General features: G+C 45.7%; 4 protein-coding genes across 4 annotated transcripts; 1 reads left to right on the forward strand and 3 right to left on the reverse strand.

Annotated features, from left to right (window-relative positions):
• Nucleotides 1-5,403: 5,403 nt before the first annotated feature.
• cyld2 (cylindromatosis (turban tumor syndrome) 2) lies at nucleotides 5,404-37,350 on the reverse strand. The gene is made up of 16 exons (XM_084316468.1): nucleotides 37,224-37,350; nucleotides 33,390-33,893; nucleotides 31,610-31,739; nucleotides 28,990-29,219; nucleotides 27,962-28,130; nucleotides 26,480-26,709; nucleotides 25,958-26,126; nucleotides 24,753-24,885; nucleotides 22,255-22,362; nucleotides 21,717-21,796; nucleotides 21,324-21,390; nucleotides 20,631-20,766; nucleotides 18,813-18,921; nucleotides 9,659-9,777; nucleotides 7,589-7,796; nucleotides 5,404-7,094 (listed from the first exon to the last, which is right to left on the reverse strand). The coding sequence occupies exons 2-16, from the start codon at nucleotides 33,825-33,827 to the stop codon at nucleotides 6,919-6,921; spliced, it is 2,502 nt and encodes an 833-aa protein (XP_084172594.1). The 5' UTR covers nucleotides 33,828-33,893; nucleotides 37,224-37,350; the 3' UTR covers nucleotides 5,404-6,918.
• Nucleotides 37,351-40,541: 3,191 nt separating this feature from the next.
• LOC311229710 (glutathione hydrolase 7-like) lies at nucleotides 40,542-62,523 on the reverse strand (the record flags this gene model as incomplete). The annotated part of the gene is made up of 14 exons (XM_084315785.1): nucleotides 40,542-41,262; nucleotides 41,387-41,474; nucleotides 43,139-43,276; nucleotides 43,991-44,108; nucleotides 44,655-44,795; nucleotides 45,723-45,760; nucleotides 46,240-46,361; nucleotides 50,678-50,765; nucleotides 57,875-58,056; nucleotides 58,155-58,228; nucleotides 58,922-58,989; nucleotides 59,064-59,181; nucleotides 60,572-60,723; nucleotides 62,329-62,523. 14 exons carry the CDS (start codon nucleotides 62,521-62,523, stop codon nucleotides 41,108-41,110), a joined length of 1,677 nt encoding a protein of 558 aa, XP_084171911.1. The 3' UTR covers nucleotides 40,542-41,107.
• A 569-nt stretch (nucleotides 62,524-63,092) lies between these two features.
• tp53inp2a (tumor protein p53 inducible nuclear protein 2a) lies at nucleotides 63,093-69,460 on the reverse strand. Its single transcript, XM_084316482.1, has 4 exons — nucleotides 69,292-69,460; nucleotides 66,016-66,255; nucleotides 64,734-64,851; nucleotides 63,093-63,843 (listed from the first exon to the last, which is right to left on the reverse strand). Exons 2-4 carry the CDS (start codon nucleotides 66,122-66,124, stop codon nucleotides 63,606-63,608), a joined length of 465 nt encoding a protein of 154 aa, XP_084172608.1. The 5' UTR covers nucleotides 66,125-66,255; nucleotides 69,292-69,460; the 3' UTR covers nucleotides 63,093-63,605.
• Nucleotides 69,461-95,023: 25,563 nt separating this feature from the next.
• Nucleotides 95,024-99,029, forward strand: snai1a (snail family zinc finger 1a). Its single transcript, XM_084316480.1, has 3 exons — nucleotides 95,024-95,307; nucleotides 95,851-96,351; nucleotides 97,466-99,029. Exons 1-3 carry the CDS (start codon nucleotides 95,232-95,234, stop codon nucleotides 97,648-97,650), a joined length of 762 nt encoding a protein of 253 aa, XP_084172606.1. The 5' UTR covers nucleotides 95,024-95,231; the 3' UTR covers nucleotides 97,651-99,029.
• The last annotated feature ends 45,150 nt before the right edge of the window (nucleotides 99,030-144,179 follow it).

Below are 144,179 nucleotides of genomic sequence, written 5' to 3' on the forward strand. Positions count from 1 at the left end.
CAGTCAGTATGTTCTTCCTGTGCCCCAGGACAGTTCAGTCAGTATGTTGTTCCTGTGCTTCAGGACAGTTCAGTCAGTATGTTGTTCCTGTGCCCCAGGACAGTTCAGTCAGTATGTTCTTCCTGTGCCCCAGGACAGTTCAGTCAGTATGTTGTTCCTGTGCTTCAGGACAGTTCAGTCAGTATGTTCTTCCTGTGCCCCAGGACAGTTCAGTCAGTATGTTGTTCCTGTGCTTCAGGACAGTTCAGTCAGTATGTTGTTCCTGTGCCCCAGGACAGTTCGGTCAGTATGTTGTTCCTGTGCCCCAGGACAGTTCGGTCAGTATGTTGTTCCTGTGTTTCAGGTCAGTTCAATCAGTATGTTCTTCCTGTGCCCCAGGAGTTCAGTCAGTATGTTGTTCCTGTGTCTCAGGACAGTTCAGTCAGTATGTTGTTCCTGTGTCTCAGTACAGTTCAGTCAGTATGTTGTTCCTGTGTCTCAGTACAGTTCAGTCAGTATGTTGTTCCTGTGTCTCAGGACAGTTCAGCCAGTATGTTGTTCCTGTGTCTCAGGACAGTTCAGTCAGTATGTTCTATCTGTGTCTCAGGACAGTTCAGCCACTATGTTGTTCCTGTGTCCCAGGACAGTTCAGTCAGTATGTTGTTCCTGTGCCCCAGGACAGTTCAGTCAGTATGTTGTTCCTGTGCCCCAGGACAGTTCAGTCAGTATGTTGTTCCTGTGCCCCAGGACAGTTCAGTCAGTATTTGTGAACACGCACCACTCTCTCCTGAAGTTAGAAATGAAGAGAGAGAACCCTCCAGTTCTCTCCATCAGTGATGTCACTGGGATGTAAAATCTGGGGCTGCTCCATAGACAATGAGTGGAGCTCTGACTTTATGAGGGCAAAAAAAATGGTGTGAGCAAACCTTACACCAAAATGAGATTTATATTGTAGCATTGTGAGAAGGAATTAAGACCTCATTTGGGTGTCTCACACACAAATGTTATGGCCTCATAGCAAAGCCCCATTCATTGTCTATGGAGCCGTTTGAAGGGTTCAGAAGGTTCTCTCTCTCTGAGAGAGTGGTGTGTGTTCACAAATACTGACTCAACTGTCCTGGGGCACAGGAAGAACACATTCTTAAAATGGGTGCCATTCCCCTTTAAAAGGAAAGTCCATTCTAAGCAAAAATGTGTTGCTCCATTCATATTTGTGAACACAAACAACTCTCCCTTTCAAAGCTTAAAATCTGAGATCCAAAACTAATGTGATCAAGAGTCACTTCCTGCGGCTGCTCCATTGGCAACGGATGGGACACCGGTTGCAGATCTAAGGAAGCTCTGTTTGAACATTTCCACCCTCAAGTTTTATTTCACAGCAGTTCCAGTTTAGAAAATGTTTGTATATGCCTGGGAAATCACCCCATTTACTGTGTTTATGCATTTAATTGATCTTTCACTGTCAACGTAGCAGCCCCATAAAGTGTCTCATGTAGACATACTTATATTACATTCTATAAAAGGTGCACTATAAGATTTTCGATAGTTTGGGAATGAGGACCATGTTGACCACGAGAGCTGCACTATGGAAGAAAAAAATATATCCCTCTTACTTACTGTCTTTTTACTATTATGTACCTAATACTATGCCAATACTCTTATACCACTACGTGTCGTGCTAATATGTCTATACTACTATGCACTCAGAGTGTAACACTCAAGCTTGATATTATTCAATGAAGAACGCCACCGACCCTTAGCTGCCAGAGATGTACCCCTCCTGGTAACTTGTTGTTCACAAAAGTTGCCTCGGATAAAAGCGTCAGCTAAATGACTAAATTGTAAATTGGCACCCTGTCCACAGAGGGAAGAGCAAGGTCATGAGAATCAATGCTGACAACACATCACCCATCATTCTGGAAGGAGAAGCGTTGGAAGAGGTAGACAACTTCACCTACCTGGGCAGCATGGTTAACAAGCAAGGTGGAACCGATGCTGATGTGAGAGCCAGGATTGGCAAGGCCAGAGGAGCCTTTCTCCACTCTATATGTATATGTATATGTATATGTTGTGTCTGTCCACTATGTTTGTTCATTTGTCACCCCCCCCCCCCCCTATGTAAAGCGACCTTGGGTCTTATGAAAGGCGCTATATAAAACAAAGTTATTATTATTATTATTATTATTATTAAAGAACATCTGGAGCTCAAGAGACATTTCCATCACAACCAAGATCAGGATCTTTAACACCAACGTGAAGTCAGTCCTACTCTATGGCGCTGAGACCTGGAGGACCACTGTCACCACAACCAATAAAATACAAGTTTTCTTAAACACCTGTCTGCATCGAATCCTCCAGATTCGCTGGCCTAACACCATCAGCAACAAAGACCTGTGGCAACGAACACAACAACAGCCAGCAGAGAAAGAGATTCTCCAACGGCGTTGGAGATGGATTGGCCATACACTCCGTAAACCATCCCTGAGCATCACAAGACAATCTCTCAGGTGGAACCCCCAAGGGAAAAGAAAGAGAGGCTGACCATGATACATCTGGCGCCGAGACATGGAAGATGATGCCAAGAAGATGGGACACACCTGGGGCCAGCTGGAGAGGTTGGCTCAGGATCGGGATGCTTGGAGAACCCTTGTTGACGGCCTATGCCCCAAACGGGGTAAAAGACGAGTATGTATATGTATGTGACCCTGTGGCCATGAGAGGTAAATGTGCAGTCTTTAAACATGGGAGAAAATTGCAATAAATTCGACATTTCTACACGCAAGATAACTCTGGGCACTGTTTTACATTTGTGTCATTCGCAGTTTATGCTCTAGAAATGATACCATAGCCTTTTACAGATGACACGGCACTAGTCATACTCAACAGTGAGTATTTCTTACTTACTTACTTACTTACGCCTGCTACCCCTTCTGGGGCATAGGCCGTCAACAAGTGATCTCCAAGCATCTCTGTCTTGAGCTGTTCTCTCCAGTTGGTTCCAGGTCATCTTCATGGTCTTGGTGTCTGCCTCCAGGTCTCTGCGCCAGGTGTTTCTCGGGCGGCCCCTTTTCCGCTTGCCCTGCGGGTTCCATGTTAGGGCTTGTCTGGTGATGGTACTTGCGGGCTTTCGCAGGGTGTGGCCTATCCAGCGCCATCTGCGTTTCTTAATTTCTTCTTCTGCAGGCAGCTGGTTTGTTCTCTGCCAGAGTTCGCAGTTGCTGATGGTGTCTGGCCATCGGATGTGGATGATCTTCCGCAGGCAGCTGTTAATGAAGACCTGCACTTTCCTGATGGTTTCAGCTGTAGTTCTCCACGTCTCTGCTCCGTATAGTAGGACTGCCTTGACGTTGGTGTTAAAGAATCTGACTTTGGTGTTGGAAGTCAGTTCTTTTGAGCTCCAGATGTTCCGTAATTTGCACGAATGCTGTACGTGCTTTCCTTATTCGTGCTCTAACGTCAGCATCTGTGCCGCCCTGCTTGTCAATAACACTGCCAAGGTAGGTAAAGGCTTCAACTTCTTCCAAAGCCTCGCCATCCAGCATGATTGCGTTGGTGTTGTTTGCTGCATTGGTCTTGAGGATCTTAGTCTTGCCTTTGTGGATGTTGAGTCCCACTTGCGCGGAAGTGGATGCCACGTTGTTGGTCTTCTCCTGCATCTGTTGTTGGGTGTGCGACAGTAGTGCCAAATCGTCAGCATAGTCCAAGTCGTCCAGTTACGTCCAAGGTGTCCACTGAATCCCGTACCTTCTCTGTGCTGTGGAGGTCTTCATTATCCAGTCAATGGCCAGCAGGAAGAGGAAGGGCGAGAGCAGACAACCTTGTCTGACCCCGGTCCTCATTTGGAATGCCTCTGTGAGCTACCCTCCGTGGACCACCTTGCATGTCAGTCCCTCATAGGAGTTCCTGATGATGGAAACAATCTTGGTCGGCACCCCGTAATGTCGGAGAAGCTTCCAGAGGGTCTCTCTGTCTAGGCTGTCAAAGGCTTTCTCATAGTCTACAAAGTTTATGTACAGGGGCGAGTTCCACTCTATCGACTGCTCCACGATGATGCGCAGCACTGCAATTTGGTCTGTGCAGGATCGGTCCTTGCGGAATCCAGCGATGAGAGTATTTACCACTCTCAAAAAGCACCTACGGGAGGCTACAATTCGAAACTGGCCCTGCTAAATGTCCAACCAATGTACAGTTTCTTCCCCCTCGAATGTATACATTTTCTATTATGATCTCTTAAACAGTACTGTATATTTGTATGTCATAAATGTCTGGATGTAACAGTACTGTATGTCCTAAATGTCATGATGAATTGAAAATGGGGGACCCTGATGTAAACAAGACGAAAGTCTTTCTCTGGTCTGCATCCCCTTAACAATTGTGTGTATTGAGCCGTACTGTATTGTACCCATTCTGCAATCTGTTAATAAAGTTCAATCAATCAATCAATCAAACAGGAGAGTTTGTATAATATGGGTGATTTCACCGTTTCATGCATCGCTGCTGGGAGGTATTTCCCCTGTTTAGCCCAACCCTCATTTAGCTGCTAAAGAAGCCATTTCTTTTTCACTACAGTAGTTGGTTGAATTACTCTTAACAATTACAAATCATACAGAGTGCACTTTTAAGGTTCTCACATTTCTAGTTTGAGAAAAGACTCCATGTCGCCAAACCTAGACTTCCATTACCTAGGTTCGAATAAATAATGTGAATGATAGTTTTAGGGTGAATTCTCACCGACGTTTATTAGATAAATAAAACTAACAAAAAGAGACGACAATTTCAACGAGAAACGACATTCAAGTGGCAAGTTACAAAATCGTGGAAGGAGACACTTTTCTACCGGGGCAACATGTTATTATACATGTACATATACATATATTATACATTATACATATACATATATATATTGTATGGTAACTCAGTTACTTCTAGTCTGCATCGAACATTGTACATGTCTATACTGAACACTGTGACCTGTATTTTTACTTCTTTTTACATGCTACTTTATCTTATTTCATACTTATCTTGTCTAGCACAGTCTCTGGAGCGTAACAGTAAGAAGAATTTTGTATAAAAGTATTCTGTACTTCACTACCCACTTTCAAAACCTCTCTCAAGGGACACCTACGGGAGACTGCAATTCAACACTGGCCCCTGTAAATATCCTAACCCAACCCCCTCCAATGTACAGTCATTTACCTAGTATGGTTTTGTCAATAGTTCAATGTACAATTGTGTTTGTTTGTACAGTGTCTCCTCCCCCCCCCCCTCAATGTACAGTGTTACTTGTTTATACAGTGTGCCCCCCGCCCCCCCCCCCCCCCCCAACCACCTCCAATGTAAATTACCCAGTATGGTTGTCAATATCCCAATGTACCCAACCCCCCCCACCCAACCTCCTCCAATGTACAGTTTCTACGTCAAATGTATATACTCCCTTTTCTTGACTCCTTCTGTATCACAAACAGTACTGTATTTGCAAATCTGGTATGTCATAAATGTATAGATGTAGCAGTACTGACTATCTGTATGTCATGTATGTCATATATGTCTATATGAATTGAAAATGGGGGACCCTGATGGAAACAAGACAAACGTCTTTCTCAGGTCTGCATCCCCTTAACAATTGTATGTATTGAGCCGTACTGTATTGTACCCATTCTGCAATCTGTTAAATAAAGTTTTCATTCATTCATTCATTCATGTATGACAACTATTAAAGAAACTTGAGCATGAAAGAAGTTATATTCTGCCTCACTAGAACTAGCCAGAGCTCCCTCCCCTCACACATCAACTTACGGTATCTTTTTTTTTAAGATTTATTTTTTGGCGTTTTATCGCTTTATTTCTACTGGGCAGTCCAGTAGGGAGAGACAGAGGAGGAATGGGAGACAGAGTGGGGGGAAGACATTCGGCAAATAACGACGGGTTCGGGAGTCGAGGCTGAGCGCGCTATGTGGTTTGCCACTGGGGCGCCCACATCAACTTATCTTTGACTGAAGTGAAAGTCTGATATGACCAGACCTTGATAAGTGTTTTTTCTTTTTTGTAATCATAAAAGTATCTATTTTAAAGTCCTTCCATCTCCAGCTAACCGTCAACAAAACACAACGTACGTAGCCTCTGTTGCCACGGAGACGCTGACACCAAGGTTATTATTGCACTGTTATGGAAACGCGGTGTCCTCCTTCACCCGAGCGTATCAGACTCGCGCTGGCTCTATTTGCACAGTGGCTGGGGACGTGCTCCGGCCTGCAGCGGTGCAGCAGTAGTCAGGTAGGTGGGCGTATTGTGTCTAGGAAGTGGATGTACCGTGACCCCACCGTCCTGTACTGTACGTCTGTCAGTGAGGAATCTGTGGCTGTACATCACGGCAGACTGTACGCCTTAGTACACCTGTGTCCACTAAATGGTAAATGGACTGTATTTATACAGCGCTTTTATCCAAAGCGCTTTAAATGGTAAATGGTACATTTATATAGCGCTTTTATCCAAAGCGCTTTACAATTTGTTCCTCACATTCACCAATTCACTCACACAATCACACACCGATGGCAGAGGCAAGGTGCCAACCTGCTCATCGGGAGCAATTTTAAGTTAAGTGTCTTGCTCAAAGACACTTCGACATGCGGCCCCGGGAGGAGCGAGAATCGAACCAGGAACCTCTGGATTGCCAGACGACTGCTCTACCTCCTGAGCCACTGACGTCCCTACAACTTTACAATTATGCCTCACAGTCACCCATTCACTCACACACTCACACACCGACGGCGGAGGCGACCATGCAAGGTGCCGACCTGCTCATCGGGAGCAGTTAGGGGTTCAGTGTCTTGCTCAAGGACACTAACGACACGCTGCCGGGAGGAGCAGGAATCTGATTACCAGACGACCAGCTCTACCTCCTGAGCCACTGTCGCCGCCGCACTACTGTCGCACTACTGTCTACATCACAGAGCTCCGGTATAAACACATGTAGGAGTCGCACAGAAGCCTGCGCACCAGCTCGCCGGCTTGGGAGGGGTCCGCCCGCGCCAGCTCCTCCTCCGACCGGGACAGGAAGTCTCCCAGCTCGGGACACGCCCGGACCTCTGGAATGTTGTGTCCGCTTTGGTCATCACCTGGGTAAAAATGAGGGGGGGGGGTTAGACACCAGACCTAGTGGAGATAAAGAGCCAGTCACACGTCAGGGTGCCGTGTTATCTCGCTATCCTATTCAGAAAATAAGCCAAAGATAAGCCGTCACTTCGCTGGAGATGTCAAAACAAATCAGCATTTGCACGAACACGACTGTGAATCCATGTCACGAGTTAAATGACCTGTTTGGTGGTTCAACACACCTCAGCATAGAAACACCGGTCGCCGGGCTCAGGTCTAGAATATACTGTACATCTTTTGGCACACACACTTGTAAAGTGTGTAAAGCTCAAATAAACAAATGTAGGAGATAGAAAACGTGAAGTCCTGTAGGCTACACCTGCAGAAAAGGAAAAGCCATTTTGAAAGACACACAATGTGCTGTGCAAGTGATTAATGGAGACTTCAATGAAGAAGTATGTTTGCTGAACCCAACGTTTTCTTCATTTAAGATAAGAAACATTACACCAAGTCTCACCACTTCTATCCGCCATGCTGTCGAAGAAGAGCCAGGAGCGAGGGTCAGGGCCGTATTTGACGAAGGAGACGTAGTGACTGGTGTGGATGCAGAGCACGGCGAACAGCTGCATGGTGTGTCTGGGCCCGGGGGGCCCGGGGGCCGCCGCCTCTGCTGGCACAGCCAGGGCACTGGGGCGATGCCCACTCCGCGACGGATGGGCGTGGACCTTTTGAAAGACCAAGAGCAAACACAAGGGTCACGAGGGGACGGATGAGGAACTGAGGTCATTGTTTAGCAGTCTACGTTTTGGGACACTGCAGGTGCTTTGCATTTAACACTTTGATTGCCTAAGGCTAAATTCATGTTATACCATCCGTTGCCATCTCTATTTGTCTATGGAGAAGTTCCCCTTCTTTGCAGGGCTATAACTTTTTAAATTCTATTGCTAGATTGCCATTATTAGGGCCCATTCAAGGTCCTATATGTATTGTTCATTGTGTAGCAACGTTAAATTTTTTCATTCACATATTCATAGTAAAATATGGTCTAAAGTATAAGTATGTTTTCATCTCTTTCTGCAGCTTTCTCCAGAACGTGATTTATAGCCCCAAATGCATTATATTGATGATGAAATACAGTTTGGTAGGAATCTGTGCGAGATCAAAAATTTCAATTGGACGTACTTCTAGAAGTTTCTACGTATCATCTGATGATGACCGGATGGGCGGGGGATCGTTTATAATTCCGTGGGCAGCGTTATATCATTCATCTAGTGTGGGTGATATGATCATCAGAGCAGTTTATATCGAACACGTTCAAAAATAACGCTGAATCTTACCGTATCTTCCTCGCGCCGTTGGACGATGAGCGTGGAACTGAAATATTCCTATTATGGGATGTAGAAATACGCGATCTATTTCCAGGTTGTATAATAGTATATACGTCCAAATCATGTTGTTTATCGAGTTATTGGCAACGGATCGCTATGTATTGTGTCGAGATCGAGTCCCGGGACCTATAGAGAGTGCCCGGAAGTAATATGGACGATCAGCACTTCATCCACATGACTTCCTGTTTGGCGCTTCTGCCGATCGGCCACCAGATGGCACTCTTGAACCGCTAGAGGGTTGAGAGGAGGCCAGCACTGTGTCTCAGGGCTGCGGAGGAAAAATATGATTTCGATCACAGATTTTTGAAATATTGATATTAAAGACGAGTTACGGCGTCCTCTGCAACTTGAGCATGGCGGGGAAGGACGCCTAAACACGTTTTCGGCACTTAAAGTGTTAAAATGATATAGAGTGGTGTTGGTTAGGTGGGTGGTGGCCCCCGGTCCTGATAAGATATTCCTTTATTGATCCCCTTGGAGAAATTCAGGCGTCATAGCAGCATGGGGGAGGGGAGGTACAGGTACTGTATGGGCATGGTAATAGTAGAAGACATAAATATAGACAATAAAATTATAGTAAAGATAAAGATAAGCTGTGTAAACAATATAATTAATTCTGAATATAAGCATATGATCAAGTAAGCAGTGTAATCAAAGGTGCAGATGAGGGTCTGTATGTCCTATCAGTTATATTATACATTACAATAAATATGGTCAATAACACTAGAATCTGAATATATACTATGAGTAAGTAATGTATACAGGAGTATACACAGGTGCAGTATACATAAGGTACCCTAACTGGCATGATATATGTTATACGTTGTAGTGTGTGTAGTTTAGGTGGTAGTTTAAGAGTCCCCGCATGGGGGGGGGGGGGTCCATGACATAAGCACTAGTTAGGGAACCACCGACACCACCTCTTCCACCGCCCATACATTTATAAAACGAGTCCTGAACTTTTAAGTGTCGGCTGGTAAAGTGCATTGATCTGACCCGATCCGCTACGGCTACTGAACCCGCACAGACTGAGACAAGTCGTCTGGGGTCAGTGGACAAAACATGACTTTGATTTCTGCCATGTTACAGGTAGCTGGTATGAGGTTGTATTAATGTGGAGATTCTCTGATAGTGGTGCATCCCTATAGTACTACTGTCTGGGTCCCAGATAAACACTCAATCTACCCGTTGATGCTTACCTGTGTCTTGCAGGTAACACAATACTGTTTGATTCTCCCTGGTTGCAGCTTGTGGTCTGGTAAGCATTGGAGGCACTCGTACTTAGCCAAACACCCGCAGATAAAGCATTCTCTTTGAGCTGGTGGAAATAGAAAACAGGTGAGCAATAAGCGTGTTATGACTTTAGCTGAAGAGGGCATCTTTTTAATTTATTTAGTATTATTAGGTAACAATTTACAATAAGGGTACATTCATTAACATTAGTGTATATATATATAACAGAAATGTATCTAGCAATCATTTACTAATGGTGTGTATGTTAACTAAGGTGTTAATTGATATATTATCAAATAATTTATAAAGATCAAATGTTGTAATTGTAAAGTTGTAAACATTTATTCCTTAATTAAGCAACACTTAACAAAGAGTGCTTAATAAGCATAGTTTAACCACACTTGTCGTTTAATTAATGCTTTTTGTGACCCTTATTGTACAGTTGAAAAGATGTTTAAGTTATGCTTCATAAATACTATTGTACTGAGTATTTACCCATTTAACCATAGTTGAAGATACCTCTTCAAGCCCATGACCTTTCCTCTAGCTAGCACCACTATCAGGCAATAATGTTCAAATCAAAGTAACTTATCTCCTAACTTGTTAGCTATACAATCAAAACATTTGCTGTGAATAATAACTATAATGTTGATTATGGTTAAATAATGCCTGTTAAGCACTCTTTGTTAAATGTTACTTAAAGGATACATGCTTGTAAATGTGTAAACTTTACAATTACAATATTAACTTATCATCTTTATAAACGATTTAATATAAATGATCACACCATTAGTAAATGATTAGTAGAAACATTAGGTAACTGTTAATTAATGCTTGTTACTGTATTAACTAAAGTTAATGAATGTACACTTCTTGTAAGTGTTACCAATTTCTCTATTTATACAAATGTAAACACTGCATACTGTAAATAATCTATATCCTTCAAACAGAGCTGGGCGGTGCAGAGGAAATGAATATCAACATAATAATAAGGATAATCAATATTATAATATCTGCTAACTCACGTATGCAAAATCACCAGTTAAATAAGCATATTGATGTTCACTGAATTGAACAGTATGGTAAGTTAAAGTGTGATATCAAACCAAAAAAACGAATTTCATCACAATATGATCCAACTCAAAAACGATATGAATCATAGAATACTAGTCTGACTCACAGGATGTTAAGGCACATATAAGCCTCCTATTGGCCGATTCTACCCATACAATACAAGCAAATCCACAACAAAAATGTTCCCTAGTCATAGTGCACAGATAATGGGTTCCGACAGATGTTTCTCCTGCTCTGGCACAGCTAGGTCTGGCAATGCGAGACTAATACAGTACTACGTTATCGCCAAGCCCTGTCTTCATGTGCAAGAACGGTTATAAATCATGATGCTAACCGGCTGGTGGAGGCCCCTGGTTCAGGGTCTCGGGGGGTCGGAGTATTAAAGAGGCATGATGCTCTGACTCACTGGGGCACTGGACCCGGGGTCCTTATAGGGTGGGGACCGTAGGGGTTGGGACGGGGGTGGATGGGGGCTCGGGATATTTCACTATTCCTTATTTAATTATTCATACTGCTTTACTGATTAATTTAATTTGATTTAATTATCTTGTTCTTTTTGTTATTATTATTGTTGAAGTACTGTCCTGGGCCCTATTCCCTGTACCTGGTTCAACTAAGTCGATCAAAAGTCCCATTAGCCAGATTCAATTAACCCGATGTTTGAGATCAGGCTTTCCCTGTTCCTCGAACGCTGATTCACTCTCGTTAATTCGAACCAGACTTGATACTCAGGATAATTGTGCGCGGCCGCCTCACCTGAAAAGACAGCAGGTGTCGATCGCAGAAATCCTGATTTTCTAACGGCATTGATTGATTGATTGATTGAAAACTTTATTAACAGATTGCAGAATGGGTACAATACAGTATGGCTCAATAGCCTCGCAGACAAGTTAAATGCATATCTATAGGCACATTTTAAGTCCCTCATTACCCCAATCAATCAGATTATTTGTCTTTAAATGTGCCTGCTGGCAGTAGGCTTAATGGAATGAATAATCGAATGAGATCTTTCTAGCGAAAATAATTAGTTCAACTCTTTCAGAATAAGTAGATAAAAACAAGCCCAAAGAGTATCTAATTGATACAAATGAATAGATACTTATGAGGATATCTGTACTGTATGCGCTTAGGTATCATGTACTATATAAATACATGGTTCCCAAAGTTTTCAAGATGCAACCCCCGAAATAACATGTCAGAGAGGCTTGGAGGCTATACAGTTTCACTATTAATCAGGTTTTAATCTGTTTCTGACATCATCCATACATGCATTGAATTGATTAACCTTTGGTTCATACCAGTGACACCAGTCATGTTCATCACCCTCTTGTTCATCATCAGATAACAGTGCTTGAACAGATAAATGCATTTTCTCAAATTCATTCATCAAAACGTCAAAGGCTTGCAATTGCTCATTCACTTTTCTCAAGTCACGTCCACGTCATCAAATCCGTCAATCAGCGCATCTCCTCAGACATTTTAATCCAAGTTACAATATCACAATAACGTGTGAGTGACAGTGATACAATTCAACAATCCACAGATTCAGATTTGTCGTAATTCACATCCACAATCCACGCATAAAGACCCTTAAATTTATGCTTGAATGAAACACAATCCGGGTGCACCGTTAAGCAAATACATCCACAGCGGAGAATATGAAACGAATCAGAGCCAAACGCCCGATAGGTTTCATTAATAAAAAATATCCCGCAGGATTCACATTTGCAATGCTCCGTTATTAAAATAACCACATAGTGCAGGGGTGGCCAACCAGTCAGAGACTAAGAGCCACAAAAATTACTGTGGTACCACAAAGAGCCACACCATATACCAGCGTTTCTCAACTTTTTTTTTAGTCACGGCACCCTTCATGTGTTTATAGGTCTCACCCTCTGGCCTCTGAAGTTGCTAATGTATTTTTTATTTGGGCCTCACAGGGTTAAAAGTACCCTGTGAGACTCACGGTTGCGAAATCATCTTTAGCCATTTAAAAAAAAAAAGTCTGTAAATGTTTATTTAAAAAATGTTAAGCACATGTATAGTCAATTGGTCCTGTTGTTCAGCCTCACAATGCTTAAGCGTTACATCACGCGACAGAGTGTGTTATAGAAATTAGATCACGTAGGGGCGACTAAGTGGCGGAGTGGGCAAGGCGCTCGCCACTAACGCAGGAGATGCTGGGTTCGAGCCCAGCTCTCGCTGTTGCTTCCGGCTTGGCTGGTCGTTCATACTAATACAATTGGCAGTATTAGGGGGTGGGAAAGCCGGTGGGTGGGGATCGGACGTTGTGGACAGCGACTCCTACAAGTCGGTTGGTGCGCCTATACAGCAGAATCAAGAAGTATCAGGGGCAGCGTGAGCCTCCCACACGTTACTCCTTGCCACTGAGAGATCGCGCTGTACAGGTGAAAAGATGCGACGGCTGCCTCCTCGTGTACCGGAGGGGACACGTGATGCAAGGCCTCGTCCACATTGTAGCCGACCAGTGGGAGGCATGGTCTAGCAACGTTCGAGACAGGGGAGGGAAGAATTGGATAATACGAAAATTGGGATGGGATAAAAATAGAAAAATGGGGAGAAAAAGTAGATAAAAAAAATGTGAGAAATCTATGGGTGGTTGTTAGGCCCGAGGCGCAGCCGAGGGTCGTTAGACCCCCATAGGCGTGATCTAATTTCTATAACACAATCTGTCGCGTGATGTAATGCTTTTATACAATGGCCGAATTCATCCAACCTTATTGCTATACAATAAACACACAGTAATTGAAGCATAATGGAGATTTATTCACAAAACCATCAGCAGAAAAAGTAGGTCCCAAAAAAAAGAAAAAAAAGTTGCCTCCGTGTCTAGAAGCAGCTGGGAGGTGCGGTGCTTCAAAGCATGCCATCTAACAAAACCAATTACATAATCCAACATTGTGTAAACAACTAACATATTCCAGTTAACACTTTGTATGCCACGCCGGGTTTTCCTTTTTACCCCCTTGATGCCACCATCCACTCCCAATGTTAACGTTAATATCGCCTAATCTATGTTTTAAATTATGGCTATGTGTCTAATCTGCCCATTGCTTATCAAAGAATAATTTTCCAGTCAACATTGGCAAGGCAGATTGTATTTTTATCGCTTCATTTCCATTTGATAGCATTTTGAAAATCACCCGTTTTCCAGGGAAAAACAACCCATTCATTCTATCGCCTTTTACTGGAATATTCCAGAACGTTGTCATTTGTCGGTCTATTTATGAATCGTTTTCAAATAAACGCTAGATGATCGATAGTATATGTGTGCGCACGCACGCTCGTGTCCTGCACTGATAATCGCTGCTATTATTTCCTCATGGCTTTTACAGTCAAAACAGCTATATCACATATAGTGGAAACGCTTATATCTCCGTGAAAACGAGTCTGATTATCCTAACACTAATAACATAGATTCCTTACCTGACATCAGATGGTATCCAAATGGTATATTCCAATTCCTGATCACCATTCGAAAAAATCGATAAGTGTATTGATCCAACGTGTATACAGTAGAACACATGATTCCCCGCGGCTCAGAGGCTCCAGAATGAACTCTGGTAACCCCGGCTGCATCAGTGAGAAGTAAAATGTGGAGTCAGAAATCCGTTCTCCCATTCACTTTCATTGAGTCCATTCCAAAAGGGTGATTTACCATCTGGGAGACGATAGGGGGCGCTTTTTTCACATCTGATCGCCGGCGGTCCCTGGATCTCCAACGGTAGGCTCGCGTGATGCAATATGATTTCAGATCGCTAAAAAAAAAAAAAAAAAAAAAAAAAAACCCGAAAATAGCCGTGACGTGGCATTCAACGATCGGGGCGTAAACCCGAATAAAGCCGTGAGTGGCGCTCAAAGTGTTTTTATTATTCGTTACGAATATATCCATACTTCCATTGTGTCCGGGACATCCAGTGAAATCGCTTCGTGCGACAGTGTCCTTTTGCAGAGGCAGGTTGCTACAAAGCATGCCATCTAACAGTGTTACCGGTTGTTATTGGATTGATTGATTGATTGAAAATTGTATTAACAGATTGCAGAATGGGTACAATACAGTACAGCTCAATGCACACAATTGTTAACACATTGGTCGCCAACAACGTCATAATTCGTTATTGCCCGCCATGCGTTGAATGCCAACAACGTGATAATTCGTTGTTGGGATCAATATTAAATTTTTTCGCCATGGCATTCATAATTCATCCAGCCTCCCTGCGGGACTGCAGCTGCACCCTGTCTGATATTGCAACGCCTCAATACCGCCGCCTGGTGGATGATCGGGCGAGTTACACTCCAAGCCAAACAGGAAGTGGCGCTGGTGCATCGAGGAAATTCCTCCGGCAGTAATATCTTGTAATGTGGATCAAGAGACACAATCGAATGCATTGGGATCGCTTTCGAAACGCAATAATCTATATGATCTCAGATAATCGTTTATTGCGTCATACAAACGGGAAATGGATCTAGCAGATCGACGTCAAATAATTGGAATATTTTTTCTCCAGTCTCATCGGCGAACGGTAAGAGGAATATAACGTTATTTTCAGCTTGATTGTCCATTTCTTTGTTTGCAATCCATCTGATCAATGTATCAACCCATACTAAATAAAGCCGTTACTGACGATCAAGGAATTATAAACAACCCCCCCACCCCCTTTCCTTCACGCATGATGAAGCATAATTTATACCGATCATATACATTTGAATTTTTTAATATAGCGTGTATAGGAAAGAAACGCCAATCGATAATCTATCATATGCTTCAGGGCCTATAACTCACGTTTTTGGAATTACAGCAGAAAAGCTTAAAAACATACTTATATTCTCGACGGTATTAACACAACAATGTATGAATGAAAAAATATAACGTTCCCACATCCGGAACGATAGATACCCGATGTTGAATGGGCCATAATAATGTCAATATAGCTATAATATTTAAAAAGTTATAGCCCTGCAAAGAAGGTAAACATCTCCATAGGCTTACAGCGGTGGCAGACTGGGTATAAGGATGGGCATACTGCGTGGCAATCAAAGTGTTAAGGGGATGCAGACCAGAGAAAGACTTTCGTCTTGTTTACATCAGGGTCCCCCATTTTCAATGCATCATAACATAATATATGACATACAGATAGACAGTGCTACATCTATACATAGGTTGCTACAAAGCATGCCATCTAACAGTGAAGTTAGCGGTTGTTATTTGATTGATTGATTGAAAATTTTATTAACAGTGAAATGACAGTGTCCTTTTGAAGGAGAGGGAGGTTCTACAACGAATGGCATCTAACAACACACTTCCCGCAATTTATATTTTGTTTCACAATGAGTCATGACCAACCAATTACATAATCCAACATTGTGTAAGCAACTAACACATTCCACGTGACTTTATTGTTTTTGAAAGAGTCGTTCACTCAAAAGAGTGAAATATAAGATTATAGAAATCTCAGGGCATTGAGTCGGAAACCGGCGCATATTAACAGGAGGAAGTGGAGCAGCCAAAAGTGAGTGTAGTCTTTTGAAGGAAGACTCAGGGCTTTCGAATTTCGAAAAACTACCCTACCCAGCTCACGCCAGCCCCTGTCAATCATCTGACTTCTGGATTTACTTTTTTATTTCTCTTATTTTTTCGGATTATCTCCCACAAACCTGAACGTTATTGCCATAAAACAGAACGCAGTTAGTTTCTCTACCTTTCTGTGAACGTCTAGCAAAAAACGGTGTTGCAATATGATGAAATAATGGTGGAGAAATTTACATTATAAAAAAGATGGCAGAATTCAGTACTGTATCTACAAAACCTTCTGTTTAATCCTCTTCCCTTTATTCATTTGCTTAGATTTTTCAGGTCTGGTAAAATGTAGCATGGTGTTATTCACAGTCAAAGATAATTTTTTGACAATTTCTTTTTAATATAATTGATATTCTCCTTTGGTTCATTACAATTTACTCAAGCCTAGTAACAGACACACTATTTCTAACACTGGGAATACACTCCCTGAGATCCATAGATGTCCCTAGATTCAGATACCAAGAACATGCAAATGGACCATTTAAAAAAAGAAATCTGTAAATGTTTATTCTACGTCCTTATGGAATGAGTGACATAAAAAATAAATATATATATATATATATTTTTTTTTTATGGATGGAAGAGCCACACATTGACAGGCAAAGAGCCACATGCGGCTCGCGAGCCGCGGGTTGGCCACCCCTAACATAGTGTGTGTCGCGACTAGTGAGCACCGTATAGTATCATCTAGGTCGTCCTCGGACGGGCCCTCCATCAGTGCTTCCAGTCATCCCGATCCTCCATGCATCTGGCTAGCTCGCCGGTGCATTCTGTTCCTGCATCTCTCCTGAGTACGTCCACGTATGTTAATGTGGGACGTCCTCGTGATCGATGCCCGTGTGTTGGTTCCCACAGCACAAGTTTGCTGGTTGGCATCTCATGGTGTCTCTGGCAGTGACCTGCCAGCCTCATTCTCCTGACTGCCACTTTCTCACTCACCCTTAGCACCCCATACAAGTTTGCATTAGTGACATGCTCATCCCTGTTGATGTTGAGCACCACACGCATCATTCTGGTGTAGCACCCATCCAAGGACTTCTGCAGGGTGGGCTTCAAGGTCCAGCATTCACTGCCATACAAAAGGACAGACTCAACTGTTGCATGAAAGAAGTTGAGCTTGATTTGACGGGGGAGGTTGGATTTCCACACACTGGTCATGCCGTTCAGAGCCCTCCACGCAAGCGCCTTCCTCACTTTAAGGTCTTGCTCGGACGAGTTGACCCACGAGCCCAGGTATTTGAAATCACCGACTTCCTTTAGAGCAGCGCCTCCTGTTGTCCTTAGAGGTGGATGATCCGGGAGGATGTTATACATTATGACCTCGGTTTTCTTGGCATTTAGCCTAAGGCCAACCTTGGCGCACTCCGTCTCCACTCTGCACAGGAGTTCCTGTGCCTGCTCCACGTGGTCAGAGAGCAGGCTGATGTCGTCCGCGTAGTCAAGGTCTGTTAGGACTATGGCGGGGTGTCGTCTCGATCTTCTTGGGGTTATTGTGAGACCAAGTTCCTGCTCCCGTCCTATGACGAAAAGGAAGGGGGCAAGGGTGTCCCCTTGCATCACTCCAGCCAGGATGTCAAATTCTTCACTGTTGCCGTCTGGGGTTACCACCTTGGCCCTTGTACCCGTGTGCATGGTCCCTATGGCCCGGAGTAGATTGGGAGGGACTCCGTAGGCCTTGAGTATCCTCATCATCACGGCTCTGTGTATCGAGTCAAAAGCCTTTTTGAAGTTGATAAAGCACCGTACCGCTGTCAGGTTGTTCTTCTTCACCTCCTCGATGATTCTTCTCAAGGCCAAGATCTGGCCAAGATCTAGTATGACGTGCATTATTTAGGACAAAGTAAATCCATAGGCTATATATGATTTATTATCAGAATTTTAGGTCTATTATTTTACATTTCAAAAGCCCCCTCTAGAAAAACTGTGAGGAAGGGAGCTGGCATTTTTTTGCGAGGGCGTGGCCAGTTTATCCAGCTAACTGAACTAAACTCTGCACTGGAGCACGTTCAAACTTTTTGATCTGTTGCCATAGTGATTTAGACAAACGTGCTTCGGGGAACCGAAAACTTCCGGAAAGTCTGACTTATGTCAAGTTATCCTGAAAATTATCCGGCTAACTCAGTTAGCCAGGTACGAGGAACAGGGCCCTGTGATGTCTTGTGTATTATTATTATTATTATTATTATTATTATTATTATTATTATTATTATTATTATTATTATTATTATTATTATTATTATTATTATTATTATTATTATTATTATTATTATTATTATTATTATTATTATTTATTATTATTATTATTATTATTATTATTATTATTATTATTATTATTATTATTATTATTATTATTATTACTGTATTGTGTTGTCTCTTGTTAGATGTGGGAGACATTTTTTAATTAAAATAAAAAAAATCATGATGCTAACAGAGGGGGTGTTACTCACAGTTGTATAGCAGATCTGTGATGTCTATCTCTGTGGACGGGATGATTTGAGGGAACATCTTGTACTTCTTGCCAAACCTTGGCATCTGCACCATGAGACAGGAGGGAATCTGAGAAGGGAAATGCGGTTTTGACCGGTCAGTTAAAAGTTTTAGTATTTTATTGAAATTCTTTCAGCACAACCTGGACATATCAATTATCTCCAGTGAAACAGAAACAAACGAATGAATGAATGAATGAATGAATGAATGAATTAACATATATTTTTTTAAGACAAGCAAAGTTACTCTCGAATGGTGTGCAAAAGTTTTTTTCAATACATGAAAGAAAATATGATTTGAGAGACGTTGGTAAATGTACTGTTCAAAAAGCTAAGAAAGGGATGTATTTCTATTGTTGATGTTAACTTGTGGAACAATGCTTTTTTTATTTTTACATTTAAGAATGAGTAATTCGCTTTTGGTTTTCAAATAAATTGTTTGGATAGCTAAGATTACAAATGTGAATAACGCTTTTTAGAATACTGTTTTGGAGTCTTAATTTTGTTAAGAATATAGGACAGTTATGTATGTGGTGTACAGAACATAGGACAGTTATGTATGTGGTGTTGTCCTCGACGACCAGTTAAACTTCTCCGCTCACATCGCAGTGACAACCAGAACCTGCAGATTCCTCCTGAGCAACATCAGAACAGTCGTACAGAACTTTTAAGTCGCTTTGGATAAAAGAGTCAGCTAAATGACTAAATGTAAATGTAAAATGTAATCAGAAGGATCCGCCTCCTCCTGACAAAAGAAGCCACCCAACTCCTCGTCCAATCAACAGTCATCTCCCACCTCGACTAATGCAACGCACTGCTAGCTGGCCTCCCGGCCACTGCCACCAAGCCTCTTCAACTCATTCAGAACGCAGCGGCCCGCCTGATCTCAAACCTACCGAAGTCGGCCCATGTCACCCCACTTCTTACGGACCTGCACTGGCTCCCCATTGCTGCACGAATCCGCTTCAAGGCCCTCGACCTAGCATACCGTGCGGCAAAGGGAACCGCTCCCGCCTACCTCCGGTCAATGGTCTCTAACTACACACCCTCAAGACCCCTTTGCTCTGCATCTTCTGGCCGTCTCAGACCCACTCCTATCCGAGCTCCGGGAGGGTCATCAAGGAGAACCTGCCTTTTCTCAGTCCTTGACCCACAATGGTGGAATGAACTACCCACCCCAGTTAGGACAGCCGAAACCCGTCCAATATTTCGCCGTCGACTAAAGACACACTTCTTCAACCATTATCTGAAATCTTTATACATTTTAATTTTTTTATTAAATTGATTACAAAAAAAAAAGTTAAGGGATCAACGTAGGCAGCATCAAGGACTCGTCTCCTTGACTCGTTCTTATCCTCAGATAACGGGACAGAACAGCACCCATTGAATTTCTCCATTATTATAATTTTTATTATTATTATTATTATTATTATTATTATTATTTTCTTTTATCCACTATCTTTTACCTTGTATTGTATAGTTTGTATAGATCGTTGTGTATTGTTGTTTACAAATCTACTACGGTATGATAACACCAACCTTCTCTTCTTCCAACTTTTGTTTATCAGGTTTTTAACAAAGTATTTGATAAGTATCAATACAATGTGTGTAACGTGTAGCCTACTCCAACACAAATAATATCCCCAATATATATATATTTTTTTACAAAAACAAAAGAAAAACCCTAAACGGAAAACATGAACAGCAAACCATAAAGCAAACGAAGGTTCCATTCGAGGACCATTCGTTTGCATGACAGGTATTTCCTCAAACACCCACCTCCTCAAACTTGAGGTCACAAGACAGGAAGGAGGTGTCCAGCAGCTGTTGTACTGTGGGCACCTGTCTCACCACCTGCTCTTTCTCCAGGATGATCTGGAAGGTGTACGCGCCCTGGGACGTCTCCCCTTTTGCCCTGAGGAAAACAGAAAGTTGAAGAATGGACAAATAGGATTTATGTGCATATTCTGTATAATATAGGGCAATTACTGTATGGTATATCCTGGTTACGGTCACACGAGTGAACAGGAAGTTGTGAATATTACCATGGAAACTAAACATACATGGACCATGTATGAGATTGAGATTCTATTTCCTTAGATTCAAATTGTATTTGCAAATTCTAAAAATATAATCTTTTTTCCCCGCCAGTAATATGGTTTCAACTTTCACACAATCTAAGGAACTATCGAATCCTTAACTCACTAATGTTAAATCCTACAGATTTCCAAACCTATCCAAAGCAGCAAGATTCATACAATATACAAGCTTTGTAACACAAAAGTTAATAGAGACCTAGAATCAAATCTATCAAATTTCCTATAATTGATCCCAAATGAAATAATGACCCCAATAATCTAAATCAAATTGATTCCCTTAGCGATTAAATGCACACACTCAAAGTTTAAATGTGCCAGTATCCCAAATAAAATCTGAATATTATTGGTAGAAGGTAGAAGCACTCAGTAATACCTGAGCTTAAGCAGTGGCTCCATGCAAAGCACATTCTGCAGCAGGATTGTGATGAACTCTTCTGGGTCTGCAGGAGAGGAAGAGGAGTTAAAACAACCAGCCAAAGTGTCTAGAGGACTCAGAATTTCACCAGCCAATATAATTTCTTAGCTGCCAATGGATTTTCTAGAATAGAAAAGATTGACTGAAGACATACCAGCCCCAAAGTAGCTAGTAGAATTAACAGACGTACCAGTCATTCACAGTTTGTCAGTGTTTGGAAGGGTAGCTAGTTCTAATTTCAAGCACTCACACATTCATAATTGCTATTACAAATCTACGATGACAAAACATTTAGACACATTTTGTATTTGTCATGCCATCGGGACTATTCTTTCATGGCTCTGTCCGTACCTTTCTCCTCCTTTAGGAAGGTGTCATCGCCAAGTTGTCTGCGGAAGTTCATCACACTCTCAGCAGCCACAAACCCTCGTCTGAAAAGGACACAGTGGCCATACATAGTCAGCGGCCAAGAACAAGAATAAACACTTGCAATCACACACGTTTAGACCCTAAACAAAGAGAGATACAACCGCAAGGAGACGCGCATACTAATGTGCAGTCATTAAGTTCCAAAAGCATATTTACATTACATGTTAGCTGAAAGAGTGGTTGCACTATCAGCACCACTGGCAAACAAAGGGGACTTTTATTTTTATCAGAAACAAATAATAATTACAATGATACGGTTTTACGTGGACAATGGGCTACAACCAAAACATAGTATATAATACTTGTATTATTATTACTTATAATAGACAGACGCTCTGGTGTTCAGGGTTACAGAAGGAACTTGTTGACCAGATGAGATGATGCAAACATGTCATAATGCCCTTATTTAGCAATTTGCTAATCTGGGAAAAAACAACAATCATGAGGACAATGTTTATACCTCCGTAAATGGTTGACAATTTCTTTTCTCAGAGTGCGAGATACAGGTTTTTCATTTTCACCCGGCCTGAAGCAGATACTGTCCACAGTCATGGATGAGCTGAACAGACTGCAAGGAGAAAGAAGTGAATAGATCAGAACAGATTATATCTGAAATGAAAAAAAAAATAAGAAGAAATAACGACTAACCTTCTACTCTGTCTTTTACTATCATGCACTTTGCTACTAAGTAATCTACCTTGCCTATACTACTACCTACTATTATACTGTGCCTATATTACTACCTACTATGCTAATATGTCTTTACTACTATGCACTCAAGATTGTAGTACCAAAGTTGGTTTGACATACAATGTTACTTAGCTGCCAGAGTTCCTGAGGGTATGCAATGCATACAGTAAGATCCTTTTCTCTAGTTAGTTTGTCAACTTACTGTAGCACTCATAAAGCTGCAGCTTGCTATACTAGAAAATATGGTTTTCTGAGACACTCAATATTCTAGGAAAAAGTCAATCATTGTAGTTTGATGGTAATTTCAGTTTTGTCACAGTACTGCTGTGACATCCTCCGGGCACGACGCAATTAACACAAGTAGATTTCTCGAACTGATTTTAATGAAGCTTGTTCATTCTCCATCCAAATCGTAAAATCGTATTGGCTGCGTGCCAGTATAAGAGAACATCGATGCGTTATGGTGTCGTCATGTCTTTGATCCTTATCTTGGAAGATTGTCTTGTTAAGTTGTCTTGATTGATTGTCTTTTTCTTGTTAAGATTGACAGGAGGGGTGCTCCAGTAGCACACCATGTTACCGCGCTCACGCGGGACTCCGTGCTGCGTTAAGGATCTGGTTGACTCCGAGTTCGATTCCCGGACCCGCCGTCATTTGCCGAATGTCTCCCCCTGCTCTCTCTCCCGTTTCACCCTGCAACTGTCGGTCATGCTTGACCAGGAAAGCGATAAACGCTAAAAAATAAAGTTTAAAAAAAAGATTGACAGGAAAGGGGCGGCTAGGTGGTGCAGTGGGCAAGGCGCTCACCACCAATGCAGGAGACGCTGGGTTCGAGCCCAGCTCTCCGCATTGCTATCAGCTTGGCTGGTCGTTCATACTAATACTCATTGGCAGTATTAGGGGGCGGGAAGCTGATGGGTGGGGATCGGACGTTGTGGACAGCGACTCCTATAGGTCGGTTGGTGCGCCTGCGCAGCAGAATCAGGAAGCGACGGGAGCGGCGTGCCCTCCAAACGCAGACCCCCGACGCTGAGAGATTGCGCTGTGCAGGTGAAAAGATGCGACTGCTGCTTCCTCGAGTACCGGAGGGGACACGTGATGAAAGGCTTAGTCCACATTGCAGCCGGCTTGTGGGAGGCATGGCCTAACAGCGTTCGGGACAGGGGAGGGTAGAATTGGACGATACGAAATTGGGATGGGAGAAAATAGAAAATGGGAGAAAAAGTAGATAAAAAAAAAAAAGATTGACAGGAAGTCAATAATCCACCACAGTCATGTCGCAACTCAAGAGAAAGAAGGCGGAAACTCGTCACCGGATACCAGGTGGACCAAGTCTCGTGAGATGAAATAATTGCACAAACAAATAGAAATAGTGCGCCACTAATATATCTTATATAAACCCATAAGAAATACAATGGAATACAATTGTGTGTATTATTATTAATATACAAAAATAAGCATATCAAATTGTAAACGAATATAACTATATTAACCAACTGTTAACCATAGCTGCAGTTACAACTGCCATGGTTCCACTTTTTGTACTAATACTATGGTATAATTAAGTAATAGCTCACGACAGGCCATGGTATGGTTATTAAATCACAGCTAAGGGACGTAGTTCATGTCAGACCATGGTATATGTATATGGTTATTAAATCACAGCTAAGGGGCATAGTTCATGACAGGCCATGGTATATGTATATGGTTATTAAATCACAGCTAAGGGGCATAGTTCATGTCAGACCATGGTATATGTATATGGTTATTAAATCACAGCTAAGGGGCATAGTTCATGACAGGCCATGGTATATGTATATGGTTATTAAATCACAGCTAAGGGGCATAGTTCATGTCAGACCATGGTATATGTATATGGTTATTAAATCACAGCTAAGGGGCATAGTTCATGACAGGCCATGGTATATGGTTATTAAATCACAGCTAAGGGGCGTAGTTCACGACAGGCCATGGTATATGGTTATTATTATATCACAGCTAAGGGGCGTCTCATTTAACAAGGCTAATGTTTTTTTTCCTCAGATGCGGAGTGATACTATTAAACCATGATTTTGTGAAAAGGAATTAGAATCATAGCTGTGGATTATGCTCAATATACCACTGCTATGAACCAATCAAATTGCTTGATTTGAGCTACCCGTTTTATAATCCAATTAAACCATAACACCATGATACTTTTGGGGGGAAAGTGGTGAGTGATTGAAACAGTGTGTTAACACTGACTCTGGGTCAGTTAGCTAGTTGTACCTGAAGAGAGTAGTATCAAGGTAACAGGAGTTGAAGTGGCCCTGAATCCCCTTCCTCTTCCCCACTAGCAAAGATAGCGCCTCGGACTCAGGGATCGGTGGAACATCCTCCTCTAAATCCTCCCATAGAGGATCTGAAGAAAAAGAAACATTTTAATACAGAAATCTGCTATACATCTCTGCTATGGCTTTTTTCTTTCGTTTTACAATAAATAATTTACTAACTGCTTTATGGAACATTGTAAATAGATTATAAATGTGAATGTGCATCTACAACTGGTTATATGCATGTTTATTGATAGTTTATGAAGGCTTTACTAATGAGTGCATAACTATGATATGATATGATATGATATGATATGATATGATATTTGCATTTATAATGCGCCCCCCAGCCAATTTTTACATCGGTCCGGGGCGCAGCCCGGGGGGAAAAGAATACAAATAAATAAATGGACAGGACAAAGAAAACAAGGAACCAGGCAGATGGACAGACAGAGAACATAAGAGCACCTCAGACACACAACACAACAGCAAAGTAACTCAGTGATCATCCAGAGCGAAAAGGTGGGTTTTAAGCAAGGCCTTGAATGTCTGTACGGTGTTGGCAGACTTGATCTTGAGAGGGAGCTTATTCCAGTGTCGGCGCCATCACTGCAAAGGCCCGGAAACCCTTTGTCACCAGTTTGGCCCGCGGGACCCTCAGACACAGTTGGTCATTTTATCTGAGGGACCTGGAGCTGACGGGTTGGACCAAGAGTTCCTCAATGTAGGCCGGAGCGAGACCATTGAGGGCTTTGTAGGTGAATAGCAGAATTTTAAAGTTGATTCTCTTCCTCACTGGGAGCCAGTGGAGAGAGCCAAGGACTGGGGAGATGTGGTCCTAACTATAGCTGTATGTGTGTGTGTGTATGTGTGCATGCACGTGTGCGTGTGTGTGTGTGTGCATGCACGTGTATGTGTGCATGCACGTGTGTGTGTGTGTATGTGTGCGTGCATGTGTGTGTGTGAACGAGCTTCTACTGTACAACTGGTTGTATTCATATTTATTGATAGTTTATAAAGGTTTTACTAATGAGTGCATAACTATAGCTGTGTGCATGTGTGTGTGTGCGTGCATGTGTGTGTGTGCGCATGTGTGTGTGTGTGCGTGCGTGTGCGTGTGCGCGCGCGTGTGTGTGTGCGTGTGTGTGTGAAAGGTCTCACCTGGGTGAAGTCCTGATGGATTGAGGGTTTCTTCCTGAGAGGGGGGAGAGTGGAACCTGCTGTCAGGGCTGCACTTGGCAACAGGCACAAACAGAGCCTGACCCCCTCTGCAGGTGAAGTACCTCTGGCCTCCATACTCCCCGTCAGAGCAGCCGTTCACCTCGTGGTCCTGGAGACGAGAAGACGGACAACGGAGAAGACAACGGATAAGACAACATCTTGGAAAGCTCTACTACACTCCCCCCCCCCCCCCCACACACAGACACCTTTCATATTCTTATCGCTTTTTCACATACATACCACTATTCCTCATGTCTTATCAGAGTTTGTTCTGGCACTGAATGCTTGTCTTCTTGCCGCAGTGATTGCTGGTTGTATGACTTTTAAAAAATCTATTTGTCCCCGCTTTGTTTGGGCTGTGACGGTAATCTTTTCTCCTTATCTGAACGTTCTTTTCTTCTCATCTTAATGTTCTTTTCTTTGCAAACGGCAAAATGAAACAATATTCTAATAGTCACTCACCAGTTCAATCCCTGCCCATTCACTTGTCTTTCCTGCCGGAACCCCCATCCACCGGATCACACCGTACACCGTGACCCCCGTGTTAGACGTCACCTCCACCGGGGAGCCCGGCTCCAGGGGGACCTGGGTGGGAGAGATACTGGGGTCTGCGAGGGCCTCCCCCGCCTGTTGCCCACGGGACCCCAGACTCGGCATGGAGTTGATATGCGAGACGGCCTTTCTGTTGAGACCTGGAGAGGAGGAGAGGAGGGTACTTTCACCGTTAAGATGGCGGCACGGTGGTGTAGTGGTCCTGGGTTCGATTCCCGCTTGGGGACCAGGTTGCCAGGTACCCAGGTGGGGTATCTCCCGGGCCTTTCTGTGTGGAGTTTGCATCTTCTCACAAGGGTTTCCCCTCCAGAAAAAGAGATAAACCCAATGGAAAAACATGCAGAACAGATCGCGTCCCACGCCGCAGCCCACGCCGCAGCCCACGCCACAGCCCGGCTGCTCTTGGACGATGGGATGGGTCAAGCGCAGAGCCTATCGCATGTGTGTGTCGCTGCATGATGACGATGCTGCAATGTGTGCAATGAATGAAGACTTCTTCAAAAGTCCAGTTTAATCTTAATCTTAATCATTTTTATTTTTTTGTTGATCTTTTTCCCCCTCCATTTTCCTCCGATTTTCTCCCATCCCAATGTTAGTCGTATGCCAATTCCCAATCCCTTCCTGGTCGCTGCGCACTTACCCCCCACAGTCAGATCATCTGGGAGAGTGGAGGCTATCACGTGCTTCCTCCGACACACGTCCAGCCAATCAACCGCTTCTTTTCACCTGGCAGCGCGGATCCTCCCTGAGAGGGAACGACCACATCAAACAAGAGGTGGACGCGGGCAAATACTGCGGCATGGTCATGCTGGACCTACAAAAGGCCTTCGACACTGTCAATCACACCATTCTGATTGACAAGCTAAAAGCAATTGGTTTTGATAGTTTATCAGTGAGCTGGATACAATCCTACCTGGAGGGGAGGGAACAGATGGTGGAAGTAAACGGTACCCTATCCCCCCCCCTCACAGTGAGCTGTGGTGTTCCACAAGGAAGCATACTAGGACCGCTACTATTCCTAATTTATGCAAATGACATGTCGTCAGCTTGTGACTGCAACTTGTTCCTGTTTGCGGACGACTCAACCCTGCTGGTCTCTGACAAGAACAAGTTACAGGTTGAAAAAGCCCTCAGCTCGGAACTAGGCAAAATCTGCATATGGCTCGCCGACAACAAACTATCATTACACATGGGCAAAACAGAGTCCATTCTCTTCGGTTCAAATAACAAACTCAGCAAGACCGACGGCTTCTCGGTTACAGTGGGTGACAATATTATCACAAGGAAAGATGAAATTACCTACCTGGGTTCCATCCTAGAGGCTAATCTTTCCTGTGACAAAATGGCATCCAATTCGTGTGTGTGTGTGCGTGTGTGTGTGAAAGGTCTCACCTGGGTGAAGTCCTGATGGATTGAGGGTTTCTTCCTGAGAGGGGGGAGAGTGGAACCTGCTGTCAGGGCTGCACTTGGCAACAGGCACAAACAGAGCCTGACCCCCTCTGCAGGTGAAGTACCTCTGGCCTCCATACTCCCCGTCAGAGCAGCCGTTCACCTCGTGATCCTGGAGACGAGAAGACGGACAACGGAGAAGACAACGGATAAGACAACATATTGGAAAGCTCTACTACACTCCCCCCCCCCACACACAGACACCTTTCATATTCTTTTTTTTTTTGATCCACTTTTTCTCCCATTTTCTATATTTTTCTCCCATCCCAATTTCGTATCATCCAATTCAACCCTCCCCTGTCACGAACGCTGTTTCTTGCCTCCCACAAGCCGGCTGCAGTGAGGACTAAGTCATACATAGCACAAGTCCCCTCCGGTACTTGAGGTAACAGCAGTCGCATCTTTTCACCTGCGCAGCTCGATCTCTCAGTGTTCGAGGAGTAACGCGTGGGAGGCTCACGCTGCCCCCGACACTTCCTGATTCTACTGCGCAGGCGCACCAACCGACTTGTAGGAGTCGCTTGTTCACAACGTTCGATCCCCACCCTTCAGTTTTTCCCTCCCCGTAATACGGCCAATGTGTATTACTGCGGACGACCAGCCAAACTGAAAAACAATGTGGAGAGCTGGATTCGAACACGCGAATCCTAGCGTCTCCACACTGGTGGCGAGTGCCTTAGACCACTACACCACCTAGCCGCCCTACACACCTTTCATATTCTTATCGCTTTTTCACATACATACCACTATTCCTCATGTCTTATCAGAGTGTGTTCTGGCACTGAATGCTTGTCTTCTTGCCGCAGTGATTGCTGGTTGTATGACTTTAAAAAAATCTATTTGTCCCCGCTTTGTTTGGGGCCTTCTGTGACGGTAATCTTTTCTCCTTATCTGAACGTTCTTTTCTTCTCATCTTAATGTTCTTTTCTTTGCAAACGGCAAAATGAAACAATATTCTAATAGTCACTCACCAGTTCAATCCCTGCCCATTCACTTGTCTTTCCTGCCGGAACCCCCATCCACCGGATCACACCGTACACCGTGACCCCCGTGTTAGACGTCACCTCCACCGGGGAGCCCGGCTCCAGGGGGACCTGGGTGGGAGAGATACTGGGGTCTGCGAGGGCCTCCCCCGCCTGTTGCCCACGGGACCCCAGACTCGGCATGGAGTTGATACGCGAGACAGCCTTTCTGTTGAGACCTGGAGAGGAGGAGAGGAGGGGGGGGGGGGTACTTTCACGGTTAAGATGGCGGCACGGTGGTGTAGTGGTCCTGGGTTCGATTCCCGCTTGGGGACCAGGTTGCCAGGTACCCAGGTGGGGTATCTCCCGGGCCTTTCTGTGTGGAGTTTGCATCTTCTCACAAGGGTTTCCCCTCCAGAAAAAGAGATAAACCCAATGGAAAAACATGCAGAACAGATCGCATCCCACGCTGCAGCCCACGCCTGCTCCCGGCTGCTCTTGGACGATGGGATGGGTCAAGCGCAGAGCCTATCGCATGTGTGTGTCGCTGCAAGATGATGATGCTGCAATGTGTGCAATGAATGAAGACTTCTTCAAAAGTCCAGTTTAATCTTTTTTTTTTATTTATTTTTTTTTTAATCTTTTTCCCGCTCCATTTTCCTCCGATTTTCTCCCATCCCAATGTTAGTCGTATGCCAATTCCCAATCCCCTTCCTGGTTGCTGCGCACTTACCCCCCACAGTCAGATCATCTGGGAGAGTGGAGGCTATCACGTGCTTCCTCCGACACACGTCCAGCCAATCAACCGCTTCTTTTCACCTGGCAGCGCGGATCCTCCCTGAGAGGGCGTAGCGTGTGGAAGGATCACACTATCCCACTCAGGTCCTATCCGCGCTGAGCAGGCGCCCCGACCGAACTGTAGGAGTCGCTATTTACAACGACCCGGACCCACCCCGCCAGCTTCTCCCACCCTCTAATACAGCCAATTGTATTAGTGTGAACGGCCAGCCAAGCTGGTGACAACCCCGGAGCTGTGAGCTGGATTCGAACAGGCGAATCCAGCTCACAGCTCCGGGGTTGGTGACGAACGCAATCTCCGCTACGCCACCTAACCGCCCTTAATCTTAATCTTAAAACATCTCCTGACTCATTTCCTCGGCTCGTCACATGACGTGTCATAAGACTGACCTCAGGTAAGCACACCACGGCTCTATCTTCATTATGAGGTATGCATGACAGCTAACCAGTACACAATGTACACTGATGTCAGACCATGTGATGGTTCTCCTCATTCCAGAGCACCTGGAGCCGGTTTTTCCAGTCCTGCACGAGGTCCACTTCATCTACCTGCAGTCACAGGTGCTTGACACATATAAAAAAGCTGTGACAATGAAATAATCTGTATCTGAATCTGAATCTTCTTGGTTGAGAGAAATGGCTTCATACGCCATTGACTTGCATTTATACACAGTGGCCATTTACCACACCTGTACCTGTACACCTAACAACGTGGCCACACTCAACTCTGAGTGTGTTTTGTGTGTTTACTTTTACATAATAAAGTGACCACACTCAACTCTGAGTGTGTTTTGTGTGTTCACCTGTACATAATAAAGTGACCACACTCAACTCTGAGTGTGTTTTGTGTGTTCACTTTTACATAATAAAGTGACCACACTCAACTCTGAGTGTGTTTTGTGTGTTCACCTGTACATAATAAAGTGACCACACTCAACTCTGAGTGTGTTTTGTGTGTTGACTTTTACATAATAAAGTGACCGCACTCAACTCTGAGTGTGTTTTGTGTGTTCACTTTTACATAATAAAGTGACCACACTCAACTCTGAGTGTGTTTTGTGTGTTCACTTTTACATAATAAAGTGACCACACTCAACTCTGAGTGTGTTTTGTGTGTTCACTTTTACATAATAAAGTGACCACACTCAACTCTGAGTGTGTTTTGTGTGTTCACTTTTACATACTAAAGTGACCACACTCAACTCTGAGTGTGTTTTGTGTGTTCACGTTTACATAATAAAGTGACCACACTCAACTCTGAGTGTGTTTTGTACTTTTGTGTGTTAACTTTTACCTAATAAAGTGACCACACTCAACCGTGCAGGTGATTGATTGATTGATTGAAAACTTTATTAACAGATTGCAGAATGGGTACAATACAGTACGGCTCAATACAAACAAGGGGATGCAGACCAGAGAAAGACTTTCGTCTTGTTTACATCAGGGTCCCCCATTTTCAATTCATAATGAATTGTAAGTAAGGGTGCAATTAGCACCGTGCAATCCATTCTTTGTGGATCCCGCCCTGAGTGTGATTTGTGTGTTCACTTGTACCTAATAAAGTGACCACACTCAACTCTGAGTGTGTTTTGTGTGTTCACCTGTACCTAATAAAGTGGCCACTGAGAGCATAATTGCTAGCAAATGATAAAAGGAAGCAGATAATTTTTTCCAGAAACAAAAGACTTCTTTCAGGAGGTCAACAGGCCAAGCTTGTAAAAGTCCTGGACCTTCCCTTTAACAAGGCTGGTCATTAGAGAAAATATTTGTTTACAAGGACGATGGGTCACGGCCCACCTCACAACCACTAATATTAGCCTTTGGTACTGACCCCTGGAGTGGCCATCCTTCCAGTGGGACCCGGAGAAGTGGGTGACAGATGGGACCACCTGGATGATGTCTGCAGCGTTAAACAGGGGAAGAGGAGCCGGCTTCCTGGAGGACAAACTATGATCAGAGTCCTGGAACAAAAGGAAAAACAATGTCCGTTTCACCAACCAGAAATACTGGATGTAGAATCATCACACAACCGTACACACAAAAGCACCTTAGTGACTTACACACCACACAAGCACACTTATTACACGCACTGCTCCTAACATATACCTTGCATTGTGTACGTTTGTATAGATAGAATATACGTTGTGTATTATGTTTAGTCTATAGTTTAGTTTATAGTCTATAGTTTATACCTATTTATGCAGTTAGCATAGCATAGTTTGTATAATTATAATATATGTTGTGTATTATGTTTAGTCTATAGTTTTAGTTTATAGTTTTAGTTTATAGTTTATTTATAGCTTATCTAGTTTATAGTTATAGTTTATATTTATAGTTTGTATAGATAGAATATACATTGTGTACTATGTTTACAAATAACCTTTGGGAAGATGATGATTTGATGGTTTGGGGCAAATCACAGGACCCAGACATTCTTACCTGTTTCTTGATCCACTGAGAACAAGGGGTTAAGTTCTCAGAAACATGACAGGCATGGCTGTGGCTTTGTGACGTTATCAGACACTGTCATCATAAGACGAACTACTCCTGCACTTTAAACACAGACTGTCTTGCCGTTGTATGTTCTGCTGCCTTTATGTCTGGGGTTCCACTGCTGTTGTGAAGTGATGGCAGAACTGTAGCTCGTCTCTAAGCATTTTGACGTGTTTCGTGTTTCAAAGCACCTGACAATAACCTCGAACCTTTAACTAGGTTGGGGCAATAATTCAATATTGGCATATCGTATTGTGATGAAATGATGATACATAGTATGTGATATGGTAACACAATTCTGTCATGTCTAACAATGATAACGAGCAGCGCATATTCATTAAGATTTCTCATAGGGGGGGGCAGGTGGCGCACGGAGATTACGTTCGTCACCAACACCGGGAGACACTAGGATTCGCCTGTTCGAATCCAGCTCCCGGCGTTGCTATCAGCTTGGCTGTCCTCTCACGCTGATACAATTGGCTGTATCAGGGGGTGGGAAGCTGAAGGGTGGGTCCTGGGCGTTGTGGACAGCGACCCCTACAGTTCGGTCGGGGCGCCTGCTCAGCGAGGGTTGGATCTGAGGAGAGATAGTGTGGCCTCCCACACGCTACACTCTCCCCGGTGAGAACCTGCGCGGCCAGGTTGGCCTGCCCCAGGCTGCACATGCGTCGGAGGAAAGCATGTGACAGTCTCCGGTCTCCCGGACCAACAGTAGGGGAAAGTATGCAACAACCAGGAAGGGTGGGATGGGAGAAAAATCGGGAAAAAGGAGGGGAAGAAAGATTAAAAAAAAAAAAAAAAAAAATCTCACAAATAAGGGAATATCATTAGAAGAGAGTGTTGGTCTCGAGCCATGCAGTTCAATGAAATTCCCTGAATTTCCCCAAGGGGATCAATAAAAGAATATCTTATCTTATCTTATCTTAATGAAATTCAACCAATTGGATGATCCAACATGTGGTTTTGAATACGTGAAAGTGTGCGAGCATTCCTTATCCATAATATCACGTTCCTCCATGTGGGCCAGCCCTTCCCCGGAGCCTTTAACAATAACGTTCCCCTCGGGCTGTCATCCGTCACGGCTGAACCCAGACACTTGCGTAACTCTCTCCACTCACCACAAACTCCACCTCGAAGCCGAGCATCAGCAGGTCCCCCTGGCTCTCCTTCTTGCCGACCTGCATCAGGTTCTTGACCAGGCCCGGCATGTAGCCCTTCTTGTGCCTCACCACCACCAGGTCATCCTGGGACAGCTGGCAGATGGCGGAGAACAGCTGCGGGTTACACAGCAGCTCCAGCCGCTTGCTGGGGGGCGCCACGAAGAGCAGCAGCTGGGCCTGGTGCCGGGTGAGGGGGTACGTGTCCTCCTTCTTCACCACGCCTCCGTTCTTGGGGACGCCCAGGTTGCCGCCGGTGGTGCTGTACAGCAGGCCCACCAGCTCGCCGTGCCGCGGCTCCGCCTCCACGCGGCCAATGCATCCCTTCGCGAAGCCCTTCCTCTCCTTGCCTCGCGTCACAAGGAAGAACCTCTCCTTCCCCTCCACTCTGGTCTCCATCGAGACTCTTCTACTCGATGCAGTCCTGCGGAAAGTCCAGGAACAGGTTGCGGTGCGACGGGAAACCTGAAGGGATCACGACAAGTCTTTGATTGATTGAAAATTGTATTAACAGATTGCAGAATGGGTACAATACAGTACAGCTCAATACACACAATTGTTAAGGGGATGCAGACCAGCGAAAGACTTTTGTCTTGTTTACATCAGGGTCCCCCATTTTCAATTCATCATAACATATATGACATACGTGACATACATGACATACAGATAGACAGTACTGCTACATCTATACATTTATGACATACCAGATCTACAGAGTACAAAAAGAGTCTAAAAAGAGAGTATTTGAGGGGGAAGAAACTGTACATTGGAGGAGGTTGTGTAGGTGGGGAGGGGGGGGGGGGTTGGGTAGGTGGGGGAAACTGTACATTGGAGCTGGTTGGGTGGATGGGGTGGGGGGTTGGGTAGGCGGGGTGGGGGGAAACTGTACATTGGAGGGGGTTGGGTTTGGACATTTACAGGGGCCAGTTTCGAATTGCAGTCTCCCATAGGTGCTCTTTGAGAGTGGTTTTGAAGGTGGGTAGTGATTCATATTCCTTTACAGCTGTGGGTAGGGCGTTCCACATTGATGTAGCATAATTGCTAAACGTGTTTAGTCCCTTGTTTGAGCCGAATCTGGGTTTAACATGATTTGTGGAGCTCCCTCTGGTGTTGTGGTCGTGATATTCACTGACCTTTGGGAAGTATTTTGACATGTACATGGGTACCTTAGTGGTGTAGTGTATCTTGTAGACCAGCCCATTGCAAGTTGCTGTACTCTGTCGTCTACTCTAAGCCATCCTAGGTTGTCAAAGTGGGCAGGGGTGAGGTGGGTTCTAGGAGTAAGGTCAAGCAGTAGTCTGACCAGTTTGTTTTGTGATGTTTGTAATCTTGTTTTTAGCGCCTTTGAGGTGCTTTGGTTGGACTGGTTAGCCTTCGGGAGAGGTGTTAGTTGGACAATGCCTAGCCTAGTAACCGGTCATGTCTGCTTCCATTCATTGTGCTAAGCTAGGCTAACATGCAGCCAGATAGCTTTCTACTGAATGCACAGAGAGGAAACTGGTATCTATCTTCTTGTCCCTCTCTGGAGAAGACGGTAAGCTAATTTCCCCAAATGTTGGCATGTTCCTTTAAGATATCACAAGGGTTGGGTACCGTTCACATTTGAACCGATACTGGTACCATTTCCTGGAATTCTGTATCGGTACACAATAATAACAAACTCAGCAAGACCGACGGCTTCTCAGTTACAGTGGGTGACAATATTGTCACAAGGAAAGATGAAATTACCTACCTGGGTTCCATCCTAGAGGCTAATCTTTCCTGTGACAAAATGGCATCCAATGTAATAAAAAAAGTCAACCAACGAACTCGATTCTTGTACCGGATCTCCTCTCTGGTAAACAAGAATACCCTGAAGACTCTGGCAGGAGCACTCATTCAAGGGTACTACGACTATGCTTGCACCTCATGGTACCAAAGCACCTCAAAGGCACTAAAAACCAAATTACAAACATCTCAAAACAAACTAGACTACTCCTAGAACCCACCTCACCCCTGCACACTTTGCCAACCTAGGATGGCTTAGAGTAGACGACAGAGTACAGCGACTTGCAATGGGCCTGGTCTACAAGATACACTACACGACCAAGGTACCCATACCCATGTACATGTCAAAATACTTCCCAAAGGTCAGTGAATACCACGATCACAACACCAGAGGGAGCTCCACAAATCATGTAAAACCCAGATTCGGCTCAAACAAGGGACTAAACACGTTTCGCAATTATGCCACATCAATGTGGAACGCCCTACCCAAAGCTGTAAAGGAATGTGAATCACTACCCACCTTCAAAAACACTCTCAAAGAACACCTACGGGAGACTGCAATTCGAAACTGGCCCCTACAAATGTCCTAACCCAGTTGTACAATAAAGACCAAGCATGGCTTTGTCAGTATTCCAATGTACAGTGCCCCCCCCCTTTTTAGTATCACAAACAGTACTGTATTTGAAAATCTGGTATGTCATAAATGTATAGATGTAGCAGTACTGTCTATCTGTTTGTCGTGTGTGTCATGATGAATTGAAAATGGGGGACCCTGATGGAAACAAGACGAAAGTCTTTCTCAGGTCTGCATCCTCTTAACAATTGTATGTATTGAGCTGTACTGTACTGTATCCATTCTGCAATCTGTTAATAAACTTTTCAATCAATCAATCAATTCAATCAATCAATCAACCTTTTTCGGTACTTAACTCTCTCTGGAAGAACAACTAATTTATTTCAGTTGTAAAAAAATAAGTCCAAACTTTTGTTAAATGTTTAAATATCATGTTAACTAGATAGTACTGATGTAATTCGGTCGGCACCCTTAAAAGTACAGAGTTCGGTAGCCAACCCTAGGTATCACTCAAAAATAGACCTTTGAAGGCCAGTTTAAAACAAGGCTATGACGAAGATTATGTGTTTAGGCTGCGATAGCCTTCTGGAAAACCTTTTGCCTAAAGTTGGAAAGTACACTGTCAAAAGAGTATCAAGTCAACACTCCTGGACGACATGGTAACTCATATAGGCTACATTATACAGGATTATAAGTTATAACCCTAAACATCAACCCAGATTGGAACACCGGCCTGTCTCTCACCATCTCATTCTCCCATATATCTTAACACTTGTGTCATACAGTACAAAGAGATGACTCATACTGTATACATCATCTCTTAAACGTTATTCCATGATTGTTTACTTTTATACTTTAGTATACCTTTATGACTAGTGCTCCTACTGCTGAGCTGACCTGTTCTCTCGTCCAACACATTCATTCATTTAGTTTTGTATATTGCATATTTGTAGTGTTTGGTCTTTATTCTTTTACTGTATGACAATGTCAGGAGGGTCATACAGAACCAAGCATTTCACTAAGGTACATGTACCTTATGTGACAAATAAAACGAAACTTGAAACGTCATAGTACCCTTGTGTTACATATGACCAATAAAAGAAACATACATTTTCCCCCGAAACATGCCCAGTACAAATCTATTTCACACGAACAGATATAATTGATCAGGATTTCACATGAGTAGATAATTGATCAATTCAGTTTCATCCATCATACTGGCACATCATTGGACATAAAAACCCGCAATGAAAGTGTTCAAATGCATGTTCTGCCCGTATAAAATCTGCAACACATACACAAAATTAACTGACATAGCCTCCACTTGTCTACAGCCATGATTGAAGGCTTTGCTGACTGCACTGTAGTTATGCGCTACATTCTTCCAACATCCATTGAACTATTTATTACGCGTTACTTTAGCAATTATAATACAGGAATGCGTCACTACTTACCAGCTGTTTTCTATAATTTCTCCAGTGTCGTTGACATTCTGTATTTAATAGTCTGTACTAGTAGGAGGTCTGTGCTTTTAGGGGTAAAACAGATACACAGTGAGAATAATAAGGAAGTACAGTAGCCGTAGGAAGCCAGCCGGTTGATATAGTGACCTGTGTGTGACCGACACCGCCTACTCTCGGCGCTCAGCCTTCGCGTAGCCTATGGCCCTTTGACTAGCAAGCGCTGTTGAGAAAGCGCGTTGTTCTGCAGATCAGAGAGAGAGAGAGATAACTAAGGTAATAAATAACAAGGTACTAATAATAACTATAACTATATATATTACCTTGTTCAAATTCTTCTCGAGTCTCGGTGCTCATAAGTAATTGCTCACTCATTCGGAGCAGATGGAGCGGGGGGCGGGCAAATATTTTGTATCAATGACTATGCTTGTAAATCATGCATTCATACGTTTCTCTTTATTATTTTAAAGGGCCCATTTGTCATTTCCACTTTTGCAATTAGTCTGAAACTGATTTATAGCTATAGACTAAATAATGATATTTATGGATTGTACACTATATTTTATTGTCTGGGAAACGGTTGATTGATTGATTGAAAAGTTTATTAACAGATTGCAGAATGGGTACAGTACAGTACAGTACAGCTCAATACATACAATTGTTAAGGGGATGCAGACCAGAGAAAGACTTTCGTCTTGTTTACATCAGGGTCCCCCATTTTCAATTCATCATATGACACACACGACATACAGATAGACAGTACTGCTACATCTATACATTTATGACATACCAGATTTGCAAATACAGTATACTGTTTGTGATACAAAAAGTGTCCAGAAAAAGAGTGTATATACATTTGACATAGAAACTGTACATTGGAGGAGGTTGGGTAGGTGGGGTGGGGTTGGGTGGGTGGGGTTCTGTACATTGGAGGTGGGGGGGGGGGGGGGTTGGGTAGGGGGGACACACACTGTACACTGGAATACTGACAACGCCATACTTGGTCTTTACTGTACAACTGGGTTAGGAACTTTTGTAGGGGCCAGTTTCGAATTGCAGTCTCCCGTAGGTGTTCTTTGAGAGTGTTTTTGAAAGTGGGTAGTGATTCACATTCCTTTACAGCTTTGGGTAGGGCGTTCCACATTGATGTGGCATAATTGCGAAACGTGTTTAGTCCCTTGTTTGAGCCGAATCTGGGTTTAACATGATTTGTGGAGCTGCCTCTGGTGTTGTGATCGTGGTATTCACTGACCTTTGGGAAGTATTTTGACATGTACATGGGTACCTTGGTCGTGTAGTGTAACTTGTAGACCAGGCCCATTGCAAGTTGCTGTACTCTGTCGTCTACTCTAAGCCATCCTAGGTTGGCAAAGTCGGCAGGGGTGAGGTGGGTTCTAGGAGTCAGGTCAAGCAGTAGTCTGACTAGTTTGTTTTGAGATGTTTGTAATTTGGTTTTTAGTGCCTTTGAGGTGCTTTGGTACCATGAGGTGCAAGCATAGTCGTAGTACCCTTGAATGAGTGCTCCTGCCAGAGTCTTCAGGGTATTCTTGTTTACCAGAGAGGAGATCCGGTACAAGAATAGAGTTCGTTGGTTGACTTTTTTTATTACATTGGATGCCATTTTGTCACAGGAAAGATTAGCCTCTAGGATGGAACCCAGGTAGGTAATTTCATCTTTCCTTGTGACAATATTGTCACCCACTGTAACTGAGAAGCCGTCGGTCTTGCTGAGTTTGTTATTTGAACCGAAGAGAATGGACTCTGTTTTGCCCATGTGTAATGATAGTTTGTTATCAGCGAGCCATATGCAGATTTTGCCTAGTTCCGAGCTGAGGGTTTTTTCAACCTGTAACTTGTTCTTGTCAGAGACCAGCAGGGCTGAGTCGTCCGCAAACAGGAACAAGTTGCAGTCACAAGCTGACGACATGTCATTTGCATAAATTAGGAACAGTAGCGGTCCTAGTATGCTTCCTTGTGGAACACCACAGTTCACTGTGAGGGGGGGGGGATAGGGTACCGTTTACCTCCACCATCTGTTCTCTCCCCTCCAGGTAGGATTGTATCCAGCTCACTGGTAAACTATCAAAACCAATTGCTTTTAGCTTGTCAATCAGAATGGTGTGATTGACAGTGTCGAAGGCCTTTTGTAGGTCCAGCATGACCATGCCGCAGTATTTGCCCGCGTCCACCTCTTGCTTGATGTGGTCGTTCAAATAGAGAAGGCATGTGTCAGTGGAGTGGGATGTTCTGACTTTCGAGATGGATGTAAGGATAGAAACAGGGCGGTAGTTGCCTGGGTCTAATTTGCTGCCCTTTTTGTGCAGGGGTGTTACTCTCGCAATTTTGAAGTCCTTGGCGACGTGTCCCTGTTTTATGGAGAGGTTTATTATGTGTGTGATGACTGGGGTGATGGCGGCTGCTGAGTCTCTTAGGAATTTGGAGGGGATGTTGTCATGGCCAGTGGCCTTGTTCGGTTGGAGGGCGCTCAGTTTTTTGAGTACCTCATCTATAGTTACCATTTCCAGTTTGAAGTAGTCTTTGTGGACGCCTAGGTTCTTGTAGTATGCTACTATGTGTTCTACCCCATACTGCCCTGAGTGGGAGGGTAGTTTGTTTACCAGTGTTGTGGCTATGTTTGTGAAGAAAGTGTTTAAGTAATTGGCTACATCCAGTTTGTCTGTGATGAGCGTGTTGTCCGTCTTTATGTTTATGTTTGAGAACCTGGTTTTAAGTTTTTTACTGTCTGCAGCCCAGTTGATTATTGAGTAATTTCCAAAGTTCACATGGTTTATTTTTGTTCCTCAGTTTTGTCATTGATGATTTTTTTTTTTTGCAGTTTTTAATCATGGAGTTTACGTCATTTCTTAGTCTGTTTCTTTCTAGTTTGAGTTCAGTCACGTGGGCTTGGAGTTCACTGCTCGTGCTTTTGGTAAGCTTTGACTGACTTTTACGAAAGTACTAAGTACTAGTACTAAGGCCAGCAGTATTTGGTTAACTTGTAGGCTACCGAGGGTGGGAAATTAATTAACACCAACCAAATGCCGGTAGGCCTGAATGTTTGTGGCTGTACCTGCTCTACTGGACACTTCCAACAGGTAATCAACCAGTCTTCTTCTGAAATGCACTGTGTTCGGTTAGAATAATGAATTTGATCCCCCATGGCCCCGGGGTCCCACCCACTATGACCATGAAGAGTTAAACGGGCACTTCACCAAAAAAACAACAATGATTTATTTTGCACATATTTTCCAATATATTCTACGGGAGAGTAAAAAGACAAATTAATAATTCATTAAGCTCATTTTAATTACATCGGTTTACAGTCAGTCTGGCTTTAAAAAAAATTATGATCACATGACACCACAGTGATTTAAATTCTTTCAATAAAGGACATCTTTTGGGGAACCCCATTTCTGTGAGGCGCCCCCTGCTGGACAAAGACAAGAGAGCACTGTGCACAATGCAGGAAATATAGGCCACCATGTTTTGACATACTGCCACCACATCCAATTTTCTGATAATCATTTCATCTCCAATTACATCTCAGGAAGGTATATATTATAACCTTTTTTCTTGTCCTTCAAACTAAACACTTTTCTTATGAGAGCAAAATAACTGGTAAATGGACTGCATTTATATAACAGCCTTTATCCAAAGTAAAGCGCTTTACAACTTACATGCCTCACATTCACCCATTCACTCACCGACGGCAGAGAGACCATGCAAGGAGCCAACCTGCTCATCGGGAGCAGTTTAGGGGTTAAGTGTCTTGCTCAAGGACACTTCCGACACTGTACTGGCCGGGATGAGCTGGAATCGAACCGGGAACCTTTCCGATTACCAGATGACCGCTCTACCACTTTTGCCCCTAAAACAACCTATTGAAAGCCATGAAACGATGGAGGAGGTTCTGCCACAACTTCAATAACGTCCTTGTTCCGCTTGAGACCCTGTACCCGCGGCAGCGACCCCAGACTCTGAACAGCGCCGCCGACCCTTCCACGCTCCTCCCGGTCGGCCTCTGGACGCTCAGCTGAGGAGGGAAGAACGTTACAGAAAGTGTTTCAAATGACTGTCAGTTTTTATTCATTTCAACTAAACTCAAGGTTTCAGTAAAGGTGCTACGAGGAGCACTGGTGTTATATCGTTACGCTCACAGTCGACACCGACTCTGTTGGAATGGACTCCTCCCACGGACAGGCTGTCATTGACCGCTTCGTAGGATACCAATGCATTTATTAAGACCTGTAGCAACCAAAAGGAGAAAGGAGCCTGGTGTGAAAAAGCGCTCCGTCTTATAAATCCCCCTCGTGTCATTTCAGTCCTGCAGCTACAAATATGACTTAATGAGCTGCCAGACAGAGCCCCTCCATCCTATAGGAGAAGTACTACTGGGACTTGCCCCGTCTCCCTCTAGACCCCCCTCTCCTCTAGACCCCCGTCTCCCTCTAGACCCCCTCTCTAGGCCCCCCTCTCCTCTAGGGCCCCTGTCTCCCTAGACCCTGTCCCTCTCTAGGGCCCCCGTCTCCCTCTAGATCCCCCTCTCCTCTAGGGCCCCTGTCTCCCTCTAGCCCCCCCTCCCCTCTAGCCCGGAGGAGAGGACATTGATGGGCTCACAGAGTGCATCACAGACTACATAAACTTTTGTGTAGACTCCAATGTTCCATCTAGGACTGTTACCTGCTACCCTAACAAGCCATGGGTCACTAAGGACACCAAAGCCCTACTGAACGAGAAGAAGAGGGCTTTCAACACAGGCAACAGGGAGGAGGTCAAACGAGTACAGGGGCTTCTGAGAATCAACCTCAAAGAGAGGGCAAAGAGAAATACAGGAGGAAGTTGGAAGGCCAGCTGGAGAACAATGACATCAAACGAGTGTGGACTGGAATGCAGACCATAACCGGCATTAAACCGGCGGGGGGGAGGGGAGTGGATGGAGATGTAGACCGGGCTAATGAGCTAAACCTGTTTTACAACAGGTTTGATACGGCGGCCCCGGCTAGTCTAGTCCGGCAGGTAGAGGCCCCCCTGGTGTCCTGGGTTGTTGACTATCTGACTGGCAGACCACAGTACGTGCGCCTACGGAGCTGTGTGTCAGACAGACTGGTCAGCAACACCGGGGCCCCGCAGGGGACAGTCCTCTCTCCCTTCCTCTTCACCATCTACACACCAACGACTTCCACTATCGGTCAGTGTCCTGCCACGTCAAATGTATATACCGTACACTCTTTTTCTGGACACTTTTTGTATCACAAACAGTACTGTATTTGCAAATCTGGTATGTCATAAATGTATAGATGTAGCAGTACTGTCTATCTGTATGTCGTGTGTGTCATATGTTATGATGAATTGAAAATGGGGGACCCTGATCTGATGTAAACAAGACGAAAGTCTCTCTCTGGTCTGCATCCCCTTAACAATTGTATGTATTGAGCTGTACTGTACTGTACCCATTCTGCAATCTGTTAATAAACTTTTCAATCAATCAATGAAACCTTCAGAGCCCCTCCATCCTATAGGAGAAGTACTACAGGGACTTGCCCCCGTCTCCCTCTAGACCTCAGTTTCCCTCTAGTCCCCAGTCTCCCTCTAGACCCCCCCCTCTCCCTCTAGTCCCCAGTCTCCCTCTAGAACCCCCCTCTCCCTCTAGATCCCCCTCTCCCTCTAGATCCCACCCTCTTCTAGACCCCCCCCCCTCTCCCTCTAGATCCCCCTCTCCTCTAGACCCCCCCCCCTCTCCCTCTAGATCCCCTTCTCCCTCTAGATCCCCCTCTCTTCTAGACCCCCCCTCTCGACCCCCCCCCCCTCTCCCTCTAGATCCCCCCCTCTCCCTCTAGATCCCCCTCTCCTCTAGACCCCCCCTCCCTCTAGACTCCCGTTGGACGCCTCTGCTGGCAGCCGTCTCAGACCTGGGTTGTGGCACTGAGGCCCTGGTCTCCATCCGGACTGCTGAGGGCCATGTATGTTCCACATGTGTTCCTGGATGGCAACACTATTGTGGGCACAAGGAAGGACATCGGCCTCCTCCCAGGCTGGATCCTGGTTCTCTATGAAGCAAAGGGCAACAGAGGAGAAAAACTATCATTGAAGCAACATTTGATTGTGATATATCTGTAGAAATCTGTACATTTATTACATTATGTGAAAAAACATTAGAGCTACTTTTTATTTTGTATCCCCTCCCTCCTCAATTATGATTGTTATTTTTAAACATGAATAATAATAATAATAATAATAAATAATAATAATAATAATAATAATAATAATAATACATCCATCTTATATAGTGCTTTTCCAGGTGCTCAAAGACGCTTTACATGGGCAGGAGAGACAAACTATGGCAAAACAAAAAAACAGAACAAAAATAATAAATGACAAAATAAAATAGAATTAGAGGTCAAAAGCAAGATTGAAAAGGTGAGTTTTGAGGGCTGATTTAAAAGATGTCAGGGTGTTTGCATCACGGATATGGCTGGGGAGGGCATTCCAGAGGGAGTAGAGGGGGCAGCAGCAGCAAAGGCCCTGTCGCCCCAGGTCCGGAGCTTGGTCGTGAATATTTGCAGGTGTGGTGCTAACTGAGTTCATGTTTTCCTACAGACAGTCCGCAGTGACCTAGGGATAATTCAAGTTGCCATCTTAAAATATTTGATGTACAATAGCTGCATCTAGTATATGTATTCAAAGTGCCAATATCAGGAACAGGCCTTGAAAAAGACATGTGCATACGATTGATTCCAGAATGTTGAATGAGATAATAGTACCCGTTGAACGTGGAGTGGCTCTTGGGTTTTATTTGTCCAGGAAAATCCAAGGATGTGGCTGTTCAACAGAATGCCTGAAGGGGTGATAATCCTGCTCCCAAAGGGTCTGCCCAAGGAACTGAAACACAAACGGAGAAGAGAATGTGCTCCGACCAGTGTTGTAGTCGAGTCACTAAATCTCAAGTCTCAAGTCCCCAGTCCAAGTCCAAGTCACCAAAGAAGAGCTCGAGTAGAGTCCGAGTCGAGACCCCATTACCCTCATCCGAGTCCAAGTCTTTAAGGTTGAGTCCACTCCATTCCGGCAGTCAAAGAGCAGCTGACATGCTGCTCAAAGGTCTACATGACACAGCGGTCACCATTTCAAAGGGAGTTTATTTACTCTGTGACACAATAGCCAAACAAAGGCACTAGCCATCAATATCTTATGCCAAATGATTAGGGCCTATTACAAAAAATAAATAACTATTTATCAATTAACCCGTCCTCGCCTGCACCTTCCGAGTCCAAATGGAGTCAATGCTCGAGTTCAAGTCCAAGTCATCAGTGCTCAAGTCCATGTCGAGTCATGAGTCCTGGACTTGCGTACTACAACACTGGCTCCGACTGCTCCCCGATATAACGGTAGACGTCGGCTTGTCAGACTTCAGAAGAAGCGAAGAGTCACCTCGCCACCGCGACTATCAGGTCGTCGGGTCCCATCACCGCCACCTGGCCGGCCAGCGGCTCGTCCTGAAGGGAGTCGGCGGTGCCGCTTTCCGACGCGGAGGATCGGATCAACTGATGAAGCACGTCGGCGAGAGTCTTTCTTTTAACAAGGACAGAGACACAGAAACCACCACTACGAGTTCATAGAAATGCCTGAACAGTGTCGATAAGCCAAAGTGGGACGTGAGATAGTGGTGTTATGTTATGTGACAATGGCCACCCTTTCATTGGTATTAGAATTCCTCTTTCGATTACATGTAGATTAAAATTTATTAGAATTCCTATTAGATTCAAATTTATTGTCATCATACAGCACAAGTATACAACGAAAAGAAGTTTGGCATCCAACCAGAGTGCAAATGTAGCAGTAAAGTGCAACAGCAATATACAGGTGATTAAACTGGGTACAAAATATACAAATGAAATTAGTACTATCGAGTGTAGTGATAATCAGATGTATGTACAGAGTTGTAGTATAATATGTACAATGATACAGGTATAAGGACAGTATGGTAGTAATACTGTCCATGCAGAATAACTATAAGATTAGCATATGTACAGAGATCTAATATCTACACTACAGATATGTAAAAGGAATATGTGCAGATAAACACAGACAGTTGTGGATAGATATATATGGGGTGAGAATAAATATATATATGTATATACAGCATTTGGCCATCATACAGAGCTAAGGGTTATATGCAGCTGCATAAGTAAGTATATAAAGGGGTTATATGCAGTTATATTCCGACAAATATGGACATATATATGCCGTAAATATAAAATATAAATATGGGTATATACAGCACTGTCGTACATGCCATCAGTGTATAATTTTGCCATTTACCTTTGCATCTCAGAGAGCATCTCCGGAACTGATGAGTCACATGGAGGGTCACCCAAGCCACTGGCCATTACCTGCATGTGGGTCACCCAGGCCACTGGCCATTACCTGCATGTAAGTCACCCAGGCCACTGGCCATTACCTGGCTGCATGTGAGTCACCCAGGCCACTGGCCATTACCTGGCTGCATGTGAGTCACCCAGGCCACTGGCCATTACCTGCATGAGAGTCACGTGGAGGGTCACCCAGGCCACTGGCCATTACCTGCATGAGAGTCACCCAGGCCACTACCTGTGCTGCTTCTAGAGACTTCACATTGAACGACGGTCAATTTCATTTGTAAAACTAACATTTCTATAAATAGTCATCTCAAGAAGGGTCATGATGTTTAAAGTTGACTCAGGAGTTGACTGAGGTTATTACTCTACGAAATTGGACATCTTGTTTTTCTGTTGCATTATGAATTTTAATTATTGGCCTTTTTTAAATGTTATTTTACGTGGTCGTATATAGATGTTTATGGTGATATCATTGTGGATAATTTGTTTTTCAACCATCTGAGGTAGTCATTTGAGGAGCTCATAACTCAAAAACAACTTTATTCTTTCCCTAAAACAGTAATTTCTCTTTTTGCAGAACCTAAAAGTGTTCAATTGTGTACAATTGTGTACAAAAATGCTTAGCTCCAGTCTGTTACCTCAGTGACCCGATGGTCAGAGCCATTAGCTGTACTCTTGAAGCCCTCCAACAGATTGAGATTGAGAGCCGATATCACGGCAGCACCGGCAGTGGGGAGAGGAGGAACTAGAACTCTGAATCCTGTGGGAAAAGTCGATACATAATGTGCTTAATGGCAGCTTCTAGTAAATTTAGGCTATACAGTGTGCATGTGTGCGCTGAACAGGTGGCCAGGAGCAAGCAACAAGACGGTATAAATATGGATTATTAATACAGTCTATTCCACTATAGATATATCCACTCGATTAGCTTTAGTTCTTTTTTTTTTTGATCCACTTTTTCTCCCATTTTTCTATATTTTTCTCCCATCCCAATTTCGTATCATCCAATTTCAACCCTCCCCTGTCACGAACGCTGTTTCTTGCCTCCCACAAGCCGGCTGCAATGTGGACTAAGTCATACATAGCACAAGTCCCCTCCGGTACTTGAGGTAACAGCAGTCGCATCTTTTCACCTGCGCAGCTCGATCTCTCAGTGTCGAGGAGTAACGCGTGGGAGGCTCACGCTGCCCCCGACACTTCCTGATTCTACTGCGCAGGCGCACCAACCGACTTGTAGGAGTCGCTTGTTACGATTAGCTTTAGTTCTTATTCATCCACTGTGATTTGCAGTGTTGGTGTAGTGCTATTATTTATTTTCGGACATCACATGTGTCGTTGAGGCATGACTGTAAATGTGTACACTGCCATGGCATGATTAAAGATAGATTCTATGCACACGCTAAAACAGGCAAGGGCGAATTACTTGTAATTCCTCAAATCTAGTGTATCTGTTGAAATGTCCTTGCAATTTTTCTTATGTGGGTAAAACAACTAGAGCTTTTAAATCTAGAATCAGTGAGCACAAATGTTCAGTCAGAAATCTAGATGTCAAGTCATCAGTTGCTCGCCATTTTACCAAATGCAATCATTCTGTCAATGATCTGAAATATATGGGACTCGAGCTAGTCAACAGGCCCTCTAGAGGGGGAAACAGGCACAAACTGCTATTACAACACGAATGTTACTATATTCATTTGTTTAATTGTATAGAACCAAAGGGAATGAATGAGGAGAACGTGTTATCCTGTTTCCTATAACAAGTTACCTTCATTGTGAATATTTCTTTTCGAATAATGGGGGAAATGTTTTCTTTCCTTAGAGAATTGTGTTTGCAATTGATGTAATTTGCTCATTTATTTAGCCCCATTAGCTATGGTTAAGTTTGTTTGTTTTATTTGTATTATTTTTAGTTTACTTCACATTATAACACATTAGATTATAATGTCCTTACATTTGAGTTCCTACAGTCAAAGTTGACTAGTCTCACCTGCAATAATGTCACTTCCTGCCTACCTTGTATATAGCCCCCACCTTTGCAAGCTATCGTTGCTAGCCACTAACACTGACGAAGGAGCTTTTGCTTCTAAACATGTTTGTTCAAGGCTGCGATTAAAACTTTTTTTTGAATCTGAGAGTGCTGGTCCGACTTCCTCCTGCTTTTTTCCATGACTGTAAATGTAAAATGTAATTTCTTAGCATACAAATAGTAATTTATTTTAATTATGATTAATTCATTCAAAGGAGGCCTGTAGAGTTGACGAAATCACCATGATTTCTCCCAAATAAAGCCCTTAAAGGATAACTCCACTATTTTGGGAAATTAGCTTATTTAACATCTTCCCTGGAGTTAGACAAGAAGATGCATACCTTTTTTGTCTCTGTGCGTGCATTTTAGCTTTGGGAATAGATGCTCCGTTAGCATAGCTTAGCTTCATCACTGGAAGTGAGGCAGGACAGTAGCCTTACAGTGTATTGCAAGGTCTGACATTGACCAAACTTGATATGCATGACCTTGGTGGGCTCTAGGTCAACTCCTGAAAAGGGGGTCAATGTCAGACTTTGCAATCAAAAGTTGGCAAGGGCTAATAACCCTTGCCATAATTTCAGTGCGCCCCTAACTTTTGATGCAAGGTCTGACATTGACCCCCTTTTCAGGAGTTGACCTAGAGCCCACCAAGGTCATGCATATCAAGTTTGGTCAATGTCAGACCTTGCAATACACTGTAAGGCACTGTAAGGCTACTGTCCTGCCTCACTTCCAGTGATGAAGCTAAGCTATGCTAACGGAGCATCTATTCCCAAAGCTAAAATGCACGCACAGAGACAAAAAAGGTATGCATCTTCTTGTCTAACTCCAGGGAAGATGTTAAATAAGCTAATTTCCCAAAATAGTGGAGTTATCCTTTAAGAACACGGCACACACCAGTCTGTCCGACTTACGACTGCTCTTCAGTGCTCCTAAATCCTGCTCTTAGTTAGGACCGAATCCAGGAGAAGGGACCTTTGGTGAATCCCAAAATCGTCCCGAAAATGTCTTAAGTGGCGCTAGGACAAATATTTGTCTGATCTTTTGTCTTAAGTCCATTGGTGAATGAGACCAATTGGCTTTTAGGAGTACATACAACTGAGTGCCATCTGTGTAACAGTGTAAGAAGATATGTTTGCGGATGATGTGACCTAGTGAGAGCATTCTGTGTATCGAGAACAAAATGGGGCCTAAATTTAACCCTTGGGGAACACCTCCCACATTTAAGAGGAGTCTGAGATGAGGCATTCCTCGTGACCACAAAAGAAGTACTAGGAACCAGTTCAGAACAGTGTCCTCGACGCGTGAACATTTAAGGCAACCAACTTGTGTTCAGCTTTTCTCTGGCCACGACCCCGCGCCCCCTTTTGCCACGAGCGCGGCAGAGGTCCCTGCGAGCGGCAGAGGTCCCATTAACTAGAAACTGTACATTGTAACGTTATATAATGTATAATGTTATTTCGCGTTTGTAACATCATAAAACAACTACCAGATTCACGCGTCACTGTACATCAGTGGAGGCTGCTGACTGATTAACTAGAAACTGTACGCTGTAACGTTATATGTTATTTCGCGTTTTTAACGTCATAAACCAACTACCAGATTCACTCGTCACTGTACATCAGTGGAGGCTGCTGACTGATTAACTAGAAACTGCACATTGAGGGAGTTTGAATCACGCTACATCAGTGGAGGCTGCTGACCAGATTATTATTATATTATATATTAAATTATATTTTTTAAACATCCCCAACGCTGCAACACCCCCATTCCTCCCAGGTGTCAGGCGTCAGGCTCCTCATTCGCTTCCATTCATTTTGGGGACCATGTTCAAATATCATACTTCTGAAGTATAAACAAACTATACTGCTGTGACGATTTTGAATATCTTAACATGTATTTACGCCCTGCCTCTACACGAGGCCACAGATTGGTTTTATGTAACACAAGGACAATGAATGAATTTTCTTCCATTTACAAATAATTGTTGATTATTACTGTTACTGTATTGTTTGTCTTGTTTCATGGGCTGCCAAAATGTTATATTTTGCACCAGGGAACTTGAAGGTTCATGCACAACATGTGTGTAACCTCAACCCTGTATTGCAAAATTAAGTGATATATACAATTTTTTATATATAGTTATGGCGTTAAGCAACCGCGCGAACACTGCTGATATGGCGATATGGCATTAACCAACAACACAACGGCGTAACGAGCACCTCTGGCATTAACCAACAACACAACGAGCACCTCTCAGAGCACCTGGGGGAGCCTCATGCGCATGCGCGGCCGACGGGTCACTCTCTGCCGCAGGCGGCGCAACAACACAGAGCGGCAGGGCTAGCGCGGTCACGTGGCCAATCAGAGAAACGCTGAACGAAAAGCTGAACACAAGTTGGTTGCCTTAAATGTTCACATGTCCTCAACAGCAGGAAATCCTCCAGGCAAAGGTACAGTTTCTACGTCAAATGTATATACTCCCTTTTCTTGACTCTTTTTGTATCACAAACAGTACTGTATTTGCAAATCTGGTATGTCATACATGTATAGATGTAGCAGTACTGTCCATCTGTATGTCATGTATGTCATATGTCCTGATGAATTGAAAATGGGGAACCCTGATGTAAACAAGACGAAAGTCTTTCTCTGGTCTGCATCCCCTTAACAATTGTGTGTATTGAGCTGTACTGTATTGTACCCATTCTGCAATCTGTTAATAAAGTTTTCAATCAATCAATCAATCAACTGTATCAAAAGCTGTCACATGACAAATCAGTCAATGATGGAATATGCTATTAAAATCTTAGTTTTATTATGCACAGGACTCTATCAGATAAATACATATCCATGATAAAGTAAACATTTCTAATTTGAGTACCACAGATAAAGAACCATATAAGTCCGTCTTAGGTTTTCAGAGGAACAATATTTTCTAACCTTATTATCTAAAGATCGATTTTTTTTCTGAACAGACTTATGGTTCTTCAGTGCAAGGGTTTGAGCCATCTGGACTAATTTGTCCAGTATGTAGAGAAAATATCAGTTACCGTGATACAAGCCTTCCACTGGTTGTCCAATTTCTGCACTGTAGTTACTGATGTCTGCTCTGCTCAGAACCCCACCATTTGCTTGCACCTATGCATGAGAACACAATTTAAGTCAGGTGGCTGGTTTTAACTTGGTTTTAGACTAATTACAAAAGTAATTGGTAGCACTTTATATTATCCACTAATGCGTTATAAATACTTTGTAAATGGTATACAAATATAGTTATAAATGATTTAATAATCATTTATGAATGTATATAAATGGTTTGTTCATGATTAGTTCATTATCTACAAATACCTTATAAATGTATTATAACGGTGTTATTATAAAGTGCTACCAAGTAATTTTGTCAACACTTACCATCTTGATAATATATTCTCAGTAGATGCAAAGCAGCATCTCTATGACTGAGGATGCCACTCACTCACTGTTAGCTACTCTGCCCCTAGTGGTGGCACACAGGAACTGTACTTATCTATGACACTGCATCTAAAATGGCATTTATAATGCCTTAAGGTTAAAGGTAGAATCTGTAATCAAACAGCGACCTCTAGGCAAAAGAGCCCTGCTTGGTATTGCACTTTGCTTAGATTATACTACTAATAACTCTTTATACAGCGAGTTTCTACAGAACTATTGGCAGAGGCTGAGGTGTGACCAGCAATAGAATAGAATAGAAATACTTTATTCATCCCGAGGGAAATTTGGCAATAGCAACCCCTCCCGTATCCCCACTCAACTCCAACATCAGACCAAAACTAAAAATGTAAACAAGGTGCAGTACCAAGAAGGGCTCTTTTGCTAGAAGTTGCCATTTGACGGCATCTCAGAATCAGAAAGGTCGTTATTGCCAAGTAGTTTTCACATACAAGGAATTAGATTCTGTAGTTTTCGGTGCGACATTAACGGACAGACAATAAAATAAAGGTGGAATAAAATATGAACTAAATTAAGATGGAAGCAATAGAATAGAATTATGAAATAAAGTTAGGCCAGGGCTGTACAGCTGTAAAATAAAGGTGGAATAAAATAAAATGTGCTATAAACTAAATTAAAATAGAGGCACAATAGAATATAATTATAGAATAAAAATAACAATAGCCTTCTTTGCCAATTCTACTTTGCTTGAAGAGGGGGGGCACACAGTAAGTTGTTATAGGGCTGTTACAAGACATTATATAGCCTACCATCAAAACATATTATGATCCGTTCAAATGATATGCCTTGGGTAAAGTGTAAACGGGATTTCACACAACTTAAAATGTTTTGCTTTATTTGTCACATATAAGGTACATGTACATTACAATGAAATTCTTGGTTCTGTATGAGCCTCCTGTGATTGTGCTGCATACAGTAAAAGAAAGTAAGAAGGATAAAGACCAAACACTACAAAATATACAAAACTAAAGTGCAAAACATGAAGTAGAGATGTAGTGCAAATATTTGAGTAATAGATACAAAAAAGATAATAGATAGAAAAATAGATTCAAATAGATTTTAAAAAGATAAAAAAAAAATAGATTAAAAAAACACGGGCGGCTAGGTGGTGTAGTGGGCAAGGCACTCTCCATCAACGCTGGAGACGCTGGGTTCGAATCCAGCTCTCTGCGTTCTTCTTCTTCTAATTTTTATTGGCGGTTGGCACACCTACTGAAATAGAGTGTGGAACTAGATGGATTATGCACATGACAATCACTATTCTACACTACACTACTCTATATCCTACCACTCAAACCTGTACCATTTAGAAAATAAAAAATTGCCCTATACCCCACATTCCCTGAGCTCAGTCGCAACACTTCTCTCACCTCCAGCTTGATGTGGTCTCTCTCCAACCTTTCTTTGAGGATCTGTCTCTCTCGTCTATATTTGCTACACTCCACTAACACATGCTCCACCGTTTCCTGCCTACTATAATACTCACACCTACCCGTCTCATGTTTGCCCATTATCCTAAGTGTACTATTTAGCCCCGTGTGTCCAAATCTCATTCTTGATACAATAACTTCTTACCTCGTACCTCTGCCCACATCTCTCACTTTCCCTACTGCCCTCTGGATATTATAAAAATGCCTACCTTTACGTCCTCTATCCCACTCCTCCTGCCACTTCTTTTTCATTTCATATTTAATTACACTCTTAACTTCTGCCTTGCTGTAACTCACATCCAGACTTTCTACTTTACTAGCTGCTTCCTTTGCAAACGTATCCGCCAGTTCGTTCCCCTCCACCCCTATATGTGCTGGCACCCAAATTAAACTCGCATCTGAGCCTACCCTCCTCACCCTAAAAATCACCTGTGCTATTTCCAAAATAATGTCCTGTCTTGTTTCTGACTGCGTGTTCTTTATACTCACTAATGCACTGCTTGAATCTGACGCTATTAACACCTTGTTTGGCTTGATTGTTTCCACCCAGAATAGCCATCAACTCACCCGTGTATACAGACAATTTATTACTCACCCTCTCCTTTACCATGATATTTACTTCTGGGCTTACAAATGCAACCCCCACCTTGCTACTGGTTGTCTTTGAGGCGTTTGTGTACACTTTAAGCTGCTCTCCATCCTTCCTTTCTATATACCTATTGACTTCATACTTATCTAACACTTCCTCACCTCTCTCCCTCCTTCTTTCCAATAAATGTAAATCTACCTCCACCTCCTCAAACAGCCATGGTGGAACAGCAGACAATGGTACCGTCGGGCTTATCACCATCTCCCCTATCCCTATCTCACTACTTTCATTCCCTATTGTCCACCCAAAACTCTTGAACTCTTTTATTTTTCTTGACATGCAATAATACCTTTTGAGTGGGGTGACTCTCCTTATGGCCCTTTAAGTTTACCCAATATGTTAATGCTATTTGATTCCTTCTGAACTCCAAAGGTGCTTCATTTATTTCCACTTGCAATGCAGATACTGGGGTTGTTCTGATCGCACCACAGCACAGTCTTAACGCCTGATACTGAACTATATCTAACTTCTTTAATAATGTTTTTGATGCAGACTGATGTACGATGCAGCCATAGTCTAAAGCAGACCTTACCAATCCTATATACACAGCTTTCAACGAATTCCTACCTGCTCCCCACTCCCTACCCCTCAGGCATCTTACAATATTTAATATTTTCTTACATTTAGCAACAACTTTTCCAATATGGATTGCCCACGTAAGTCTTTTATCGAACCAAATCCCTAGATATTTAAAGCACTCTACTCTCTCTAACCTTTCCCCATATAGTTTAAGACTAACCTGATCTGGAACTTTCCTTCTGGTAAAAAACGTCACCTTTGTCTTTGCCACTGAAAATCTAAAACCCCACTCCTGTGTCCATTTCTCTACTTTCTTTACTGCTTCTTGTAATTTCTTAACTATATACTCCATATTCTTTCCCCTTTTCCACATAATCCCATCATCTGCAAATAATGCCACCCCAATACTGCTCTCCATGTTCTTAAACACTTCATTTATCATAATAGAAAATAAAACTGGACTTATTATGCTTCCTTGAGGCGTCCCATTCTCCACTACATACTTTCCAATATACTCTTTCCCTACCCTTACTGATATTGACCTATCTGTTAGAAAGTTTTCCACCCACTTATACATTCTCCCTCTTATTCCCATATGGTTTAACTTGATCAATAGTTCTGCTTTCCACATCATGTCATACGCCTTTTCCACATCAAAAAATATAGTTAACTTACTACACTTTCTTTATTAGCTTGCGCCTTCCTTATTTCATTTTCTAAACATATAGCTGGATCCATCGTATTTCTCCCTTTTCTGAATCCACTCTGATAACTCTCTATTAATTCATTTTTTTCTATACGATACTGCAATCTTTCATTTATCATTATTTCCATAGTTTTCCGTATACATGTGAAGTTAATGCTATCGGTCTGTAGCTTCCTGCTAAACTTGGATCCTTTCCTGGTTTACATATAGGAACAATAATTGATTCTTTCCACCGAGTAGGCAAATACCCCTCATCCCATATCTTATTATACAACTTTAATAATACTGCTTTGCTCATATCACTTAAGTTATCTAACATACAATAGCTTATTTGATCTTTCCCTGGCGTTGTCTTCCCTGCTTTCCTTAATGCCCTATTTAGTTCCGTTATTGTAAATATCACATTTATTACACTTCCATACTCATTCTCATCCTGCATTGCCTCTCTATTTTTCCCCATTGTACTTTCTCTCTGTTTCTTTTCCTCATCACTCAAATTCGCATTACTATGTACCTTAACAAAATTATTTGCTAATAACTCTGCTTTATCCTTACTTTCAACTACTACATTTTCTCCATCTTTCATTATCGGATATCCATACTCCTTCCTATTACCAGACATCTTCTTAGTCATGTCCCATACTCGATCTAGCGGCGTAATCCTGCCTATTGACTAACAGAACCTCCTCCAGCATTCTTTCTTCGCTGTCTTCACTACATTGCTAACTATTGCCTGCTTTCTTTTATACTCAATTACATTCTGAAATGTATGCGTTTTCCTTAATATTTTAAAAGCTTTATTCCTATTTTTTATTGCCCCAGTGCATTCTTACGTCCACCATGGAACTATCTTTTTCCTGTTACTATTTTTAACTTTCGGTATCGTTTTTCTCCCCGCTTCTACTAGACTATTACTTATTTCTGTGTTGAGGCCATTAATATCCTGATCTACATTTATTTCCCTCAATTTCTCATCAGTTAACATTCTGTACTTGTCCCAATCTGCCCCTTCAAACTTCCACGTCCCCTCTCTCTCATCCTGCTCTATTTCCCTTTCTGACATTCCTATACTAATGAATATTGGGTAATGATCACTACCTATAATACTCTATGTATTTCCCAATTACTACTTCCAGCCATAGCTTGCGTTACCAAAGTGAGATCTAGCACTGACTCTGTACCCTTTATCAGATTCACTCTGGTCCCTGATCCATCATTTAAACACACCAATTCCTTTTCATCCATTATCTCTTCTAATACTTCCCCATTTGCATCTTCTTGTTCACCCCATAGTGCTGTGTGCATTGAAGTCTCCACACCAAACAACATTACCTCTCCAACTTTCTAATATTATTTCTAGTTTTACTTTCTCCAACCTTTTGCATGGGTTATACACATTTATTATCTTCCAACTCCCTTTCTTACTCCATACTTTAATAACTATTACTTCCAGTTCTTGTATTGTTCCTAACCTTCTATAATTTATGCCCTCATTAATAAATATTGCACACCCTCCCCCATTTCCACTGCATCTATCTTTACGTATTGTTGTATACCCTTTAATGATGAAATCCAAACTTGGTTTCAACCATGTTTCCTGAATGCAAATTATATCTGGTTTCCTTTTCAACTTGTCAACATATCCCTTAAACTCCTGTCCATTCGCTATCAGGCTTCTAGCGTTCCATTGTAATACTAACATGCACCATCAGGAGGGTCCTTTGATGTTCCTTCTCCTGCAGCCGTTTCTCTCCCTACTCTGTCAATTTCTGCTTGTACTTCTTCCCACGCCAACTCCTTCATCCCTAGGAACATACCTGCTGCCTTTACTACCATTTTGATTCTCTCCGTTTTGGTTTTTATTTGTGCTGCACAGTTGATAACGTACGCTAGGAACACCACTATCTTATCCTTTACTACTTCTGGTTTGCTGATACGCTCTTGCTCTGGTCTTACTCTTCCTTCATTATTGCTCTGGGTTTTATTGCCACTGGGCTGTCGTTGGCTGTATTCCTCCTCTCTTCTATCATTTTTACGAAACTGTACTGCCTCTGCATATGACACTTTGCGTTCCATTTTGACTTGCTGAATCTCAACCGCTCTTCCTCACTTCGCACCCACCATACACTGCTGTATGGTTCCCTCCACAATTGCAACACTTAATCTCTGCCTTTTCGTCACATTGGCCATACTCATGCTCTCCTCCACACTTCCCGCTGCACCTTTGTTTCCCTCTGCATACATTCCCAATATGTCCATACCTCTGACATTTGTAGCATCTAACCGGCGGGGAACGTACTCCCTTACATAGAAGCTGATAAACCCGATCATTACTCTCTTTGGAAGCACTTCACTCCCAAAATGTATCATCACTGACTCACTGTTAGTCTTCTCCCCATTTCTAGAGGTCTGTAGCCGTTTTATTGCTAGAACTTCTACTCCTTTACTAGTAATCTCTCTTTCCATCCTTTTTACATCTTCTCCCGTGTGCACTCCTGTTATGACTCCCCTAGTCCCTCTCTGTTCACCAACTATCTTCTTCTCTGATATATCTCCTTTTTTATGCAGCATTGTTAGACTCATGGCTTTCTTTCTCTGCTCCTCACTTCTGCACTTCACAAACAGGCTCCCATCCCACAAGATCCTTGCCATTTCTATATCCCCTCCTAGTGCCTTCCTCAATACATCAGACAACGCAGATGGGTTAAGCCCTTTTACCCCCTTTCCTTCGTTAAACTTCATGATCACTTTAAACTCTTCCTCCTTACCGACATTTCTTTTCTTCGCACTCCCCACTACCCGTCCTTCATCATCCCGCCCCTCTCGGCCCCTCTTCGCAACCCCCCCCCTCCCCTCTGCCAATCTGTGAATACTCTTCTCCACTCTCTCCCCCTTCCATCTCTTCCTCATTCTCTAAGTGCACATCCATCCAACTCCAGTCACAAATCAGTTTAGCCAACAAAGAAAAACTCGCCACTCAAACCGTGTGCCAAACAACTATCCGAATAGATTAGACGTCAACTTTTCCGTTCTCCAAACAGCTGGCGCTCCTCTCTCTCTCGAATCCAGCTCTCGGCGTTGCTATCAGCTTGGCTGGTCGTTCATACTAACACAATTGGCAGTGTTAGGGGTGGGAAAGCTGATGGGTGGGTCCTGGGCGTTGTGGACAGCGACCCCTACAGTTCGGTCGGGGCGCCTGCACAGCGAGGGTAGGATCTGGAGGGAGGTAGTGTGACCTTCCACACGTTACACTCTCCCGGTGAGAATCTGCGCTGCCGGCTGGCTGCACATGCGGAGGAAAGCATGCGACAGTCTCCGGCCTCCCGGACCAACAGTAGGGGGGAGTGCGCAACAACCAGGATGGGGGTTGGGAATTGGCATAACGACTAACAGTGGGATGGGAGAAAAATCGGAAAAAAGGGAAAAAAAAAAAAAAAAAAAATCTGACGCTCACCTCATCAGCCATTTCTCGTGACAGATTCCCACTGTAGAATTCTGACAGCCCAGCGTCCAGAACCACAGCGAGACCGGGCATAGTCAGAAAAGAGCCAGGATGCACATCGCGACCCGCTGGGAAGAATGTCTCCCTGAAACGCCCCGATGTGTTCTCGCCTTTCACCTTCTCTATGGCCTCAGCTGCAGAATTGAAAAGATGAGAAGATAGCGTGTGGTGATCGGCCGCGGCGCCGCAGTGCTTTTGAGTTGGATGTGGGAGAGGGATGGGCTCGACTCACCGAGACTGTGAGACATATTGAAACCATCTCTGGCCACATCGGCTGCTCTGGTGACCACATCCTTCCATGGTAATCTGGGGAGGGGTGCGTTTGTTTAAGAAGACATGGAAGGCAAAAATATTTAAGAACTTAATAAATTCTTAACCCTTTCACTACCACACTATAGAAGGTTAACCCGTTCACTACCACACTACAGACGGTTAACCTTCTGTAGTGTGGCAGTGAAAGCATTAACCCTTTGTAGTGTGGTAGTGAAAGGTGTAACATTCTGTAGTGTGGCAGTGAAATAGTTAACCCTTTGTAATGTGGTAGTGAAAGGGGTAACCTTCTGTAGTGCGGTAGTGAAAGGGGTAACCTTCTGTAGTGCGGTAGTGAAAGGGGTAATATTCTGTAGTGCGGTAGTGAAAGGGGTAACATTCTGTAGTGTGGTAGTGAAAGGGTTAACCTTCTGTAGTGTGGTAGTGAAAGGGGTAACCTTCTGTAGTGTGGTAGTGAAAGGGGTAACCTTCTGTAGTGTGGTAGTGAAAGGGTTAATCTATAGCTGCTTTCGGATGAGAGACCTGGCATATCCCAAAAGTCAGCTATTCAGGAATGAAGAAAGCCACTTTCTGAAGGACCACATAGCAATTTTGTATACAACACTTGGGGAGTGGTTTTCATTCAATCCATTCAAAAAAGGACCATGAAATTTACTTGGCACCTAGGGGAATATAAAAACTGTGGAGTTACCTTGATTTCATTTTGATGGCAGTGCTATAATCTCTTACCTCCCGTACATGTCGTGAGCTTGGCGTAATCCTCTGAGCATACCCGGTACTCCTACGAGCAGGCCTGGCTGAACGGTTAAGAGAGATAATTACCATCTATATATAGACAGCATTCAAGTACACTTTTATTCTCTCCGTCTACCTTAATCTGCAGAGCATGTTGCAGCATCTCTTCTCTGATCGCAGAAGGTGTGGTTTCCTGGAAGTTTATCGCCCGGGTTTGCTTCCCACCGATGTCATGAACCAGCATCACCCCTCCTCTAAATAAAAATAATAAAAACATAAAATACAGTCATGCTCAACATATTCAGATTATTTTATTGTCACAGCTTTTTTTTAAATGTACATACATTCAGAAAAACGTGAGACGCTGGTTTTTCGCAGCTCCTCAAATGTATTCGATTTGTAAACATAATACACAACGTATATATTATCTATACAGTACAAGGTATGTTTTTTTTACAAGGTAGACAGTGGATTAAAAATAAATCTACAGTGCAAGTAGCAGCAGTGTGTAAATCACTTAAAAGAAAACGCCAACATTTTGGGAAATTAGCTTATCGTCTTCTCCAGAGAGAGACAACTCAACCATTTTGGTCCAATGACCCCAAAACTATTGGATTAAGTCTATTGACCATATTCACATGCAGCCATTTTGCTCTGATGTCACGCTCGGGTTGAGATTTCTTTCCACCCCGTTCCCCTTTGGGTGGGGATAAGATAAGATATTCCTTTATTGATCCCTTGGGGACATTCAGGCGTCATAGCAGCATGGAGGAGGGGGGCTACAGGTATGGGTAGGGTAATAGTAGAAAAACATAAATATAGCCAATAACATTATAGTAAAGATAGAAATAAGCAGTGTGTAATTAACTCTGAAAATAAACATATGAGCAAGTAAACAGTGTAATCAAAAGGTGCAGATGAGGGTCTCTGTATGCCCCATCAGTTATATTATACATTACAATAATATGGTCAATAACACTTGGAATCTGAATATATACTATGAGTAAGCAGTGGTGGAAGAAGTACACAGTGCCTTTACTTAAGTAAAAGTAGAAATACTCGGATAAATGAGTACTCTGGTAAAAGTCCTCTATTCAAATTTTTTGTATTTGCTATTGAATGTAGTAAAAGTACACATTCTACATGACGTTTGTGTATCCATTGACCTCTATAGGTTGTTGTTGTTAAAGTGGTATGTGGTCCAGTTATGCTGCTCTGATTACATCCTCTTGAAGTTGACAGGCTTCAAATGTGAAAGTATATAATCTTCATACATTTTTTTTTGTATGTTATGTTTTCTATGCAAAATCCTTTTCTTCAAAGTAACTAGCAACTGATGGGCTCAGATAAATGTAGTAAAAAGTATAATATCTTCCTTGAAATTTATTGGAGAAAAGTTCCCTAAAAAGAAAATACTCACATAAAGTACAAGTAGCTAAAAAATGTACTTAAGTACAGTAATTGAGTAAAACAATACTTCCACCACTGTGAGTAAGTAAAATATACAGTATACACAGGTGCAGTATACATCATCTGAAACGGGCACGATATACACTATGAAAAGGTGGTACAGGTGGATCGCTGAAAATCAATATCTCAATGTGCCAGTCGTTCTAGTAAGAATGCCTTCCACCAGTCACATACCCACCAACGCCTGACGTATGTGGATGCACCACACCCAGGCAGAGGGCAGCAGCGACCGCTGCATCTACACTGGACCCTCGGTCGTGAAGCACCTTCTGCCCGATCTCTGTGCAGCGCTCATGATCCGTCACCAGCGCCCCTTTTACGGAGACCTGAGATGATGTGAAAATGAGGCATAGAAGGTAAATGGTGCATTTATACGTCTCCTTTAGCCAAAGCGCTTTACAATTTTGTTCCTCACATTCACCTATTCACTCACACACCGATGGCGGAGGCGACCATGCGTGGTTGCCAACCTGCTCATCGGGGGCAGTTAGGGGTTAAGTGTCTTGCTCAAGGACACTTCGACATGCTGCCCAGGGAGGAGCGGGAATCAAACCGAGCACCTTCCGATTACCAGACGACTGCTCTACCTCCTGAGCCACTGTCTGTCACCCATCATTTTTTACATGAGATAATTAAACTTTCAAAACATTCAAAGCTCATTCAAACTCCATTGTGTCGTTACGCTTTTGGAGACATGACCGCTGCAATGTGCTAGACGTAGTTTGTAGATCAGTCAAACATAATAAATGTTGTTGTCCCTGAAGGGAAAATGCAATGTTGTTGATTATAAAGAGATAAAAGGCACAAGATAAACCCAAGTAATATCATATTCCCATCCACATACCGACATATCTACAAGTGACATATATTAAAAGAACATGCCAACATTTTGGGAAATTAGCTTACAGTCTTCTCCAGAAAGAGACAAGAAGATATATATATCACTTTCCTCTCCATGCGTTCAGTAGAAAGCCATCTGGCTGCATGTTAGCCTAGCTTAGCACAATGAATGGAAGCGGACATGGCAGCTAATGACAGTTAGCCTAGGCATTGTCCAACTAACACCTCTCCTGAAGGCTAACCGGCCATGTCCGCTTCCATTCATTGTGCTAAGCTAGGCTAACATGCAGCCAGATAGCCTTCTACTGAACACTGAACACAGAGGAAACTGGTATCTATCTTCTTGTCTCTCTCTGGAGAAGACGATAAGCTAATTTCCTAAAATGTTGGCGTGTTCCTTTAAAGGGGAAGTCCAGACCCCGAACATCTCCTACTTAGCCATGGTGTTGATCATCAGTAGTCCCTTCTCAGCACTATCCATGTGTTCATCACACTGCGGAGACCCACACATCCGGCTAGGTTACCACAGAAAAGGTCAATGGGGCCACGCTGCAGTCTGTACAAACCCCGAAATAAACGCTGAAACGTGTGCACACAAAGTAGGTTTCAGCATTTATTTCAGGGCTTGTACAGACAAGAGCATGGCCCCATTCACTTTCAATTTGTTTTGTGGCTAACTAGCCAACGCTGTGGGCTTCTACAGGAGTATGAGGAACAGCATGAATTATGCTGAGAAAGGACTCCTCTGATTGACAAACAAACAGTACAGTAATGGGAAATAGATGGGGCTAAGGGTCCCTCCCTCTAACAGCTATGTACACAATGAGGTATGTCTGGAGTGTGTTGTTGTGGATTTCATGTTTTTGATTTATTGTGATGTTTCTTCTTGACCCGTTTAAAGAAGACGTATCCAGCCCATGGGGACATTAACATGCGTTTGTGGGCTTTACAAATAAATTAGATCCGATTTATGAGCATCATATTTCAGCATCCATACAGATTAACGCCTGACATTTGATAATCAAAGGGTACAGTAGCTTCCAGCAGAGCAAGACAAAGCGTTTGCGGGGGTCAGATGGTATCATACATACCGGACGTTCCCAAAGGCAAATATGCAGCACCAAAGCAACAGTGACTCCTACAGCGAAGATGATGGCCGCAGCACAGATAGGTAGGATCCCATCCTTCCAGGGAGCACGTTGCCTAGGTCCTCCTGCCCGGGGGTCCTCGTCGGTCTCTCCGAAGAAGGGGCCGTTGTCGGCCAGATCAGGAGTTCCGGAAGCCATGTGTCTCAAAGGGAACTCCTTGGGGAGATGGCCGAGGTCTGGGGCAGGGAGAAAGCCATGGAAAATACCCTGAAAACGGAGGTGGGTGGGTAACCAAGATCTTATCAGCCGGTTAATGCTTTTATACCATACCTGCATCCTGATGACACACTTTCCACAAGTTAAAGGTAAAGCCCATGTACGTTGTACCACCTGGGGCATGAAAGCTCTTGTAATTGTGCACAGACCAATTGTTGTTCAGCTTTGTGTCTGGAGTTACCTCCATTTTCCCTCCTATAACTCAGGAAGATCTATGATTAACGCCACAAGGGGTACGCATTTGAAAAGACAAGAAATTCAGATTCCAGATCAAAGCAGCCCACTTCATTACCTCTGTTCTACACTTCCTGAACACTGGCCTCGGCAGAGACAGATCAATAATTGAACACAGGTGTCGGAATCAACTTCCAACCAATGAGCTCTTCCCATTAATAATAGCCCCCTGGTCCATCAAATGGGGCACTTTGTGCTGTAGGCTACTGATAGTTTAGCAATTAGTGTTCTGTAATGAGTAAATAAACAATGCAGGCTTCAAGCCCATACATTTTATTGCTGTATGAAAATGTTTTGAACCAACAACAATCCATCATCAATGCATACAAGTACATGTAGTTACACCTTTTTTTTCCTAAAATGTTTGCTGATAGTGTATTTTGCATAGCTTACATGTTCCAAATGAACAAACACGAGGATCATACATGTCACATGCACACAACGAACATACTGGATCTCATTTCACAAGACCTTCATTCCAATGCCATATACAGTACAGGTATAAAAGCTATTTTAGCTGCCTATTAACCGATCACAATTTTCAAAGTGTCGTATCAAATGGTTAGTCATTTATGGATTTGGTGTATAGCATAATCTACCCGTTAAAAAATAAACTATAATATGTAACATGAATTTGAATCACCAATGAAAGTGTGTTTTGCGCGTGTGTGCGTGTTTGAGTATATTATGAGTTTGGTTGTCATTCAATCTATGGTTCAGGTTGAGAGTTCATGTTCTGGTTAAAAGCATGGCGTCCTCCTCCCGGAAACTCAGTTGTTGCCGTTACGGCGCCCGGGCTGGTGAAGGCAGGTACAGCGCGTGCGGGACGGGTGTCGCTTGGCCCGCTGGTGGACGCAGTTCTGGCGATGGACGTGGCCCTTGGCGAGGTTGTGACGGTCTGCTCGGGCTCGAGCCCTCTGGACGCGGGCCACTTGGGTCACCTTGGCCAAAGCTCCGGGCCAGCTGAGAATGCTGCCAATTTGGACCGAGAGCTCTGGCTCCGACGTCCTGGGGGAGAAACACATCCAAGTAATGCAGGAGAAGCTCCCAACTTGCGGTCTGTCTACAATCCAGTCGTAATCTCTCTTGACGCCCCTCTATCTTATGTCCAATTGATGATTTTAAGCACTTATTTTTTTTCTAGATTCAGATTTTTACTCATTATACTTTTACAACCAGAAGTGTGTATAAATACATATAATGTACATATATCATGCCAGTTAGGGTACCTACCTTGTCCTTATGTATACTGCACCTGTGTATACTGTATACTTTACTTACTCATAGTATATATTCAGATTCTAAGTGTTATTGACCATATTTATTGTAAGGTATAATATAACTGACGGGGCATACAGACCCTCATCTACTGCACCTTTGATCACACTGCCAACTTGCTCATATTCTTATATTCAGGGTTAATTATATTGTTTACACTGCTTATTCTTTTTTACTTATTTGTACTTTACTATATTTTATTGCCTATATTTACGTCTTCTACTATTACCCTGTCCATACCTGTACCTCCCCTTCCCCTCCCCCATGCTGCTATGATGCCTGAATTTCCCCAATGGGATCAATAAAGGAATATCTTATCTTATCTTAAATAGAAAGTGACACTTTTCCCTGTTTCTGAAGTGAGATTTTGATTGTGCTCACTGCATGTAAGGCCCTTCTCTGGTTCCAGTCAAGTTGTTGTCCTGATATTAAAAAATGATTAATGAATCAAATAAACTAGTGTGCATCTTTACATCTCAACGCACCCCTTTCAACAATTCTGCACCCAACGCGTCCCAACACTCTCTGAAAGCCCCGCCGTTGAGAAACCTACCATGTAGATATTGTGCAACGTGGCTTGAAAGATCAACCGGTAACATTTCACTCGTCTTTCCTCTCACCTGTCGGCCTCAAGGTTCACGTCGGTCTCCTCTGCAACGGGGGGGTTTGATGGACACCTGGAGGCGTCCTCCACCTCTGTGGCCTGCTCTTTCTCCACGTTCCCATCACTGAGGGCTTCTGTGGAGAGTGGAGACAGAAGAGAGGACCTTCATGAAAACCAAGCTCTAATATTTATCAGCAGCACAGGAGAAGCGATGGTTCCAGCACATGAATCAGAATCCAAATCACACATTTACATTTAGTAATTTAGCTGACGCTTTTGATCCAAAGCGACTTACAAGTTCAAGAAGTCAGCAGGAAGGGAGCAACTCTGACAGCTAAGGGTAAGTGATATTGTTAATCAAACAGTGTCGAACTTGAGTGCTATACTCTTGAGTGCATAGTAGTATAGACATATTAGCATAGTAGGTAGTAATATAGGTAAGCAAAGTCCATAATAGTAAAAGACAATACAAAGGTTAGCCATTTATTTTTGTTCTATTTCAGATATTGTTTGAAGAAGTGTGTCTCTAGTTGACGTTGGAATATTGGGGCGGGTTTCGGCTCAAGAACGGTTCTGTCCGGGTCTTGAGAAAGGTCTTTGATTAAAACATCAGCCTAACCAGAATTTAAAAAAGAGATCATGCAGAGGTGACATGTGAGTAACATGCCACTGTTAAATCAACCTTTTAACTTTTTAGTCCAATACCCCTCCACCAAAAAAAGGAGAACTGCCATGTTATTCATATTTCCACAGGTTACATCCTAATGTGCATTGAAAGCGGTAACACTTTACATGCATTCTAAACAGAAGGAAGCCCATATTACGTGCGACGGATGGGTACCGAATTCGGTACTTTTGAGGTACCGAACCGAAACACGTCGGTACTACCGAGTATCGAATCAAGTGAGAAACCGAAAAAAAAAAAAAAATAAAATAAAATAAAATATTTTTTATTAATTCCTTTTTTTTACTTTTTTTTTTTTACTTTTTTCTTTTCATGTCAACGTTCACACGCACAATATATGCTTACCTAGGATTTTACTTGATTCAACAACAAAGCAGTCGGAGCAATGACAAGCCGAAAACTGTCGAAATTGTAGTTATTTGAAGTTTGGATTTTTTTTTTACGACTGAGGTAGGTAAATTACATTTCTTGAGACTAAAGTACCGAAAAAAGGTACCGTTGGGTACCGGTATCGATTCACAGGTACCGGTACCAGTACCGGTATCGGTTCAAATGTGAAAGGTACCCATCCCTCAGTCAGAACAGCGGCTCCTCTTAGCGCTGCTCCACTGACCTTGATGGTTGACCAGAAGCCACTCTTCATCCACCACCTCTTCTCCGCATTTATCTTCAGGGTTTTCCTCGTCTCTTCCAAAGAACAAACTGGTGAGCGCTCTGAACATGTCTGGTCTCTCTGGAGCGTGTCTGTGTTGGCTGAGGGAGGATGTCTGTCCTACTCCTTTCACCAGCAGTAGGCCCAAACGGAGCAGTGGAGGCGTGCGAGGTGTCGATAGACTGCAAGCTCCACGAAAGCCTTGGTTGACAGAGAGAGATGGGGGGAAACATAAATGTTATTATTATCAGATGTGAGCCATTCCTCTCAGTACTCTAGACATCACACCCCCCGCCTCTGTTTCACAGTGCCTCTAATCCCCCTCTGGTGATGGTGTAGGGGTGAGTGATGTCACCACAGATTTATATTTAATGCCATTCGTGCCACCCTGAGCCAGTCAGCTGTGTATGGCCAGTGATTGGCCAATGAGACTTCTTGGAATACAGTGGATTGGAATAATAAACGCTCCCCTGCAGAGTTCCATTGTCAGAGGCCATCTGCTTTTCTTTCTTTTTTAACCATGGGGGAGGGGCCAAACACTGCTACGATTATCTCCCCCAGACGTCTTGTTAACGCACAGGCTATGTTTGCATTTCATCAGTGTTCTTCTACATCATGTCTCAGAAGATCTCTCTAGTATGGCTAACCATCCCATCTAGCCGCCACAGCATCCCATCCCAGCATGCAATGCAATGTCCACACTTGCACATGGTTATGTGCTACAGCAAGATGGGATGCCGTTGCGGCTAGTATTTGGTAGAATGAATGAATGAATGAATGAATGAAAACTTTATTTAACAGATTGCAGAATGGGTACAATACAGTACGGCTCAATACATACAATTGTTAAGGGGATGCAGACCTGAGAAAGACGTTTGTCTTGTTTCCATCAGGGTCCCCCATTTTCAATTCATATAGATTCATATAGAGGTTCTCCTTGATGACCCTCCCGGAGCTCGGATAGGAGTGGGTCTGAGGCGGCCAGAAGATGCAGAGCGTAGGTCTTGAGGGTGTGTAGTTAGAGACCATTGACCGGAGGTAGGCGGGAGCGGTTACCTTTGCCGCACGGTATGCCAGGTCGAGGGCCTTGAAGCGGATTCGTGCAGCAATGGGGAGCCAGTGCAGGTCCCAGCAGCGGGGGTCCTGGACCCACAAATGGTCCTATACGGGGTGAGCCGGAAGAGAACAACACCATCCGAATTCGCCAAGCTCTGGCTCACCAGAGTAGACATTGAGTAGCTTGAAACTATTTAATGTTTAAGATTTTATTTTAAAAAAAACTATGCATTTCAGAACTAGACAGAGACTAAATAATATTGATATAGTACTGAGTGAGATGTATGGCATTATCATACACTGTGCATTGCAATACACACTCCAATGTACAGTAAATTACCAAACATGGTTGTCAATATTCCAATGTACAGTTTTGCTTGTACAGTTGTACAGTTTCCCCCACCCACCCCTCCTACCTAGTCTACCCAACCCCCCCCCACCTCCAATGTACAGTCCCCCCACCCATGCTAGTATAAACCGTAGGCTATGTCACGCCAGAGTCACATGATCATCAAGGGGATAAAGCGAACAGAATTGCATCTGGACCCAATAGCTGCATGTGGCATTGTGGCCCAATGGTGTTGCAGCAGGATTGTGGTATTACGCGCTCAGCCAAGAGCTGTGCGCATATTCTCTCTCCTCATGACAGCTGACCTAGAATCCCCTCTCTGTGTGCTGTACTGTACAAATGCTCAACGAGAGTGGTCAGCTGAGACTGCAATTCAACACTGGCCCCTGTAAATATCCTAACCCAACCCCCTCCAATGTACAGTCATTTACCTAGTATGGTTTTGTCAATAGTTCAATGTACAATTGTGTTTGTTTGTACAGTGTCTCCTCCCCCCCCCCCTCAATGTACAGTGTTACTTGTTTATACAGTGTGCCCCCCGCCCCCCCCCCCCCCAACCACCTCCAATGTAAATTACCCAGTATGGTTGTCAATATCCCAATGTACCCAACCCCCCCCACCCAACCTCCTCCAATGTACAGTTTCTACGTCAAATGTATATACTCCCTTTTCTTGACTCCTTCTGTATCACAAAAAGTACTGTATTTGCAAATCTGGTATGTCATAAATGTATAGATGTAGCAGTACTGACTATCTGTATGTCATGTATGTCATATATGTCTATATGAATTGAAAATGGGGGACCCTGATGGAAACAAGACAAACGTCTTTCTCAGGTCTGCATCCCCTTAACAATTGTATGTATTGAGCCGTACTGTATTGTACCCATTCTGCAATCTGTTAAATAAAGTTTTCATTCATTCATTCAACGTTTTCCGACCATTCCTGGTCGTCTGTGTGAGCAACCAACAGTATAATTCCGTGGGCTATCAAAATGATACCACTAGCACTACCACACACACAATACCTTCATTTACATTTAGCTGACGCTTTTATCCAAAGCGACCTTGGCTTCAGCATTTAATGTGGCTTTTAATGAATGAATAAAGAATAGAGATTTATACAACACAACTCAAATTAGCACAGTGGTTGGAAATGGATTGGTTCACCGTTTCCAAGAGAGGTGGGAGAGGCTCCCCAAAACAACAACAACAACAACAACATCCAGGGTGCTGATCAGAGGATGTTGTATGCAGCAGCTACAGCTGAGGTTTGGGGATGTCAGCTGCGCTAGAGTCGCTTGCTTAGCCAATTTCGTGATCCCCACTGTTGCTTTCCCGCATAATTCCCCAATGTACAGTTTCTACGTCAAATGTATACTCTCTTTTCTGGATTTTTTTTTTTTAAATCACAAACAGTACTGTATTTGCAAATCAGTACTACTGTCTATCTCTATCTGTATGTCGTGTGTCATTATGTTATGATCAATTGAAAATGGGGGACCCTGATGTAAACAAGACGAAAGTCTGGTCTGGGTCTGCATCCACAATTGTGTGTATTGAGCTGTACTGTACTACTGTACCCATTCTGCAATCTGTTAATAAAGTTTTCAATCAATCAATCAATTCACATACAGCTAGAGAGGGGTAATTAACTCGGATTTAAAATCGTCTGCAGAGAAATTACTAAATGAGGACAGGCAGGGGGTCAGCCTCCAAAGATGATAGGCTAAGGCTAGTATTTCTCCCCTCTATAAATAATTAAATCACGTGTCAAAACCAGTGTTTAATTGTCAATACACGATAGGCCAAATACGGTAGCAAAAGTATTACCTGGGTTGAGCTATTTCTCAATTGCATCCACAGTCCATTTTTAATTGTCGAAGAGCAATGTCCCCCCACCAGATTCCAGGTAACAAAAGTCTAGTTATATTCCAGCGATAGCTAGATGCAAGAAAATAGCTATTTTCTTCTTGGTGCTCTGGTTTTTTGCAACTATATTTCAAAATGTACAGCTGATTATTATTATTATACAGCAACCGTAGCCCCTCCTCTCTTCCCGCCTACTAGCCACGTTCAGCCAATCAATCAGCCCCGGGGAATGCTCTCTAGATTTTAAATCTCCCTACCCGAACGCGGACGGATGCGTTGTAAAAAGGCTTCAAGCACGCGGGACGCGTGAATACTTTACCCAAGGGAACATAGGGCTGACCCCTAAGCCTAATATCTTGAATATTCCTGAATCAAACGTTTCCAAGAGTAGAATGCACAAATAATAATGCTCAAGTTATTATTTTACTTTTTAAACAAACAATATCTTAAACCTTTTAAAAGCTGTTGTCGTTGTGTGTGCATTAGTATAGTGACAAACGTAATTTTCAATTCAGGTAGGAATTTACTTAATTTGGTAGCTGAATGTAGGCTAATATTGAACTATATAATCTGCAGGCCGCCATGATTAGGGTCTTGCTTTCACGTCAACAACGAGACTGTTGTTGGAGATGTGTTTGTAATATATCAATATAAACTCCACAAATGGCTTGCAGATGTCGTTTCGGAGTCCACTCGTCGAGTGATTATATGCAGTGATTCGGGTAGATTCTATTGAATGCTTTCACCCCATTCACAAATCGAAATCTCCGTATGATTTGCTACCCGAATCATTCCAAGGAATCACTCACTGCCCCACAGCCTGAATGATGGACATTGACAGCTTGCTTGAATTTTTGCACAAGTTGCACACTCTTCAGCGAATACCCAGGCCCTTGTTCGTTTTAACTAGTTTAGCGTAGCACTATCCCACCATCTTCTGGGAGAAGTGGGTACTGAATATTAAACCACCCATGTTCTCCAATCAAGACCAGCGAGAGGCGCTATGCTACAAGTTTTGTGATGATCACTGAGCCCAACGGACCCCTCGTTTGGCTCTTCCCTAGATAGATAGGCCTAGGCCCTAGATAGACACAGCAATAACCTGCACCAGTGATCATCACAAAGCACCTCAAAGGCTCTAAAAACAAAATGACAAACATCACAAAACAAACTGGTCAGACTACTGCTTGACCTTACTCCTAGAACCCACCTCACCCCTGCCCACTTTGACAACCTAGGATGGCTTAGAGTAGATGACAGAGTACAGCAACTTGCAATGGGCCTGGTCTACAAGATACACTACACGACGTACCCATGTACATGTCAAAATACTTCCCAAAGGTCAGTGAATACCACGGCCACAACACCAGAGAGAGCTCCACAAATCATGTTAAACCCAGATTCGGCTCAAACAAGGGACTAAACTCGTTTAGTAATTATGCACATCAATGTGGAACGCCCTACCCACAGCTGTAAAGGAATGTGAATCACTACCCACTTTCAAAACCACTCTCAAAGAGCATCTACGGGAGGCTGCAATTCGAAACTGGCCCCTGTAAATGTCCAAACTCCAAGCCCACGTGGTTGAACAAAAAATTCAAAGAAACAGACTAAGAATTGACGTAAACACCATGATCAAAACCGCAAAAAAAAATCATCAATGACAAAACTGAGGAAAACAAAAACAAACCATGTGAACTTTGGAAATTACTCAATAATCAACTAGGCTGCAGTAAAAAACTTAAAACCAGATTCTCAAACATAAACATAAAGACGGACAACACGCTCATCACAGACAAGCTGGATGTAGCCAATTACTTAAACATTTTCTTCACAAACATAGCCACAACACTGGTAAACAAACTACCCTCCCACTCAGGGCATTATGGGGTAGAACACATATAATAGCATACTACAAAAACCTAGGGGTCCGCAAAGACGACTTCAAACTGGAAATGGTAACAACAGATGAGGTACTCAAAAAACTGAGCGCCCTCATGCCACTGGCCATGACAACATCCCCTCCAAATTCCTCAGAGACTCAGCAGCCGCCATCACCCCAGTCATCACACACATAATAAACCTATCCATAAAACAGGGACACGTCCCCAAGGACTTCAAAATTGCAAGAGTGACCCCTCTGCACAAAAAGGGCACCGAATTAGACCCAGGCAACTACCGCCCTGTTTCTATTCTTACCTCCATCTCGAAAGCCATGGAAAAAATAGTCTACGAACAGGTCGAAAAGTACCTAGCGGAAAAAATCTAATCTACGAATTCCAATCTGGCTTCAGAACATCCCACTCCACTGACACATGCCTTCTCTATTTGAACGACCACATCAAACAAGAGGTGGACGCGGGCAAATACTGCGGCATGGTCATGCTGGACCTACAAAAGGCCTTCGACACTGTCAATCACTCCATTCTGATTGACAAGCTAAAAACAATTGGTTTTGATAGTTTATCAGTGAGCTGGATGCAATCCTACCTTGAGGGGAGAGAACAGATGGTGGAGGTAAACGGTACTCTATCCCCCCCCTCACAGCGAGCTGTGGTGTTCCACAAGGACGCATACTAGGACCGCTACTGTTCCTAATTTATGCAAATGACATGTCATCAGCTTGTGACTGCAACTTGTTCTTGTTCGCGGGACGACTCAGCCCTGCTGGTCACTGACAAGAACAAGTTACAGGTTGAAAAAACCCTCAGCTCAGAACTCGGCAGAATCTGCACCTGGCTCGCTGATAACAAACTATCATTACACCTGGGTAAAACAGAGTCCATTCTCTTCGGATCAAATAACAAACTCAGCAAGACCGACGGCTTCTCAGTTACAGTGGGTGACAATATTGTCACAAGTGTAGCAGGGTGGATTATCCCTGCTTCGTGGGAACGGGTGTGCACAGCCACTGGGTAGCGAGACACAGTAGAGCTCCGTCTGACTGCACCTTCGTCTTTGGGTCTGGAGCGTCAACTAGAGGCCGGCAGTGGGAGTGGATGGGGCCCAGGATTTACCAACCTGGTCTGGTACTCTGGTCTTCCTCTCCCTTCCAGGGCAGTCAGCAGTACTCCCCAACTCGCTCTCACTTTCCCCAATTACTCCTTTAACCCTCCCACACCTAGTGACTGAATTGTAATTAAATAACTTAGTTCCCCCCGCAAGCAGTACCCTCCCTCAGTGACATTAGAAACCTTACAGTAAAAAGGGAATAGTTGAATAGGAAGGGGTTAATGGTATTAACGTTACCCACACCAAAATAGTTGTTTATAGGCTCAGGAAGGGACACGCACACAGAAACCCCATCTAATTCTTTATATTAATTGTACTGTTCAGTTACAAAGATTTAATGGCAATGTTTAAATAGGATGGAATTTTACCATTACCCAAGTTGTAACTCAATACCTTCTAGACACTTTTATTACACACCAATGTGCTTGACTCATCACCCACGTCTGGGTTAGTACCAGGGATAATACCTCTCTCAGGCTTTAATTATATGGTAAGGATAGTACCTCTCTAAGGCTTTACTTATTGTAACTGAGGGGTACAATTCCCTGACTGTATTGATAAGTATGGTATTATTAAACCACTACCGCTTGTACTTTAACTTCTGGCCATCCAGTACATGATATAGATATGATGAACACTTTCCCACCTGATGAAACGAAGTCCACACAAATGTATAAATCGAATATTTTATATAGCAAAGGGTATATACAACGTTCACTTAATGACATTTATGATTTGAAATGCACTTGTATGGCAAATGAGTATTCGTAGGTAAATCAACATTGAATGTCCAATCTCTGGTTACGCAGGGAGCAAATATACAACCTGGTTCTTTAGGGAACTATAGCGATGGTACTTAAATGATTATAGCTGGATACACTAAGGGGGGGGGGGGGTCCCGCTGGTTGTAAGACAGTAGGGGGGGTTAGAAGAGCCGCTGGCGGTATCCCATCTGGCCGACGATTTCTTGGGAGAATTCAGAGTCCTGAACACGATGCCCACAGAACCTCGGTCCGCAGATGAATACAGCTGGACCCTCTGGTGGACGGTAGCTGCCGGTCCACAGATGAAGAGACGTGAGGCGACCTCACTCGGGGTAGAGCGCCGTCTCACCTGGACTCCTCTCCGGGGGGTAGTTCCAACACTCAGCAGTGTTGGCCGTTATCCATGGAATAATCAAAGCACCCAAAGCATGTAGATAATCCAAGCCGTGGAAGGCTCGCCGTCGTCCGGGTAAAGTAATCCAATGTACAGGTCCACTCGTCCTGGCCCGGAGCTCCTCGGATGCAAGCACCACACGTGGTCTGCCCAGCCTGGTTAAGACTCCAGATAACGTCAGGAACGATGGGGGTACTGCTCACTTTATAACTCTAACCGAACGATGCACCATACATAATAGACTATTATTAGCTTAATAGAAATACGTCCAACTCGACGGTATAGTGCCAAACTATGACAATTCAACTATTAATCCACACGATATCTCAATGCCTATTCTGAGGCCAAGTAGGCCTTACTGCACCACACGTGCGTCGTGGGTGAGGCTTTGCGTCTGTTACTTAGTTGGAGGGTAAAGAACTAATGGACTAAAAGAAAGTTCTACTTTACTTGCGCCATATATATATGCGCTGTGAACAAATAGTACCATTCGTATTTCGCCAGACGTATTCCTACGCGGAACCGGGCTTGCCACGACATGTTGGTTGACACGATTGAACTTGAACCTAGGGGTATGGCTGCTGGCGCCAGGTTCTCGTCCAATGGTAGAATGAAACTATTATGGGCTGTTAGTAGACTAAAGGGATATTCAGTGCATATTGTACAAGGAATATACAGGGGATATCAAACGATATACAAATACTATTAAATATATATCCATAAATAAATATATATATTCGGTTTAATCTGATCCTTCACAACAGCCGCCCCCTAATTAGTCCCACCTAATTAGCTAAGCAGAGACAGATTAACCGCACTGTCTACCACTCAAGGTCCGCTGTAAGGGTCAGTCAACTCACAAAGTCATGGGGTCATGGTCATCATCGATAGTGTCTGGGAGTCGGGGCAGTTCTATTAGCCTCGCCACGGGTCGTGTGTAAGTTCGCCCCTGGACGAGCACGTCAGCTGCTCGGACCTTGCCATCGGCACCGGTGATCACTTTGCTTACGCGGCCAGCCGGCCACATAGCTCTGGGTAGTGACTGGTCGATAATCATGACGACTGTTCCTTCTGTCAAATTGTCTCTCTCTTTTACCCACTTCTGGCGGGTCTGTAGAGACGGTAGGTAGTGGAGTAGGAAGCTGCTCCAAAACTTGTCAGCTAGCACTTGACTGTACCTCCACATTCTTCGGCCGTTCGCTTCTTCAGGTCTGTACATTGTCTGGGGTAGCGCGGGGTCCAGCCGCCCCATTAAGAGAGTGTTGGGGGTGACTGGGTCGACATCTGCTATATCACTGGAGACGTAACCGAGGGGCTTGGAGTTCAATACTCCCTCGATCTCCGTGAGGACTGTCATTAGGACTTTCTCCGCCACAGTCTGGGCCCCAAGCACGGCGTACAGGGCTGTCTTTATAGAACGTACTTCTCTTTCCCAGGTTCCACCGAAGTGGGGTGCGTTCGGGGGATTAAACTGGAAGTCAATCTGGGATGGAGCGAGGTGGGTCTTAAGTTCTGGGCCCATAGCTTGGAAGCTCTCTCTCAGCTCTCTTTCTCCGCCTTTGAAGTTTGTCCCGTGATCAGACAACAATGTAGACGGTTTTCCTTTCCGTGATGTGAATCTTCGGAAGGCCATAAGGAATGAGTCTGTGCTCATGGTCGGAAGGAGCTCGATATGTATCGCTCTGGTGGTCATGCATTTGAATACAATACCCCACCGCTTCTCGGTTCCTCTTCCTTTCTTTATATACAACGGGCCAAAACAGTCCATACCTGTGGAGTGGAATGGCTTGTCGCCGAGTCGGAGGCGACAGGGGGGTAGGTCAGCCATCCGTGGTATGCTGGGCTGCGCGCGCCACTTTCGGCAGTCTAGACAGGTTCGCTGGAAGCGTCGCACCGCTTCTCTTCCTTGAAGTATCCAATAGCGACGTCTGATCTCCGCGAAGACTCTCTCTGCTCCTGCGTGGTGTACATCCTCGTCGTATTTCTTTATGATCAGCTCTGTGACCTTGTGTCGGCTGTTCAAGACTATCGGGTACTTAATGTCATTCGGTAGATCGGGGGCTCTCCGCAGGCGACCACCCACTCTGATGAGATTATGGGCGTCACTCTCGGGTGCCAGGTGGAGCAGTCTGCTGTCTGATGGGACGGGCTTTTCTCCCTGTAGACAGTCTAGCTCATCGGGGAACGAGTCTCTCTGGGCTCGTTGTAGTAGAAGAAGTTCTGCTTCTTCGTAGTCAGCTGCTGAAATGTCAGTGGTGGACTGAATCTCTGGGTGGTGCCACAGGAATGTCTTTAGCTGCGCACTCTGTAAGGTAATGCAATCATCTATGTTGGGGTCTGTGGAGGCGACTGTGCTCAGTCCACAGAACATAGGTTTCTTGTTCTCAGTCTCCTCTTTACTTGCTTCCCGTGGGGTGGGCGTAGGCCACTCTTCTTCCGGGAGCTTGAGGAATTCTGGTCCGTCACTGTAGATGTTGCGACGGGTGAGGTCATCCAGGGACATTCCCCGGGTGATGACGTCAGCTGGGTTGTGTTTGGTGTCCACATACCACCAGCTCGCTGCTTCTGTTAACTCTTGAATCTCGGTGACTCTGACTCCCACGAAGACTTTGTATCTGCATGAATCAGACTTGATCCATGTGAGTACTGTCGTGGAATCTGACCACAAGATTGTTCTGTGCACCGGAATGGTGAGTTCACGTTGGATTAACGTGGCTAGATGCGCTCCTGCTAGGGCTGCGCAGAGCTCTAGACGCGGGATAGATTGTTGCTTTCGTGGGGCTATTCTTGAGCGAGCCAGGATGAAAGCAGTGTGTATCTTTCCTCCCTTCTCTTGGGCACGCAAGTAGGCCACCGATCCATAGGCTACTTCGGAGGCGTCGCTGAAGACGTGTAGATCAATCTTGCATGTCTCTGGCCTCACTGTGGATGGGAAGTAGCTGCGGCGTATATTGACGCCTGGGAGTGAGCGGAGTTCCGTCTCCCACTCTCTCCATGTTGAGGCAAGGTGTGCGGGTATTGGGTCGTCCCAGCCCTGGTCCTTGTCCCATAGTGCTCGTACAATCATCTTTGCCCTGGTGGTGTAAGGTAGAATACATCCCAACGGGTCATATTGTCTGGCGAGTGTTCTGTACACACTCCGTCTGGTGGTCGGTGTCGCCGTCGACCTTCCCTGCTCTGGAGTCAGGGGTTTGTGTCTATAGTGGAGCGAGTCTGTTTTGAAGCGCCAGACTAGTCCTAGTGTCATTTCTTGGGCTTCTCCTGGGATGGTCGCCATCCAGGTCTCGCTGCTGGCAGCCTTGTCCGCGGGGGAGAGGCTGCGCAATACGTGCGGGTCACTGCTGGCCCACTGCCTGAGATCAAAGCCGCCTTTGATCAGGGAGGCGCGTAGCTTGATTAGGAGAGCCTCGGCTTCTTCTTGAGTCGAAACGCTTTGTAAACAGTTGTCCACGTAGAAACTGTTCTTCACACTGTGTCGGACCTCTTCATCTGCTGCTGGGTCCTCTGCGACGTGTTTCTGTAGTGCAAATGTAGCACAGCACGGGCTGCATGTGGTTCCGAAGGGGAGTACTTCCCACTGGTAGATGGCTGGGTTCTCATCTCCGATCCTCTCTCTCCATAGGAACCGCAGCAGGGGCTTGTCCTCCTCCACTACTCTTACCTGCAGGAACATCCCTTTGATATCCCCGCTGATAGCCACCTTGTCCTGGCGGAAGCGCAGTAGCACGCCTAGTAGGGAGGGGCCGAGTGTGGGGCCGGGCAAGAGCTCTTTATTCAGATTTTGGGATCCGATCTGGTAGCTGCAGTTAAACACAATGCGATCCTTGCCGTTGTGGTGGACCTTGTGATGCGGCACGTACCATGATTCGGTCGTCTGATCGGCCTCCTTAATGTCAATCTTTGTCACGTGTCCCGCTGTGATTAGCTTCTCAATCTCAGCGCGGTACACACTCTCTTGAGCGGGGTCTTTGGCTAGGCGCCGCTCTGTGTTCAATAGATAGCGCTCCGTGGCGTTTTTCTTTGCGTGAAAGGTGGGCATTCCCTCTCGCCTCAGGAGTGGAGTTGCGTATCTCATCACTCCGCCGACTGTGACTCTCTTTGTCCCTTGCTCGAGTAGGTTGATGGCGTAAATGTCTTCTTTAGAACGAATATCTTTCTTTTCGTTCTTAAAGGGTATTGTCTCTAGTGTCCATAGCCTCTCGACATGCTGCAGGAGAGTGGTGTCTTCTTCTGTCGTTCTGGAGTGGAGGCAGCTAGTGGCTGCTGTTCGGTTGAGAGATTTAGCGAGGGGGCCTTGTAGTGTCCACCCTAGGCGGGTCTCGACTGCTGCAGGACAGCCTCGGGGTCCTGTATGGACCCGGTCAATCGGGACTATGAGTTCTGCATGGTCGGAGCCTATCAGCAGGGTCGGGGTAGCGCCGTCTATGAGCGGGATAGCTAGTTGACGCAGGTGCACATATTTATCCATCAACTTGGCGATGGGGTAGGTGTACTGCGATAGTCCTATTTCTTGGCTGGTGAAAGCATTTGTAATCTTATACCGTCGCTCTGGCTGCCCGCTTGCTGCGATAGTGAAGGAGACATTCTCGCCCTTTATCGTCTTTAAATCTCTTCTTATTGTCCGAATCGTCATTTGGTTCTCGCTCCCCCGCAGTCCCAGCTGGGCCGCAGCGGACGCGAGCAGGAGGGTCTTCTCTGACCCGTCATCAAGGACGGCGTAAGTGTCCATGACTTTATCTTGGTAGCTCAATGTCACACGGACTACCTTTAAGAGCACTTGGGCGCCGCTGCTGCTGGCGGGGTCAATGTACATGACACTTGCCTTGGTGCCGCTCGATGGTGCAGGTGAAGGCCGTCTTCTGTTACTGTCGTGTAGTATATCTAGATGGGCTCCGTCACACCGACTGCACCTTTTCTTTAGGCGGCATTTGGCTGCCATGTGACTGTGCGCACATCGGTAACAGCGCCTGTTGGACTTTATCCATTGACTCGCTTCTTCTGCATTCATCTTTGTGAACAGGTCACATTGTGACAGCCAGTGTTCTTTCTCACAGTAGGGGCACACCATCTTCCACTTCTCTTTTCTCGAGGGGGTACTGTGGCTCTTACTGCTCGGTACTGACTCTGATTGGTGCATGACAGTCACCGATCTTCTTCCATCATTTATTCTCCTGGGTCCCTCTCTGGAGCTTGGCGTGCTCCGCCCGAACGTATCCAGTCGTAAGCTGCTGACTTCTCTCGCCAGGAAGTCGGCTAGATCAAGGAGGGATGGTTCGGGGCCGTTAGGATCCCGGTAGTCTCTCTGCCGCCTAAAACGCTCTTGTCTTGCGGGTGGCAGCTTCTCTAGAATCCTCTCAACGTTAGAGTTGGCGTATAGCTCGTGCATGCCCTTTTCCCGTTGCGCTCCCAGCATCCCTACCAGGGACTGCACTTTGATTGACAGGTCGTCCAATGAGCGATTGTCTGTTGCTGGGGGTAGGCGATCAATATGCCCTATCTCTTGGATTACGTAATCCCATATACGTCCATATCTCTGGTCCAGCGCTGCTAGGGCCGCGGTGTATGGGGTCGTAGAGGTGGCATAGGCTAGCGCTATATTGTGCGCTCGCGGTACTTTCAGGTGCTTCAGTAATATTGCATACTTGTGACGTTCATCAGCGACATCCACCATCATTGTCTCTAAGCACATCCGGAGCTCCGTGTACTGTGCTCGATTCTCATAGGTGAAGTCTGGAAACGACGGCGTGGCAATGTATGACGCCGTGGATGGCTGATACATCGGCGAGCGTTGGGGGAGAGACCTCCTAGGCGAGTCTCCTCTTGCGCCTCTCTGTGGGCTGGTACCGACAGGGTACCATGGCCCGCTGGTCCAGGTGCTATTCCTCGGGGCTGGTCGTGCGTCGTGCTCACCCGTGAATAGAGTCGGGGGTCTGTAGCGCAGCGCCGCGGGGGTATAGCCTGGGCTGTACTGGACCTCCTGGTCCGGTGGAGTACTGTGCTGTCGTCGGGCTTGGTTCTCCTCCTCTCCCTCTTCCTCTTCTATCAGGTCCTCTAGATCCTGTAGTCGTTTATTTAGCTTCTCCGCAGTGTATGCCGCTCCTTCCTTGTAGCTGGGTCTCGCTTGGACCGGTCTGGGAAGGGGGTCTGCGGGGGGTATAGGCTTGGTCTGTTGGTCAAGTTCAGGGTCACTTGCTCGGTTAGGAGACGCTGCCCGTGACTGTTGTCTCGACGAGTTCCTTGAACCCCTGGCGGAGGGAGAGGGTGTTGCCTTGAGGATCAGCTGCTCCATTAGCTGCGCTTGTAACTTGTCGCGCTCGACTTCGCGCTTGGTGAGATCTGCTTCTCTTTGGGCACCGGCAGCGGCGCGCTGGGCGTCGGCCCGGTCTCTTGCCATATTCTCTTCCGTCTGAAGGCGTCTCATCTCCAGGCGTATGCGCTCTTCTTCGCTCCGTTGCTGTGCTTGGAGTCGATCGCGTTCGCCCTGAAGTCGATCGCGTTCACCCTGAAGTCGATCGCGTTCGGTAGAGGCTGTCAGGCTGACGAGGAACGCCTGTTGTAGCATCCTCTCCGCTTCGCTGGGGGAAGACGGTTGTAGAGGTGAGCCGCTCCTGGGTGAGCCGCTCGTTGGGGAGTCCTGGAGCTCTATTTCCTCGGCGCTCTCCTCGTCTTCTTCCGTGCAGAGTTCTCTCTCTGTAGGGTTGTCTTCCTCCCGGGGCTGGTCGGGGACTACTTCTTCGGTATTGGCGGGGGGTAAAGGCATGTCAGCTCCCTCCTGGTCCCCACCGTGAGCTTGGTCAGTTACATTAGAACCCACTAGGGCCTCTGTGGTCGGGGAAACCTGGTCGTTAAGGTCAGACATAATTTTACTTTCTACTTTTACCGCGGTTACCGTTTGTAGAAGGCTAGGTAGTTGACTGACAGCGTAATCCTCTAAGTACTGAGGTGGCTGTCGTCTGCGCTGTGGGCGTTCTACATTAGGAGGACCGTTTCGTGGAGTGTTCATCATAGGCCATTTTAATATTAATAACACTATATTAATATTACACTAGTTACCCTCCGGCTCAAAGGACCAATTGTAACTGAGGGGTACAATTCCCTGACTGTATTGATAAGTATGGTATTATTAAACCACTACCGCTTGTACTTTAACTTCTGGCCATCCAGTACATGATATAGATATGATGAACACTTTCCCACCTGATGAAACGAAGTCCACACAAATGTATAAATCGAATATTTTATATAGCAAAGGGTATATACAACGTTCACTTAATGACATTTATGATTTGAAATGCACTTGTATGGCAAATGAGTATTCGTAGGTAAATCAACATTGAATGTCCAATCTCTGGTTACGCAGGGAGCAAATATACAACCTGGTTCTTTAGGGAACTATAGCGATGGTACTTAAATGATTATAGCTGGATACACTAAGGGGGGGGGGGGGTCCCGCTGGTTGTAAGACAGTAGGGGGGGTTAGAAGAGCCGCTGGCGGTATCCCATCTGGCCGACGATTTCTTGGGAGAATTCAGAGTCCTGAACACGATGCCCACAGAACCTCGGTCCGCAGATGAATACAGCTGGACCCTCTGGTGGACGGTAGCTGCCGGTCCACAGATGAAGAGACGTGAGGCGACCTCACTCGGGGTAGAGCGCCGTCTCACCTGGACTCCTCTCCGGGGGGTAGTTCCAACACTCAGCAGTGTTGGCCGTTATCCATGGAATAATCAAAGCACCCAAAGCATGTAGATAATCCAAGCCGTGGAAGGCTCGCCGTCGTCCGGGTAAAGTAATCCAATGTACAGGTCCACTCGTCCTGGCCCTGAGCTCCTCGGATGCAAGCACCACACGTGGTCTGCCCAGCCTGGTTAAGACTCCAGATAACGTCAGGAACGATGGGGGTACTGCTCACTTTATAACTCTAACCGAACGATGCACCATACATAATAGACTATTATTAGCTTAATAGAAATACGTCCAACTCGACGGTATAGTGCCAAACTATGACAATTCAACTATTAATCCACACGATATCTCAATGCCTATTCTGAGGCCAAGTAGGCCTTACTGCACCACACGTGCGTCGTGGGTGAGGCTTTGCGTCTGTTACTTAGTTGGAGGGTAAAGAACTAATGGACTAAAAGAAAGTTCTACTTTACTTGCGCCATATATATATGCGCTGTGAACAAATAGTACCATTCGTATTTTGCCAGACGTATTCCTACGCGGAACCGGGCTTGCCACGACATGTTGGTCGGCACGATTGAACTTGAACCTAGGGGTATGGCTGCTGGCGCCAGGTTCTCGTCCAATGGTAGAATGAAACTATTATGGGCTGTTAGTAGACTAAAGGGATATTCAGTGCATATTGTACAAGGAATATACAGGGGATATCAAACGATATACAAATACTATTAAATATATATCCATAAATAAATATATATATTCGGTTTAATCTGATCCTTCACAACACTTATGGTACCACTGGTCAGTAACCTTCCCGCAGGGGAAGGGTTAATTAGATGGGAAATTATTATTAAAGAACAAACACGTTATCACACTCAAAGAAAATGAAAAGGTGGGCCCACTTTACCAAAACAAAAGTCCTATACTAATGCCGGCATGTAATGTTTATGGGGTACCCCTGAACTGTAGTTAGCAACGTTAGCTTCACCCGTAGGCCGCATCACACTGTGTACTGTGCAATAAGATCCTGAGCACTGACGCTCTAATGTACTCAACCAAGATGGCGGCCTCGCCGCGCCACCACTGTCCGGGTAGCAAGATGGCGTCGAACGCTCTCGTCACGGGCGCTAGCAAGCGGGGCTGGAGCAGAGGGAGCAGTAGCGGGCTGAGAGCGCGTGCTGGGTGATGGCGACCTCTGCTGGACGGGAAGAACTCCCGTGCTGGGCTGAAGACAGCCGGTGCAGAGCAGATGTCGAACGCCGGCGAAAACTGGTTGTTGATGGCCGGTGCTGGGTAGATGCGCAACACTAATCTGGCCCTACCTTAACTGAAGCTACTCTGTGGGTCCCAAACAGCCCTCCTGCTAGCCGCAACATACAATGACGCAGGGTGCCTCTAAACACCGGTCCTCTTCAAGCCACGCTGGCTGGGCACCTCACTGGAGGGAATATCATTAACATAAGCCAACACTTGGCTATACCGCGTTTCTTCTAGGATAACTCGTTGTATCACTAGGGTTATTCAGTGGGGAAACATGCAACACGCTACTACGCTTACATTTCTAGTATAACCCGTAATATACTCAAGTTCAATACGTTCACCCGCGTGATCCACAACGGGGGCTCTGTCGAGACACAACCAACCAGGTCCAAGTCCAATGCCGAAGAGGCTGGCTCGTCTCACTTCCGTTCCCGTTGACTTGCTTCTCCTGCTGTCTCTCTCTCGTGCGCTCCGCCCGCCACCGCCGCCCCCTGCTGGCACCGCCAACTAGCCCCACAGGAAGCACTGGGTGGAAAAAACATGATCCAGTTTACTGTTTATAATCCACATTCCAGCCGGTGAGAGAAGGAGAAACCCGCGCCATTGTTCGAGGGAATATCAATGGAAACTAGTTAATATGTCTTTGTGCACAAAGGGGAGATAAAAGGCAAGTCAGCACTTCTGAATAATAGCCACATATTCAGGGTGCTACACAAGGAAAGATGAAATTACCTACCTGGGTTCCATCCTATAGGCTAATCTTTCCTGTAACAAAATGGCATCCAATGTAATAAAAAAGTCAACCAACGAACTAGATTCTTGTACCGGATCTCCTCTCTGGTAAACAAGAATACCCTGAAGACTCTGGCAGGAGCACTCATTCAAGGGTACTACGACTATGCTTGCACCTCATGGTACCAAACCAAAGGCGCTAAAAACAAGATTACAAACATCACAAAACAAACTGGTCAGACTACTTGACCTTACTCCTAGAACCCACCTCACCCCTGCCCACTTTGACTACCTAGGATGGCTTAGAGTAGACGACAGAGTACAGCAACTTGCAATGGGCCTGATCTACAAGATACACTATACGACTAAGGTACCCATGTACATGTCAAAATACTTCCCAAAGGTCAGTGAATACCACGACCACAACACCAGAGGAAGCTCAACAAATCATGTTAAACCCAGATTCGGCTCAAACAAGGGACTAAACACGTTTCGCAATTATGCCACATCAATGTGGAACGCCCTACCTAAAGCTGTAAAGGAATGTGAATCCCTACCCACATTCAAAACCGCTCTAAAAGAGCACCTACGGGACGCTGCAATTCGAAACTGGCCACCGTAAATGTCCAAACCCCCCCACCCCCACCCCCTCCTAATAGACAGTCTCCTCCCCACCGTATGTATATATTCTCTCCCCACTGTATGTATATTTCTCTCCCACCCACCCACCCCCTCCTAATGTACAGTCTCCTCCCCATCATATGTATATACTCTGTCAGGATCTATGGGTAACAGTACTGTATATTTGCATATCATATATGTCACAAATGTAACATGTAAACCCTGATGTAAACAAGACAACGTCTTTCTCTGGTCTGCATCCCCTTAACAATTGTGTGTATTGAGCCGTACTGTATTGTACCCATTCTGCAATCTGTTAAATAAAGTTTTCATTCATTCATTCATTCATTCATTCATTCATTCATTCATTCATTCATTCATCCTCCAATGTACAGTAAATGTCCTAACCCAGTAATACACAAGACCCTCTTCTTGGAACCAAGTAAGGTTTCATCGATAATCCAATGTACAGTTACCCGCCTACACAACCCCCGCCCCACCCACCCCACCCACCCAACCCAACCCAACCCCCCCCCCCACCCCACCCAACCACCTCCAATGTACAGTTACCCCCCCTCCCACCTACCCAAAATTACAAACATCTCAAAACAAACTGGTCAGACTACTGCTTGACCTTACTCCTAGAACCCACCTCACCCCTGCCCACTTTGACAACCTAGGATGGCTTAGAGTAGATGACAGAGTACAGCAACTTGCAATGGGCCTGGTCTACAAGATACACTATACGACTAAGGTACCCATGTACATGTCAAAATACTTCCCAAAGGTCAGTGAATACCACGATCACAACACCAGAGGGAGCTCCACAAATCATGTTAAACCCAGATTCGGCTCAAACAAGGGACTAAACACGTTTTGCAATTATGCCACATCAATGTGGAACGCTCTACCCAAAGCTGTAAAGGAATGTGAATCACTACTGTTGTGAAGGGCCAGATTAAACCGAATATATATATTTATTTATATATATATATTTAATTGTATTTGTATATTCTCTAATATTCCCTGATATCCCTTGTATATTCCTTGTACAATATGCATTGAATATCCATTCTAGCCTACTGAACATCCCATAATAGTCTCCATTCTACTATTGGTCGAGACCTTGGTGCCAGGCTGCCATACCCCTCAGACCCAGTTCAAACGTACCGCTCCACATGTACGAACAAGTCCTAGTTCCGCGTAGGAATCTGGCTACCGCACCACTAATGGGACTATTTGTTCATAGTGCGTATATATACTGCGCTACTAAAGTAGGACTTCCTTTTCAGTCCAGTTTCTTACCCTCCAATAGAGTCACAGACGTAAAGCCTCCCCGCGACGCCACGTGTGGGAGTAAGGCCAAGTTCGCCTACCATCGGTATTGAGACATCGTGTATATTAATATTTGAATAGTCATATTTGGCACTATATCGTCGAGTTGGACGTAGTCTATTAAGCTAATAATAGTCTGTTAATATATAGTGCTTCGTGCGGTGAGAATACTACCGTAGTCAGTACCCCATCGTTTCGGGCAGAGAACTGGCTGCTTACCCAGGGTGGTTGACCCCATGTGAAGCTGCACCCGAGGAGCCCCAGAGCCGACGAGCGAGTGGACCTGTATACCGGATTATTCTACCGACGACAGCCCGCCTTCCCAGGCACGGATTATGCTTTGTATACTTTGATTATTCCATGGATAAAGACCCCCGACACTGCCGTGTGTTGGAACCCCCCCCCCTGGAGAGGACGCAAGGTGAGGAGACGCTCTGCAAGACGAGGTCGCTTCACGTCTCTCCCCCGTGGACCGGAGAGAGCCGGCCCACAAAGAGTCCACCTGCTTTCATCTGTGGTCCAAGGATCGCCGGCGCATTGAACGGCACTACAGTGGGTTCACCTGGGATACCCTTGGCCGGACGAGGCAGCCGGATTCTACCCCCCCCCCCCCCCCTACTCCTGTCGGCTTACAAGCGACCGGATTAACCCCCTCTAGTGTATCTAGTATATAATCATTAAAGTATCATTGCTGTTATTCCTTAACTATTCCAGGTTGTATATTTACCACCTGCGCCTTCAGAGATTGGACATTCTCTATTGATATACCGACGAATACTCTTTGCCATAAAAGTGCATACTATTTCAATTCATAAATGTAATTAAGTGATTAAGTGCTTGTTCTACACACCATCGCTGTGTAGAAATAAAGACCTGTTTCGACTTCGTACATTTGTGTTGGATCCGTTTCATCTACGTGAGAGTGTTTATGATAATATATTTATGCCGTGTACTGGGTGGCCGAATATTAAGTACAAAGGTAGTGGTAGTAAGTATCATATCTAGTAATACAGTCAGGGAATTGTACCCCTCAGTTACAATTGGTCCTTCGAGCCGGATGGTAATCAGTGTAATATTAATATAGTGTTATTAATATTGAAATGGCCTATGATGAACACTCCACGAAACGATCCTCCTAACCAACGCCCGCAGCGCGAACGACGGCTCCCTCAGTACTTAGAGGCTTACGCTGTCAGTCAACAACCTAGTCTTCTACTAACAGTTAACGCGGTAAAACTAGAAAGTAAAAGTATGTCTAACCCCAACGCCCAGACTACCCCGACCATAGAGGCCCCTACGGGCTCTAATGTAACTGACCAAGTTCACGGTGGGGACCAGTGGGAACCAGACATGACTTCACACCCCGCCAGTACTGAAGAAGTAGTCCCCGATGAGTCCCGGGAGGAATACAACGCTACCGAGAGAGAACTCGGCACGGAAGAAGACGGGGAGAGCACCGTGGAGATAGAGCTCCAAGGCTCCGCAAGGAGTACCCCGAGGGAAGGCTCCCCTATACAACCGCCTTCTCCCAGCGAGGCAGAGAGGACCCTACAGCAGGCCTTCCTCATCAGCCTGAACGCCGCTGCTGAACGCGACCGACTGCAGATCCAGCAGCGAAGCGAACACGAGCAGATACGTCTAGAAATAAGACGCATTCAGATGGAAGAGAATGTGGCCCGAGAACGAGCCGGTGCTCAACGGGACGCAGCGCGCGACAGACAGCAGTCGCAACTAATAGAACAGCTGATCAGACGGACAACACCCTCTCCCTCCGCCAGAGGCTCCAGGAACTCGTCTAGACACACCTCCAGGGCGGCATCCCCTAGCCGAGTAAACAACCCTGAACTTGACCAACAGACGAGGTCTATACCCCCCACAGACCACCTCCCCCCACCGGTCCAAGTGAGACCTAGCAACCGGGAAGGAGCAGCATATCCTGTGGAGAGGCTAAACCAGAGACTACAAGCACTGGATGACCTAACTGAAGACGAAGAGGAAGAGGAGGAGAACCACGCCCGAAGACAGCACAGTACTCTACCGGACCAGGAGGCCCGGTACAGCCCAGGCTATACTCCCGCGGAGCTGCGCTACAGACCCCCGACTCTATACCCGGGTGAGCACGACGCACGACCCGCACCGAGGAACAGCACCTGGACAAGCGGGCCATGGTACACTGCCGGTACCAGCCCATACCAAGGAGCGGGAGGAGACTCGCCTAGGAGGCCTCTCCCCCAACGCTCGCCGATGTATCCACAGTCAGCGTCATACATTGGCACGCCTATGGTACCCGACTTCACCCAAGAGAACCGGGCCCAGTATACAGAACTCCGCATGTGTCTGGAGACCATGTTGGTGGATGTATTGGATGAACGCCACAAATACGCCATCCTACTGAAGCACTTAAAGGTACCCCGCGCACATAATATAGCGCTCGCCTACGCGACTTCCACCACCCCATACACAGCAGCGCTGGTAGCATTGGACCAGAGGTATGGGCGCATATGGGATTACGTGATCCAGGAGATCCGACACATCGACCGCTTACCCCCAGCAATAGACAATCGAGCACTGGACGACCTGTCCATCAGAGTGCAGTCCCTGGTAGGGATGTTGGGAGCGCAAAGAGAGAAGGGGAGGCATGAACTTTACGCCAACTCAAATGTGGAAAGGATCCTGGAGAAGCTGCCGCCCGCTCGTCAGGAGCGCTTTAGGCGGCAGAGGGACCACAGAGACCCGAATGGCCCCGAACCGAACCTCCTCGATCTAGCAGACTTCCTGGCGAGAGAAGTCAGCAGCCTACGGCTAGATACATTCGGACGGAGCACCCCTGGCTCCAGAGAAGGAACCAGATGACTAAATGATGGAAGAAGATCGGTGACTGTGATGCACCAATCGGAGTCAGTACCGAGCAGCAGGAGCCACAGTACCCCCTCCAGAACGGAGAAGTGGAAGATAGTGTGCCCCTACTGTGAGAAAGAACACTGGCTAGCGCAATGTGACTCCTTCCCCAAGCTGAACGCGGAGGAAGCAGGTCAATGGATAAAGTCCAACAAGCGCTGTTTTCGCTGTGCGCGCTCACACATGGCAGCCGAATGCCACTTAAAGAAAAGGTGCACCAAGTGCGATGGAGCCCATCTGGACATACTTCACGACAGTAACAGACGGCGCCCTTCACCTGCACCATCCAGCCGCAAAGCGAGCGTCATGTACATCGATCCCGCCAGCAGCAGTGGAGCCCGAGTACTCCTAAAAGTAGTGCGTGTGACACTAAGCTACCAGAATAAAGTCCTGGACACTTACGCCGTCCTCGATGACGGGTCAGAGAAGACCCTGCTGCTCGCCTCCGCTGCGGCCCAGCTAGGGCTGCGGGGAAGCGAAACCCAAATGACAATTCGGACAATAAGACGAGATTTGAAGACGATAAAGGGCGAGAATGTCTCATTCTCTATCGCAGCAAGCGGCCAGCCTGAGCGACGGCACCAGATTGCAGACGCTTTCACCAGCCAAGAAATAGGACTGTCGCGGTACACATACCCCGTCGCCAAGCTGATGGAGAAATATGCACATCTGCGCAAGTTACCGATCCCGCTCATAGACAATGCTATGCCGACCCTGTTGATAGGCTCCGACCATGCAGACCTCATTGTCCCGATAGACCGGGTTCATACCGGACCCCGAGGCTGTCCTGCAGCAGTCGAGACCCGTTTGGGATGGACTCTCCAAGGCCCGCTCGCCAAATCTCTCAACCGAAGTACAGCCACTAGATGTCTCCACTCCCGAGTCACAGAGGGAGAAACCGCACTCCTGCAACACGTAGAGCGGCTATGGACCTTGGAACAAATGCCCTTTAAGAACGGAAAGAAAGACATTCGCTCTAAAGATGACATTTACGCCATTCACCTCCTCGAGACAGGGACCAAGAGAGTCCCGGTCAACGGCGTGTTGAGATACGCCACGCCACTCCTGCGGCGAGAAGGAATGCCTACTTTCCACGCCAAGACAGACGCCACAGAACGGTACCTGCTGAACACGGAGCGGCGCTTAGCCAAGAACCCCGCCCAAGAGAGTGTATACCGCGCTGAGATTGAGAAGCTCATCACAGCGGGACACGTCACAAAGATGGACATTAAAGAGGCTGACCAGACCACTGAATCGTGGTACGTGCCCCACCACAAGGTCCATCACAACGGTAAAGACCGCATAGTATTTAACTGCAGCTACCAGATCGGATCCCAAAATCTGAATAAAGAGTTACTGCCCGGTCCCACACTCGGCCCCTCCCTACTCGGCGTTCTACTCCGCTTCCGCCAGGAAAAGGTGGCCATCAGCGGGGACATTAAAGGAATGTTCCTGCAGGTGAGATTAGTAGAGGCGGACAAGCCCCTGTTACGGTTCCTATGGAGAGAGAAGCCAGGAGATGAGCACCCAGCCATCTACCAATGGGAAGTCCTCCCCTTCGGAACGATGTGCAGCCCCTGCTGTGCGACATTTGCACTACAGAAACATGTAGCAGAGGACCCAGCAGAGGACGAAGAGGTCCGACACAGCGTAAAGAACAGCTTCTACGTAGACAACTGTCTACAAAGCCTTTCAACCCAGGAAGAAGCCGAGGCTCTCCTGATTAAACTCCGTGCCTCATTGATCAAAGGCGGCTTTGATCTCAGGCAGTGGGCCAGCAGCGATCCGCAAGTACTGCGCAGCCTCTCCTCCGAGGACAAGGCAGCCAGCAGCGAGACCTGGATGGCTACAATCCCGGGAGAAGCCCAGGAGATGACCCTGGGATTGGTGTGGCGATTCAAAACAGATTCGCTTCACTACAGACACAAGCCCCTGACTACGGAGCAGGGAAGGCCGGCGGCGGCGCCGACCACCAGACGGAGTGTGTACACAACACTCGCCCGACAATATGACCCGCTAGGATGTATTCTACCGTACACCACCAGGGCAAAAATGATTGTACGAGCATTGTGGGACAAGGACCAGGGCTGGGACGACCCCATTCCCGCACACCTTGCATCCACCTGGAGAGAGTGGGAGATGGAGCTCCACTCACTCCCAGGCGTTAATATGCGCCGAAGCTACTTCCCACCCACGGTGAGGCCAGAGACATGTAACATGGACTTACACGTCTTCAGTGACGCCTCAGAGGTCGCATACGGATCAGTAGCCTACTTGCGGGCCCAAGACCAGGGGGGAGAGATCTACACAGCATTTGTCCTCGCCCGCTCGAGAATAGCCCCACGCAAGCAACAATCTATCCCACGTCTAGAGCTCTGCGCAGCCCTAGCCGGAGCGCACCTAGCCACGCTCATCCAACGTGAGCTCACCATACCGGTGTCTAGAACAATCCTGTGGTCAGATTCCACGACGGTACTCGCCTGGATCAAATCGGACTCATGCAAGTACAAAGTCTTCGTGGGAGTCAGAGTCACCGAGATTCAAGACTTAACCGAAGAGTTAACCGGAGAAACAGAGTGGCGCTACGTTGATACAAAACAGAACCCAGCTGACGTCATCACCCGGGGGATGCCCCTGGATGACCTCACCCGTCGCAATGTCTACAGTGACGGCCCCGCATTCCTAAGACTCCCGGAAGGACAGTGGCCCATGCCTATCCTGAGGGAAGCAAGTCCAGAGGAGGTGGAAAATAAGAAGTCTGTGTTCTGTGGATTGAGCACCGTAGCCTCCACCGACCCTAACATAGACGATTGCACGTCCATAGAGAGTGCACAACAAAGAACATTCCTGCGGTACCACCCGGAGTGCAAGTCCCCCGCTGATATGTCAGCAGCTAACTACGAGGAAGCAGAATTGCTTCTACTGCAGCGAGCCCAGAGAGACTCGTTCCCCGATGAATTGGCCTGTCTACAGGGAGGAAAGCCCGTCCCATCCGACAGCAGATTAATTCACCTGGCCCCCGAGAGCGACGCTCATACCCTCATCAGAGTGGGTGGTCGCCTACGCAGAGCCCCCAATCTACCGGATGACATTAAATACCCGATCGTATTGAACAGCCGACACAAGGTCACAGAGCTGATTATAAAGAAATACGATGAGGATGTACATCACGCAGGAGCAGAAAGAGTCTTCGCGGAAATCAGACGTCGTTACTGGATCCTACAAGGAAGAGAGGCGGTACGACGCTTCCAGCGAACATGTCTAGACTGCCGCAAGTGGCGCGCGCAGCCCAGCATACCAAGGATGGCTGACCTTCCTCCATGTCGCCTCCGAATCGGTGACAAGCCATTCCACTCAACGGGCATGGACTGCTTTGGCCCGCTGCACATAAAGAAAGGAAGAGGAACCGAGAAGCGGTGGGGTATTGTATTCAAATGCATGACCACCAGAGCGATACACATCGAGCTTCTCCCGACCATGAGCACAGACTCATTCCTTATGGCCTTCCGAAGATTCACATCACGGAAAGGAAGACCGTCTACCCTATTGTCCGATCATGGGACAAACTTCAAAGGCGGCGAAAGAGAGCTGAGAGAGAGCTTCCAAGCTATGGGCCCAGAACTTAAGACCCACCTCGCTCCAGCACAGGTTGATTTCCAATTCAACCCCCCAAACGCACCCCACTTCGGTGGCACTTGGGAACGAGAAGTGCGCTCCATAAAGACAGCCCTGTACGCAGTACTTGGGGCCCAGACTGTGGCGGAAGAAGTCCTAATGACAGTCCTCACGGAGATTGAGGGAGTACTTAACTCGAAGCCCCTCGGATATGTCTCCAGTGATGTGGCGGATATCGACCCAGTTACCCCCAACACACTCCTGATGGGGCGGCTAGATCCTGCATTACCCCAGACAATGTACCGGCCTGAAGAAGCGAACGGCCGACGAATGTGGAGGTACAGCCAAGTATTAGCCGACAAGTTTTGGAACAGTTTCCTACTGCACTACCTACCGTCTCTACAGACCCGCCAGAAGTGGGTAAAGGAGAGAGACAATTTGACAGAAGGAACAGTCGTCATGATTATTGATCAATCACTGCCCAGAGCTATGTGGCCGGCCGGCCGCGTAAGCAAAGTGATCACCGGTGCCGACGGCAAGGTCCGAGCAGCTGAAGTGCTCGTCCAGGGTCGCACTTACACCCGTCCCGTGGCAAGGCTCATAGAACTGCCTCGACTCCCAGACACAATCGATGATGACCATGACCCTACAACCCTATGACTTTGTGAAGTTGACTGACCCCTACAGCAAACCCTTATGTGTAAATAGACAACGCGATTAATCTGTCTCTGTTTAACTGATTAGGTCTGGGACCTATTCAGGGGGTGGCTGTTGTGAAGGGCCAGATTAAACCGAATATATATATTTATTTATATATATATATTTAATTGTATTTGTATATTCTCTAATATTCCCTGATATCCCTTGTATATTCCTTGTACAATATGCATTGAATATCCATTCTAGCCTACTGAACATCCCATAATAGTCTCCATTCTACTATTGGTCGAGACCTTGGTGCCAGGCTGCCATACCCCTCAGACCCAGTTCAAACGTACCGCTCCACATGTACGAACAAGTCCTAGTTCCGCGTAGGAATCTGGCTACCGCACCACTAATGGGACTATTTGTTCATAGTGCGTATATATACTGCGCTACTAAAGTAGGACTTCCTTTTCAGTCCAGTTTCTTACCCTCCAATAGAGTCACAGACGTAAAGCCTCCCCGCGACGCCACGTGTGGGAGTAAGGCCAAGTTCGCCTACCATCGGTATTGAGACATCGTGTATATTAATATTTGAATAGTCATATTTGGCACTATATCGTCGAGTTGGACGTAGTCTATTAAGCTAATAATAGTCTGTTAATATATAGTGCTTCGTGCGGTGAGAATACTACCGTAGTCAGTACCCCATCGTTTCGGGCAGAGAACTGGCTGCTTACCCAGGGTGGTTGACCCCATGTGAAGCTGCACCCGAGGAGCCCCAGAGCCGACGAGCGAGTGGACCTGTATACCGGATTATTCTACCGACGACAGCCCGCCTTCCCAGGCACGGATTATGCTTTGTATACTTTGATTATTCCATGGATAAAGACCCCCGACACTGCCGTGTGTTGGAACCCCCCCCCCCTGGAGAGGACGCAAGGTGAGGAGACGCTCTGCAAGACGAGGTCGCTTCACGTCTCTCCCCCGTGGACCGGAGAGAGCCGGCCCACAAAGAGTCCACCTGCTTTCATCTGTGGTCCAAGGATCGCCGGCGCATTGAACGGCACTACAGTGGGTTCACCTGGGATACCCTTGGCCGGACGAGGCAGCCGGATTCTACCCCCCCCCCCCCTCCTACTCCTGTCGGCTTACAAGCGACCGGATTAACCCCCTCTAGTGTATCTAGTATATAATCATTAAAGTATCATTGCTGTTATTCCTTAACTATTCCAGGTCGTATATTTACCACCTGCGCCTTCAGAGATTGGACATTCTCTATTGATATACCGACGAATACTCTTTGCCATAAAAGTGCATACTATTTCAATTCATAAATGTAATTAAGTGATTAAGTGCTTGTTCTACACACCATCGCTGTGTAGAAATAAAGACCTGTTTCGACTTCGTACATTTGTGTTGGATCCGTTTCATCTACGTGAGAGTGTTTATGATAATATATTTATGCCGTGTACTGGGTGGCCGAATATTAAGTACAAAGGTAGTGGTAGTAAGTATCATATCTAGTAATACAGTCAGGGAATTGTACCCCTCAGTTACAACTACCCACTTTCAAAACCACTCTCAAAGAACACCTACAGGAGACTGCAATTCGAAACTGTAGGTTTCACTTAACAATTGTGTGTATTGAGCTGTACTGTATTGTACCCATTCTGCAATCTGTTAATAAAGTTTTCAATCAATCAATCAATCAATCAATCAATCAATCAATCAAACTCTCGCTGGTCTTGATTGGAAAACATGGGTGGTTTAATATTCAGTACCCACTTCTCCCAGAAGATGGCGGGAGTGCTACGCTAAACTAGTTAAAACGAACAAGGGCCTGGGTATTCGCTGAAGAGTGTGCACGGTGGTGAACTTGTGCAAAATCCAAGCAAGCTGTAGCCAATGTCCATCATTCAATCAATATAGCCTACTCAGACTAAAGTCGGCCCAGAGAACACCAAATCAATGACCTGAATTGTATTTGGCAAATTTGTTTGTTTTGTTTTACAATTATAGTTTATTTCAACACAAGAAAAAAAATACATACATAAATGTATTGAACGCTTGTCTAGTTGTAGGCCAAATTCAAACCTACCACTGTTCAACATTGTTGGTGGTTGGTGCTTGTACATTTTTCAGCATCTCACAAATGTTCTAGAATGTTTGATTATGACATCATACTGTGACATCACAAATGTTCTAGAATGTTTCATTACATACTGTGACATCACAAATGTTCTAGAATGTTTGATTATGACATCATACTGTGACATCACAAATGTTCTAGAATGTTTGATTATGACATGCTGTGACATCACAAATGTTCTAGAATGTTTGATTATGACATCATACTGTGACATCACGAATGTTCTATTATGACAAATAAGACGGTTAAATGACGACACACAAACATAATAATAATAACAATAATACAATACATTTATTTTTTAAATTATGTTACTGTACAGGCTGATTCCAAGTGTACAGGCTGACCCCAAGTAGCAATTTTCTCGATAAGATTATAATAAGCGATATTGCCATGTGTTGTTGTCTGCAGGTCAGTGCACATGATGGTCCCCTTACGCTTTAGGGCACATGTTTTAAAGTTGAGGAATGGTTGAGAAAACAGTCCTTCCTGCGCACGTTGCCATTGATTTGGGAGGTGGGGTGTGCCCTCGGGCCGAGCACACCCCTATCGCCTATGTCAGAGTATTTCAACAGAGGCGAACATCTAGTCATTTTTTGAGAACGCGGCACATATTGGTCTTCAGTTTTACATGTATCTCGGGGGAAGCTGTGGAATATTCGACAGTATTGGGATATTTACCGGGCGCTTCAGTTATGATCTGAGGAGTGCGTTTTTTTCCTTCTTGTGAAAGTGTGTTTGTGACCAACGGATAATTTTACGCACAGCCAAAAAATACCAAAAAGGAAAAATGCCTCGGTCTTTCTTGGTCAAAAAGTATTTCGCCAAACAGAAGCCAAACTACAGCGAACTGGAGTGCCAGAATGGTGAGTTACAGAACTATTTTTAACTGTATGAATTGTGTATGCATACTTACGTAAGTGCGTAAAATAACATATTGGACGCACCTGTTTTTCCAATCATCGTATTGGACGTTAGAAAGGTTTTCTGACCAAGTGTATCTGGTACATTAAAACAAGCATTGTCTGTATTTGTGCGTAATTTCACTACAAATCCTGACTACAAACCAGCAAACTCTCCGATCAAGTTGGAACCCGTTAGATGCACTTTCCCCCTTACTGCCAGTAGACAGAGCTCCATTCATGTTACAACCCCTTGTGAATACGTGGGAGGAACCGGCCCATGAAACTTCTCCTTGGCTTCGACATTTATGCTTTCTATATGTGGAGAAACGTCGTAATTTATCACCAAATCACCATGGAAAGAATACACATATAGTTACTCAAGAGGGTTTAAATGTCAAAGAATTCATTATTTGTATACTTTTGTTCTCTATACATCCATAATTAAACGGGTGAATTCCCCCGGTCTCATCTTGGAGTTAACAATCTCGTCCCTCCTTCCCACAGACATTTTAATGGAGCGATACCCTCTGGCGGAGCTCCCATCAGCAGACACCACCTGCTACACTACGGCAGGCCTGGTGTGGGACCTGCGCGTCCTGCCGGCCCTCTACCTGCCCACCTCCCCCACGGAGCCCTCTCCCACCCCGGGCCCGCTGGACCTCAGCTCTCCCTCCAGCCTCAGCAGCAACGCCAGCAGCAGCGGGGAGGAGGACGAGGGCCGCACCTCAGACCCTCCCAGCCCGGAGCCTGCAGACACCTACGTCCCGCACCGCCAGCGGGTTAAATTCACCGTCTCCAAGAACCCCGTCGGGGAGGAGGAGAGGGAGGTCCCGGCGACGGCGGCCAGGCCGGCGTTCTTCTGCAAACACTGCCCCAAAGAGTACACCAGCCTAGGGGCCCTGAAGATGCACATACGCTCGCACACCCTGCCCTGCGTGTGCACCACCTGTGGGAAAGCCTTCTCCAGGCCCTGGCTGCTGCGCGGCCACATCCGCACACACACAGGTAAGACCGACTCCAAACTTGAGACAACCCTACATCGGTTCCATTAGAATATGTGGGAAAAAAAGTTACTTTCTTTAGCTGCTAACTAATTGAACTCGTTCCTTAGCTGCTAACCTCTTTCCTTAGCTGCTAACCTATCGTGTTGTTGGTTTCAAAAAAAAAAAAATCGAACCCTGACTAACCTTACTGTCATGCACGTGTCCTAATAACCTAACCTACACTGTAACACGCAACACTTGATGAACATTGTTACTCAGCTGATAGAGTTGTACCCTTCTTGCTGTCTTGTCGTACAGAACTTGTAAGTCGCTTTGGATAAAAGCGTCAGCTAAATGACTAAATGTAAATGTAAATGGTGAGCGCCTAGAAATCATGTTAGAGTTCATGCTCCACCGACTCTTCCACTTTCAATCTTCTGCATTTTCTAGTTGGGTCATCATCATTACTTGACTAGAAAATAGTAGTAGGGATCCGGAACATCCATTCCATGGATCATGGTCAGTGATCCATTGACGAGGTGGAAGAGATGATCAGACAGGGAAGCCCTGTGCACATTGATGAGGTGGAAGAGATGATCAGACGGGGAAGCCCTGTGCACATTGATGAGGTGGAAGAGATGATCAGACAGGGAAGCCCTGTGCACATTGATCACTCATTGTCTTCCACAACAATGACCTGTCGGGGACTTATCTTATCATGTTGGGGAACACAACAGAATGGGAATCAAATTGTGACAAAGGGTACAAAGAACGCTTTTTTGAAAGACCTGCGCTATCCCCCTTAATCTCCCACTACCTGCAGCAATTTGTTAGGCTACTAATCTCATTTGGCTCTGATTGAATCATGCTAATTCGGCAGCTTGCCCCAGGTCCCACCGGCCTGCCGTGTGATTCTTCATTAGCCTGAGAAGAAGAAGGAGCTGTGAGTGGGAAACCCCGGGAGGTGTTAATGGCCTCCTCGGGAGACGACCCCACTGTTGTCATTGTGAAAGGGGGCCGATCGTTAACGCCATGGGCTATGGCCCCGCGGCTCGAACGGGGACAAAAGAAGGGGGACACACACAATGAAGTCGTACGCTGCGTCCTCTTTAACTCTCTTTTTGTCTTCCCCTCAGGTGAGCGTCCTTTCTCCTGCCCCCACTGCAATCGGGCCTTCGCTGACCGCTCCAACCTGCGGGCGCACCTGCAGACTCACGCCGAGGTGAAGAAGTACCAGTGCAGCGTGTGCTCGCGCACCTTCAGCCGCATGTCGCTGCTCCAGAAACACAGCGCCTCAGGCTGCTGCTCCAGCACAGCGTGAGAGAGCCGCCGGGCCGGAGGGGGAGAGAGAGAGGGAGGGAGAGAGACACCTGAGGGCAGTGGAGGAGGGTAGCAGTGGCAGTTGGTCCACTCGCAGCCCCAACCAGCGGGGAGCCGTTTGGACTGGTCTTCTTGAAGGGACCCAGGGACGAGAACTTCTATTAAAGGGCAGAAGCTTCATTGTGGATAAGAATTTCACAAGCCTCTCCACTTCCTTTCCTTTTTAAGCCATTCGGAGGGGTTGATTGTTTTGGAGTTGGACCGAAAACTGAAATGGGCAATCCTGACACTTACCCAACAGTCAGTCAGTCCCCCAACGTCCCCTCCCCCTTGTTGTTGTTGTTGTTGCCTCCATTCCAAAGACCAAAAACGCCATGGACTCGTGGGGGTTAGTGGTGCCGAGGCTATACTTTGTCTCCGTCTTGATGCCGGCCAGCTCAGGATCACGATGCTAGACACAGCTGCTGAGAGGTAGGGGAGTGTGGGTGGCATAAATCTCTCAGCATATCTCAGTATATACACACACAGACACACACACACGCACAGCTGTCCCTGGTACTGTGGTGTAGATAGACAAGGTGTCAACAGGTGCTACAGGCCTGACCTTCACTTGGTTTGTAACAGGTGACTTCCACTGTTCTCAGTTAGTTTTAAGATGAAAAAAAGAGGAAGTCTGTCATCACAGTAGGATGGCGTCAGTTAGTCTTCTCCAACGGGAATGGTTTAAGCCTCTATTTTGACCACATCACATCCCAAACCCTCTTTAATCTGATGACTTTCAGAGATTTAGGAAAAAGCCATTTTGTGTTAGTTGTTTTCCAAAGAAGCTGTGCTCCTATGATGATGATGATGATGATGTTGTGCTTTTTTTTTTTGATCGGATGACAATTCAAAGCCTTGCACTCGAGGTTACCACAGTGTTAATACGCCCAAATGACAAAGAATTTTTTTGTAAGATATTATATGAAAATTGTCTTGAAATCTGTATTACCTTTTTGAAACCAAAGATGTGCCTTTTTTACCTCAGTGGGTAGTTATTTTTAACATGTCAGTATTAGTAGTGTTTTAGCACAAACGGTTTGAGATGGAAGAAGGCTGGGACCAAAGAAACACATCTTTCGATGTTTACATCACAGCACCATGGTTGCCTATAGATCTTGTGATCAGGACCCTGCAACGGGGCTGTACAGATGAATTTTAAAAACTTTACTAAACATTTTGTGGTGGTGTTTTCCAGTGCAATGTCTAGATTATGTCTTATTTCATTTTTTTGTACTGTCCTTGTTCACTTGTACTTTCTGTATTTCATAAATGATAAATGTGCATTCAATAAAGTAATTTATGTTTATTAAAACACCTGGTCATCACGTTCATTTAGGAAAAGCAACACGTCGAGAATCTTTGGTGTGATATTCTATAATGTTCTTGCTTAAACTAGATAAAAAAGGAAAGATGGTCTTAAATATATATAGCTTATAAAGACAAATGGACGTTATCAGGAATATATACAGTATATACTATATATATATATCTTTTTTCAAACAAATGTCTAATATGACATGCAGTTGAAACTGATTGTAAAGTGGCTGTTGGGGTCGCTGACAGTTTTTGTTAGTTTTATTTGTCACATAAGGTACTTTACAGTAAATGCTTGGTTCTGTATGAGTCTCCAGAGATTGTGCTTTATACACTAAAAATAATAAAGACCAAACACTACAAAATATACAATGTACAAAATGCAAACAAATGCAACATTTTTGTAGAGTGCAAATCCTTTAGTAATAAATAGATAAAAATATGGTGTGTTCAAAGTGTCTAAAGTGAATGTTTAAAGTGAGTGAATGTGGTGTGCAGTGAATGTAGAATGGATGGGTTAGTGTAGCATAGAATCCACATTGAGCATCCTGATGGCTTTGGGATAGAAGCTCCTTTTGAGTCTCTACTGGCCATGTTGAGGTTAGGTTTCGTGTTCCAACGGTTTTGCGCGTTGTACCAGTCATGTGGATTGACCATCGTTGGTGGGTTGGCTGCAGCACCCAAGTTTCAGCACTGTTTGATGAACATTGTTACACAGCTGTAAGAGTTGTACCCTTCCTGCTGACTTGTCATACAGAACTTGTAAGTCAGCTAAATGAAAAAATGTAAATGGGTGTACTCCGAGGACAGGTGTGACCATGTTGTGCGTGATGGACGGGAACAACTGAATGCACCTGCTCTGCTCTTCCACCTGCCGCCAGCCTCTCTTAACAGCTACTGTGCAAACACACTGCGAGGGTGTGTGGTGTTTGCGAGCCTGTATGTTTGGGAATCGTTTGGTCTCGAGTGCCTTTAAAAGAAAGTAGTAGAGCGTAGTAGAAAAGAAAGTAGCAGAGTGAGAAAGTAGTCGTGTGGCGGTGTGTCCATCTCTATTTTCAGACACACTAGTTTACAGATTCGTCTCGAGTTACATCTATTCTGTGCGTACCAGAGACAAAAGCTCGAAGTAATCTTAAGGCGGAAAATTCTCCTGATAAGTTGACATATCCAGTGTTTCTTCTCCCCTCTTTTGGGAGAATGGAACCTTCTCTCCCCTCCCCCCTCCTCCTCCGCCCAGACAGTGAGTCAGAGGCTGCCCAGACTGAAGCCGAGGTTCCCATAGCTCCTTGACTCTGCAGCTCTGCTCCCAGTCAGCCCAGAAGAACGGTGAGTGTGCGTGGGCTGAAACCCAGGCAGGGGTGAGGTAAGCTGTTCCACGCAGCAGCTCCTCATTTCCTTCCGAGTCAGGGAAATAGTGCTCCCAGGCCCCAGAGGCAGAGCGTGGACGTCCTATGCAGCAGGCGATGTATCGGTGAATCACAGCGCGCAGTCACCGTTGGGTCATTTAAAGGAGCGTGGTCAAAACATCTGTGTGTGAACACGAACCAGGTCCATGAGGGAGAGAGAGAGAGAGGTGATGCTGAGAGGCCTGGTTTAATTGGGTTGTTTCTCTTGAACCTTGACCTGGATGTGCTCGTGTAAAAAGTGCCTATTAAATCTCAGCCCTCCTGGAATGAATTCAGAGTGGTTTGGATGATGTAAATAGGTAACATACCCCGAGGTGAGGGTGGTGGAGAAATACCGCATGGCACCAGAAGTGAGTAACTACATTTATCATCCGTTTATTATCCGCTGTTTGCCGGAGCCCTCAGCTCCTCTGCGCTTGGCTTGCTGTATACGTGTTTTGGTGACATGCCTCCTAGTCGTTTTGGAGCGATCTTTGCCAAAAACGCTACATGGCTCCGTGTGGAAACCGGGCCACGGGTTCATACCTTCGAAAATGATATTCTTTCTCTGCATTGTGAGTTACCGTGTTTCTGTATTTTTAGAGTAATGAAAACACAGCATGCCCGGTTTTCTGGTTCCTGGGGGAGAGGGGAAGGCCTGGAAATCTGAGAGCTTTTTCCTGCTGTGCTCCTCACAGTGCGCCTCACAGTGCCAGAACACTCACTGTAATTTACCAAAAGTGGCTGCTATTTATGCCATAAAGCATGTGTTTAACATTCCTGAACCCCACTGTGTTTGTGTATTCCTCACTCTCTCTCTCTCTCTCTCTCTCTCTCTCTCTCTCTGCCTTGCCTCTCTGGCTATATTTCTATTTATGTATATTGTAAGTTTGTGTGTGTGTGTATGTGCATGCACACATTTGTGCGTACATCTGTGTGTGTGTTGAGTGCGAACGGCCCCCACAAAGCAGTAGTGCTCTCTCTCTTCACAGAAGGATCACCCCCCCCCCCACCTCAACACAAGGCCAACAGGAAGTGGGAGTTTACATTGGCCTACTTTACCCCCCCAAAAAAGCAGACGAGGGCCAGGGTGCTGCAGAGCTCCAGCATTGCTGCTAACCCTCTCCTAACATCGCGCTGCCAGCGCCATATCCCAATCCCCCCCCCCCCCTGTCCGTCCCACCCACGCCTGCTCTCAGGCCCAGTCTGGGGGGAGGGAAAGTGGCCTTCAGTGCAGCAGCAGCAAGGGCTCAGGCAGGACTCTGGGCCTGGGAGACAGGAAGGAGCTGTCAGCGTCCCATAAACAGGGACTCATCCAGCGGCCAATGACACACAGGGCCAGTGGGGAAGAGCTGCACCCTTCATCCTATAGGCTTCTTCAGGCCCACGCCATGTTCCTTCTCTTTCAGACTTCCTTCAGGTGTCCTATCAACATCTCGTCTCCACTGTGGATAGTACAGTGTGAATGTGCAGACTTCGGATGGTCCGAAGTGCTGTGATATCTAGGGCATGTAGGCTAGCTAGCTGTAACAGTGCAGTGCTGTGATATCTAGGGCATGTAGCTAGCTAGCTGTAACAGTTCAGTGCTGTGATATCTAGGGCATGTAGGCTAGCTAGCAGCTGTATCAGTGCATTGCTGTGATATCTAGGGCATGTAGGCTAGCTAGCAGCTGTATCAGTGCAGTGCTGTGATATCTAGGGCATGTAGGCTAGCTAGCAGCTGTATCAGTGCATTGCTGTGATATCTAGGGCATGTAGGCTAGCTAGCAGCTGTATCAGTGCAGTGCTGTGATATCTAGGGCATGTAGGCTAGCTAGCAGCTGTATCAGTGCATTGCTGTGATATCTAGGGCATGTAGGCTAGCTAGCAGCTGTATCAGTGCATTGCTGTGATATCTAGGGCATGTAGGCTAGCTAGCTAGCTGTAATAGTGCAGTGCTGTGATATCTAGGGCATGTAGGCTAGCTAGCTGTAATGTTTCACTGTGTCGCAGTTACATATTACAGCCTCAACAAAAGAAAACAAGACCGATATGGTGGCACTGTGGCAGGCAATCAATGTAATGAAGCAGCTAACATTCAATAAGCTTGCTAGCTGCCGTATCCCCTTGACATCAAAATAGATGTAGGAAAAACATTAGTAAAGCTAATTGTGATTAATGCTAGGCTAACGTTGACCTACTTCTATTCTCAACATATGGCAAAGCTACTGTGTGTTGCTGGTGAATGTAGTTTGGTTTCTGGCATAGCCTATACAAGGTGCTCAGCGAACCTACCCTGGGTAATTATAGGGAGAAAAAAAAATACATTTGTATCCCATTTATTGCTGAACGCAGAGAGGAAATTGGTATCTATCTATTGGTATGACTCTGGAGAAGACGGTAAGCACATTTCCCATAATGTTGGCGTGTTGCTTTAAAGTGAGCCACCATTATGTTGCATGCTTGGAAAAAGACAAAGGGACTGTGTCTTGATGGCAATAAAACATGTATTACTCCCTCAGTCTCCTCTGCAAGACTTACAGCAACAGTTCCAAAGCTTGTTGCCAATACCAGAGTGCCCTACATTCTTTTTAAATGTTTTATTTAACCAGGTCAATTAAGAACAAATTCTTATTTACAATGATGGTCTGGCGAGAGGACAAAGGGGCCTCTAGAAGGGTAACAAAAGGGGACAAAAAAATTGAAAAGAGACACACAATACATGAATCTCAGAGGTAAGAGATAGATGATACATACATCACAGAGGTAAGGGAAATAATCAAAACACATATCAAAATAAAATTACAAGGTATGTAATACATGAAGCAGAACAGTCAAATTAGTTAGTTAAACGACTGGGTGACAGTTGCAGGTGTGTGTACACAACTCTGTGATAGAGTCCTTAAAAGTAGTGAGGGGGATCAATTTGTTCATTTTCAAAGTATTTTGCATCTCGTTCCAACTGCTGGGAGCAGCAAATTGGAAGGAGGATTGACCGAAGGAAGTGTTAACACAGTGGAACATCTAGCGAGATATGATGAGCAGCTCTGGTGTTACAGGGGGTAGATGACCATTTGAACCTGTGTTTTGGTGTTGAGGATTTTCACCGTCTGATACACCTGTAACCTTATCCTCAGACGGTCTTTCCTCGACACATACCAGTCAATGGATGGTTTTTAGTTACGACTCTATTTGAAGTGCAAATTGGAGGCTGAACTTCAGGAAAAAGATTATAGAGGAGGCATGGGCAACGGTGTCTGTAGAGACACGTAAAGGTGTCAAACTGTAATTCAAGTGAAGATGATTTAGCAGATATTATAGGACTCCTACTGTAAACTGACTGTCAAAGCAACCGCTATGTTGAAGATTAGGATATGTCAAGACCAGCGGGGAGATTAGGATATGTCAAGACCAGAGACGCAACATCCATAATGGGATCTTTTGGGATTTGATGTACAGTACACTAAGATATTTTAGGTTGGGATTTGGTGTACAGTTACACTAAGATATTTGCGGTTGGGATTTAATGTACAGTTACACTAAGATATTTTAGGTTAGGATTTGATGTAAATTAAGTTACACTAAGATATAGTAAAGATAAATATAAGCAGTGTAAACAATATAATATAACTGTAAACTCTATCAGTTATATTATATGTTACAATAAATATGGTCAATAACACTTAGAATCTGAATATATACTATGAGTAAGTAAAGTATACAGTATACACAGGTGCAGTATACATAAGGTACCGTAAATGTCATATGTGAGCCAGACACACTCAGTGATCAGACATTCCTATAGCAGAGTGACCTATAGAGCTACCGGTCGCAGCTAAAAAAGCCAACGAGCTAATCCAGCTCCCTTTGGCTGCAAATAGGTCCTGGGACGACCGCTACATCTGGTAGATAAAGAGACAGACGACAGTATCACCACAAGTATTTCTAATGACGGATTTGATCAGGCTGTGTGGAGTGGCCCGGGGCGCTAGATCGGAGAGGTGGTCGAGCGGTTTAGAGAAAGGAGGGGTGATGGTGGTGGTGGGGGGGGTACATATTAAAGAGTAATGAATCACACACTCAGTCACAGGGTCGCCGGCTATGAATGTGCTCTCTGTTGGTTCTCCTGGAGCCCGGAGTTTACTAACTGATGACGCAGGCTGCACTTGATCAGAGACATGTGTTGCTGCAGACTCACTGCCAGTGAAGAAGCACAGAGAGAGAGAGAGAGAGAGAGAGCGAGAGAGAGAGTGTGAGTGGAGTAGGGGGAGGAGGGGGGATGGAAGGACGGATGGCGCCTAAGCTCTCTGCTTTTCCTCTCTCTCTCTCTCTCTCTCTCTCTCTCTCTCTCTCTCTCCTTCTGGGCATTGCCTCACACTAGTGCTTATGGGATTGTGAAGGAGTGGGAGGAGAAGGAGGAGAAGGAGGGGGACGAGAGAAAAGGGGGTGGGGGGGGGGGTTAGACCCAGCTTCTACCCCAAGACAGGAAACAAGAGCTTCTCTGAGAGTATCTTGACCTAACCTCCTTTTAACCATCATTACTCCCCCAAGTCCCTGTGTGGCATCTCAGTTATCTGAGACACAGGAAGTCTGCCGTATACAAAACATCTCCTTGCATAAACATACCCGGAGCGTGACTCCCTTCTCGAAACACCACAGAAGTCGTCAGAAATCTATTGTCAAAGCCGACCGAGAAACATTGAGTCTTTATTTTGGACACAATGAAAGCATCTCTTGGGTTTTGTTTTAAATGTAAGATGCTACAGTGTATGCGTGTACAAATGTCTTGGTCATCTTCATGAGCGATTTGTCATCATCGATTCATATTTCCAGATGTAACCCTTTTAGATGTACGTTTGTTTTCTCAAATTCTATCTTGAACCCTAGAGACCCGGGGAGTCACGTGATATGTCTATGATCCGCGTGGTCCCTGACAAATTCTTCCTATGGTCTCTGCTATAGGGGGTTTCTCAAGGTAGCTGGGTTTATATGGTTCCACTTATTCAATTGATTTGACATTTGCTGGGAGCAGAGAGCTTAGATTTGCATCTTTAACCCTTTCACTACCACACTACCAAAGGGTTAACCCTTTCACAACCACATGACAGTAGGTTAACCTTCTGTTGTGTGGTAGTGAAAGGGTTAAATGAGCGACAAACTAGACAGAAGTAATGGTTAAAAAGACTGTAGCTTTTGGCCCCAAGTCACAGTGGAACCTGACTCCCCCAGGTCTATAGCTTCCAGCGGTCAGGAGCCATCGTGACATCATCATTACGAACGATCAGCTCTCAAAATCCGCATTTGATCGCACGCCTGAAAGGCTGCGGGGGGGGGGGGACCTCATCGACGCTTGTTCCACTCAGCATATGGGACGGGGTCGTTCATGTGCAGTCTGTACTGGTCCTTTGGAAACAGACCATAAACCTTATCTTGAGTTCCTCAAACAAAGATGAAAAATAGAGAAGCTGCCGTCTCAGGGGATCACAGGCAGGTGCTTTTCCTCCACTCAGCCACACCTGAGAGAGGGAGAGAGAGAGAGAGAGTGAGAGAGAGAGAAGAAGGAGAGATATGAGAGAGAGAGATGAGAGAGAGTGAGAGAGAGAGAGATGAGGGAGAGTGAGAGAGAGACGAGGGAGAGATATGAGAGAGAGAGAGAGAGAGAGAGAGAGAGAGAGAGAGAGACAGAGTCAAAATCACCTGTTTTGTCACCCATCAGAGGAATGCACCTGAGTGTATTTTCCCAGACTAGGTGCACGGAGACGTTGAGCTGTGGCTGGAGGCCACGACAGGGAGTAGGTATTGTGAAAGAGCTAATGTACATTTTTGTCCTCGTGTCGGGACTTGCAGCGTGTGTTTGAGTGTGAACCGCATCAGGTGCCGGTGTTGGGAAATGAGATTGTTTTGGTTTACTCTTACTTGTTGTACCCGTGGCTTAGTTTTGATTGGGTGAAATCTAAGAATGTCCCCGTTAACCCTTTCACTGCCGCACAACCAAAAGGTTAGCCCTTTCACTGTGAAAATACAGAAGGTTAACCCTTTCACTGGCACACGGCAAAGGGTTAACCCTTTCACTACCACGCTACAGAAGGTTAACCCTTTACTATCACACTACAGACGGTTAACCGTCAACCGTCTGTAGTACGATAGTAAAGGGTTAACCTTCTGTAGTGTGGTAGTGAAAGGGTTAACCTTCTGTAGTGTGGTAGTGAAAGGTTAACCTTCTGTAGTGTGGTAGTGAAAGGTTAACCTTCTGTAGTGTGGTAGTGAAAGGGTTAAGAGGCAAGTCGGGTCTTGCTCTGAACCGAGCGTGAGGCAAACGGGGAGACGTACTGTCGTGTCCGTTCCAAAGAAGGAAACGTCACGCGACCGATCGACCGCAACGGGACGTTTTCTCTGTCCCACGAATGGCCTCTCGCAAGTCAAGTCAAGAGTTTTATTTGTCACGGCATACAAGTATACAATGAAATGCGGCTGGTCTTGCCCGCAACGATGTGCAATACAGTAGTAACAACATATAATAGAATCCAATAAACAACATTGTGCAATAAACAGTAACAGAGTAGGGCATATCGGTATTTGTACATAAGTTATTTACAGAGCATGGAGGACATGCTAGGTCCTGTGTTAGTGCATACACTGTTAGCTACGGATGAGGCACTGGGTCCTGGGCAAGTGAGTCACGGTCCTCGTCGAATAACTTCCGGGGGGTGGAAAGTAACTAATTACATTTACTCTATTTACTGTAATCGAGTTGATTTTTGGGGATACAACTACTTTTTGAGTATCATTAAATGCATGGATTTTTACTTGAGCACTTTTAAATACTTACTTCTTTTACTTGAGTAAGTTTTATTTTAGTCTGAGAGCACTGAGTACCATGATATGTGTAATTTGCAGCAAAACACATTCTGGGCATGGGCTTTGTTCATATGATTAAAATTGGGACTATCCCCAAACCTTAGATTTATAGTGATCATAATATTTGCAGACCACACCAGAAGGAGTACTTAGTTAATATTGGGAAGACGATATTGGAGGAGAGCATATACAAAGTCTTTATGATGTTCATTGAAAGTAAATAAACACTTAAAGAGCCCATATATACTTTTTTTTTTTGTATCCACTTTTTCTCCCATTTTCTATATTTTCTCCCATCCCAATTTCGTATCATCCAATTCAACCCTCCCCTGTCACGAACGCTGTTTCTTGCCTCCCACAAGCCGGCTGCAATGTGGACTAAGTCATACATAGCACAAGTCCCCTCCGGTACTTGAGGTAACAGCAGTCGCATCTTTTCACCTGCGCAGCTCGATCTCTCAGTGGCGAGGAGTAACGCGTGGGAGGCTCACGCTGCCCCCGACACTTCCTGATTCTACTGCGCAGGCGCACCAACCGACCTGTAGGAGTCGCTGTCCACAACGCCCGATCCCCACCCATCAGTTTCCCACCCCCTAATACGGCCAATGTGTATTAGTACGGACGACTAGCTAAACTGAAAGCAAATGTGGAGCGCTGGGCTCGAACAGGCAAGCCCAGCGTCTCCAGATTTCATGGCGAGCGCCTTGCCCACTACGCCACATAGCCGCCTAAGAGCCCATATATACTTATGGCCATTTCCATATTTTCATTTATTTATTTCAACATCTGCATGGTCAAAAGGCTTAAAGCACCTAGTTACAGCTGTGCAGGCTGAGTTACTCAGCACATTCAGGCTCAGTCAGCCTCACATAGGCAGTTTTGAGCTCCTGTCTCTTTAAATGATAATGAGCTGCTGCTGCACTAGTTTCAAACTGTAAAACTAGCCATGTTAGCAGATACGATCCAGCGATGGCATATCTTATTTCTCGCCCTAAAATGAAGAATTTTTTTGTAAAGCATATCAGAAACATATTTTAGTAAAGTATACATATTTTAGTCAAGCATATCAGAAACATATTTTAGTAATATCAGAAACATATTTTAGTAATATCAGAAACATATTTTAGTAACGCATATCAGAAACATATTTTAGTAAAACATATCAGAAACATATTTTAGTAAAACATATCAGAAACATATTTTAGTAAAACATATCAGAAACATATTTTAGTAAAGCATATCAGAAACATATTTTAGTAAAACATATCAGAAACATATTTTAGTAAAGCATATCAGAAACATATTTTAGTAAAACATATCAGAAACATATTTTAGTAAAGAATATCAGAAACATATTTTAGTAAAACATATCAGAAACATATTTTAGTAAAACATATCAGAAACATATTTTAGTAAAGCATATCAGAAACATATTTTAGTAAAACATATCAGAAACATATTTTAGTAAAGCATATCAGAAACATATTTTAGTAAAACATATCAGAAACATATTTTAGTAAAGAATATCAGAAACATATTTTAGTAAAGCATATCAGAAACATATTTTAGTAAAACATATCAGAAACATATTTTAGTAAAGCATATCAGAAACATATTTTAGTAAAGCATATCAGAAACATATTTTAGTCAAGCATATCAGAAACATATTTTAGTCAAGCATATCAGAAACATATTTTAGTAAAGCGTTTAGGTGGAAAAAGAGAACGTTTGGGAGAGAGCCGCCATCTTGGAAGAACGGAGACACGTATTGATTGATTGATTGAAAACTTTATTAACAGATTGCAGAATGGGTACAGTACAGTACAGCTCAATACATACAATTGTTAAGGGGATGCAGACCAGAGAAGGACTTTTGTCTTGTTTACATCAGGGTCCCCCATTTTCAATTCATCGTAACATTATGACATACATGACATACAGATAGACAGTACTGCTACATCTATACATTTATGACATACCAGATTTGCAAATACAGTACTGTTTGTGATACGAAAAGAGTCCAGAGAAAAGAGTATATACATTTGACGTAGAAACTGTACATTGGAGGTGGTTGGGGGGGGGGGGGGGGGGGGGGTTGGGTAGGAGTGGGGGAGGTTGGGTAGGAGGGTGGGTGGGGGACACTGTACAAGCAACACTGTACATTGGAATATTGACAAGACCGTACTTGGTAATTTACTGTACATTGGAGGGGGTTGTGTTAGGACATTTACAGGGGCCAGTTTCGAATTGCAGTCTCCCGTAGGTGTTTTTTGAGAGTGTTTTTGAAAGTGGGTAGTGATTCACATTCCTTTACAGCTGTGGGTAGGGCGTTCCACATTGATGTGGCATAATTGTGAAACGTGTTTAGTCCCTTGTTTGAGCCGAATCTGGGTTTAACATGATTTGTGGAGCTCCCTCTGGTGTTGTGATCGTGGTATTCACTGACCTTTGGGAAGTATTTTGACATGTACATGGGTACCTTGGTCGTGTAGTGTATCTTGTAGACCAGGCCCATTGCAAGTTGCTGTACTCTGTCGTCTACTCTAAGCCATCCTAGGTTGTCAAAGTGGGCAGGGTTGAGGTGGGTTCTAGGAGTAAGGTCAAGCAGTAGTCTGACCAGTTAGTTTTGAGATGTTTGTAATTTAGTTTTTAGCGCCTTTGAGGTGCTTTGGTACCATGAGGTGCAAGCATAGTCATAGTACCCTTGAATGAGTGCTCCTGCCAGAGTCTTCAGGGTATTCTTGTTTACCAGAGAGGAGATCCGGTACAAGAATCGAGTTCGTTGGTTGACTTTTTTTTATTACATTGGATGCCATTTTGTCACAGGAAAGATTTGCAGGAGTCAGAAGTGTATCATGTTTGTTTTTGGTTTTTCATTGCAAGAGTAAACAGTAATAAACAGCAATAGACATATATGGCAAAAGTAAACTATTGTGTTACATAGTGACGTTGATATGTAACGAAAGAAAATGCTGGACTAAAAACCAGGCATTTCAAGCAGTTCAGGAGCAGTAATTATTGTCTGAATAACACCCTTTGGCATTACGTATATTGGATTTTGTGACTCTGTAGACGTTGTACATTATGTACATACAGCTCTATAACACTCTATACAGTGGCTCAGGAGGTAGAGCAGCCGTCTGGTAATCGGAAGGTTCCCGGTTCAATTCCCGCGCCTCTCGGGCAGCGTGTCGAAGTGTCCTTGAGTGAGACACTTAACCCCCTAACTGTTCCCGATGAGCAGGATGGCTCCCTGCATGGTTGCCTCCATAGTCTGTGTGTGAATGTGTGAATGAATGGGTGAATGTGAGGCATAAGTTGTAAAGCGCTTTGGATAAAAGCGCTATATAATGCAGTCCATTTAACACTAAAGTTAAAGCTATAAAATACACTAAAGGTAAGGCTGTATAACACACTAAAGGTAAGGCTATATAATACACTAATGGTAAGGCTGTATAACACGGCTATATAACACTGGGGGTGACAGTGGCTCAGGAGGTAGAGCAGTCATCTGGTAATCGGAAGGTTCCAAGTCCGATTCTGTCTCCGGCTCCTCCCAGCAGCGCATCAAAGTGTCCTTGAGCGAGACACTTAACCCCTAACTGCTCCGGGCGAGCAGGTTGGCACCATGCATGATTGTCTCTGCCGTCGGTGTGTGAATGTGTGAGTGAATGGGTTAATGTGAGGCATAAGTTGAAAACCACTATATAAATACAGTCCATTTACCATTTAACACACTGAAGGTAAGGGGAAAACAAAAGTATAATACAGTCTCTATTAAATAGTACTATTTGAAATACTACTCTTGTACTTTTACTTGGGTAATGTTCAAGTACTCAGCAAGGCACACAGGATCCTGGAAGACCCCAGCCACCCAAACCACAAACTGTTTGAGCTCATGCCGTCTGGCAGACGGTACCGCAGTCTCAGGTCCACGTCCAAAAGAACACTGAACAGCTACTTCCACCGGGCAGACAGACTACTGAACTGACGGACAGACTCTGAATGATCACATGAGCATTATTACACACAAAAGCACTTTAAGTGACTTACACATCACACAAGCACACTTACTACACACACACACTGCTGCTACTGTAGACTGTAGAATAATTTTTATTTTATTTATCAGCTTTTTTTTTTACCTTGTAACCTTTTACCTAACATTTTAGATTTGTACATTGTATATTTTGTATGGTGTTTGGTCTTTCCTCTTTTACTTTTTACTGTATGCAGCACAATCTCAGGAGGGTCACACAGAACCAAGCATTTCACTATAATGTACATGTACCTTATATGTTACAAATAAAAACAAAACTTGAAACTTATACATGTATGTACATTTAAAAGAAAAAGCTGTGACAATACAATAATCTGAATCTGAATCTACGACTTGAACCCTGGCTGAAGTGCTACACAGACATGTATGGTGTGGGGCGAGGTCCTTTTGTCACTGTTATGGTTTAAGGTGCCGAGGCACCTCCTCCATTTGCTCCAGAGGAGGATACAGAGATCAAAGCGAGAGTTAAGAGCCAGGAAACAGCTGAGGGGCCGCGGGAACAGATGCCTCGCATCAAAACACTCCCAGAGATACTCAAGATTCACAAACATTAACAGTCCCTCTCATACACACGTACTCACACATGCGCACAGCTGTTAGATCATGTCATCAACTGTCACTACGCCCCAATACAACTCTCTCCCATCCCCCGACGACCCGCTGACGAACACACACACACGTTGGTATTAATATCCTTGTGAGGGCTTTTTTTTCTTTTTAACTTTTTAACTTGAGTAGGCCTACTGATTTTATCATCTACCCATCTACCTATCTACCTATCTACCTATCTACCTATCTATCTATCTATCTATCTATCTATCTATCTATCTATCTATCTATCTATCTATCTATCTATCTATCTATCTATCTATCTATCTATCTATCTATCTATCTATCTATCTATCTTGACTTGCATTCATCTCCTGTAACATTTGACATTTGAACTATAACCGGTTGTATGTCTAACCCTGACTCCCATTTTTTTTTTATTGATTCCCCCCCCCCTCCTTTTTCCTCCGATTTTCTCCCATCCCAATGTTAGTCGTTATGCCAATTCCCAATCCCCTTCCTGGTCGCTGCGCACTTACCCCCCACAGTCGGTCTGGGAGAGTGGAGGCTGCTTCCTCCGACACACGTCTAGCCAATCAACCGCTTCTTTTCACCTGGCAGCGCGGACTCTCACTGAGAGGGTGTAACGTGTGGAAGGATCACACTACCCCCCTTAGATCCTATCCGCGCTGAGCAGGCGCCCCGACCGAACTGTAGGAGTCACTGTTTACAACGACCCGGACCCACCCCTCCAGCTTTCCCACCCTCTAATACTGCCAATTGTATTAGTGTGAACGGCCAGCCAAGCTGGTGACAACGCCGGGAGCTGGATTCGAACAGGCGAATCCAGTGTCTCCGGCATTGGTGACGAACGCAATCTCCGCTATACCACCTGACCGCCCGACTGACTCCCAATTCTAACCATTTCATTTTAATTTAATTTCAAACCTTTATTTAAACTCGAATGGCAATTGAGGTTTCCCTCATTTACAGTCACGTCAAGTGAGGAATAAGCAAAATAAAGGCATATCAAATCACACAGCATATACAATCTTAACAATAAGACAACAAGGCGAGGCACAAGTTAACTTAGGATCAAATCAATTAAAACACTGTGGGGGCGACAGTGACTCAGGAGGTAGAGCAGTCGTCTGGTAATCCGGAGGTTCCCAGTTCGATTCCCGCTCCTCCCGGGCAGCGTGTTGAAGTGTCCTTGAGCTAGACACTTAACCCCTAAATGCTCCAGATGGCACCTTGCATGGTGTGAATGTGTGAGTGAATGGGTCAAATGTGAGGAACAAATTGTAAAGCACTTTGGATAAAAGCGCTATGTAAATGCACCATTTACCATTTACGTACAACTTGATTGACAAAGGTTGGAGATCAAGGTTTTAAACTCTGCAACAGAGGGGAGAATCTTAAGCTTTAAGGACTGTTGGAGTTCATTCCATGAGCTAGAGGGGAATCATAGCAAAATGCAGATTTACCCTGTTCAGAGCAAACTCGAGGACATTAAGGACCAGTAAGGATCAGCCAAAATGTCCACACAACCTAAAATGTAAGAAGAGTATAGCTACACTCCTACACACACCTAGAAGAGTATAGCTACCGTACCCAACCCCCCCCCCCCCACCTCCAATGTACAGCCCCACCCAACCCCACCCCACCTACCCAACCTCCTCCAATATACAGTTTCTATGTCAAATGTATGTCAGTATTCCAATGTACAGTGTACAGTGTCCCCCCCCCCACCTCCAATGTACAGCCCCACCCAACCCCACCCCACCTCCTCCAATGTACAGTTTCTATGTCAAATGTATATACACTCTTTTTCTGGATTTTTTTAGTATCACAAACAGTACTGTATTTGCAAATCTGATATGTCATAAATGTATAGATGTAGCAGTACTGTCTATCTGTATGTCGTGTGTGTCATATGATGAATTGAAAATGGGGGACCCTGATGTAAACAAGACAAAAGTCTTTCTCTGGTCTGCATCCCCTTAACAATTGTGTTTATTGAGCTGTACTGTACTGTACCCATTCTGCAATCTGTTAATAAACTTTTCAATCAATCAATCAAACACTCCTACACACCTAGAAGAGTATAGCTACACTCCTACACACACCTAGAAGAGTATAGCTACCGTACCCAACCCCCCCCCCCCCCCACCTCCAATGTACAGCCCCACCCAACCCCACCCCACCTACCCAACCTCCTCCAATATACAGTTTCTATGTCAAATGTATGTCAGTATTCCAATGTACAGTGTACAGTATAGCTACACGCATACACACACCTAGAAGAGTATAGCTACACTCCTACACACACCTAGAAGAGTATGGCTACACTTCTACACACACACACCTAGAAGAGTATAGTTACACACATACACACACCTAGAAGAGTATGGCTACACTTCTACACACACACACCTAGAAGAGTATAGTTACACACATACACACACCTAGAAGAGTATGGCTACACTTCTACACACACACACCTAGAAGTTTAAGTTTAAGTTTCTTTAATATTTGTCATACAGAAGTACAGAATACTTTTATACAAAATGCTTCTTACTGTTACGCTCCAGAGACTGTGCAAGACAAGATAAGTATGAAATAAAATAACATAGTAAAATTAGAAGTAAAAAAATGAGGTCACAGTGTTCAGTTTAGACATATGTACAATGTTCGATGCAGAATAGACGTAGTTACCATACAATATACAATACTGTGCAGTGTACTAATATACAATACTATATAGTGCAAGGCAGAAATGGGACGAGGTGCAATTTAGGTACAATTCACAGTAGGTGTACGAGTTGTAGTGCAAATCCTTTATCAATAAATATAAAGTGTAAAGTGTGTTTGTGTGATCTAAAGTGTGGAGAGTGGGTGCTGCAGTGTGTTGTTTGTTTGAGTGAGTGTGTGCGTGTGGGTGTGTGTGCTGTGTGCATTTGATGGTTGTTGCATAGTGTTTATTGTTCGTTTAGCAGAAGAGTATAGTTACACACATACACACACCTAGAAGAGTATAGTTACACTCATACACACACCTAGAAGAGTATAGCTACACTCATACACACACCTAGAAGAGTATAGCTACACTCATACACACAACTAGAAGAGTATAGCTACACGCATACACACACCTAGAAGAGTATAGCTACACTCATACACACACCTAGAAGAGTATAGCTACACTCATACACACACCTAGAAGAGTATAGCTACACTCATACACACAACTAGAAGAGTATAGCTACACTCATACACACAACTAGAAGAGTATAGCTACACTCTGGAGATCAAGAGAGAGAGGGAGACACTCGTTGGATTTAACTTTGGATGCTCCTCTCTCTCTCTCTCTCTCTCTCTCTCTCTCTCTCTCTCTCTCTCTCTCTCTCTCAATGTGTTGACATATGTAGCTAATAATAATTGTTATTACATGGTCTTAGGCGTGCCTCTCCACAGTCCCTTTCGAAGCACTTTACAAACTTGCTAAAATCTTGCTGAGACAAACGCCTGGCGTGTCTTGTGTTTGATCAGGACTGAAAGAGGGGAGGAGGAGAACACAGATATTAATTATATCCACAGCCATGTAACTAACAGCAGGAAAAGGTCAACTGTATGGACCATTGTTTTATACGGAACATAGTTAGTCTAAGCAGGCCTAACACTGTGTACATACCTTTGTTTGAATGGCTGTTTTAGCACTGTTCACTGGGCTGTAGATTTGCAGATCCTGTAAACCCATCCATTTGTAAACTGTACACAGGGAAATTCAGTTCACTTGACATTTCTAAATTGCTCGAAAGAATAAGCATTCAAGCCGCACACAATACAGTATAAGCTAAAACATCTGGGAAGGTTAAGACTAGGCAGAGCGTCTGGACCACTGGTCCACTCTTGAGGGTTCATGGGGATCCAAACGGTTAATGTGGCTGATTTGATCCAAATAGCGTTCCTTGGCATCCCTCGTCAGTCTGTCCTGGTATGATCCCTTCTCTTTGATGGCACATTTTTGGTCAAAGATCTGTAGTGTATAGCGTACCCAGAGTGCTCTCTCTGAACAAACTGCTGCACTGACCACAATGGTGGATTCGCCATGGGGAATCCCCAGAAGGCAGTACAATTCCCAAGCCCTACGGGGGACTAACATTGGCTAACATTGGCTTTAACCTGTGCTAGCATGTGTAATACATTTTGCCACAGCTGCTGTGGATGGCGTTGAACCGCTACAAAGAACAGAACTGTTGAAAACTGGTTTCATTACTCGTTTGCCTACTTGCAGGCTGATATCCATTAGGGATGTTGAGATTTTACCTTTTGATGTTCGACTTTTCATTCACTCTAGTTCCTTCCAGCTGCACTTCTTGGTCCCAGAACTGTGGGATACATAGACAATGTTGTCATCTCCTTTAGTGCGCGCGCACACACACACACACACACACACACACACACACACACACACACACACACACACACACACACACACACATGTATACGTATACCTCTGTGTGGGAGGCAGAGGCAGCAGCTGGATATGATGGAAACCACAAGGCACCCCCACTGGCGCCCCCACAGGCTGTCCCTGTCACCGTGACGCACCCGGCAGCGCTGGCGCTCAGAGGACTTCAAGGCTGCAGAGGAGAGCGCTCTATTCATCACACCGCTTTCAAACAACCTCCCAAAACCAGATTTCAAGAGAGGTCTATACGCTCTCGGTTTCACAAACAATAGACACTCAAGAGTCAGAGAAATAGGACCACGCACGCCAAGTGTGCGCACATGCACACGCACACACACACCACACACACACAATCGTACACATGTTGAAGCCATTACCCTGTTGCTTGTTAAGTCATTACTCTGTAGCTTGTTATTTTCTCAAGCCCAGAGAAGGCAATCTATCCTAAGGGGGGGGGGGGGGGGGGGGGGGGGGTGCTGAGAGATTTGCCACCCGATGGAGCCTTAGGATATGGGAAGTTACCCTGAAATTTGAGGAATGTGGTGAGGCATGAAACCCTAGGAACGAAGAGAGCGACCCAGCTTCTATAGAGAATCGACACACCCCCAACCGCCCCCCTCTCTCTCCTCAGTCCGCTGGGTCGTAAAAGCTGCAGCCAGGATGCGTATGCAGTGTCCATCTGGGTAGGGGGGGGGGGGGCTGTAGACACATTAGTGATGATGGTGCAGAATAGCCGCGCTCCACCAATGGGGAGGGGGAGGAGCTGAGAGGATCGTGGAGCTCTGACAGGCTCATGGTGGATCTCACACATCTGGGTACCATTTCCCTCCTCTCCCTGCTGGACGCCGGGCTCGCTGGCGGGGGGGGGGGGGGGGGGCCTTCCCGCTGGATCTGTCTCTTCCACTTCCTGTGCGGAGCGGTTTAGTAGAAGAAGACTTCCCGGTTCTGAGGAGAGTAATGAGAGATAATGAGGGAACACAAATGAACCCTTCAGACCAATTACAGTACATTTCCATTTTTTTTATCCACTTTTTCTCCTATTTTTTCTATTTTTCTCCCATCCCAATTTAGCCGTGCCAATTCTCCCCTCCCCTGTCTTCAACGTTGCTCGCATATGCCCCCCACTGGCTGGTTGTAGGGAGGATAGAAGCCTTGCATCACATGTCCCCTCCGATACATGTGGAGGCAGCCTGTCACATCTTTTCACCTGCCAGCGCAGACTCTCATTTGGCGAGGTGTAATGTGTGGGAGGCTCACACTACCCCCGCCATTTTCCTGTCTCTGCTGTGCAGGCGTCCCCCAACTGACCTGTAGGAGTAGCTGTCCACAACGTCCAGATTACCACCCATCGACTTCCACCCGCTAACTCTGCCAATTGAGTTAGTATGACGGCCGGCCCAAGCCGGAGGCAACGCCGACAGCCGGAGTCGAACCCGGTGTCTCTTGCGTTGGGGACGAGCGCAAGTCCGCTGCGCCGCCCAGCCGCCTTATTACAGTACATTTCCATATTTATTTAAAAAAAAATTGGACAGCTCGTGTACACAGTATGTTATTATGGAAAACTCACATGTTCATTATCCGGTGAGCTGTTGAAATTCTGATTCTGTCTAAAATGAAATAGGATTGTCTAAAATAAGACATAGAAACTGTCAGAACCATTTTGTTCATATACTACCGTGTGCTGTTATTCTATAAAGTTATTTTGAACGGGACTGGTTCTATAAAGTAATTTAGAACAAGAAACTCAAAGTATTAAGTCAATTCGAAATCACTTGGAGTGTGACTGTGTACCTGAAAGTACTCACTGCCTGAATTTCCCCAAGGGGATCAATAAAGGAATATCTTATCTTATCTTATATACATTTACATTTAGTGATTTAGCTGACGCTTTTATCCAAAGCAACTTACAAGTTCTGTACAAGTCAGCAGGAAGGGTACAACTTTGGCTGCTAAAGGTCAGTAAGATTGTTCGTCAAACAGTGTCGAACTTGAGTGCTACAGACTCGAGTGCATATTAGCATAGTAGGTAATAATAAGCAAGGTAGATTCCTTAGTAGCAGAGTGCATACCAGTAAAAGACAGTACAAGGTTACAAGGTTAGTATATCTTTTTTTATATTCCGATTTACAATGTGTTAATAAAGTTCCAAAACACTTATTTCCCATTTACAAGCCAAATACTTCAAGATACTGTGAACAGACCCAAAAAAAGAAAGAAAAAATAATAATAAATGGGATTCACTATATTTAAATATTGTAAATGGTGAACATTTCTGTTTCAATACCTCGTCCAGGCCGTCTCTCCCACGCTACCCAGACCTCCCACCTACCCCCCCTGCCCCACCCCCTCCAGCCCAGACACCCACCTCATGGCTGGGCTGAGTTTATTAGCAGGAACACAACAACACTGGCAGGTCTATCGCTGCGTCCTCCACGGAGGAGGAGAGAGGAGGCCGTGAGTGTGAATACAGCTCCTCTCACCAAACTACTAATGAGTGACACATGCCCCTCAGCTCCGCCGCTCACACCTAAGATCAAAGCCCTGGAAGGGAGAGACGGCGACTGGTTTACACTTCTACTCTGCTGTCCCACAAACACCCCCCCACCTCCCACCCCTCCTCCTTATCCCCCACACACCCACGTAATGATGTCTGTGAGAGCCGGGGGGAAATGGGAAAACACCTGTCCCCCTCTCTCTCTGTGGCTTAAAAACGTGAGCAGTAATGTAACAAGAAAAGGGGGGTTCTCGCCGCTCGTCTGCAGATTTATTACCCAGGGACAATGCACATCAATCAACACTTTCAGTTTCCACATCAATGTAAATGTGCCAGAGTTAGCTAATAAGCTAGTTTTCATCCGTAGTCCCTGCCTAACATGCATGTCTTTATGGTGTGGGAGGAAACCGGAGTGCCTGGAGGAAACCCACGCAAACACGGGGAGAACATGCAAACTCCACACAGAAAGGCCTCCCGCCGGGTTTCCAACCCAGGACCTTCGTGCTGTGAGGCAGCGGTGCTGACCAAATGATCCAACCATGATGGTCGACATGGAGGCATATAGGAGATGCCAAATAGCCAGAAGGCAGCCCCAAACCGGCAGGCCTCAGCCGCTGTGCCAATTAAACGGTGATGCCAGACATGAAGCTGGCTGTGAGCAGACACGGCACCTGGCACAGCTGTCACCCCGACTCTGAACGGGTTTGAGATGATGGGGAAAGTTGCAGATTTACTGGAGATTTCCAAATGGACATTTGGAAGCAAAAGGTAAAGGCAATTAAATCAAACGTGTCTATATATAACATTAAGGTTGTCCTTGTTTCCTTTTTTAGTATCTGGAGATGCGCTTCAATAAGGCTATATCCGGTGTGCTGTCCCACAACCCCCCCCCCCCGCCTCCTTATCCTCCACACAATTAATAATGTCTGTGAGAGCCGGGCCAAATGGGGAGGCACCTGTCCGTCCCTCCTCTCTCTCTGTGGCTTAAAACGTGAGCGTGAGCGATAACAAGAAAGGGGGGTCTCTCACTGCTCGTTGTTACATTATCGACCCGGAGAGTCGGGTCGCGGGGGCTGGACTGATGCGTCTTCCAGCTGCGGATGATAAGGGATCAGATAACTCCGGTCCAGCGAGACGGCGTGTCAACCGGGAGAGAGAGGCACGAGACGCGGGGCAGAGATACGCATCAGCGCCCGGGAGCCAAGTCCAAACTATAAGCCTCTATGGGTGGTTACTTACTTAAAGACGTGCGAGTGGAGGAGGAGGAGAGGGAACGGAATGGAAACTGGACCGCGTTTGTCCGGATCTGTACAGAAAACCTTCTGGGACCCCCCTCCCCCCCACACCACCACCACCACTGCCTTCCATTATGTGTCAAATCGTTTAGTTCATCTGTCTCCTGACATTAGAAACAGGAAAATATAATATAATGATATTATTACAATATAATCTCCTGCGGGACAACAACTCAAAGGCCTGTGTTGGCGGAATTCCCCTTTAACCCTTTCACTACCACACCACCAAAGGGTTAACCCTTTCACTGCGACAATACAGAAGGTTAACCCTTTCACTGCCACACGACCGAAGGGTTAACCCATCCACTACCACACTACATAAGGTTAACCCTTTCACTGCCACACTACAGAAGGTTAACCCGTTCACCACCACACTACAGATGGTTAACCGTCTGTAGTGTGGTAGTAAAAGGTTAACCTTCTGTAGTGTGGTAGTGAAAGGGTTAAGGACATGCCGTATGGACGTGTAGGGAGAGGGAGAGGCGAGGCAGGGGCACCGGCAGGAAATCCCAGTGCAGCATGGCCCTTTTTCCTCCATGGTTACACCAGAACGGCCCTTTGTACCAGTGGCCCCCCGACCCCCCCCCCCCCCTCTCCATCCTGCCCCCCGCCTCACATCCAGCCAGCCGTCTTTAACAACCCCCTGCATCACATCTCTCTGAAACAACCACTCTGGCACCCCCAGGGATAAACAGTCAAAACCTCTCTCTCACTCTCTCTCTTTTACACACACATTCCACACACACAACATATATATTCTGAGTTAATTATATTGTTTACACTGCTTATTTGTATCTGTACTATAGTTTTATTGCCTATATGTGTCTTTCTATTACCCTGCCCATACCTGTACCTCCCCTCCCCCTCCCCCATGCTGCTATGACGCCTGGATTTCCCCAAGGGGATGAATAAAGGAATATAATATCTTATCTTATCTCATCGTATCTTATCTTAATGAATATGTGCCATCCAAACCTGATGCCTTCTTGGACTAGAGGACCATTCTAATGGAAATAAGTTTAGCAATTTTCTTGTTTTTTTATTCTTTATTTCCACGAAGTGCATTATATTGTATGTGCGATCTTGTGTCAAATTAAATAACTAAAATACACATGCACAAACAAGCATTTTGCATTTTAGTTTTGTGTATTGTATATTTTGTATATATTTTGTGTAGTGTTTGGTCTTTTACTCTTTTACTGTATGAAGCACAATCTCAGGAGGCACACACAAATAAAACAAAACTTGAAAACCTGAAACATAACGCACGCACCCACGTACACACAACCCCTCACTCGTTCTCTGTTTCTCTCGCTCTCGAACACGCACGTACACACGCACACGCAGACATATACATACCACATACAAAAAGCACCCACCCCCCCATCTCTCTTTCACCACACACATATATACCACATACAAACCCCAGTAGTTCACTTATGGGTTGTTACTCAACAGTGAGGAGGGGATCAAAAGCTCAGGGTTCCCCAGCGTCTTGGTGTGCTGGCCCACTGCGGTTAGGCCTTAGACAGACAGGCACCTCTCGCACACAGAGCCCCCAAATGCCAAAAACACTCCAGTCTACCGAAGAAAAGCACAGTAGAAATACACACACACACACATGCATACACATGCACACAAATCATTTATTTATGTCCACAGTTATGTGCACAGTGAGTTGCATAGATACAGTATGTGTTCAATTGACTGCTATGTTGTGACATACAACAAAAGTATGCAAATAACACATTCAAATGCAAGTACAGTACAATGAAAAGAGGTTTGGCATCGAACCAGAGTGCAAATGTAGCAGTACATTTACATTTAGTCATTTAGCTGACGCTTTTATCCAAAGCGACTTACAAGTTCTGTACGACAAGTCATCAGGAAGGGTACAACTCTATCAGCTGAGTAACAATGTTCATCAAAGTGTTGTGTGTTACAGTGTAGGTTAGTTTATTAGGACAAGTGCATGACAGTAAGGTTAGTTAGGGTTAGATTATTTTTTTATTATTATTATTATTTCAGATAATGGTTGAAAAAGTTCGTCTTTAGTAGACGGCGAAAGATTGGACGGGTTTCGGCTGTCCTAACTGGGGTCCCATCATTGTGGAGCAAGGACTGAGAATAGGCGACTTCTCTTTGATGACCCTCCCGGAGCTTGGATAGGAGTAGGTCTGAGGCGGCCAGAAGATGCAGAGTGTAGGGGTCTTGAGGGTGTGTAGTTAGAGACCATTGACCGGAGGTAGGCGGGAGCGGTTCCCTTTGCCGCACGGTATGCCAGGTCGAGGGCCTTGAAGCGGATACGTGCAGCAATGGGGAGCCAGTGCAGGTCCCTAAGAAGTGGGGTGACATGGGCCGACTTCGGTAGGTTTGAGATCAGGCGGGCCGCTGCGTTCTGAATGAGTTGAAGAGGCTTGGTGGCAGTGGCCGGGAGGCCAGCGAGCAGTGCGTTGCAGTAAAGTGCAACGTACACACACGCGCGCACACAAACAGTTCATGTGAATCCATATATCATGTATCACACATACATACAAATAACAAAGGTTAGATATGCTTTCGGGGAGCTCTTATGGGAACAGATAACATTGTTTCCGTCACACCACAGGGAGATCAAATAAAACTGCACCGCTCCGTGACCATGACCAGTGATGCGTTGCTCATGGGACGGGGTTGCACTCTGTGCAACCAAAGTTTTGTGAGCAGAAGCGCGTGCACACAGGAACGCGCTGCACTCGACTGATGCGCTAACTCGCAGTACCCACCTGGCTACTTTGCATATCAATAGCGCCGGTCGTCAGGTGTTACATTCCATTCGTAGAGGCAATTAGGCACTGTCTTTAGTCTGTCCTTATGCGAGGGAACATTTATGCGCATGCGCGGGAGCGAGCGCACACGCCTGGGAGCGCGCGTGCACGTGCCATCATTAGCGTGCGTGTTGATATGAGCAACGCAACACTGACCGTGACCGACCGCCGTCCTCAAGTCACTTACAAGTCTATGGGAATCATAGAAACATCCAACACGGACAAATATCAGAACCACCGTCCTAGAGTCATAGCCAAGGCCTCCGACGTGTGCGGCCAATGGCTCCAGTTTGTCCAAGAAGGCTTGTTCCATATATAGGTCAAACGAAAAACCTCAAGGATAATCACTTCTCTCTGATCTCCATTGACAAACGTGACATCAGGAGTATGTGGGATATCGAAAGAGACTCAGAAGTAACATTAAAACTTACATGACCTGGTCCTGGTGACACCGGCCTCTCTGACAGCCATCATAGCCAAAACAACAAACGCATTGTACGCAGTGCAGCCGTTAACAACACGTGCGAGATTCTGGATGCTGAGTGACGTGAGTATTATGGGTGCAAGACACGCTGTGGGCAGCTGGGTTGGTACTACTATCTGCAGTCTAGCTCTGACACCAACGCATGTTTACACACATATACACACACACACAAATAAACTTCCTGTCCTCGTACAAATTCCTCACCGGAGGAAAGCTATCTGCGGCACATTGAAGTTTCTCTCTCTCTCTCTCTCTCTCTCTCTCTCTCTCTCTCTCTCTCTCTCTCTCTCTCTCTCTCTCTCTCTCTCAGTCCTGTTCTTGTTGTCAGCCCTTCCCAGGGACTAATTCTCTGTCCCCCTGCCTCAACAGTATCACCACTTGTTCATCCAGGAGGCACATGCTCTCCATGTGACACCAATGAAGAGACAACCCGCTCGGGAGAGAGAGAAGAGCGAGTCAAGAGATGAGGTGCCTGCGCCGCTGCTGTGCGCGCGTGCGTAAAGGCTCGAGCTCCCGCGCTCTGATTTCACATGCAGTGACAGTTGACGCAGAGCGAGGTGCAGGTCAGTGGCAGAAAGAGAGAGAGAGAGACCCTGGAGACATCCAACGGAATACAACCACCATAAAGACTGTCAATCATAGAAAAAAAATCCTTTTGTAATGTACTGATTTCTTCTGATTTCTCTGTTTGATTGAGAGACCCTGGAGACATCCAACGGAATACAACCACCATAAGGACTGTCAATCATAGAAAAAAATCCTTTTGTAATGTACTGATTTCTTCTGATTTCTCTGTTTGATTGTTTTGTTTTGTTTGGCTTTGGCAATGTAAACGCATGTTTCCCATGTCAATAAAGCCCATTTGAATTGAATTGAATTGAGAGAGAGAGAGAGAGAGAGAGAGAGAGAGAGAGAGAGAGAGAGAGAGAGAGAGAGAGAGAGAGAGAGAGAGAGAGAGAGAGAGGGGTAACCAGGAAGAGAAGAAGAAAGAAGTCCCTAATGTAGCATTTGACTCTCTGCCACACCGTGACCTACGGAGTCCTAAGAGTTTCCATTCTGGGGAATATGAAATCCAGACACGGCTCTGATTTGTTACAGGGAGGTACTACTAGCACTTGTGATTGACTTGGATTTACTTTACTCAGCAGTGATACACCCCATGCAAAGTTAGGAGAGGCCTTCCAAAAAAACACTGGCCCACACTGTAGCCAGTTCTTTCTCCCCGAAGAAACCCCCCCCCCCCCCGGCTAATGTGGAAAAGGCAAATGTGAGCGTAGTATAGTGGGGTGGGTGTGGGCTTAGGCACCTTGCAACAGCTGGTCTGAATTATCCGCGGTGGGGTCGAGGAGGAGACGGGGGGTTGGGGGTAGTTTGGGGGTGGCTGTGGGGGTAGGTCGGAGGGATGTGGGGGGGGGGGTATGGAGACTCCTGGCGCCAGGATCGGGCCAGCAGGTCAGGGGAGGATGACGATTACCAAAATACAAGCGGGCAGCCATGCCCCCCGAGAGAGAGGAGGTGTTCCTGGCTCCATTCACAAGCTCGCAGCCACAGGATGAAGAGGCTATAGCAGCATGGCTGCGGGAGGAGTGTGTGTGTGTGTGTGTGTGTGTGTGTGTGTGTGTGTGTGTGTGTGTGTGTGTGTGTGTGTGTGTGTGTGTGTGTGTGTGCGTGAAGGGGACGCTCCTTCTTCCACTTCCTGCCTGATAAACCCTTCCTGTCCAAGAGAAACATGGGACGCACCAGTTGAATGACCGGTTGTTGGAATGACCATTTCGCAATTTCCCAGTCTCTATTTTAATTATATTTTGTGTCTGTGTGTGTGCGTGTGTGTCTCTGTGTGTATGTGTATCTCTGTGTGTGTGTGTATGGGGGGGGGGGGGGGGGTTAGTTATATTACATACAGTGAGAATACAAAATATTACGAACACCTGCGCTTTCCATGAAATAGACTAACCCGGGGAATTAAAATGAAAGCAGTGCTCCCTTATTCGTTTCATCTTCTATATACTTTACTCGTGAAAAGGGGATGTAAACGAGGAGGAGGAGGAGGAGGAGGAGGAGAGAAGTTATTTAAACATTCAAGTCCAGATTTTACATCTTGATGACATCATTGCCAGTTCTCTGTAGTTCTCTGCCTTCAGGGGCAGAGTTTGAGGTCGATCTCAGACCACCGGAATGACACACAGTCAGAAGACCTTCTAAGTGAATTACACCCACTTTTAAACAACACTCGTATCTTTTGTCACAAGGCTTAGAGGCTTAAAGAGAAAACAGCCTTTTCGCCTCCATCTCCCATTCATGGCTGATGTGGATTCGATTGGTAAAATCAGATCATAACCTTTTGCCCGGATTAACCTGCTCAGTTAATGTTAGTTATATTAGTAGCTATACCCAGTCTAAACAAATATGCTTGCTTGTAGTTTTGTCCAGGGAATGGTCGACTTTTTGATGGTCAAAATGGCTGTTTATATAGTTCAGGCCTTTTAGAGAGTTCTACAAAATACGAAAGGGATAGACTTTCATCATGAACTGACATGTTAATCTAATGACAACTTCAGTTGTTTGAATGTCAACACAGCAGTTAAAAATGCTGCTGGAGGAACACAGGTTGTTTACTGGTCCCATGGCTCTTCACTCTGACCTAGTTTGACCACAGTATGACCACTACTACAGTCAAGAGGCCCAGCACCGTGTCACAGCTGTGTGATGGCTCTGAAGTCATCAAGGTGCAGGGCTCCCTCTGCTGGTCACGGTGCAGCGGTGTTTCTTCTCTCTACTTCGCAGAGGTAGGCTCCCTCCCTCGCCACACAGCTGTAGCGTGTCAATCTAGTGAGGTCGAATTTGAGCCATTATTTGATCCAATGGGTCTACACTCCACGTCTGAGGATTAATTAATGTACAGTTTCTACGTCAAATGTATATACACTCTTTTTCTGGACACTTTTTGTATCACAAACAGTACTGTATTTGCAAATCTGGTATGTCATAAATGTATAGATGTAGCAGTAGGCTACTGTTTATCTGTGTGTGTCATATGATGAATTGAAAATGGGGGACCCTGATGTAAACAAGACGAAAGTCTTTCTCTGGTCTGCATCCCCTTAACAATTGTATGTATTGAGCTATACTGTACTGTACCCATTCTGCAATCTGTTAATAAACTTTTCAATCAATCAATCAATCAATCAAAAGGGTATATCTGCAGAGCCGCAAGCCCAACGTCTGGGCGGGGCTTCAGGGCTTGTACTCTGTGTGAGGCGGGACTTCGGGGCTTGTACTCTGTGTGACTGTGCGTGGGCGGGGCGTCGGCGCTTGTACTCTGTGTTGTTTTCTGTAAAATCCGGAAGTAGTCAGTTTGTGCTGTTTATTTTTAACCCTAACCATAACCCTAACCTTAACCCTAACCCTAACCCGCAACACGGAACACGGAACACAGAAATGCAAATGCTGTCGAGTCCTCACTGCTTGTAAAAATAAACAGCACAAACTGACTACTTCCGGGTTTTACAGGAAACAACACAGAGTACAAGCCCATACGCCCCACCCACGCACAGTCACACAGAGTACAAGCCCCGAAGCCCCGCCCAGACGTTGGGCTTGCGGCTCTGCAGATTTATGCTATTGCGTCTGAGCGGTAGTGATTCATTGGTTTGCTGATACTTCACTCAGGGGTAGGGGGGACACAGGAGACGCTGGATGACAGTTAGACGGTTAGGGGGTTAGAGGGTTATGGGGATATGAAGCAATCTTCCAATAGCATTCTGTCAAAATTGCAGAATTTCCCCAGACACACAAATAAATGTCAAACAAATGTTTAGAATTAGTGTTCTCCTTAAACCTTAAGCCTGAGCGGTCTGGTCCCGGTACGAGATTGATATCACACCATAAATAGATGAATACAGAATGTGCTAGAGCTTAAAGGACTGTATATAAATGTCACCTTAGGGACTGGTCAGATGCCTTAACTGCCGAACTAATGATACCAAATTACACAACTGAGTAAACTAAATTAAATGGAGTCACCTAGACTAGAAAGAGCGAGGAAACTGATGAACCATAATGCCATTTTATATAAACACGGGGAACAAACATACATACAAATATTCTTAGTACTTTATACGATTCCTAATTAAAATACTATAGCTAAATTTAGATGGGCGCCCAAATTGTTCTACTAAAGTGTTCTGGCCAACGTTGCCGCGGTTACTGTAGCAGCAGAGGAAGAATTCCCTCTGCTGGACGAGAGAGGTGGAGAGAGAGTTAGTAAGCCTGGTGGTGAGAACCCGGAGGGGTTCTGTGGCGAAGAGTAGTCGACCACTGCGTGGCGATGAAGGCGAGAAGACGCTGCCCGGTCCTATTGGCGCTACCAGTCTGCTCCTGCAGACCAGATGCACCGCTGTTGGGTATCCGAGTGTCTCCTCCACTCAGTAGTGAGCACGCCAGACTGAAGACACGCGGTCTGCCTCTGTACAACAGGCTAGTGCTAGCGGCTGCTGAGCTAGCAAATGACTGGTTGTGTGCCTCTGTACAGAGTCCCTTCGGCACAGAACCTAGCTAAATGTCCTCCGTTCTGTGCTATATCGTCCAATATGTCCAGTGCAGAGCAGCTAGCAACGCATGTGCAACGGGCTACGTTAGCTATTAGCTCCTAGCTAGCTAGCTTCTGCTAACTGCTAACAATAACTGGAAATACGATAGTTAGCTGTAGTCTGCGAATCACTGACGTTTCCTAAACATCTAACTAGCTAACTACTCAAAACTCACACTCTCTGGTGGAATAATGTCCACGAAATAGGCAACTTTACATCGAGCCACTGGTCTGTGGTAAGTTCTTCCTCCGACATCCACGACAGCCGAGCGGACTCTTCCGTCTTGCCCTTTTACCACACTCTTCACCAGCGGGCTCGGGGGAGCGCCTGATCCACGATCATGACTGGGGTTCCTGGTTCTAGGTTGCCTCTTTCAGTGAACCACTTGCGGCGGCCTTGCAGCGATGGGAGATACTCGGTGGTGAACCTCTTCCAGAATTGGTCGGCTAAAGCCTGACTATACCTCCATTGTCTTCTGCCGATGATCTCGGTGGAGGCGTAGACCACAAAGGGAAGGGCAGCGTCTCGCCGCCCCATCAGAAGGCTGTTGGGTGTTATGGGGTCGAGATCGGCCGCGTTGCTACTGACGTACCCCAGTGGCTTGGAATTCAGAATGGCTTCAATCTCCACCAGCACGGTGTTGAAGACCTCTGCCTTGGGAACCTGTCCACAAGAACCTCATGAGTGGCTTTTCTTCATCGAGCAAACACACCTGGTGGAACATGCGTTTAATGATGGCGGTCTTCTGTCGTCGGAAGCGCACCATGACTCCGAGGAGAGGAGGGGTCAGAGTCGGACCGGGCAGGAGATAGCGGTAGAGCTTCAGCTGGCACACTTGAAAGCTGCAATTGAACACCACTCTGTTCTTTCCGTTGTGCTTAACGTTATGGTGGGGAAGGTACCATGACTTGGTACTCCTTTCCGCCTCCTCAGGCTTCAGCCTCCTGACGAGCTCCAGCTTGCTCATCTCTGTGGCATAGGCGGCAGCTGTCTCAGGGTCTCTGCTGAGTCTTCTTTCAGTGCTAAGCAAGCACGGCTTCGCTACTCCTGGGGGAACCTTGAAGGTCGGCATGGGCTCTCTTCTCAAGAGCGGTGTGGCGTATCTGAGGACACAGCCCATGCAGACACGCTTGGTCTTGGCTTGGAGAAAATCCATCGCAGCCTTATCTTCCTTGGAGCGAGTGTGTATCTTCTTGTTCTTGTATGGAGCAACGTCCAGCTGCCACAACCTCTGAACATTCTCCAGCAGCGCCTCGTCTTCGTGCCCCGCTCCAATGAAGAGGCAGTGGGTCTGACGGGCGTTCAGATTTCTCAGACTGATGGGGCCCTGCAGGGTCCAGCCCAGCGGAGACTCCAGGGCGACGGGACATCCGGGTGGACCCTGGATGATGTGCTTGGGTAAAGTGAGGTGCACGTTATCGGAGCCGAGCAGGAGGGTGGGCTTCACCTACATTGCAGCGTTTATCCCCAGGTTACAGAGATGTGGATACCTCTTCATGAGGGACTCCATGGGATAGCCGTAACTGGAGAGGCACAACCCGGCAGCGGTGAACACGCGGCTCACCTTGAAGACTTCCTAGCCACACTCTCTCCACGAATAGTGGTGCGCCCTGGTTGGATGGTGAGGAGATGTCCAAGGGTGATGGCAGCCTCATGCATCAGCAGCGTGCACTCCGAGCCATCGTCAATAACCGCGTAGGTCTCCAGAGTCTTGTCGCGGTTCCGCAGGACCACCGGCACCATCTTCAACAGCATGCAGGGAGTGCTGCCCCTCACGGGGCCCACGTAGTAGTTGCGTATCTCTGTAGTGGGCTCATCACGGGCTTCCGCAACGTCAGGCTTAGCCTTGTTTTCTCTATTGTTGAGGTCGTGGAGGGCCGTGAGGTGGGTCTTCCCGCACCCGCTCTGTCTGCAGGGTCCCTTGATGGTGCAGTCCTTTGCTCAGTGCTCACGGGCGCACTTCCAGCACCGCTTATTCTCGATTATCCACTGTTTATTTTCTTCTGTAGTCTTCTCCTTGAACACAGGACAGTTGTCTAGCCAGTGGACCTCGGTGCAGCACTGGCATGGCGGCGGAGTTTTCTTCTCTACTTTCTTCTGGGAGGAGAAGCCTTGTTTGCCTTTCGGGGGCCCTTGGTGCTCCTTTGATGTGGTTTCAGGTACGGTTGTCAGCACCCTAACGGTCCGCCCCGTTCGGTCGGACTTGTCTCATCCACTGCGTCCACTGCCTCTCGGCTCTTCCTGCTTGGGGAGGCGGATGTGCCTCATCTCCGACTTCAGGAACTCTGAGAGCTCCATCAGGGTAGACAGTGGCTGTTTGGGGTGGAGACGCTTGTGTTCCCGTCGGAACCTCTCTTCCCTTTCCTTTGGAAGCTTCCTGACAAAGCATTCTACGTTGGAGCCTGCATAGAGCTCTGTGCGGCCGGCTGCTCCTTGAAACTTCAGCAGGCTCACCAGAGCCTGTACCTTCAAGGAGTATGCGTCCAGGGCCTGGTCGTCCTTTATGTCTGCCATTTCTCCCAGCTCGTGGATCTCATCCAATATATGGTCCCACGGGCGTCCCCAGCGCTCGTCCAGGGCCTGGATAGATGAAGTATAGGGGGTGGGGGAGTATGCGTTGGCAGTGCATATGAGCTTGGCCGCAGGCAGCCTACAGTGCATAGACAGCTCGAGGAACTTCTGTTACTCGCTGTGGTTGGTGGCGCCCAGGAGGAACTCCAGACACATCCTCATGTCATGGTACTGGCTTCTAGAATCATCTTTGAAGAATGGGATGGCGCTCCCTGGTGGGCGCTGTGGGAGCGGGTCGTACCTAGGGGCCGGTGTAGTTTCCGGCCAACGTTGATGGGATCTGGAGGTTGCTCTGGGTGTGGCGGGTAGCCGCTCACGTCGAGATGGGGGTGGCACCTCTCCTGGTGCCATATATTCCTTCTGCAGACGAGCCAGTCGCCCTTCCAGGTCTTCGGAGTCGGCCTTGTCCCCACTTCGGGGTCGGGGATACCTTGCCGGGTGCTCCTCCCTTTCAGGCTGGCGGCCCTGGGGTGAGTTATTCCTAGTGGATGCTCTTGATATTTGCCTGGAGGCAGAGGCCGATTGCAGTTGGGCGGTAGCAAGCCGGGTGTGCTCCAAGGCCTGGGCTGCCGCTCTAACGCACTCCCGCTCCAGTGCTTCCACGGCTCTTCTCTCTCTGTCTAGCGCTCTTCTCTCTCTGTCGAGCGCATCTTGGTGGAGCCACTCCTCTCTTGCAAATGCACCTTGGCGTAGGTGCTCCTCTCTTGCGAGTGCATCTTGGCGTTGTTGTTGCATGCATTGGAACATGAGTTCTGAGCCTGTAATGCTCCCTCTGCTCCGTGATCTGCTGAGGGGCCTACCATTTCTGTGAGTTTCTAGGAAGAACTCTCCTGGTTGGAAGTGATTGAAGTCCTGCCCGCCGCGTGGCTCCATGCTGTCTGGGGGAATGATCTCCTTGCCAGGTTGAGAGTCGGTTTCAGCTGAGTCACACTCCTCTTCTTGATCGCCACTCTCCTCTTCTTGATTATCACTCTCCTCTGACTCATCTTTGTTGGCGGTGTTCAGTGACGGGAAAGTAGTTATGTCGTTACTACACGGGACTGCCACCTCCTGTCTCTTCTTCTCTTCAGGCAGCTGGGGGGTGTCAGTTGGGTCTGACTCTGCTCTCATAGTCTGATCTAACTGCGGTGTGGCAGCAGCACCCTCTACTGGCTGGGGTGTGCCTGCCGTCTGGGTTGTAAGGTCCCCTACTGTCCGGTCAGCTGATGTGTTTAGCACATGCTGATTGCTCTCTGAACTAGGGATACTGGTTGTACCCAAGACACAGTCATCTGGTCAGGAGCGTCTCCTACGCTCTCTAGTAGCACGTGACTTCCCTTCAGGGAGGGGGGGGGGGTTCTACCTATTGAACCTGCCTCGTTCTTTCGGGACATCCTATCTGGTTAAATCCGGCTCGAAGGACCAAATTGTGCTAGAGATTAAAGGACTGTATATAAATATCACCTTAAGGACTGGTCGGATGCCGAACCAGGTAAGAAAAGCGGCGCTTCCTTTGTCGTGCCCTACAAAGAGTCCTTTTTCACATCTGGACTCGAGCTTTCCTCTGTCCTGCTGGTAAGCATAACACACTGATCCAAATTTGTGCATTCTAGCTAGATTACACTTTTTCCCTGTCAGTGCTGTATACAGGGTGGTGCCCGTGTGTTTATTAAAACACCTGTTCCTGGTGTAAGCGGCTTCTTGTACCGCATAATGCCATAGACTCTTAGGTAAGTTACCATCTATTAGCTTACATTTCGAAAAGAGTACGTCCTTCCCTCTCTGCTACCCCGTTCTGGTGCGGGGAGTAAGGACATGACGTCTCGTGTCTTATCTTGTTTCTTCTCAACAGTGATTGGAGCTCTCTATTTGTGAACTCGGTTCCGTTGTCGGACCTCAAGCATCTTATGTTGCCATAAGGGGCTACATCTGCAAGGAATTTCTCCGTGGCCTGGAGTGTGTCACTCTTTGCTTTGAGAAAGTAAACAAACACTGCCCCTGTACACACATCTGTAAAAGACTGTACATATTTAAAGCCACCTATGGACTCGTTGCTTACTGGACCGGCTAGATCTGCGTTAACTAGCTCAAGTGGTACCTTTACTTTTTCCGTGGGACGTCTGTTCCTCGATTGAGTGAACTTCCCCTTTATACACACTTCACATTCTTTGTTCGGTCTATGCTTTTCACCGTTAAAAAGCCTTCTGTCACTGCTTGCAGTTTCAGTAAATCCTCGTAATTACAATGACCCATGATCTCATGCGATGTCTGGATATCATGACTGACAGTCACATTACACATATCATTATCATTACACTTATCGTTATCATTACACTGTGTTTGTAGATAATACATTCTCTTGTACACCTCTATGTTAAATCGCGTACCGTCAGGCTCTACAAGAACATCTTTACCTTCATTGAAGAACACTTTGGCACCGTTCGCAGTAGCAGATTTTACAGAGAATAGTTCTTGTGGGAACGAGGGTATGTAGAGAGCGTTCTTTAACGTCACTGTACACCGCCGCCCCTTACTGTCTATGAGGCATACCTGTGCGTCTCCTCTCCCCTGCGCCAACCCGAATGTGTGCTTCCCGTCTGCCAGCTCCATGCTGTGTCTCTCCGGCTCGAAGGTGTTGTCAAAGTTCTTGAATCGATTCCTGTGGTTGATGATGTGGGACGACGCACCTGTGTCCACGATCAGTCCCTTCCTTTGGACCTGCTGCTGCTGCGTTGACTGGGTGGCGTACGTTGTCTGCGCCCCGAAGATGAAGTCGTCTCGTCCCGCTGCTCTCCGGGCGTCGTCTTGACTTGTCTCACGTCCACCGTTGTCGCCATCTTGTCCACAGCCGCCATCTTGTCCATGCGCGTAGGGCTGGGCGATAAAACGATAACGATAACTAGCGCGATAAATTATTTCCTCGAAATAAACATGAAACGTGGTCGCAAAGTTTCGATATATCGATTTTCCAAGCTTGGCTCCGTTCAGCCTCGGCTCAGCACACTCACTAACAACAACCAGCGTTACGTGATGACGTACTTACGCACAACAGCTAACAACCAATCAGTGAAGGAGATGGCCGAGACCCGGAAGGAGGTAGGACTCACTCAACAACAAGGCTTGCTAGGCTAATTAGCTTGCACGGCATTGTTTTATATATTTACGTGCCGAGTATGTGTTTTTTTTTTTATTCTGAGGCCACGTTTATGGTAGTGTGGGATATACAGTGGACGCCGTTTCAATATATTGTGGCGGAAGAGAGTATTTTAGTGTCATATTTAGCACATTGTCATGGAATACATCGCTTAGAACCAACAGGCTGGCTAGGATAACTAGCTTGCACGGCACTGTTTTATATATTTACGTGCCGAGTATGTGTGTGTTTTGAATTCTGAGGCCACGTTTATGGTAGTGTGGGATATACAGTGGACGTCGTTTCAATATATTGTGGCGGAAGAGAGTATTTTAGTGTCATATTTATTGTCATGAGATACTCCGCTTGTCGGCTAACGTGCGCAGACTGATGACGACATCAACTCGACTTGAGACATTCGCAGCAGCATAAGAAGTTAATTAAACTTGACGGACATTATATCGACGATAATTATCGATATCGAATTATATGAAAATAATTTTATAATTTTATCGCGATAACGTTTTTGGTCATATCGCCCAGCCCTACATGCGCGTACCGCACGCTCTGGTCGCGTTTCTTTATACACACTTGTCTGTGTGCCCCGTGCTCTTACAGAAGCTACACCAAACAGTCAATGTGCAGTTATCTTTCCGGTGCCCCTTTTCTCCGCATCGCCAATACGCCAGCTCCGTCGGGGGTCTGGTCTTCTCTCTCGGTGCCGCCCGGGCCTTCAGCACCCTCTCTCCCGCCTTCGCGGCGACTGGGTGTGTGTCTTCTGAGGCCTCAAAGTTTCGCAACTTGGCCTTGAACTCCCCCAGCGACATGTCCGCTGAACTGTGTGTCACCAGTAGTGTGAACGGTTTGTACAGCTCTGGTAGTCCTCTCATAACCATCGCCATCATTAGTCCGTCGCTCTGTGCTTCTCCTGCACTCTTAAGCGCCGTAATGATCTGCTCAGCCCTGATGACGTATTCGGTCACAGTCTTGGTGTGCGCTTTCTTCAGCGCGGTCAGTGTTATGTAGAGGGATACGATTCGGGGTCTTCCCCTTCCGATATAGTGGTCTCTCAACACTTTTAGGCTCTCTCGGCCTTTGTCCTTAGTGTCGCGGAATATCAGCCCCAAGCTTGTGTCGTCTAGCAGTGGTGCTAACCCGCAGTATGCGTCGGCATTTTGCTTGGTGTCCAGGGCTTGCACGGCCGCCGTTACTTCTCCCGTGGGGGCCGTCAAGATGGTTTTCTTCAGCCCCACTCCGTGCATACAGAACAACATTCGCTCTTCCCAGAGCTCATAGTGCTCTGCCCTTCCGTTGAACGAGGGCCATTTGCTCCTTCCTTTGGTCGCCATCCTCTTTTGATGGTAGGCGTAGCTTTAGCTCCCGTTAGCCTAGCCTTATCCACGCGGTGCTCCCGGTGCTAAACTGGCCTATACTTCAGCTAAACTTGCTACCCTTATTATTTCGCTCCTACGTGATCTGGGCCCATAACCTGTTGACAGAGTCACCTATGGAGCGACAATAATTTGGTCATGACGACAAGGTTTCTCTCTTTAGCCTTTGGCGTGGTTTATTATCACATTGCACACATCAGTACACGAGACCTTCTCCTTGTGAGAGGCGACGGAGGAAGAGATCGAGGGGGAGGCAACATCTCCTTTTATACCTCTTACCTGGCGTCAGCTTCAATAGCTACGCCTATAGCGCCCTCTTGTGGAAACAGTTAAGCAGTTACATGCAATCGTATATAACACATAACTTCAACAGGCGCCCAAATTGTTCTACTAAAGTGTTCTGGCCAACGTTGCCGCGGTTACTGTAGCAGCAGAGGAACAATTCCCTCTGCCGGACGAGAGAGGTGGAGAGAGAGTTAGTAAGCCTGGTGGTGAGAACCCGGAGGGGCTAGTCGACCGCTGTGTGGCGATGAAGGCGGGAAGACGCTGCGCAGTCCTATTGGCACTACCAGTCTGCTCCTGCAGAGCAGATGCACCGCTGTTGGGTATCCGATAATCCGAGTGTCTCCTTTGCTCAGTAGTGAGCACGCAGACAGCCAGACTGAAGACACGCGGTCTGCCTCTGTACAACAGGCTAGTGCTAGCGGCTGCTGAGCTAGCAAATGACTGGTTGTGTGCCTCTGTACAGAGTCCCTTCGGCACAGAACCTAGCTAAATGTCCTCCGGTCTGTGCTATATCATCCGATATGTCCAGTGCAGAGCAGCTAGCAACGCATGTGCAACGGGCTACGTTAGCTATTAGCTACTAGCTAGCTAGCTTCTGCTAACTGCAAACAATAACTGGAAATACGATAGTTAGCTGTAGTCCGCGAATCACTGATGTTTCCTAAACATCTAACTAGCTAACTACTCAAAACTCAAACCATTAGCCTAGCTTAAAACTGGTGTTAAAATTGAGGTGTTTTTGGCCAATGGACAAACTAATGGTCCATATCCGCTTCCATTCATTTGTGCTAAGCTAGGCTCGGTTGTAGCCAGATATCCTGGTATCTATCTTCTTGTCTGACTCTAAGGCCCTGTTTAGACGGAAACGCTAGCAGGTGAATCCGCAAAAATATTTTTTCGGATGTGCCTTTCGTTTATACGTGAAACCGCAAAAAAGTGAGACTACCTTCCAGGGTGGAATTCCTAGAAACGATAAACCTTTGCGCTATCATCTAAACTGTCAAACCGCATAAAACGATGACGAAAGGGTTGTCAAGGCTCTCGTCGCGCGTACTGCTTACATCACAGGCATGCGCCAGTAGCCTAGAAGCGTAAACAAAGCATGTCTGATTCTATCCATGGCGATCACCTGAAGGCTACATTGGCAGTACTTTTAAATACACAAGAATCTGTCCCGCGGCTATCACAACTATTAGTACTGGACGGTCTGGACCCACTGTCTGTGAGTGACTCTGCTTTGGTCCAATCACATTCCCCACCCACAGTCTGCGAATCAGAGGCAGAGTAGGGCGGGTCTTCACAGCACGTCATGTGACATATGCGCCAATCGTGTGACAGTGGGGCTCAGTCGTCTCGAGTCGTTACAGCGTCGTCTGCACGCAGAATTCCATCCCAAAACGCTAGTCTAAACGCAAAATTAAAAGTGAGACCATAAGACGACTTTTGCGGTTTCTGTTCAGACTCTCTCCGTCTAAACGTAGCCTAAAGAAGGTAAGTGCATTTCCCATAATGTTGGCATGTTCCTTTAAATGGGAACCCCCTCAAAATGTATTAATAGCAAGTTAAATAATAATTTCATTTTATACGTTTTACATATATTTCGATTTTCTTATCAGATTAGCCTAATGATCTGTTTTATGGGGGCTGCCATGTTTTTGTTGTCATGGATATGCTGTTACTGGTTGGATAGGTAAATAAGCATGTAGTGTTACCTGCCAGAAGTGAACCCTTTCACTACCACACTATAGAAGGTTAACCCTTTCACTACCACACTACAGATGGTTAACCCTTTGTAGTGTGGTAGTGAGAGGGTTCACTTTCTATAGTGTGTGGTAGTGAAATGGTTAACCCTGTGTAGTGTGGTAGTGAAAGGGTTAACCTTCTATAGTGTGGTAGTGAAAGGGTTCACTTCTTTTCCCATCCCGTTGTCCTTCCCCCCATGGGCAGCCGGGAGCAGATAAGGCGTCAACGTGAGCCGCGCCCCGGGGACCAATCCAAGTGCTCCTGGCCGTCTTCGTCAAGGACGCCACAGCGTTAGCAATCTGTTGTGCATGTTTTTACATTGGGTTTATCTTATCGGGGGGGAAACCCTTGCGAGCACGGGGAGAACATGCAAACTCCACACAGAAAGGCCTGGGAGATCCCCCACCTGAGTACCTGGCATCATGGAAACCTCATGCATCAATGTGGACGTAGAACTTGACCTACTTCCACACGTAAGCACGGAATGTAGAACTAGCGCACGCACAGGGAAGTCGGCATTCATCACACGTGCGTACGCAGGCTCTATGGTCCTCCGTGTTGATGAATACCACTTTGTTCTACCGTCAATGCTCGTGCATGATTATCCATATATGGTCATGAAAATGAGGAAACACCCCCCATGGGATGTGAAATAATGGACCGACCCGAGCGGAACTCTGAGAAACTCCACGGAGAATTCACTGCTGTCGAACCAAGAAGACACTATCGCGTATTGTGGGATAAATAAAAGGCGGATTTGTAAACGGTGATGTCAGATATCAACGGCTCCCTAAGACCATTGCTGCAATTCTGCCTGGACAGCTCAAAATACTAATAAAGACCGTTCGTTGACCACTGTTTGGCGTTGGTTGTGTGTCATTATAACCGTGCTTGTAATATGAATGCCTTTATTAGTTGTGTTCGATTGGCTATATGATTTTTAGATGCATCTATTTTGTTGTCGGCTAATAAAGACCGCGCTGGAATATGACTGCCTTTTCCCGTGTTGTTTGATTAATACCCCATGGATTAAAGTTCTCCTCAATTTTATTCCAAATCGCGATGGATCTCCCGTCAATTTTCTACCTGCTGCATATGATTTCTAGAGGCATACTACTACAATCTATTTTGATGTCAGTATTGGGTAGCCTATATAAACAATATAATACGAGAGCATATACAAGAACAATGAATCTCACTGCATGTATGATAGCCTGCCTTTCAATACATGAACTTGAATCCCATCATATACATAGTCTGTCCACTATAGTGTCATTGCAATGCGTTTTCTATTCTTTCTTATACAGTAAAAAGGGGGAAGAACACTATATTAATATGACTTGTATTCTGCTTACAGCTTCGAAGTTCCACTTGTTTCGTTTAACGTAAAGCCTTTTAAATATAATCAAAACGTTCCCGTGTTTCTGCGGTCTGCGCAGAATAATAACGAGTTGAGCTTTATGATTTATGATGAATTGAAAATGGGGGACCCTGATGTAAACAAGACGAAAGTTGGTCTGCATCCCCAATTAACAATTGTATGTACTGAGCTGTACTGTACTGTACCCATTCTGCAATCTGTTAATAAACTTTTCAATCAATCAATCAATCAATCAAGCTACGCGGAGCGCAGTCAGTCAGTAGCCTACACCCCGTATATTCCGATAACGCTATATAAACCATGCTGCATTCATTCTGAGAGAAAGATCTATTATTCCAAATGCTATTTATAGGGTTTTGACCATAATTACACTACTGTTGCTATTCTACAATGAACTATAATGAACTACGGTTCGTACAGAACATGCCGGTGTTATTATGCACAGAAGCTCATTTCCTTGTTGTAATAATATATTCTACCACTGGGCGCCAGGTAAGTGTGGTCTGAACTGTGCGTAGATGTAAGCACGAAGTCAAGTTCAAATCGAAATTGATGAATCCCACTCTTTGCTTAGAAATGATCGTACGCACAGGGTAAGCACAGATCTGTGCGTAGAACACGTTGATGAATGAGGGCCCTGGTCCCCAAGCGGGAATCGAACCCTGGACCTTCTTGCTGTGAGGCGACAGTGTTAACCACTACACCACCGTGCCGCTTAGTGCCGCATAGTGTGGTAGTGAAAGGTTAACGATAGGTTATGACTATAACCAAGTTCTGTTAGTTAGGGGCGATGCTTGGCATCACACTGCACTATCTCGCGTACGTGCACGCGTACTGAATAAACCACAAATGTACCTCTAATACCAGTATTAGTCTGACCACACCCCTCATCAGCTTACCTTCATAAGCAGGTGTGTGGTCACCTCCTCTCCTCCTTCCCAAGCTTTCACCACAAGGTGAGGTCAAGGGCTGCAGCGGCCGTCTGATGCCAAGCATCGCCCCTAACTAACAGAACTTGGTTATAGTCATAACCTATCGTTCTGTATCGTTAGTGGCTTAGCTTGGCATCACACTGCACAAGGGAGGCCAAGCGGAGCCACTGGCTGACAAATACACCCCGCTGACAGCCCCCCAAAACCATCAGAACAGGGAGGGCCGAGCCCCCCCGACCCCCCCTAATGGAGGGTATCCCCCCTATTAGAGGCTTCACGGGAAGGCGACGGACCCGACCGTGCGAAGAGGCACTCAAGCAACTTAACGCACAGGGTGAGCAGACCGTGGCTTGACCCCACGACTACACACACGCACAACCCGCATGCCACCCGGGAACGAACGGAGGAACAACCTCGTTACTGCCCCCAGAATCACGGGGTCAAGGGCAAACCCAACCCCGTGGCAAGGCCGTAGCAGCGGAGCGCGAAGGAAGACCCAGACCCACCAAAAGGACTGGACTCCCTGGAATGGGGGCCCAAAGAAGTCCATGATGCCAGCATCAAGACCCCACCAGGTGGGCACGTAGTGCCCCGCCCCCCACATCGCCAGCGTATTCGGACAAAGGCCCCCCAGTTACTGCACCTGGTAATCCCAGGCGGTATCCCAACCAAGTACTAACCAGGCCAGAACCTGCTTAGCTTCCGAGATCGGACGAGATCGGGCGTGTTCAGGTCGGTATGGCCGTAAGCCGAGCGGGCCCCGTCCCCCCAACAGTACACCGCCTGGCACACTAACCCTGCAGAACAGACAGTCAGCATGGCCGTAAGCACACAAAAAAGGTTAACCAACGGAAGCAGGCAGCGCACCGGGGAAAAACCAGGCAACAGGCTGTTAACCCTAGCCTGGAGACTGCGGACGAGACAGGCGCCAGAGGGGACAGCTGAACACAGCCGCCCCGGCGGAAGGAGCGTAAGCTGGCGGTGTTGCATGACCAAGCCTCCATTTAAAAACCCCCACCCAGAGGGGTCGAGGCAGAGAAGGCTGACACGATTGGCAGACGTCATGAACGTGCAGGGGCACCCTCAAACGGTGAACCCGGGAGTTGACACTGCTCCAACACACCAGGGAATCAACCACCTCGGTGTTACCCAATGCGGTGGTTGTTCCTATAACCCCTCAAGAAAAAACTCCAAAACACACCTGCGGGTATACACCGGCTATACCGCAGTACAAGTGTTTCAGTTTCCAAAAAGGGTTAACCCAGGCCTACGGGTCGCAAACATCACTTCGGACCGGGCCTGGCGGTACGGGAAGCACAGGGTCACCAGAGGAGGTCAAAAAACCACCCCCACAGGCCCCTCTTCGCCATGCGTGAGAGAGGAGCGAAAAATAATGGAGAACCAGCCCCTAAGCACACCGTACCTGGTATTCCCCGGCGGTCTCCCAACCAAGTACTAACCAGGACCAACCTGTGTAGCGGCCGAGATCCGACGAGATCGAGCGCGTACAGAATGGCATGGCTGTAAGCCATGACGACAGTGCTGAGTAAAAACATACCCAACCAGGGTCTCCATAGCGCTTAACCCTGTGACACCCAGACCGACCTGGCATTTTTCCCCCTGAAAAAAGCCCAAGTCCCTCAGGGTACCAGAACAGCAGATCTGCATCCCCGGCGGACAACGGGTTCAACTGATCTGGACCAGCGTGACCAGAACCAGTCCCGTGCCCTAACCACGCCGACATGCCTACTCCAGGAGAAGGGCAGATATGCGTGTTGATCTTAACATGAAAAGAAGGCGCCACCCAGACGTTCGGACGAACCGCGCCTGGTGGCCCACCCCAAGGGCGTGAGACCCCACTACATATGTTCAGATCCATCCCGTCATCATCCCCCAGACATGAACGAGAATCCGTCGACAACCCACCCAGGTCATGGGATGTGGTCGTCGGAAGAGGAAAAACCCCCATCTCAGTTGCTTTATAAAAACGCTGTTTCAACCACAAGCAACCAAGGCGTGCCAGTCAATCGCCTGTTTACAGCGAGCTAGCACTATACGTGCGTCGGGACACACCCCCATCAATGAACAGGCTATTTAGACCTGTCATTGAATCCCCAAGGCGCCCAGGGGAACGACAAGAGGGGTGTGACACTCCCTAACTCCAACACTTCTGGAATAGAAAGAAGGAAGCATCAACAGTATGTATCCCAGTCTACACAGCCGGGGTAAAAAATGTTCACATTTTTACATCCCACCACCCTCCCATAGGAAAGAGACGGGGATCCCCAGAGAGACTTCCCACGCGAGCTGTACAGATTGAAAAGAATATATTGCACCTTGAGCTATGTAAAAAACTGGTTTTAGGGCCTCCGGGGAAGAGGCACTGAACCCATACACACTCAATAAACGAATTGAATCGAATATACATACAATAGAAAAGGACCCTTCTAGAGTGTCCACTCACTTTGACAATCTGAGGAGGAAGGCTCTGTACTCTGATGGAGGCTTCCTCACATGGAAGAAGGAGTCCGAACTCACAGAAGGCCTGAATAGGCGCTTGGTGAGGAGGAGCCCTGACCACCCCCCCTGAAAACAGATCCATCACATGGACCTGAACAGCACACGGAAGTCCTACCAACAGAGACGCGCACGGTGACGTACTCTATGGCGGGGGAATTCCTGCGGTGCACACGCCCAATATACCAGGCCGTGGGACCAGGAACTCCCTCCCCCCCCCCCCCCCCCCCCGTAACGTGCCGAACCGCCACGTGACGGGAACCTTGAAGGACAGGGGGTGTACCCCTGACCGACAGAACAATGGGGAGAGGAAAGGTTACCAGTTCACCCCTTTACGACCCCACACCCATGATACGACGTAACGACAAAAAGAGAATATGACACAGTCATAGTCAGCTCTATGAAGCGTTTCACAGCTCCACACAGCGCATGAGCTAACCTGCTATCTGATTTTTACTAAGGAAAAACACAGAATAGAGAGGGCTCTAAGAACCCCGGTCCAACATACACATGTGCTTCTGTGGCCAGTACAACCCAGTTGTAGGTCACATGACACACACAACCCATCATCACCTACAAAAAATGGCAAAAACACTCAACAGAGGAACGCCGTTTTTTTCACAATGAGAGAATACATCATTCTTGATTAGTATCGACCACAGGCCTTGCTAAGCACACATGACAGCAACCAAACCAATTTCCCTTTAGGAAATAAGTTTCTCCAGCAGATTTAGCACAACCTCAGCAATCAAGCTAAGAGTTACATCGTATCCCTACCACACAAAAGACACAATTAATGCACAACATGTCTGATAGGAGGTGATAAAGTCCCCAGGGAACCGGGGGGGAAAAACACAATCCTCCTATTTTACCCTCAATACGGCCAGTCAAAACAGGAAAACCTGTTAATGTGTGAACACACTGTTCATTGTCATTACAGTCTGAGAAAGAACATTCTTTTACTCACTTGTCACCAAGCATAGCTTCATAGGTTAGTTACCTTAGTTGTGAGTACACGGCCGTGTTACTCACACAACAACCAGATCATTACATCCCGTTTGCACGGAGAAGCTAACTGCCAGTGACAAAAACAGCTCACACATAACCCGCAACGTATCCTAAATGCATTGTAGCAACACACGTTTTGGGAAAAACACCGTTATTCACAATACATTTAGCAAAGTAAAACCAGAAGACGTGTTATGAGGTCTGGTCAACCCCGTTCCTACCCGGAACGCAGATCAGCGAAGTGCAGTCACAAGACACCGTAGAACACAGCCGTCCTGTGTTGTTCGATCCGGGCAGCGTCGCCGCTCCAACCAGTCGCTACAGTCCTCTTTGTTGACGCAATCCCCGTCCAGGCTCAGGGCAGGGTCGACGAACATCCCCTGTCAAGGATGACGTCGTGGTCAAGAGTGTAAAACATGTTAAAATCAAAGCACGTTCAACAGAATAGCATCAAGCTAACGGCTGCTCCAACCGTTCGGGTGCTATTGCTTCTGCTCGCGAGACGCCGATCTAACGACGCACGCGATCAGAAGCGAGCTCACGGCGGCGCGCGAGAAGCTAAGCTACCCCGCGCCAGGCCATGGCCATAGCAGCAAGCTAACGTTACCTAGCGACCACGACATGCTAGCCCCGCAGCTAACAGCTGACTGGCTAATAGTAGGCCTTAAGCAGGCCATGCAGCGATCCAGCAGGCTAACGCAGCAGTTAACAGCTGACTGGCTAACCGTAAGCTATGAACATGTAAACAATGACATAACACTCACCCAGACAGGCCGCCGTTCTGAACCTCTCCTCACTTTTTAGGAGAAAAGAGAAAACAAGATGTCAACACCGCTTCACAACGGTGACTTTACCACATCCGACGGAGTCAGCACAGTACCAACTGGCCTGTGTAGCTGACTTTGAACATGAATCTGCCGCTATCGCACATTACATGCACATATCCCCTCGTGAAGGAATACTCTCATTTGGATATGAAAGATGGGGCCTTAACACGGTGACAGAGAGAATCCACTCGTCCAGAACACACAGGGATCACCAGTGTCAATGGTCGCGGCCCACTAGTTAAAACTATAATGGTCTCCAGACCAAGGCCTTCTGTCGCCTAGGTGGCTGAACAAAGGACCCTAGCCTGGGGCCGGTTTCCATAAACTTTGTCAAGTAGCCCCCATAGCACTAACAGACAAGTGGAGCCCGCCAGCAAACACTACTCACCCAACCTGGAACGCACCGCTTCTCACAACAGCGGCATGTCCGACA

The sequence above is a fragment of the Notolepis coatsorum genome (assembly GCF_963971535.1).
Source record: "Notolepis coatsorum genome assembly, chromosome: 6".
Taxonomy (NCBI): Eukaryota; Metazoa; Chordata; class Actinopteri; order Aulopiformes; family Paralepididae; genus Notolepis; species Notolepis coatsorum.

Coding starts and splice junctions, on each gene's coding strand:
- cyld2 (XM_084316468.1), bottom strand. CDS start 33,827: ATGGAGACCAGAGTGGAGGGGAAGGAGAGGTTCTTCCTTGTGACGCGA. Junction 22,363..24,752: donor CTTGATACTACTCTCTTCAG/GTACAACTAGCT, acceptor TTCTCCTTGCAG/TCTGTTCAGCTCATCCATGA. Junction 18,922..20,630: donor GTGACCTCAAGTTTGAGGAG/GTGGGTGTTTGA, acceptor TTCCCTTCTCAG/ATTCCCTCCTGTCTCATGGT.
- tp53inp2a (XM_084316482.1), bottom strand. CDS start 66,124: ATGTTCAGAGCGCTCACCAGTTTGTTCTTTGGAAGAGACGAGGAAAAC. Junction 64,852..66,015: donor GCTTCTGGTCAACCATCAAG/GTCAGTGGAGCA, acceptor CACTCTCCACAG/AAGCCCTCAGTGATGGGAAC. Junction 63,844..64,733: donor GTGAACCTTGAGGCCGACAG/GTGAGAGGAAAG, acceptor TTTCTCCCCCAG/GACGTCGGAGCCAGAGCTCT.
- snai1a (XM_084316480.1), top strand. CDS start 95,232: ATGCCTCGGTCTTTCTTGGTCAAAAAGTATTTCGCCAAACAGAAGCCA. Junction 95,308..95,850: donor CGAACTGGAGTGCCAGAATG/GTGAGTTACAGA, acceptor TCCTTCCCACAG/ACATTTTAATGGAGCGATAC. Junction 96,352..97,465: donor CCACATCCGCACACACACAG/GTAAGACCGACT, acceptor TCTTCCCCTCAG/GTGAGCGTCCTTTCTCCTGC.